The sequence below is a fragment of the Elaeis guineensis genome, chromosome 2 (assembly GCF_000442705.2).
Source record: "Elaeis guineensis isolate ETL-2024a chromosome 2, EG11, whole genome shotgun sequence".
In the NCBI taxonomy this organism is placed as follows: Eukaryota; Viridiplantae; Streptophyta; class Magnoliopsida; order Arecales; family Arecaceae; genus Elaeis; species Elaeis guineensis.
Genome location: NC_025994.2, coordinates 47042740 through 47186918, shown reverse-complemented (window position 1 = coordinate 47186918; position 144179 = coordinate 47042740). Strand labels below are relative to the sequence as shown.

At 38.8% G+C, this 144179-nt stretch overlaps 1 protein-coding gene across 8 annotated transcripts; it reads left to right on the top strand.

The window, feature by feature from the left end:
• The first annotated feature begins 46866 nt into the window (after nt 1-46866).
• LOC105032336 (histone deacetylase 15) lies at nt 46867-130427 on the top strand. Of its 8 annotated transcripts, none has more exons than XM_029260991.2 (19): nt 46872-47153; nt 51347-51592; nt 51706-51894; nt 52076-52169; nt 57210-57271; nt 82854-82929; nt 83094-83158; nt 83406-83479; nt 83585-83640; nt 84523-84632; nt 84813-84938; nt 85107-85157; nt 98007-98075; nt 101482-101590; nt 102185-102264; nt 108217-108299; nt 108393-108438; nt 109665-109833; nt 129966-130427. In XM_029260991.2, the coding sequence occupies exons 2-19, from the start codon at nt 51581-51583 to the stop codon at nt 130097-130099; spliced, it is 1605 nt and encodes a 534-aa protein (XP_029116824.1). In that variant the 5' UTR covers nt 46872-47153; nt 51347-51580; the 3' UTR covers nt 130100-130427. The 8 variants fall into 8 exon arrangements, with proteins under 8 accessions (XP_010905063.1, XP_010905061.1, XP_029116824.1 ...); XM_073251767.1 differs by lacking the exon at nt 51347-51592 and adding an exon at nt 47490-47535; XM_010906758.4 differs by adding an exon at nt 47490-47535 and having other exon boundaries at nt 51347-51894.
• Nucleotides 130428-144179: the final 13752 nt, after the last annotated feature.

Here is a 144179-nt window from a genome sequence, read left to right as displayed (position 1 = left end):
TCTTCTAGTTTCATCTTTCTTAGCAGCATCTCCTGGTACATCTGGTGGAACCACCAGCTTTCGCCCTTCAACTCTCAGAGCCTCTTTCTCAGGACCTCGGACTCCGCCTCGACATCCTTGACCCTCTGCTGCTCGTGGGTCAGCTGAATCTTCAACCGCTGTAGTTCGGCCTTCTCCCTCAAGGAGCGGAGCTCATCGGAGCCTTGTGCAAAGGTGGGCTGGACTCTCTCAGACAACTATCTCTGAAGGTGAACAACTTCGTCGGTCGCCGTCTTGAGCTTCCTTCGGTAGTCCTCTACTTACCCGCACCAGCCGACTCAATAGGTATTGTAGTTCGCCTCAGCATCCTGCAGCTACTTTTGAAGGTCGGAGAATTTTTTCGATCAGTCTCGATCACGTTCGGCCCGAGTTGTGAGCCAGGATGAGCTACCTTCTAACTGGCCGATCTTCTCCCATGCAGCCGCCAGCTCAACTTCAAGAGAGCTGATCTTGAAAGTTTGAGTCCAAGATCGGTCGCTGGTGCATTTTCGGAGTTCCTCAAGCTCTGCCACGAAGTCGGCCTTCCTCTGGGTGTATTCCATGAAACTCTTTTTGTGGAGGTCCCGAAAGCGAGTAGCCTCCGCAGTGACTTTCGAATGGCTCTTCTTCAGTCGATGAAGTTCGCCATCCAGCTTCTTGGATTTCTCCGTTAAGTGACGAACTTCTCTTCTGAGGTCCCAGATCATCGACTTCAAAAGAATCCCCTGTGATAGGAGAAGAGCTTCGACAGGGCACTGTCATTGGGAGACAAGAGTGCCACAACTCAAATTAGTGCAAGAAGACAAAAGAGAAAGAAAAGAATATAGAAGAAGAAAAATGAGCTCTCTGTAAAGAAGAATTCAATTTCATTGATTAAATAATTTTTAAGTACAAGAGAACAAAGAAAAGTCACCACAAAGGAAAAATATAAAACTAGAGGTTTCGGATCTCTGGGACAGAAGTGGAGGAGCTCGACGCCCCCGAAAGATCGGTCGCAGCAACCACGGCAGTCGAGGAGGTCCCAGCTGGAGGAGGATCGACCGCAGCTTCAGAAGGTCCAGGTTCATCGTCAGACGCCTCATCCAAGAAGCCAAGGTCCAGTTCAGGAAACTTTCCGACCATCTTCTCTTGACAGAGCTCGAAGCCCTTGATGAAGGCATCCTGGCCGAACTAGACCTGCAGATCCTCCATCTCGGAGGAGGTCTTGAACTCCACTGCTCGGGCCCCTGCCTCCGAGACTAGGGACAGAATCTGCGCCTTTAGCTCAGAGACCTGTGCCTTTAGTTTGGAGACCTCGGCCTCTGTCTTCTTCCTTTCCTCCTCCAAGGCGGCCCTCAGATCGGACGAAGTTTGTCCCTCCTTCTATAGTGCCTCCTGGAGACTTGTAACCTCGGCGATCTTCTCCTTGAGGTGGGTGGCCTAAGCCAGACGACCTTCCTCCGCCTGGGCTGCCTCCCTCTTAGCGTTCTTCATCGCCTCGACATTGGCGATGAGCTGGTGTCCCATCTGTAGGAGCGGTCGGGGAGACAATATAAAAGCTAAAGAGCAAACTAAGTAAAGAAGCAAGAAGAAGAAAAAGTGAATTGCCTACCTCGAGAAAGGATCCCAGAGAGTCCCAGACCCGTTGCTCAAGATCAGCAAGGACGATCTTGTGGACGACCTCGGGCAGGATGCACCCTTCGATCAGCCTCTTTATTAAATCCCTATTGTTGAAGGGATTTTTCCCCAGATCTTCCTCGGAGCAGTCGGCCACCTCGATGGCAGCCTTACGGCTGCGGCTCTTGCGGACCAGGGTCTTCTTCCTCCTCCTCCTTTCGACCCCCGGTGTCCCCTTGGGACGAGCCTCTGGAGCGGGAACCTCGACCGGGGGGCTCCGTGAAGAGGCTCGGGGGACTTCGGGCTCGACGTCAGAGGGGGCGTCGATGGCAATGGCCACCTAAGCAGGCACGGCCAAGCTCGTCTCTTCTGTCCTAGCTCTCTTCGCTGACCCCGAGGTCACGGTGCCTTTTCTCTTGTGGGTTTTAAGACCCTGGGCCAACCTCCGAGCCACGCCTGTGTCCATGTCTGCAATAAAAAGAGATCGATGTGGCTCAGAAATAGAGTAATATATATATATATATATATATATATATATATATATATATATATATAATAATGATAGTACCGATGGGGTTAAGAGGGCTCAGACTGACGTTGAATAAGAGTTGTTCCTTCAGAAGGTCAGAAAGAAGGGGGGCTGGATAGGCCTCGAGCTTACTGGAGGCTTCGAGGTCGTCCATTTCCAGGCTAGAAGCCCGACGGATGGAATCCCTCAGAGAGCCCCAGGGGGGTAATCCCAGCTCCAAGGTCGGGCATCGGACGTAGAAGTACCTCTCCTTCCAGTTGTGAATAGAAGAGGGGGCACCTTTCAACAATCCCTTTCTATCGAACTGCGGAGAGAAGTACCACCAATCCTTTGTCGAGGGGTGACGCTTGAAAGTATAAAAATTTCTAAATAAGGAAAGGGTTGGCTGGACTTCAGCTAGGCAACAGAGGGAAAGAAATCCTATCAGAAATCTAAAGGAGTTAGGCGCTACAGAAACTAAAGAAATATTTAAAAAGTGGAAGAGAGCGATGACAAAAGGTGGGAGCGAAAGTCGAAGCCCGACGCAGAAAGCTTCTTGGTATAAATAGAAGCAGTCAGGGGGAGGAGCGCTAGCCCGGCCAGTTGGCCCAGGGAGCTCCAGCTCGTACTCTGGAGGAACCCCATACTGAATCCTAATCAGTGAAAGTTCCTCCGAAGTCAGAGAACTGGGGATGGTGTTTGGTACAAAGATCAGACGAGGTTATTCTACAGAGCTAAGGTTTTGGGGGGCTGGGACGGACGAACTCCTAGAACTGCTAGAGGAGGAAGTGCTAGAGGATATTTTGAATCGAACAAAAACCCTAAAAATTCCAAAAAAAATTGGGAAAAATAAGAAACGGAAAGTTCATGGAAAACTGAACAGATGGAATGTGACAGAAGAAAACCGAAAGAAGAACAGCAAGAGAAAAAATAAAGAGAGGAGTTTTGAAACTAACCTAGGCTGGTCCGAAGGATGCAAAGATGCAGAGATGGGGACGACTCGAAGAACACCTAAGGTCGAAAAGGATGCTGAGGAAGGATGGAGCTCTCAAGAAGAAGAAGGGCACCAACAGGACTCTCAGGCAAAGTGAAATCCCTGGAGGAGGGGAGCGGGTTTAAATAGGCAACAGGGCCCGGCTCAGTAATGATTGCGGATCTCCTCTGGCCGACCTACACTCGCCGCGTGTCCCACTAACCATAGCAGACGACTAAAAATGGCTGACAGCTGACAGAGCCATTATTGCACCGTACCTAGAGCAGTGCTCTAACGAGAATTCCAAAAAAAATCTTTTTCGAAAAGGCTCCAGCACCAGCACGCCGAACGTCAAAATATCTAGAAACAACCAAGTACGGAAATCAAGGGAGGTAACTTTGGCTGTGAAAAATTTTTCTGTACTTCCTTCATTCGGAACCCGAACTCGGAAGTAGGGGGACTGGTGTTGGGTATAAAATATCCCCAGCCAAAGTTCGCAAAGGGCTGACCCTTCCAGGGTTCTTCCAGCTTCCGACCTTGTGTGGTGTCTTTCTGAACTCTCTCGACCAACCGAGCTTCCATAATGCCATCTAGGCTTCTTCAATCATGAGCTTCTCCATTCACGTACCGGACTGCTCCAAATGCTCTTTGGGCTTCAATATCAGCCGATTTTCTACAGTGATCGACTATTCTTCGAATCTTTTCCAGATTCTTCCAGCCACGATCAACTCTACTCCGAACTTCTTCCGGACTTCGTCAATGGCCGAGCTTCCCCAACAGCAGGACTTCTACAGTAACTAGACTCCATCCAAGTTTCTACAGCGGTCGACTGCCTTCTGGATTTCTCCCGAGCTCCCACGAGAGCCGAACCTCTACTCCGAATTTCTATTGCAGGTGGACTTCATCCGAACTCCTACCAAGGCCAGGCTCCATCCGAATTTCTACAGTGGATGGATCATAGACGAGCTTCTACGATGAACAGCCTCCACCAGCAGGATCTCTACTCCGAACCTCTACTGCAAGCAGTCTACTCCGAACTTCTACTACGAGCGGTCTACTCCGGATCTCTACTGTAAGCGAATTCCATCCGAACTTCTACTGTAAACGAATTCCTTTCGAACTCCTGTTACAGGCAAACTTCGATCGAGCTTCTTCAATAAGCGATCCCCATCTGGACTTCTACAAGAACCGGACTCCACCTAAACTTCCATAGCAAATGGATTCCAGACGAACTTCTACAACAGACGGGCTCCAGTAGCTAGATTTCTACAACGGCCGATCGTCTCCGGTATCTGTCATACCTCCCCAGCCATCAACCCTCAATAGTGTCAATCAGACTTCAACAATGCCAATCAGACTTCCATAGGATCCTCCAAACTCCTCCAGCGGACGAACCTCCCCAACGCCATCCGAAGTCCACTACCGGTCGACCCTTTACCGGATTCCTCATGAAACCGGACTTCTCCAACAGAAAATCCCTGTCTGAGCTTCTATAGCAGATGGTTTCCGCCTGCAGCATCAGCGCTCTAGGCACCCGACAACAGTAGACCCGTCAGCAACCTTGAAAACATCCGAGCTTCTCCTGGATTGATAAGACAGAGAGCCATTCTGCTCCATTAGACATCCCAGTCGAGCTTCAGCCGACAGATTCGAACTCTCCGGCAAGTCACGATAATGGCCACTACCCTACTCCATACTCTGTAATAGATTCTGCGTGGCTCCACCACTCTTTGGTAAGTCGCGACAATGGACAGCACTCCACTCTCCGTAACAAACTTCACGTGGCCCTGAATGGCTCCTGATGCCACTACTCTCTGTAACAAACTCTGCATGGCCCTGAACGGCCCACTACCAGATGGTTACAGACGTCGCTGTCAATCAGTTACGCTCTCTGTCTATAAAAAGGGATCCCCAGATACGTTCTTCTCTAAGCTCTAAACTCTATCTTGAAACTCTGCTAAAATTTTCATTCGAGCACTCCATTTCTGTTGAGGCAGAGTACTGACTTGAGTATCGAAAGGTCTTGCTAGAGCACCCCCAACTCCGGTTTAGACTTCCCTTGCAGGTCCCGACGGAGGCCGCAGTCATCTCAACTCCAACTTCTCCGACATCGACAGAATTCTGCACCAACAATGATCAAATGATATACTATTATTAAGATGATAACTATATTAAGTATAGATCACTGTGTGCCATGTACATTGGTTATCCTCTTAACCAAGGAGTATGGAGACACTGGCATGGCATGCAAGTGAGACGTAGGAGTATATCTCACTGAATGTGACCAATGCTGAGTACTCTACTATCAAGAGTAGCTCACGAAGGATATGGGTATAAGTATCCCTTCGATCTGAGATCACCACGATGACTTGCAAGCAACTCACTGTGCTTTGATATCGGACTATCTGAATTTTTAATTCAGTGATGAAAAATTTTTGGGCACAGTCAAGTACTTGCAAAGTCAGTGTGTAAGTCAAGATGGAATTGACCCCTCTGAATAAGTAGGAGTTAATGTATCAGTGTGTTTCAATTCAGTAAAATCTTGATCGAGATAATTCATATGATAGATTTTGAAAATTAAAATATAATATGGATAACCATACCAGGATTGATAGTTAAATCTTAGGTCACCTTGAGCATTTGGGTCAAAGAAATGAATTATATGGTAACCATATGCCAATAGGTTCTTAAATGATGCTTTGCAATCTTTCGATCTATCCGAACGTCAGATATCATTGCTAGATGGTCACTTTGATTGGTATAGAAAGATTATTCTTATACTACCGACTTAAATTTGAACCTATGGGATCACACTCAAAAAAAAATTCTGACTGATCATATGGCTGATCAATGATTAAGAATCGTTCTAAGGTAAAATAATAAATTCGATTGATGATTAACTCTATGCAAAAGTTACAATAAATCAATTTACTAATTATTGATGAATTGTAGGAGGATTGATTAGTAATTAGATTATTAATTAACTCAATTTAATTGAGCATTGAGTTTTGGATCAAATCTAATTGAATTGGATTCAATTTGATTTGATCCGATTAGGTTATGAGATGACTTAATCGCTAAAGTATTCGATTCCTAATATGATCAGGACTTGAGCTCGATTAATTTTTTATTTGATTAAAATTTAATTAAAACTATTTGCTATCTAATTAGATGAAATTTAGTGATCTAATTGGGTTTAACCTAATTTGGTTAGGTTAAGAATCTAATTGGATGAGAAAATAATTAGAATTTCAATTCCATGCACCTCCTTTCTCTGCGCCCTCTTATTCTTCATGTGAGAAAAATTTTTACATAATTTTTCTTATACCCAGAAGCCTTTTTCATATTTTTATCTGATTCTTTTTAAATAAAAAATTGATTAGTTTAAATTTGAGTTCAAATGGTTTGAATTTGAATGAAAACCTAGAGTCCAAATTGAGTTGGACTCTTCTCTTCACGCCACCACCTTTCTCCATGCATAAAGTATTTTTGCATGAGATTTTTTATATTATTCTAATATTGGTCAACTCCTCTCTAAGTTTATAAGATAAAAATAAAATTTGATTCAAAATTTAATTCAAATTTGATTTGAATTGGTGATAAGGATCAACCAACGTTTGAATTTGAACCGAAACTACCTCTTTCTTATCCTCATGTTTCATGGGTTGCCAACCTTAAAAGGGCATCAGTTTTGTATGAGATTAAGAGTGATTTTTGGCATAAAAAATTTAAGAGTAGAGATGTGAAAAGTTGAGAGTGGGTTGGGCTTCCGTGTGTGAGAAACAGAGGAAGTGTTCTTCCTCTCGGGCATGAGTTATGGGTTCTAGGGTTTCAACTTTAGGTTTTGTGAGAAGAAAATATAAGAGTGAGTCTTGTCCAATCTTTCACACCACCATCTTCTCATAAAGCTTTATTTTTTAATCAGGAAGAGTTTAGAAGATCCAAAAAAAGAAGCTCGGATCAGTCATCCAGAGCTTTCGACGCGAGCTAGCACTCCCACGAAGGAAGATCCGATCAGAGCTTCGAGTGGACGATCTATAGAGATCGGATAACTTATACAGCTGTTCGGCATCAATGAGAGCTTTATACCACACCTACCAGTAGTGGAGATCATTGATCCATGAAAAGGTGATGAGTTCTAAACTCAACCAATATGATCTAAAGGTTAGATCAGATTCAAGACATATATGTGATCAATGCAGTTTTCTATTTTATATGTAAATTTTTTATGTCATAGATCTCTAATGATAGTTTAGATCTGATCTAAGATATGTTTAAAAGATTAAAGTATTTAATCTTTAATTATTTTGCTATAAAATTTTAAAAATACATGCTTTGAACAATCTGTTTTTCCTTTAGATGGTACCAGAGCCAGGTTTCTTATGACATGAACTTTTTACATATAATCTGATTTTAATTATTTAGATTAGATCTAAATAATTAATTTTAAATCTGAGTAGCATAGTAATCTGATTGGATAGATTCTCATAACCGTCCGATCATAGGAGAAATCAGGATTTCACAATTTTATTTACCTATTCGATAGGATCTCCTATGACATGTAAGAATGCTGTGCGATCTTTTCCATGATGATGAACTATGAAAAAAATTTTAAAATTTTATTTTAGATCTAAAATAATGTATATTAGATCTGAAATTAGAGTCTTGATCATTAGATGATTGATTGTAAAAAATATTTTACAAAATTAAAAATTATTTTCAAACATCGAATCCGAATCCATGTCAGTCCAAAACTTAATTGAGAATCAAGTGATCTAGATTTGAGAATCAAAGATCTGAGATATTAATTTTATAATTTATGGATTAATAAGTTAGCTCAAGTCAAGTTCCATTTACTGGATTAGATCTAAAGTTAGAAATCATTGATAATTGACCATGTTAGTAATTGATCAAATCTAATTAAAAGTTAATTCTGATTGGATCAATTTTTTCTCTTGATCAATTTCAATAGTTGTAGTTGGTTAAGTTCATATCTTTGATTAGACCAATATGAACTTTGATCGTAGCTCCGTAATCGAATTCAAGTCTATAAATTGATCAAATTGAAAATGACTAACCAGTTGGTGTCTAAAGTAAGCATGGCATCTTTGATCAATGGTCATTAATTGGGAGCTACTCGTATAGATTGAGTCTTGTCGAGTTAATGACATATCCTTCCATCGATCTCACTTATCTGGTCAACATGGTAAATCATGTTTTGGTTAGATCACTTAATGATTGGAGTTGACCCATGCTAACTAGAAAATCAGTATGACTTATTTAGGTGCCCCTAGTTCAACTTGTCTTGAGTCCTCTTCATGATTTGATGAAGTCAGTGGAAGGATTTATGACTAGTTGGCTGGACCAATTTTTGCCTAATCTTCTTTAATCTGACTTGGTAAAGTTAGTGGGAGGATTAAGATTAACTAGTCAAATCTTTTCTCTTCTCTCAATTTAACTAATTAAATCTTCTAAAATTGTTAGGTCCCTAAAAATGAAATAGTTATGGTGATAACTAGATCATAGCCTCCCATTAAGTTAGGTGATAATAAGTCCAACAGTTTAGATAATCATTGGAGGTGCCACACGTTTGGTGCTCATTTGACTGTCAGAATTATCATTCATAATATGTTGATTTAGTTGTGTCTTTCTGATAATGATCAGATTGACCAAGCCACACTCGAGCTTGATCACTCATTTGTTAGATGTACTAAATTCTGGTATGTTAATAGTTGGACCTAACCAGAACTTTCAGTGGAGGCGCCACACGCCTGCTGAAGAGGTATTTAGGGCAAAATTGAATACTAAAAATTGTTTGGTTAAACAATTGGTTAAGAACCTACCCATGAGTGCACAAGAATTGGCCGAGCCACACTCGGGCCCATGTACAGTCCATGTGGATTCTAGTACCCACTAAAAAATTAGTATAATTCTTCGAATTGAAGGTAGAGACTATCAATTCGAATAAAATAGTGAGAGAACCTTTAAACTAAAATTCATATCTTTAGACTTAATCAATTCATATACTAATTGGGTTCTATTTTTTTTTTACAGTTATGGGCACCACCTTGTCGCTCTGATCACTATTAGATAGTGGTAAACTGATGGGACTAAATTTTGATAGCTGGTATCGAAAGCTCAAAATTATCTTAAATCTCGAACGGATCTTGTATGTGTTGATAGATCCAACACCCGAGGAGCCAGCTCCGAATGCATGTAGCACGGTCAGAGATACTTTCATAAGTGGCTCAATGATCATCTATGGTTCGTTGTATTATGCTGGTGGCAATGAATGATGAATTCAGCCGTCGTTTCGAGAATGCTCTATCAAGGATATGTTGCAAATGTTGAATGAGTCCTTTGGCACACCCGACAATGTTAAGAGGCACAAGACTAGTTGTGTTATTCTCAATGCTTGAATGAGAAAAAGAGCATCAGTCACTGATCATGTATTATACATGATCGCGATGATTAAGTGCCTAAGTAAGCTTGGTTTTTTTCTGCATGAGCAGTTGGAAAAAGATGCTATTCTGAACTCTCTGCCCAAATCCTATCTCCTTCCATACTCATTTTCGTATGACAAAGCCTGCAGTCAACTACCACGGTTTGCTGGGTTGCTGCAGAACTTTAAGAAGGATCACCAGCTTCACAAGGAGTTGATGAATGTTGTTAGAGGGTCTTCTTCTGGATGTCGATCCTTTAAGAAAAGAAAGAAGAATAATAAGAACAAGAAAAGAGTGCAAAGTGCTGGGACACCCAAGCTCTGTCAGACCAAAAAATTCAAGTCCGACTAGAGTCAGACAGAATACTTCAACTGCTAGAAGAAGGAGCACTGGAAGAGAAATTATCCCCAATACATTGCCTCCCTGGATCCGAACAGGCTGAGAAAGAAACAAGTTATTGCTGGACAAGGTAATTATATGATAACACTATGTAATTTCTCAATTTATGATTCTACTATCTGGGTATTAGATACCGAAAGTCTTTTTAATATTTGCAATTCGTTGTAGGATCTGCAGGTCAGTAGGAGATTTGAAGAAGATGAAAGGTTCCTTAATGTTGGAGATGGAAGATCAGTTTCAATTCTAACGTTAAGGACTATGAAGCTTGTATTCAAGTCTAATATAATTGTTCTAAGTGAATGTCACTTTTGTCCTTCCTTTTCATTGAATATTATTTCTATAGGCCTTTTGGTCATGTACGGTTATAAAATTTTAATAAAAAAAATAACTTTAATATCATTATAAATGGTGTTAATGTGATGAATGGACAGCTGAACAATGGTATTTATATATTATCACAATCTGTTAGTATAATGTACACAACCAGCAAATATCCTAGATTAGTGATGTCTTCGATATTTATCTTTAACATTGTAGGTTAGGTCATGTTAACAAGAATAGAATAAATAGGTTGACATAAGAGAGAATCTTCGAAGTCAGTGATTGTGAATCACTCCCAACTTATGAGTCCTGTCTTCTTGAAAAAATGACCAAATCACCTTTTACAAGAAAAGATGATCGAGCCAATGAAGTTCTAGGTCTAATACATACTAATGTATGTGGATCGATGAACACTAGTATTAGAGATAGATATTATTATTTTATTACATTCACAAATGACTTATCGAGGTATGGGCACGTCTACTTAATGACACATAAGTCAGAATCGTTTGAAATATTCAAAAGATTATGTAATAAAGTAGAGAAACAAACTAGAAAGAGTATTAAAACTCTTCGATCCAACCGAGGAGAATACCTCTCTAGTGAGTTTCTAACATACTTAGAAGAGAATAGAACTCTCATAATGGACTTCTCCTAGAACACCACAGTATAATGGTGTATCGAAAAGGAGAAATCGAACCTTTTTAGACATAGTTCGGTCTATGATGGGCTTTGCAAGTCAGCCGATCTTCTTTTAGAGATATGCACTCGAGTCAGCTTGTTATATTTTAAATAAAGTTTTGAGTAAGTCTGTAAGTAAAATATCACATGAGATGTGAACAGGGTGTAAGCCAGCACTCTCTCACCATAGGATTTGAGGATGTCCAGCTTATGTCAAACGTTTGAAAATAGACAAGCATGGACCTAGGTCTGACAAGTGTCTATTTGTAAGCCCAAAAGAGATTAAGAGATATTACTTATACCTTGCTGATGAACAGAAAGTGTTCGTCAATAATAGGACAGTCTTTTTAAAAAAAGAGTTTCTTGGTGAAGGAACTAATACCTCAAAGATTGAACTTGATGAAGTTTGATCGATAGAAGAACCAACACAATCTAGTAAATCCATAGAGTTAGACTTGATTAGATCAAATCTGAAATCTATTGTAAAAATATCTTTAAGAAGATTCGATAGAGTACTACGTCAACTGGATAGATACTATGATTTCTTAGTTTGAGATGGAGATCCAGTTGAACTCGATGAGAACAATGAGGATTCGATCACCTATATGGATGCAATGCAGAGGTCTAACTCCGATAAGTGGCTGGAAGTCATGAAATCTAAAATAGAGTCCATAAAAGTCAACAATATATGGACATTGGTTGACCCACCTGAAGAGATAAAACCCATAGAGGGTAAGTGGATCTTCAAAAAGAAGAGAGACATAAATAGGAAGGTGGAGACCTATAAAGCCTGTCTGGTTGTTAAGGATTACCATCAACATTATGGTATTGACTATGACGAGACATTTTCTTCTGTGGCAATGCTCAAGTCCATATGAATCATGCTTGCGATAGCAGCATATCTGGACTATGAAATCTGACAAATAGATTTGAAAACAACCTTCCTAAATGGAGAGCTAGAAGAAGAGGTATATATAATACAACTTGAAAGTTTCATATCCATATATGAGTCTAAGGTGTGCAAGCTTCAGAGATCCATCAATGGACTTAAGCAGGCATCTCGAAGTTTGAACATGTATTTTGATAAAGTGATCCGAACATATGGCTTCATTAAGAATAGAGTGAAATCCTGCATATACAAGTGGGTTAATAACTCTGGGATAATATTTCTTATTTTGTATGTCGATGACAATCTCTTAATCGAGAATAACATCTCTGCATTACAGGAAATAAAAATTTGGTTGTCATCACAGTTTTCTATGAAGAACTTGAGAGAAGTATCCTTCATCCTTGGAATGAAGATCTATAGAGATAGATCTAAAAGGTTGCTTGGATGATCTCAATCGACATATATTGATACTGTACTGAAAAGGTTCAGCATGAAGAATTTCAAGAAAAGCTATCTTTCAATAGGCCAAGGAATTTCTCTCTCGAAGAGTGATTATCTGACAACTCCTCAAGAGAGAGAGCGTATAAGTAGAATTTCATATGCTTCGGTAGTGGGATCTATTATGTACGCCATGACATGTACATGATCGGATATAGCATACTCACTAGAAGTAGTGAGCAGATACCAGTCCAATCCAGGTGAGAATCACTGGAATGTTGTAAAGACCATCCTCAAATATTTGAAAAATACTAAGGATCAGTGGCTTATCTATAGAGAATCTGACTAAAAACTTGTGGGATTTACAGGCTCCAGTTTTTAGTCGGATCATGACGACAATAAGAATGTATCGGGATATATTTATATTCTGAACGGTGAAGCAATTCGCTGGAAAAGTTTCAAGCAGCACACTGTGGCCAACTCTACTTACGAGAAGGAATATATCGCAACATCTGATGCTGCAAAGGAAGCTGCATGATTACGAAAGTTCATCAATGAGCTCGGAGTGGCACCCTCTCTTGATGACCCTGTCTTGTTATACTGCGATCGCACTAGCACCATTGCTCAAGCAAAAGAACCGAAGTCACATCAGCAGATTAAGCATATTCTGCACTGCTACCATCTGATTCGAAAGATCGTGGATCGAGATGACGTCGAGCTTCAGAAGATTGATAGAAAAGAGAATCCGACCGATCCATTTACTAAAGCCCTCGGTGTCAAAGAGTTCAAAGACTACAAATCAAAGAAGGGTATACGATACTGTACCGATTGGCTTTAGTCCAAGTGAGAGTTATTGAAAATTATGTCTCAAAGTCAATCGTTAGCCTATTGACGGTTGAGCTTATTATAAATTATTGAATTAATAAATATTATTTTATTTTTTCATCATTGTGTACATCTTATTTTAAACTCCTGTTATGTGATGAAGTCCTTAAGACTATTTGATTCGATATAGGAGGATATATCATTGAGTTCTTCAACCTTAAGTTCACGACCAAATGATATACTATTATTAGGATGATAGTTATACCAAATATAGGTCGTTGTATGTCATATACGTTAGTTGTCCTCTTAACTAAGGAGTGTGGAGATACTGATATGGCATGCAAGCGAGACGTGGGAGTATATCTAACTGAATGTGACCAATTACTGAGCACTCTGCTATCAAGAGTAACTCGCGAAGGATATGGATATAAGTGTCTCTTCGATTTGAGATCACCACGGTGACTTGCAAACAACTTACTATACTTTGGTGCTAGACTACCTGAATTTTTAATTCAGTGATGAAAGATTTTTGGGCACAGTCAAGTACTTACGAAGTCGGTGTGTGAGTTAAGATGGAATTGACTCCTCCGAACAAGTAGGAGTTAATGTATCAGTGTGTTTCAATTCAGCACAACCTTGGCTGGGGTAATCATATGATGGATTTTGAAAATTGAAATACAATATGGATGATCATACCAAGGTTAACAGTTAAACCCTAGGTCACCTTGAGTATTTGGATCAAAGAGATGAATTATACAGTAACCATATGCCAATAGGTTCTTGAATGATGCTTTGCAATCTTTCAACCTATCCGGACGTCGGGTATCATTGCTAGATGATCACTTTGATTGGTATAGAAAGATTATTCTTATACTACCAACTTAGGTTTGAACCTATGGGATCACACTCAAAAGAAATTTTTAACTAATCATATGGCTGATCAACGATTAAGAATCATTCTAGGATAAAATAGTCAATTCGATTGATGATTAATCCTATGTAAAAATTGTAATGAATCAATTCACTAATTATTAATGAATTATAGGAGGATTGATCAGTAATTAGATTGCTAATTAATTAAATTTGATTGGGCATTGGTTTTAGATCAAATCTAATTGAATTAGATTCAATTTGGTTTGACCTGATTAGGGTATGAGATGATCTAATCACTAAGGGTGTTTAATTCCTAATATGATCAGGACTTGAACTAGATTAATTTTTTATTTGATTAAGATTTAATTGAATCTATTTACTATCTAATTAGATTAAGTTTAATGGTCTAATTGGGTTTAACCTAATTTGGTTGGGTTAAAAATCTAATTAGATGAGAAAATAATTCGAATTCGAATCCCTTGCACCTCCTTTCTCTGCACCCTCTTATTCTTCACGTGAGAAATATTTTTACATGATTTTTCTCATACTCAGAAGTCTTTTCTATATCCTCATCTGATTCTTTTTGAATTAAAAATTGGTTGATTTAAATTTGAGTTTAAATGGATTTGAATTTGAAAGAAAACTTAGAGTCCAAATTAAGTTGGACTCTCCTCTTCACGCTACCACCTTTCTCCATGCATAAAGTGTTTTTATGTGAGACTTTTTGCATCATTCTAATATTGATCAACCTCTCTCTAAGTCTATAAGATGAAGATAAAGTTTGATTCAAAATTTAATTCAAATTTGACTTGAATTGGTGATAAGGATCAACCAACGTTTGAATTTGAACCGAATCTACCTCTTTCTTATCCTTATCTTCCATGGGATGCCAACCTTAAAAGGAGATCAGTTTTGCATGAGAATAAGAATGATTTATGGTGTGAGAAACCTAAGAGTGGGAACATGAAATGTTAAGAGTGGGTTGGGCTTCCATGTGTGAGAAACAGAGGAAGTATTCTTCCACTCGGACATGAGCTGTGGGTTCTAAGATTTCAACTCTAGGTTTTGTGAGAAGAAAATACAAGAGTGACTCTTGTCCAATCTTCTACACCACCATCTTCTCGTAAAGCTTCATCTTTTGATCCAAAAGAGTCCAGAAGATTTGGAAAGAAGCTTGGATCAGCCATCCAGATTCTTCAACATGAGCTAGCACTCCTGTGAAGGAAGATCCGATCAGAGCTTCGAGTGGATGATCTGTGGAGGTCGGACAACCTATGTGGCTACTCAACATTAGCGAGAGCTTCATACCATACCTACCAGCAGTGGAGATCATCGATCCATAAAAAAATGATGAGTTCTGAACTCAACCAATATGATCTAAAGGTTAGATCAGATTCAGGGCATCGATGTGATCGATGCAGTTTTCTGTTTTATATCATATTTTATATATAAATTTTTCATGTCATAGATCCTTAATAGTAGTTTAGATCTGATCTAAGATATGTTTAGAAGATTAAAGTATTTAATCTTTTATTATTTTATTATAAAATTTTAAAAATATATGCTTTAAACTAACTATTTTTTTTTGACCCACCGATGCCGTGCACCTCACCTAACAGTTATTGGTAACACAGATATCGATGCATGGACAACTGTTTGTCCCGATGCTTCTTTAAGCATATTGCAGCAACTTGATCTCTAAGTCATGTGGGCTCATCTAACAATTATTGCCCACACTCCTTAGTTAAGTCAGATCCACCATTCACAAACAGGTACAAAGCCGTCATTGGATCCTTCACCCAACAGTTATTGGGCCCCTATCTTTATCCTAGAGCAACTCTTTGCTAATCAAGTGGTTGGTGTTTCTAATGCAACTGAACCACTGTGACCAACCGAGAACAATCAATGTCGGTAGCACGCCCACACATCTACAATGATGGAAGACCATTGACTTAATATTTATAGAGAGATTTGAGTTTAGATCTCATCTAATCAGTCATCTCATGACTGATCTAATTGGCATGAGCCAAATCAAACCGTCAAGCAATCATATTTGAGACTCAATCTTCAAAATTGATCAGATAAGTGGAGTTTGGTGGGGGTCCCCCTGTTGCTTTTCTTAGACACCAATAAATTGGCTAGATCAGCAAATAGAATTAATTAAATAGACACCAATTGGTTAATTGGTCCAAATAGGTTAGCTTAGGTGAATCAGATTCGAGCGATTGAGCTGAATGAGGTCCTTAGGTTAATCGGTTCTATATATGGGTGTTAATCAATTCGATCAATAATAATTATATGATCTTAAACTCTATTGACCTAATCCTAATCAATTTTGATCCATTATGATCAAATCAAAAATCCTAGATGTAACCCAATTATATGACCTAATTTGATCTACCCATGACCAATCTCTCATGCACAAATACTAATTTCAGATCTTAAATCTAAATTTTCATATCTAAATTTTTTGCATAAAAAGTATATTTTAATCTTGAAATAATTTTCAAATCATACATACAAACATATATTATATACATGAATAAAGTTTAGGTCATAGAAACTAATTTTAGCTCCAAACATGCTTTCATTTATCATATATACGAATCAAAATAGATCTTGAAACTCTTTTTAGATCTAAACAATATATATCACATATATACTAAAAAATTAGATCTAAAATTTTATTTTAATTAAAAATTTTAATATCGTTATAAAATAATCATTCAGCATAATAGGTTATGCCGGGACAATCTTATGTCAGAACGATATCAAAAACTTTTAGATCTAAAATTTTTCTCTACAGATTTCAAATCTAAATTCTAATCTCATGCATATGATGTGGCTCTGATACTACAGTTGGAATTTCATGATTTCATACATGCAAAAATTTTAAAACAAGTATGGAAAAAAAATTTAAAAAATTCAGATTAAATCTAATTTAATCTAAGCATGCATAAGATCAAATCTTAAAACTATAAAACAGATCTACATATGTGAGATAGGATTTAGATACAGAAATCAAATAGAGAAAAATAAATAGAGAAGATCTAATCTTCATACCTTGACACAAGTTGATCTACACCACTAACTGATGATCATGGATGTTTTCTGAAGGTCTCTTAAAACCGCACAAGTATCCGACCTCTATGGGTATCCACACGAGACTTTAATCTGATCAGAAGCTTCTTGATCTCACTGGGGTGCTAGCACCCTTGCAAAGATCATATCTTGACGATTGAAAAAAAAAATTCTCTCAAGACACTCTTAGAGAAGAAGAAGAAAATAGAAGGATGATGATCTCTACGCTCTATAGATCATAAGAAGAACACTTTCTTCTCTTTTCTTCTTAAAACCCATGTATCAAATCTCTACGCTGAGACATAAAAATTTTTATCCAACTCTTGGATAAAGAGGAGAGAAAAATCCTTGTCCAAACTAGGACAAAAGATGGGAGAGAAGGCCCTAATAACCAACCTTTGGTTATTGGTAAGAAAGAAAGAATAGGAACCAACTTACCTCACGCCATGACCCTTCATGCCGTGCCCTCTCCCTTGAGAATTTTTCACGCACACTCCTCTGACTTTTTGCATCTCAAACTGATCTCCACCAGGTTGGTACCACCCCATATTGATCCCATGTTTAAATAGGAAGTAGATAGGTTTTTAGGTAAGAGTCCAAACTCCCTTGGACTCTAGAATTATAATGCCGCGCACCCTTCTTATTTGCGCCCATATTATCTCACAAAGAAAGGGAGTTCAATGTGAACTTATTACATGCAACAAAGAGAAGGGCATGAGATATATTGGCGTCCAAAAATCTGGTAGGCGTGGGATTCCTTATGGCACATGGAGAGGGAGAGTCCTAACCACTTAGGACTCCTCTTTACATAGCTGATTTAAACCAAATAAAATTCTAACCAATTCTAATCGTATTAGAAATTGATTAGATTCAAATAGATTGAAATCTTAATCTGATTAAGAGCCCAAACTACTTAGATTAAAATCTAATCCAATTAGGAATTAGAAGTCACCTAATTAGAGGAGGATTTCTAATCCTTTTGGACTCTCTCTTGGTGCTTGAGTCAAACACAATTTAATTCTAATCTAATTAAGATATGTGCACCCATGAAGAGGAGAACTTCTAATCCAAATAGAAATTTAAATATTCTTTAATTAGATCCTAGTCTAATTAGAAATTAAGTCAAACCCAAATCCTAATCAAATAAAAAATTATTCTCCCATACAATTTGGTTATCTCATAACCAATTAGGTTTGATCAAATCAAACCCATGTCAAGTCAAATTAAATCTAATTTAATTAGATTTGATGCAAGCCCCATTACTCAATCAAATTGAGCTAATTAGCAATCCAATTGCTAATTAATCCTTCTATAACTCACTAACTCTTTAGCGGGTTACTTAATTATAATTTTTGTATTGGATTAATCATCAATCAAATTGATAATTATATCCTATCACAATTCATAATCATAATTCAACCATCTGATCAGTTAAAAATTTCTTTGTGTGTGATCTCATAGGTTCTGTTCTGTCTGAAGTGAGATATATTATGATCCTTATTATAATATCTTTAAAAAAATTTTTAATAGATTGAAACCATTCCAACTCTGCCCATCAGAGATCATCGATCATCGAGATGATACTCGTGAGTCTCACAATCCACCAATGATACCTAGCAATATGTAGTAGCAATCCAACAGAATAAAAGGTGATGAACCTCTAGGTGTAGTTAACGTATGATACAATCTCTCATCATGAGTCCCGATCAGATGGCAGGTTATAGATGAATCGTCAAATCTCATCATCGATCATATGATAGATTCAATTAGCTTGCATCCATATGTGATTCTCATGAAAATTCTTTTTCAACAATCACACTGGTCATAGACTTAAGGACTCAGCTTCTTAAACCTCATAGGACTACTCCCTTCTATTAGGATCGATAGATTCCATCTAGGTGCATATCCTATTCTTATAGTAAATCAATTATTGCCAACATCCACTATAAGGACTCATTGAGTCAATATTTATGTGTAGTCAAACTCCAGCAGTCTCACTGTGAGCTGTTGTAGCACTGCAGGTCAAAGGATCAGTCATACTACTGCAGCATTGAAAAAGTCACTAATGAGTGAACAAACATTCATGTGACTTCTCGTATTGGTCACGTTCAGTGCTAGTTGTTCTCTAACAATCATCGACACTCTTACTCCAATGTCACTACACTACAGACTCGAGACTCATCTATCCAAAGGAAGTGATTCGTGTACTGGTCTATCCGGATCAATCACCATCCCCATGATGATCCTATGATCAGGAGTAATTTAAAAATTAACTATCAATGACATATATCTCAAATTTTCAACTCTTTGAGAATATGTGTCATCATCTTGTTAATCCCTTGAATGATTCATGGATACATAAAATATGAATGATAATATAAGTGCCCTTTAAATATAAAATCATGTCCAAGTAATATGATATGCGTTAGTCAAAATTGACTTCTAGGGCATACATCCAATTATCACTGTCACTAAAAATCCAATAGAAATATCCTAGTCGCTAATTGCTATTATTAGTGACGGCAAAATTACTATCGCTGGCATTAACGACGGCAGTATTGTTGCTAATAGTTTTTTTTAATTTATTAATTAAAATTTTAAAAAACTATTAACGATGGCTTGACCATTGCTAATGCCGTCGCAGATAGTTTTTTATTTTTTAATTAAAATTTTAAAAAAACTATTAGTGCCATCGCTAATAGTTTTTTTAAGAAAAAAATTTATAATTAAATATTTTAAAATTTATTTTATAATTATTTTTAAAAATCTATTATAAATAAAATAATAATTATTTAATATAATTATAAATAATAAATTAATTATATTATATTAAAAATATAAATTATATAATTTTATAAATTTATTTTACAAGTTTAAAAATTATATACATATAAAAAAAATAAGTAGCACATGGATGTAGCATCTTCAGAAGTGAACATCTTAATAAATTGAAATCTAAAAAATAGATGCAAAAATAAAATATATTAGAAAAATTATGCATAGGCATGCAATCAAGATAATAAAATGGCACTGAGTGACATAAATCAATTAGGATGATTATAAAAACTATGACATAGTTTTAATATATAAAAAAAAAAAACAAACAAATCATTAGATGCTAGCATTAACAGAGATGAAAATTTTAATGTCGTGCTAGCTCATGCATGCTTTTGATGTAATAAATAAAAAAATAAAAAAATAATAATATATATAAAAATTGATGCTCAACACATCATAACTAATTGTTCCAGATCATCTAATATTAATGCTAAGATAATAAAATATGAAGTTAACATGAATATCTGAGAAGTAAAGTTTATCCCTTTCAAGGTCATCAGGATCGGCATGGACAACAACAACCCTTCCAATAATGGAATTTGATCCATTGAGAGGAATCTGCAAAAGAGAATAAATATGGAAGAGTTTAAAAGGTAAAAAAAATAATATCTCATTAAAAATATATTAAATATAAGAAAAAATAAATAACCTGCTTGTCAACAATACTAAAATTAACAGTCTCTAAAACATCAAACCAAACCACATAAACATCTAGTATTCTAATAACCAGCTATGCATAATGCTTCAGTAAACCTACTCAAACATAAGTAAAACACTATTTCTAATATCAAGTTGTCATTTTTAAATGTTATGGAAACAATAATGCAGCATCATAAAGTGGCTATGATAAATAGATCATACCATCTTCACCAACAGTTATATTTTCAAGATCACCAGCATGGCGGTTCTCATCTTCAAGTACCCTATGTTCCTTCCCAGCAGAATTAAAATGCGGTCCTGCATTTGAAAAGAACATCAAAATAACCTATAAATCAAGCACTTCAATCACAGATAATGTTGAATCTCAAAATAAGAGCTTGCTACCAGTAGACATGCAACTATTAGTGGTGTCATCAAAAGTGTGAACATGAAATCCATGAAGCCCTTGAGCTTAGAGATGTTTGCAATTACCTTAGTAGGATCGCGGTCGGAGCCCGGAGAGGTGGGAGGCGGCTGGAGGCTCATGACCGAAGGCTCAAAGATGCAGGAGGCTGTCGGGAGCTCGCGGTCGAGGGCTCGGAGAGGTGGGAGGCTGCTGGGGGCTCGCGACCGGGGGATTGGAGAGGCGGGAGGTGCCCAGGGTCTCGCAACCAGGGTCTTGGGGAGGCGGGAGGTGGTCAGGGGCTCGTGGCTGGGGCCTCACGGAGGCAGGAGGCGGCCAAGGGCTTGGGAAGGTGGTCGGGTGCTCGTGGCTCGGGGCTCGAGGAGGTGGGAGGCAGAAGGCGATCAGGGGCTCGGGGAGGCAGGAGGCAGCTGGGGGCTCGGGGAGGTTGGAGGCGATCGGGGGCTTGAAAAGGAGGGAGGCAGCTGGGGGCTCGAGGAGAAAGAAGGCGATCGGGGGGCCGATCTGGCAAGGGGAGGCAGTGAGGGACCCAATCCGATAAGGGGAGGGGTGGGAGGCCGATCCGATAAGGAGAGGCGGTGGGGGGTCGGTCCGGCAAGGAGAGCGGTGGGGGGAGGCGGCAGGGGGCTTGATTCGATGAGGGGGAGGAGACGGAGGGCCCGATCCAGTAAGAGGAGGGCCGATTTGGCAAAGGGAGTGGCAGGGGGAGAAAGGGGAGGCGGTCAACGACCTAATCTGATAAGGAGAGGCGATGGGGGGCCGATCCGATAAGGAGAGCGGTGGGGGGAGAAGGAGGAGGTGGTCGATGTCAAGGGAAGAGCTCTAGAAAGATGATGCATGCAGGAAAGAATGGTGGGGGAAAACCAGAGCGCATCGAAAAAGGGGGTGGGAGAAAATGAGGGTGCGCAGGGAAGATAATAGGCGGAAAGGGAAAAAGTTACTAGCAATGGCTAAACACCGTCACCAATAATCATAGGCCAAATTAATAAAAAATCTATCATTATTTTTCTCTGAATATGATATAATTTTGAAATTTAAAATCTATTTTCATCGTTCATTATCTAAATAATTATCATTAGAGTATCATCACAAAAGATAACCTCAATTCGATAGCCCTAGCTATGTCAATCAATAAAATTCAATTTCGACGGTCACGAATGACCGTATGATGATCTGATAGATAGAGATCACTGATAGATTTAAAAATTTATAATGATGATCTCGATAATATTTGTAGTATACTATCAAAATTTTATTTTAATCAGACATTATTATCAAGATCAATTTAGCACTGAATGATTTCGATCGTTAAATAAAAAATGAGTGATCAAAAAGTCAAACAACATCCGATTAAGATGATTTTTTAGCTAAATGATCTTTGTTACTTTTTTAATCATTTATATGGTGGTGATCATAAAATCCAAACTGCACATATATAAACCATCCACGTTAAGTAGATCTTATAAAAGTACAAGTTTAATTACTTAAGGACTTTAAGAATAAATATCAAGAGACATATAGTTTTAGATCATTTATATATGTGCAGTTTGAATTTTATGATTATCATCATAAAAATGATCAAAATAGTAGAAAAAATCATTTATCTAAAAAGTTATCTTATAATCGGACACCATTTGGTCTTTTGATCATTCATTTTTCATTTAACGGTCCAAATCATCCTGTACAAAACTGACAATGATAATGATGTCCGATTGAAGTGAAATTTGATAGCATGCTACAAATATCATCAAAATCATCATTGCAAATTTTGAATCCATCCATGGTCTCTATCTATCAAATCATTATGCGGTCATTCATGATCATCGAAATCAAATTTTATTAATCGATACAGCTAAAGCTATCGGATCGAGATGATTTTTTATGATAATACTCTAACGATAATTATTTAGATAATGAATGATGAAGATGGACTTTAAACTTTAAAATTATATCATATTCAGAAAAAAATAGGATAAAAATTATAGATTACTAGCGACGGCAAATATCGTCGCTAATACACTTTCTGCCATCACTAATAAGTTTAATAAATAAATAAAAAATTATTAGAGATGATGACGATCATCGTTAATATTCTTTTCGCAATCGTTAATAAGTTTAATAAATAAAAAAAAATTGCAACAGCTAAATCCATCTCTAATAGTCCTGTCTCTAATAATTATTAGCGATGGCAATCGCCATCCCTAATAATTTTTCCACCATCGCTAATAAATTTAATAAAATATTATCAATGAAAGTGTTACCGTCTATAATACCATCGCTAATACCCTTTATTAGTGACGATGAAAATGACATTGCTAATATCTTAATTTCTTGTAGTGCAATCTGAGTTCTTAGTGAATCCTAATGGAAACTCCCCTCCATCATTCACACCTGTCATGGCCATGGACTTTTGAACTCAGTTTCACGATCCTCATAGGACTTCTCCCTAACTATCAGGATCGATAGATTCTATATAGGTGCACATTCTATTTCTATAATGAACCTACTACAGCTAACATATATCTCAAGGCTCCATATGACTGGAAGACCGAGTTATAGTGTAGTCAAACTCCAGCAATCTCATTATGAATAGCCGAAACACCACAGGTAGAAGAACTATTTACACTACTGCAAGATCGAGTATATCACGACGAGAAGATAGAGATATCCAAGTTACTACTCGTGTTGGTCATGCTCAGCATCCTTGTTTTCTAACAAGCACGTGCACTCTCACTCAATATCCCCACACTGTAGATTCGAGACTCATATATTCAGAAGAAAGCAATCCATATACCAACCTATCTAGAGCGATCACCATCTCCATGATGATCCCACAGTCAGGAATACTTTATGAATTAACCATCAATGACACATGTCTCAAATTTTTAACTCTTGAGAATATGTGTCATCATCTTGTTAATTCAATAGATAATTCATAAATACATTACACAATATGAATGGATAAATAATCTAAATTTTATTTTATTAATAAGTCAAGATTACAAATTATGCCTTTAGAATGATTACATATGTCAACCTAATTGGCTTTTAGGGTATACAACTGATATTATTTCAACCATCGGGGCCTCAGTAGCTGTTTGAGAAGCCATGTCAGCTTGCAGTTGAGAAGCCACTTCGATTTGCAGTTAAGAAACTACCTCGATAGCAAACTAAGGAGCTATCTCAGCAACAGCAACTTCCTTAACTATAGCTGAGCTACCTAGTAGCAGGTTCGAAAGTTGCATTGGCTGTCGAATTGATGGCCACTTCAGGAGTCAATTTGCAGATATCAAGGTTAGGAAAGAGCTTTCTCATCAGATTTCTGGAGCTTTGAAATCTGAAATCAAACATCCCATGAGAAGCCTCAGTGACTTCATCTTGGAAGACCTCCAAAGCCTTCAAATCTTCAACCGCTTTAGCAGCTATCATCTTTTCATCGTGGTCGGCCCGTCAGTGAAGTATTTCTATTATCTTTTCATGGGCCGTAGTTGCTTTTTTAGCTCCCTACAGCTTAACTTTCATATCAAAAATCTACTCCACTTCTGCACACAGATCTCCAAGTTTCTTCTCATGATCATTGATCATGCGCTAATCATCCAGCAACTTCTAATTTTTCTCTTTTATTAAGGCAATTTTATCAGGGAGTTACTTCTTCAACCATTCTATGGTCTTGGCCTTAGCCACCTTCTTTTCGACTGCTTTCTTACCATCCTGCTTGGCCTTGAGTCCTTTTTCCAGGGACTTCTTATTCTCATGAAACCAAATCAAGTGCTCATGAAGCAACTTAATGCCTAAGGCTACCTAAAAAAGGAAAAATAATGTGAGATCCATAAAAACCAATGTAAATAAAAGAACAGAAAGAAAAGAACTTACATCCATCATGCCAGCATAGCCATGGTTCCGCAGTTGCTCAATGGAGAAGTTTCTCCTTCGAGCATGGAAATCCCTCTGAGGTATAACCACGCACAGTAAATCTCGATCGAGATGCGACATCTCAAATAGGGACATCTGAGCAACATCCATCCTTTTAGTTGATAAAGAAGGTGGAGCAGCCTCTGGAAGCCTCGGTCATTGTTCAATTGATCGAATTGGTCTTTCCAATGTTGGAGGTGCAGGGGAAGAACTTGGTTATGGACATGCGGCCAACTCCTTTATAGGTGGATAAGCTGTTATGATCCAGGTGGTGTGCCCAAGGCCCAGGGGACCAAGGCTAAGGCCAAGATCCATTATTCATGAGGGCTTCAGGGAGGCTCTAGGGCTAGTTGGGCCCTAGGTTGAAAGGCTGTGGGCCTTTTGGGTTCTTGAGGTCTAGGTTATGTGGGCCTCAAGGGACCAACTCTTTATGGGTCAGATCTGGGCCCAGGATAGGTGAGATTAGGTCGAGTCATGGGTGTACATGGGCTTAGGTTAACCTAATCTCCCATAGAGTTGGTCAAGGGAGTTTTGGGTTTGGGTCACTTAACCCGGTGTTTATATATATATGTACTTGTATAGGTTTGATCAAGCCAAAAAAATATAAGACTCTTTCTCTCAAGTCTCTCTCTCTCTTCTCCCTCTCTCTCCAGCAATCTTCCATGCATCAGGAGCAAGAAACCCTAGGGTTTCTTGCCGCCAGTCCATAAAAGGAAAGAAAGGAAGGGAGGCGCTAGCCCCTTCCCCCTTGCAGCCACCTACCAGATCTGCTCTCTCCCTCTTGCAGGCATCCAAACACTAGGTCCAGGACCTGAAATCTCTTGAGAAGAGGTTGGTACAAGTTTCTCTCAGATCTGGAATTGATCTGAGGTCGTTTGAGGCATGGGTGAGATCTCCATCAACAGATCTACAGCAAGACAGATCTGCGAGGTCTGTCTCCATCTATCTTCTTTCCTATCTAGAATGTCCCGATTCGAGATCTATAAATTGGAAGACCTCGATCCAGGTATGATCTAGTTGGGTACCAGATCTTGAATTTTTTAGAGGTGGTTTCAAAGGTGTACTTCATCTGGAACGAAAGGCTAACGAAGAAGACGGCAACCAGGCTGATTTCATCAAAGGCCTTGGATCGTATCCAGAAGTCTCCAGATCAATTCGTTGCTGGTTTCACTGCACCAAAGGTTCGTGGGAGGAGCCGAGATCATGCTTCAATAGTTGGTATCAAAGCCACGGTGGTGAGGAAGCGGTTCCAAGTGTGAGAAGTTGAAGATCCCAAGTGCTGAAAATTTTCGGCAAGGTACCATCAAGGTATATTCTACACTTCTTGATTTTATATTGCTTGTTTGTCTTGGATCCAATCATGGGCAGCAATATGAAGATCGATGTCGAAAAGTTTGATGGCAAGAAAAATTTTTTCATGTGGAAAATCCGAGTGGAGAATCTTCTGGTACAAGTAGATCTGGATCAGGCTTTGGATGAGAAGCCTGAGGGAATGACAGATAGACAGTGGGCATCGTTGGAGAAGAAAGCATGCTCGGTGATCAGAGGATGTTGGATGAATGCGGCATTGTATTCGGTGCTGGAAGAAAAGATCCCGAAGGGCCTTTGGTCGAAGTTGCACACCATGTACATGGGGAAGAATATGTGCAACAAGCGATGCTGAAGAAGAGGTTGTACAGTCTTCGGATGCGGAGGTTCGACCAGTTGTGTACAAAGTTGGTGAATATCGGGGTGAAGCTGGATGAGGAGGACAAGTCCCTGTTGCTTCTATGTTCGCTGCCCAGATCATATGATTCTTTGATGACTACACTGCTCTACGGTAAGGAGACTCTGGAGTATGAGGACATGGTCTCGGTGCTGAGGTCGAATGAGCAGAGAGAAAAGTTGACCAGAGATCGGGCTCCCCAAGAGGGTTTGGCAGTAGGGGAGAGGACAGGTAGAGGCAGAGGCAGAAGCAAGTCCAGGGGGCGGTCCAAGTCCAGGAAGGGAAAGAAAGAGGTAAAATGCTTCAAGTGCAAAGAGTTCGGGCACTTCAAGCGAGAATGTCCACTATAGAAGAGCAAGAAGGGAGAAAGAAGTGGCTCAGAATCGTGAGTGCAGTTGCTGGGCAGCAGGTGGAGGATGATCTACTTATGGTATCAGATGGTCACAGGTATTACACAGAGGAGTGGACACTAGACTCTACGTGCTCACATCACTACACACCACACAGGTCTTGGTTTGCGACATACACCAAGACAGATGAGGGATCAGTGACTCTAGGCGACAATCATCCTTGCAAGGTGGCTGGGATAGGGACAGTCAGGGTGAGGATGTTTGATGGGATTGTGAGGACATTGACAAATGTAAAGCACATCCCGGAGCTGGAAAAGAATCTGGTGTCACTTGGCTACTTGGAGCACAGTAGATACAGCTTCAGCAGTAGGGCTAGAAGCGGAGTACTGAACATCTCCAATGGAGCTATGGTGGTGATGAGAGGCAGGAGGTTGGACAATAACCTCTATCGCATGGAGGGATCTGTGGTGATTGGAGAGTCTGATGCAGCAGCTGCAGCACAAGACCAAGAGGAGACTTACAAGATGTGGCACTACCGCCTAGGCCACATGGGTGAGAGGGGCTGAGAGAGTTGAGTAGGAGAGGACTCATCTCTGATCTGGAGGATGGTGCTACAGAAGAGATCTGTGAGCCTTGCCAGATGGGAAAGCAGAGAAGAGTTCAGTTCACCATCAGTACAGCCCGGAGTGCAGCCCCTCTGGAGTCAGTACACATGGATGTGTGGAGACCAGCCCCAGTTTTAGCTAGGAATGGGGCCAGATACTTCATGACCATGACTGATGATTTCTCAAGGAAACTCTGGATTTACTTCATGAGAGAGAAGTCAGAGGTCTTCACCAAGTTCAAGATTTGGAGAGCGGAGGTGGAGAAGAAGCAGGGGAGGAGCGTGAAGTGTATGAGGTCAGACAATGATGGGAAGTACACCAGCAGAGAGTTCCAAGATTACTGTGAGGAGTGTGGGATCAGGAGATACTTCTCAGTTAGGGGGACTCCACAGCAGAATGGGGTGGCCGAGAGGATGAACAGAACACTTTTGGAAAAAGCACGATGTATGAGGCTGCAGGCAGGGCTTTTAAAGGAGTTCTGGGTTGACACAGTTGACGCAGCGGGTTACTTGGTCAATCGATCATCTCATACCAGGTTGGATGGCAGACTTCTAGAGGAGGTGTGGTCTGGGAGGATAGTTGGGCTGGGCCATCTATGGGTATTTGGGTGCACGGCCTATGTGCACATTGGAACTGGTGAGCGGAGCAAGCTAGACACCAGATCATGCAAGACGGTGTTTCTAGGCTATCCGCAAGGAGTCAAGGGATACAGGCTGTGGGATCCCTTGGAAAAGAAGGTCATCATTAGTCGGGATGTGACTTTTGATGAGGAGTCAGTCCTACGAAGGTGAGCAGGCATGGAGGAGCAGGAGGAGGTCCAGCACGGCGCTGCTGGACAGCTTACCTCTTTGATTTTGCCTCTTACAGGTACTACGGGAGGACATGACATTCAGGTGGAGAACCTACCTAAGGTATCTCCACAGGTGGAGAGGACTCGGATGGATGATCGAGGCGGAGAGATCCAGCAGGAGCGAGCTGGACCGAGGACTGATATCGGTGTTGCCCTACACAAGCCCAAGAGGACCATCAGGCAACCAGACCGATATGGCTTCGAGGAGACACTGTCATATGCCCTGGTGACAGCGAATGGAGACCTATATACATATCAGGAGGCTATTGAGAGCCAGAATAGAGAGCGGTGGGTTCAGACGATGTCCGAGGAGATGCAGTCTCTCCACAAGAACCAGACATGGCGATTGGTGCAGTTGCCACAGGGGAAGAGGCCCATTGGCTGTAAATGGGTCTACAATCGCAAGGACAGAGTGGAGCTGGTTGAGGCCTTGGGACACCAAAGTGGAGATTATTATGATCCAGGTGGTGTGCCCAAGGCCCAGGAGACCAAGGCTAAGGCCAAGGCCAAGGTCCATTATTCATGAGGGCTTCATGGAGGCTCTAGGGCTAGTTGGGCCCTAGGTTGAAAGGCTGTGGGCCTTTCGAGTTCTTGAGGTCTAGGTTATGTAGACCTCAAGGGACCAACTCTTTATGGGTCAGGTCTGGGCCCAGGATAGGTGAGATTAGGTCGAGTCATGGATGTACATGAGCTTGAGTTAACCTAATCTCCCATAGAGTTGGTCAAGGGAGTTTTGGATTTGGGTCACTTGATCCGGTGTTTATATATACATGTACTTGTATAGGTTTGATCAAGCCAAGAAAATACAAGACTCTTTCTCTCAAATCTCTCTCTCTCTTCTCCCTCTCTCTCCAGCAATCTTCCACGCACCAAGAGCAAGAAACCCTAGGGTTTCTTGCCGCCAGTCCATAAAAGGAAAGAAAGGAAGGGAGGCGCTAGCCCCTTCCCCCTTGCAGCCGCCTACCAGATCTGCTCTCCTCCTCTTGTAGGTGCCTAAACACTAGATCCAGGATCTGAAATCTCTTGAGAAGAGGTTGGTACAAGTCCCTCTCAGATCTGAAGTTGATCTGAGGTCGTTTGAGGCGTGGGTGAGATCTCCATCAACAGATCTACAGCAGGACAGATCTGCGAGGTCTGTCTCCATCTATCTTCTTCCCCATCTAGAATACCCTGATTCGAGATCTACGAATTGGAGGACCTCGATCCATGTCTGATCTGGTTGGGATCAGATCATGAATTTTTTAGAGGTGGTTTCAAAGGCGTTCTTCATCTGGAACGAAAGGCTGACGAAGAAGACAGCAACCAGGCTGATTTCGTCAAGGGCCTTGGATCGTGTCTAGAAGTCTCCAGATCTATTCGTTGCTGGTTCCGCTGCACCAAAAATCCATGGAAGGAGCCGGGATCGTGCTCCAACATAAGCCACCTCAGTTCACTACCGATGTGAAGCCTTCGACATCAGCTCCACGACAGGAGATAAGGGTGAAGGAATTGTTATTGGAGCAGGTGCTGGAGAAGTTTGAGCTGAAGGAGCCAATCTCGAACCTGCTGCATCCTTACTTTTCCTCATAGCAAGTTCATTTCTAGACTCTTGCTTCCTCTTCTTCAACTCCATCATCCTCTTTGGATCGAACTTTATTATTACCGTGATACAGAGAAAATTTTATTAAAAAAAAAGAAAAATATGACATCAGACTTACCTCAAGGGGAGATTTGGCTGATGCTTAAGTCATATAAAGACTAGTCGTTTACCAGCTGACTAAGCTTGGGTACCTTTATACTAAGCAACTCTGTAAAAGCCACCACATCCTCATGAAGGACTTCGCTATTAGAGTTCCATTTGAGCTATGGTTTATCTCAACTATGACTGAATCCCTAAGTAAATTAGAAGAGGTAAAAAAGAAATGATTTTTCTAATCATGGATAGAAAAGGAAGACTGGAACCGAATTAACATTTTGGTCGAGGTGAAAAATACCACCAACCTTTTTCATGTGGATATTTCTTTAGGACGAACAACACCCTAAAGAAGAAGATCCTAAGCTCTATGCCAGCATATTTACAAAAAATTATAAACATTATGATCATCCTAATAGCATTTGGAGTTATTTGGGATGGATGGACTCTATAGAAATCTAAGATACTCCTAATGAACAGATGAAGAGGAAATCAAAGTCCAGATCGGAGCGCCTCATCATAAAATACAACACTCTATTCTAGAAGTTTAGTAATCTGGTCATCCTGACCTGGGGCCAAGGATTTAAGTCCCAACAGGATGAGGCTGTCTCGACTATCCCATCCTATTCCTTTGAGATTCTGGTATCAAAGATGGGTTCGGGATCCCAAAACATATTTTCAGCCTCCATCCTAGTCATCCCATCTTCATCCTGACTGGATCCGGTGTTGGTACAGCCACCCGATCGTGTCCTTTTTTTTTCTATTATCGAATATGAATAGATTATTCATCAGTGGAAGAGGAGAAGAATGAAGGAGAAGAGAGTACTAACCTCTTTTTTTATTGGTGCATCGGCGTTGGCGTCGGCATCATTGCCAGAGGGAGCACAATCTTCTTCCTTCGATTTCAATTTTCTGAGAGCAGGGTATGTAGGGAGGACAACTTGAGAAGGGGAAGGGAGGAGAGAAGAGGGAGGCAAAGGCCATTAGATTTTTTGACGAGGAAGCGAACCGAGAGGGAGGAGGGAGGAGAGATGATCGGAGGGGAAAGAAAGATGACTTGGAGGCTTTCGGGCTCTAATATGGGATTTTCTCCAGATGCAAACCCAGGTGATGAGGTCCACATGAACTAGGGCAAATCCCAAAGCATATGCACGGTGGATAGCATGCAATCAAAAATTTATGACATTCAACAGGTAGCGTGGTGTGTTATCCACCATGGGATTTGATGCGGTCCAATCACACCACATGGTCCAATTGCAATCGAGAATTAGTGACATACAAGGGGTAGCACGATGTGTTATCAATCATGGATTGCACATGGTCTAATTGTATCAATACTGATTTCATATCAATGTTATCACACTCGATTATAAATAAAAGAAATCACAATCAGATATCAACATACATCATACTGAAATTAAGCTTTTGACTCGATTTATACTTCTACAGCTATTCTAGATCGTTTATCTAATATTCATATTAAAAAAAATTATGAGGTTAATTTTGTCGTATGAAAGAGAGTTAAAAGAAAAATAATGACAGGACTTCAAGATAAATAACTTAGAAGATAATAATGCATTATAGTATTAGTATTAAATAAAACCAATCTATTATAAATATATTATTTTTAAAGTTCAAATATATTTAAATAGTAAATAGATCAATAAAATTTCAAGATAAATTTAAAAAATAATATATATATATATAAGGACGTCCCAACCATGTATCAGGACATCCGATCGGAGACGGCCACCAAGATGGGGCAGGATGTGGGGCATCCCTTCCAAACAAAAATTGGAATGCTCCCATCTCATGGGATTTAAAATCTTGCCTGGAGCTATCAATTGAAAATCTTCAGAAATTTGATATTTTTCTCTAAGTTCCTGTAGATCAGACTCTATCATAATAGATTGCTCGATATCATGATCGAAGAATCCAAAAATCTCCATATTGGAGATTCTTGATCATCCTAACCTGAAGGACTGACCTTAATGGTAGCCCAAGATGAAGTTGTCACCTCAAGCTCGATTTAGGACTAAGTTGATCGAGGTACTTGATCATCCTGACTCTTCTTCCCCCTCATCTTGCCATCAATAAAAAATATTTCTATAGAAAAAATAAGGAAAAGAAGAAGAAAATGGGCTGAAGGAAGGAAGATAAGCAAAATGTGAAGAAAAATCTATGAAAAGAATTGGAAATATGAACAAAAGACCTAAAATCCTAGAAACACAAAAGGAGGAGGAAAAACTGGAAACCTACATAAAGAATGAAGATGAGGACTTTCTTCTACAACTTTGCTAGAAATGAAGGCTTCCTTCTCCAATTTCGATGACCTTGAAGGGGCTTTCTTCTCTGGTTCCAGTGGTACTAATAGTTGCAAGGGCAGAAGGGGTTTTCTTCTCTAGTTCCAGTGGTACTGATAGCCGCAAGGGCAGAAGAACTCTCTAAAAAAATCTCTATAGCACCTCTACATAGCAAAAAATAAAGTGATTGTTGAATCTAAATGTTGGCCTATTTATAGAAACAACCGATAGCTCAGATCGATTTCAACTATCAATAGATCGGTGACACTTGGCAACAATCTGATGACTCTGAGAAGAGACTATTCAATGCACCTCACTCCAGACTAAGCCACATAGGCCTAATCTATGTGATAGCTATAGCAACTAGTGGTATGTTGATAAATGGTAGGCAGGCATTTAATAAACCCGGGCGTAACCTTTCGAGTAATGATGATCTCCCGTTTTCTAAGAGCTCATAATTACTAAGGGTTTTGAGGAGTCATTTTTGAAAAGCAACATGTCGCTTCATATCATTAAATAATTAATATGGTCGAAACCAATGTATGGCATATTTATTACAGGGGGTAGAGGTTAGAGAATATCGCTTAGTCTACATCCCACATCCGATGTGAGAAATGTCACTTTGAATTGGAAAGTGGGGGTCAATGTGCTAGTACACCTAACCAACCTTTGGCCATGTAGCAGTATTAGAAGTGATCAAAATTTTACCAATCTGTGGATTACTTATCGTATCACATTAGTTAACTTGAGGACTCATGGGCATTACTCTAAATCAGATTGAATTATTACCAACTTGAAGCTATCTACTAGTCAGATCAAGTCGAGAGTATATCAGATTTAATCGACCTCTCCCTCAATCAGCAAGGCTTCAAATTAGTTGTTTTCTAGCTATATTATAGTTGTTCTTCATATGGAACAACTCACAACTATTATGTTCCAGCCACACAATGGAAAGTAATTTTAAAAATTTTAAAATCATACAAATCAATAGCTTTATCAAATAAAACTATCGAGCCAAAATCCAAAACCTTGAATCACCTTGCCAATATCGACAAAACAAAAACAAGCATGCAAAAGGGATAGAATTTTATACTTTCACCAAAATAAAAAAGTGGCATATTAGTGTTCTCCACAAGATTCCAAGATAGAAGTCCTCCAACGGTGATCCACACGAAAGTTGGCCAAGATTATTCCTAACTGGTGCGCTGTCGCAGCCTAGTCCCCTGAAGAACACTGCCGGTTTCGAACTTGTGGTACGAACGCACCAAAGTCCAATTGCTTTTGATCTTACCACCAGAATGACAGTAAGAAGATACTATTCAAATGTCACACAACTTAAAATTTGATTTTTGACTCCAATATATGGAAAAATCAAATCTTAGGGCACACTAGCAATACTTGCTAAAAATCTCACCACCCTTCTTACAACTTTTGCCACTAAAATTTTTCTTTCTTTTTTCTTAGAATTTTTCTAGAATTTTTCTTATATTTACCACATCCTTCCTCTCTAGTTTCAACCAAAATCATAGCAATCAGCCATTTGGGGCGTCCCCTATAAATAGGGGACCAAGGGACGTCACATGGGATGAAGGGGCGCTAACCTTTGGCGCTTCAACTTCCCATACGGTGAATAAATTCATTGAGTGAATTTTTGGTATTTCAGATATTGCAGCAGAAGGACTCTCCTTCTTTTGCATATCATAAAAAATTTAATAAAGTTTGATAACACATAGGAGATCTGGTTGGAAAAATATGGCAACATGTAAAAATTAAGAGCCTTCATTAAGAAGGACTCTTCATTTCACATGTCAAAAATAAGAGTGGCATTTATATTTTGCCATAACTTCTAATGGATGCAGAGGAGTTCTTCTCCACTTAAAATTGATTTAAGTTGAATAAGGATCCAATCCAAATTGACCCAATCCCATTAGGTCAAAGGTAACTGGTCTAGATTAGCTCAAACACTTTGAACTAAACCAATTTGGAAACTTGGGTTAACACAATGTGCTAGTATATCAAATTAATTCATAATATTTATATTAAACTCTAATTAGATCAGATCAAACCCAAATCTCAAAGTGTGTGACCCATTGAATTCTAAATCTAGCCAGCAATGGATCCAGACTTTCGATGGAACTCTAATCCGATGAGATTCGATCATCCGAAGAGTTCCAATCAATTTGGACTCTTCCAAATTGATTTCAGAATCAAATTCTTTCAATTTTGATGAGTCTACAAGTTAAGATTGATATCTAACAATATGTCATGACTACTCGAAAGATATGAAATTTTGATAAAAAATTATAAAAATATCCTTCAGTAGCAAGTTTTCGTGTAATTCAATTCGTCAGTCAAACAACATCTCAGATGAGCTGTGAGTATGAAAATATATCAAACTCAATCACTTATCTACATGTATTTCAATCTGAAGATGATGATTCAGTTGATGATATATTAAAAAAAAAAATTAATTATCATTCTGCTTTGGCCAAAGACTTTAAGAATCACCGTCCTATGAGATCACATAGGATGTTCGCTTCCCTTATTAGGAGTGACTGATCCCTTATTGATCACTCACAATCTCCATGCATACTTCACCATATCCAGAATACTCCACACAAGGATCAAAGAACCAAGTTAGGTAGTGAACCAAAATATGAATCCATGTACATAAGGTACCATGATGATCTCAGATCTAAGGATCACTTACACAACTCTTACTAGAGAATCATCAGTTGACATATAAATAAGACTCTATCTGATATTCTCTTGTAGATTAATTCAGTGAACTCATTCTCTAATGAGCATCCATATCCTTATATTAGTGCCACCACATAAGTGGTTGTGAGATCAACCATCCTTATTTCTGAGCATATATAGGATATGCAGTCTTATCGGTATCATTGATCTTCAATTTAATGTATCAATGACTAAGAATATTTTAGATCAGGGCTATTGAGAAATTAGGTCTCATTGGCGTGATCTCATCATGGTCCTAAAATCATTGTCCAGACCTATAGGGTTCATTATAATCTTAAAAAAAAAAGATGCAGCATATAATGAATCAAAAATATCTATTTTATTAATATAAATATTAATTACATGAGTCTGAAAGATAAATTATAATAAACATCTTATCGCATCCTATATGTGATTGACTTGTAGAGCATTATTCTTTCAATCTCTCACTTGCACTTAAAGCCAATCATTCCTATACTTGATACCCATGCAATCAAGGTGGCGGTCAAACTGCTGCATTGATAAGGCCTTAGTGAATGAGTCCGCTATATTATTCTTGATATCAACTCGCATCATGATCAGATCGCATCTTTCGACAAGCTTTCGAACGAGGTGGAATCACCTTAGGATGTGTTTGGATTTATGATGAGACCTTGGTTCTTTGGTTTGAGCAACTATCCCAGTATTATCACAATAAAGAGGCACCGATTGTTCAATTTCTGAAATCACACCCAACTCAATGATAAATTTTTTCATCCAGATGACCTCCTTAGCAATCTCACTTACAGCAATATACTCAGCCTCAGTGACCGAGTCAGTAATAGTTTGCTGTTTGAAATTTTTCCAACTTACTGCACCATCATACAAAGTGAACACATATCCAGATATTGATTTGCTATCATCCAAATCAAATTGAAAACTAAAATCAGTATAACATTCTAGTTTTAAATCAGATCCATCATATATCAAAAAAATATTTCTAGTCCCTCTCAAGTACTTGAGTATGTTTTTCACGGCTTTCCAATGATCCTCTTTGGGATCAACCTGAAATCTGCTTACAATGCCTAAGGCATAAGCAACATCAGGTCTGGTACATAATATAGCATATATTATTGATCCTACTGCCGAAGTATAAGGAATAGAACTCATTCTATTTCTTTCTTTATGTGTCTTAGGAGACACCTTCTTAGAGAGTTATATGCCATGACCTATGGGCAAATTACTTCTTTTACTTCCCTCCATGTTGAATCTCTTCAACACAAGGTCAATGTACCTAAATTAGGACAAGCCTAGCATCCTTTTCGATCTATCTCTATAGATCTTAATAAGTATATAAGACGCCTCACCCAAATTTATCATGAAAATTTTTTGTGATAGCCAAGTCTTGACCGATTGCAACATTGGGATATCATTTTCAATGAGCAGTATGTTATCCCCATACAAGATCAAGAAGATAATAGTACTCCCACTTGTCTTCTTGTACACAAGGTTCATCCATAATTTTGATGAAGCCGAACGATTTGACTATCTCATCAAAATGGATGTTCCAGTTCCTCGATGCTTGCTTTAATTCATATATGGATCTATTCAGCTTGTATACCTAATTTGCTCTCCCACTTGAGATAAATCCCTCTGGCTGAGTTATATAAACTTTTTTCTCAAGATTTTTATGGAAAAAAATAGTCTTGACATCCATCTGCCAGATCTCATAGTCATGGTATGCTGCAATAGCAAGCATTATCTGAATAAACTTGAGCATGGCTACCGATGAAAAGGTTTCTTTATAATCAGCACCTTATTTTTGTCTGAAACCTTTTGCCACAAGCTTGGCCTTATAGGTCTCTACCTGGCCATCTGCTCCAATCTTCTTTTTGAAGATCCATTTGCAGCCTATTGGGGTTATACTCTCAGGCGCGTCTACCAAAATCTATACTTGATTGGTATACATGGAGTCCATTTCGAATTTTATGATATTTAGCTACTTAATAGAGTCATTACTCATGACAGCTTTTGAATAGGTCGTAGGTTCATCATTCTCAATGATTTGGGATATATTGTCATTCTCAATAACAAATCCATATCTGAGTAGTACACTACACACTCTACTTAACCTTCAGAGAGGAGGTGTATGTAGTGGCTGTGCCTCAACAATGGGCACATCTAGTTGAGAACTGTTTAGTGAATCCTGGATGGATTGTAGATTTTGAACTTTCTCAAGTTCAACAAACCTCCCACTACCTCTTTCTTGGATAAACTCTTTTTCTAAGAAAATGGCATACCTACCAACAAATATCTTTTGTTGAGTAGAGTTATAGAAGTAATATCTTATACTCTCCTTGAGATAACCTACAAATCTGTATTTTTCTAATCTAGCATCCAGCTTATGTCCATCAATATTTTTCACATAAGCTGGGCAGCCCCAAATCTTAAGATGCTTAAGATTTAATCTTTTTCCTTTTCATATTTCATATGAAGTGTCAGAAACATATTTGGAAGGTACTTTATTAAAGATATATACTGCAGCCTCGAGGACGTATCCCCAGAAGGATATCAGAAGATCCGTGAAATACATCATGGACCGCACCATATCTAATAAGGTGCGATTCTTCCTTTCTGCAATTCTATTTAATTGTGGAGTATAAGGAGGTGTCCATTGAGAGAGTATTTCATTTTATTTCAAATAATCAAGGAACTCACTGGATAAGTATTCTCCTCCTTGATCTAATCGAAGAATTTTGATACTTTTAGCAGTTTGTTACTCGACCATTCCTTGATACTCTTTAAATTTATCAAAGACTTCGGATTTATATTTCATCAAATAAATATACATCCAAACCTAGACTTATCATCAGTAAATGTGATGAAGTAAGAGTATCCTTCTCTGTCTTGAATCGATATTGGACCACACACATTAGTATGTACAAGATCCAATATGTCACTCGTCTTTTCTCCATATCTAGTAAATGGAGTCTTGATCATTTTTTTCATGAAAAAAGATTCATAAGTTCTATATGATTCATAATCATAAGGATCAAAGAATTATCTTTGAATAACTTATTAATTCTCGACTCATTTATATGGCCAAGTCAGCAGTACCAAAGGTATATAACATTCACATCCTCTCTCTTTTTTTCTTCATATTTTCAACATGAAGCATATTATCATTAAGTGAAAGAAATATAAGACTATTATCAATAAAAGTACTTCTATAATATTCATTAGAAAAGTAAATAGAACAACCATTGTTCTTTATATTTATTTTAAAACCTTATTCCAATAACAATGGTACAGAAATAATATTTCTAACGACATTTGGAATATAATAACAGGTCTTCAGTTTTAAAATTTTTTTTGAAGGTAAATTCAAAACTCTGGTTCCTACGGCTTCGGCCTCAATGGACTCTCCACTAGTGCCGAACAGCTCGAAGTCACCTTTATTCAGATTTTTTATTTTCTGTAGACCCTGCAACGATTTACAAAGGTGTGAACCACAGGTGGTATCTAATATCCAAGAATCTGAAAATAAAGTACTTAATGATAAATTAGTTTGTATCATATAAAAACTTCTAGCAATATTTATCGATTTCACGGTTGCAAGGTACTCTTTGCAATTTCTCTTCCAGTGGCCCTCCTTACCACAGTGATAACAAGTACCTTTGGTGAAGACCTTCTTCGTCTTCTTCTTGGAGATGTCAGCCTTAGGGTTCATCTTTTTCTTAGAACTCTTCTTTGCCTTCTTCTTGCTGATCTTATCAACATGAAGGATCAGAACTTTTTTACCCTTGAAATGGCTCTCTGCTGTTTTCAACATGTTCAGCAGTTCTGGCAGGCTGATGTTCAGTTTGTTCATGTGATAATTAATAACAAACTGAGAGGAGTTGGAGAGATTGCAAGATCAAATTCTGGCTCAGTTCACCATCCATGACAAAATTCAGTTGTCCTAGATAAGTGATAAAATTAATCATCTTTAGGACATGCGTTTGCACGGAGATGCCTTCAGTCATGCGGGTATGGAATAACTACTTTGATATCTCATATCGAGCAATTCGACTTTGTTCCCCATATAACTCCTCAAGATTAAGGAGAATTGAGGGAATATCCATATCCTTATGCTGCCTCTGAAGCTCATTACTCATAGAAGCAAGTATGATACATTTCACAGTCACACTGTCATCTTTTCATATCTTATATGCGGTCCAATCTTCCTCGAAAGTATCTTCCTTAAGAGAATCTGAAGCAGGTGTATCCAGAATGTAGGAGACTTTCTTCTGAGTGAGAACAATTCTCAAGTTCTTTAACTAGTTGACATAGTTGGGTCCAGTCAACTTGTTTGCATCTAGGATACCTCTAAATGAAAGTGAGGATGTCATGTGTGTAGTTAATCTACAACAAGAATATAATATAAGCGGACAACGCATGATGACATGCATAACTAGATTAAGACTTTTATCTAATTATGTCTCTCACTATTTTATCGAACTTCATAGCCCTCAAATATAAAAATTGAGAAATATTCTAATATTTCTTAGTGGGGTTGAGATCTCTATTCCTCACAAATACCTTGTGGATAGCACAACAAGCATTCATGAGTTCAAGAGTAGGTAACTCTTTATCAATTGTACCTCTATAATTCTCAACATCTTTCATTCTGGCCTCTAGATCACATATAGTCTTATGGATAGCACAACAAATTATAGTATTCTAGTTAAGTTGACCCTTCAATCTCATATGATCATACTTAAACAATACTGCCCTTGTGGATAGCACAATAAAGCAAAACTATTCAAATATGTCATAAGCATTAATATGCACTTGATCAATATCATATCAATTTCTATAATAAGCCTTGTGGATAGCACAACAAGCTCACTAAGATCTTGACATACTTTATCGATCAAGTTTGAAGGAAGGCCCTCGTAATGTTTACATCACTTAATCAATCTAAGTCCAAAATTCAACAAGATCAAATTGGTTAGGTAAGTAGATGGGAGGCTCCTTGTAGCTTTTCTAGACACCAATAGAGTTAGCCAGGCCAGCATATGGATCTAATTAGAAAACCACCATTCACACTTTTTTCAACACCAATTGATCTAAAGAATTTGACTTTTGATTAAAAAGTGATTCCGACATTACAACTTAATATAATTAAACGAGAGACTTTAAACTGATCTCAGTACATCCTAACTATAAGTGCATAAAATATACACTATAAATTATGCAAATTTGCATGCTTCTACTATTCATAATAACAATCACATTATCATGCCAAAAATCATATAAGGGTGTAATCGAAGTCATAATATATGACTAACAAATTCATATAATATAACAAACCCTAATCTAATTAGGCATGCATAACACCCTTATTTTCTATACATCGATTTAAGCATCATGCTATCATAATATTAAAATTTTAAATTATCATAAATTCATAATTTTAACAATTGAAATTTAAAATCATGATTTACTAAAAGTCAAAAATAATTTTTGAGTTTGAAGAATCGATGCTAAAAATAATGCAACATTTTTGGCAAGATATGAATAAGAACGATTCTATGCTACTATATTGTACTTATTTGATCGAATCAGATAAGAGTTACTCTGATACTACTATTAAATTTTAGCCATACAGTAGAAAGTAATTTTTAAAATTTTAAAATCTTATAAATCAATAGCTTTATCAAATAAAACTATCGAGCCAGAATCCAAAACTTAGAATCACCTTGCCGATATCGATAAAACAAAAACAAGCATGCAAAAGGTATAGAACTTTATATTTTCATCAAAATAAAAAAATGGTACATTGATATTCTCCACAAGATCTCAAGATAAAAGTCCTCCAATAGTGATCCACACGAAAGTTGGCTAAGATCCTTCCTAACTGGTGCGCTGCCACAGCCTAGTCCCATAAAGAACACGGTCAGCTTCGAACTTGTGGTACGAATGCGCCAAAGCCCAGTTACTTTCGATCTTACCATCAGAATGACATCAAGAAGATACTCTTCAAATGTCATACAATCTAATATTTGATTTTTAGCTCCAACATATAAAAAAATTAAACCCTAAAGCACACTAGCAACACTTGCTAAAAATCTCACCACCCTTCTTGCAACTTTTGCCACTCAAATTTTCCTTTCTTGTTCTTTAAAATTTTTTCAATTTTTTTTTTATATTTACCATGTCCCTCCTATTTAGTTTCAAGTAAAAATTATAGCAATCAGCTATTTGAGGTGTCTCTTATAAATAGGGGACCAAGGGACGTCACATGGGATGAAGGGGTGCCAACTTTTGGTGCTTCAACTTTCCATGCGGTGAATAAATACACTGAGTGAATTTTTGATGTTCTAGATACTTATAGCAGAAGGATTCTATTTCTTCTATGTGTCAAAAAAGAATAATAAATTTTGGTGACAAAACATAAGAGATCTGGTTGGAAAAATATGGCAACGCGTAAAAATTAAGAGCCTTCATTAAGAAGGACTCTTCATTTCACATGCCAAAAATAAGGGGCGGCATTTATATTTTGCCATGACTTTTGGTGGGCATAAGGGAATCCTTCTCCACTTAAAATTGGTTCAAGTTGGATAAGGATCCAATCCAAATTGACCTAATTCCATTAGGTCAAAGGTAACTGGTCTAGGTTAGCTCAAACACTTTGAACTAAACCAATTTGGGAACTTGGATTAACACAATATGCTAGCATATCAAATTAACTCATAGAATTTATATTAAACTCTAATTAGATCAGACCAAAGCTAAATTTTAAAATGTGTAATCCTTTCAAATCTAGCCAGCAGTGGATCTAGACTTTCGACGTAATCCTAATCCGATGAGATTAGGTCATCTGAAGAATCTCAATCAACTTGGATTCTTCCAAATTGATTTCAGAATCAAATTTTTTCAATTTTGATAAGCTCATAAATTAAGATTGACATATAACAATATATCATGATGACTTGAAATATTTGAAATTTTGATGAAAAATTATCAAAATATCATTCAGTGGCAAGTTTTCGTATGATTCAATCTTTCAGTCAAACAACATCCCAGATGAGCTGTGGGTATAAAAATATGTTAAATCCAATCACTTATCTATATGTATCTCAATCTGAAGGTGATGATTCAGTTGATGATATATTAAAAAAAATTTTCTAATTATCATCCTGTTTTGGTCAAAGACTTTCAGAATCACCGTTCTATGAGATCACATAGGATGTTCGCTCCCAGTGACTGATCCCTGATTGATCACTCACAATCTCTATGCATTTTTTATCATATCCAAAATACTCCACACAAGGATCAAAGAATCAAGTTAGATAGTGAACCAAAACATGGATCCATGTACACAAGGTATCATGATGACCTCAGATCTAAGGATCACTTACACAACTCCTACTAGAGAATCATCAGTTAACATATAAATAAGACTCCATCTGATATTCTCTCGTAGGTCAATTCAATGAATTCATTCTCTAATGAGTACCTATATCCTTATATTAGTGTCATCGTACAAGTGGTTGTGAGATCAACCCCCTTATTTCTGAGCATACATAGGACATGCCAGTCTTACCGATATCATTGATCCCCGACTTAATATACCAATGATTAGAAATATTTTAGATCAGGGCTATCGAGGAATTAGGTCTCACTGGCGTGATCTCATCATGGCCCTAAAACCATTGTCCAGGCTTATGGGGTTCATTATAATTTAAAAAAAAAAGAGATGCAGTATATAATGAATCAAAATACCTATTTTATTAATATAAATATCAATTACATGAGTCTGAAAGATAAATTACAATAAATATCCTATCGCATCTCATATGCGATTAGCTTGTAGGACATTATTCTTTCAATAACTTCTTTACAGTCGACTATTATGTTATAATAAACTCTTAACAGACTGGACAGACTATCTATAACCATCTAACAAATAAGATCTTCTGAATCAGATGGTTACTAACAGCCTAACAAACTCTCTCAATCACCTAACGGCCTAGCAAGTTCATCTATATAAAGAACAGTAGAGGTTCCTCCACAGGTCAACCATAATTCATAGAGCTAATACTTTACTAAACTTACTCTAGTTTCCTCACTGAAGGGAATTTGAGTTCTTCTCACTCTATCCTACTCTCTCTTTGCTTTTTATTTCTCTATTTTCTATTATTTGTTCTCAGACTTCGACTGACTTAAATATCAGAGGATCCTAAATTGGAGGGTCCCTCACTGATTTTAAGATTTCTTTTTTAGAGTCACTAGTAGACTTCGTCAACTTGACCCTTCATGGAACTCCAGCTCGATTCTTGATGACCTTGCTTTCTTTCCTTCAGCACCTTGCAGCACCAAATATAATATTTATTGTAACATATATTATAATATTTATAATATATTAATATTATTTTGATATTTATACTAATATAATATTTTTATTAATATTATTATAGTATTTACATTAATATATTGATATTATATTGATATATATATATATCTATACTAATAAGTTTATTATATTAAATATTAATAAATATTATATTAGTATTACATTAATATAATAAATTATTATAATCTAATATTATATTATAATATAATATAATTATATTAATATTAATATAATATAATATTATTATTTATATAAAATTTGTAAGCAAAAAGATATGAATTTATATTTATTAATGGTATAATAGTTATTTTACATAGTTTTTCTTAGAAAATGGATGCTCAATCAAATATAAGCCACTTTGGAATAAACTATTTTTTCATGATCAATCAGATTTGCTAAAATTATATTATTAGAAAGTAACTTTTTGGAAAGTTGATTTTTGAGAAGAAATTTTTTTCTCATGATTCATAACCAAACGAGGGCTAGATATATTGTCACGTTGATGTGCAATTATGTTTGAGATCATTGCTTTATATTTATTGAGTTTAAATAAGAACCGATTGCTATTGTTATCCCTCGTGTGCCCCTCGTTTGTGGATGTCTATATCTTATCTAGCTATATTCACAAAATAATATACTATTAGTTTTGAGCCTGCACATTGCGTGCGAGTTCTATGTCACATAATGGATCATTTTTAAAAAAAATATTAATAAATAGTAAAATAATATCCATCCAAATTCTTGATATCCATTCATATTTTCAACTACATATATGAGTGAGCTTTTATTGCAAGAAGGTCATAATATCAGGCTTTAAGAATATCATTTAAGTCACATAAGTGGGCTTTAATAATATCATTCTTTAATTCCATGCTTTGAGAATTATTAGATAGAAGAAGTCTAGACACATGGCATATTGCATGTTGATTTTAATCCAAATGACATTCATATATGATAATGTGCTGCTTATATGGATAATCTAAGTGACTAATTGATTTTTTTTTAGTTTTTGCTTTCATATATCTATATTAGATAACAAATACCTACATTCAATCGCACATGTTTGTGTAGTGCACTTTACCATGATGCTCCCTAATGTACGGCCGCTTCTTAATGCCGATGTTTCGGACTTGAACTAAGAAGTAGCGTTCTTATATTCCAGTGTTTCTATGATTACACCAAATTTTGGCATGGTACGTTTGCAAATCCTAATCCACAAAATGTTGTCCACTATGTTACAGTGATGCAACTTGCAAGTGCTGAAATCATTGGCTGATGCTTTCCTTCGCTTTTTCTGCCCCTCACAATAAAAAGTGAAGTGCTGAAATCGGGTCTGATAAAATCCGTCCACAGCACGCACGTTGAGTTCTAGGTCAGAGTTGGGTCGGTTTTGCGTGTATATCCTTTTAAATATTCAAATTTACATGAATATCTTCATAAAATTACTATTTACATATATATCTTTATAGATTTTTCTTTTTGCACATCTATCCATAAGGATATTTTAGTCATTTTAATTTTAAACCATTAATTTTTAACGGTGTTAGATGATATGAGTACATATATAAAAAAAAGTATTTTATGAAGGTATACATGCATATATCAATTTTGAAAGGGTATTTATGTAAATTTGAATGTTTGGGAGGGTATATATGTAAAAAAATCCTTCTTTAATTCAATGTTTTGAGAATTGTTAGATAGAAGAAGTCTAGACACATGGCATATTGCATGTTGATTTTAATCCAAATAGCATTCATATATGATAATGTGTTGCTTATGTGGACAATCTAAATGACTAATTGATCTTCTTTTAGCTTTTGCTTTTATATATTTATATTAGATAGCAAACACCTACATTCAATCACACATGTTTGTGCAGTCCACTTTGCCATGATGCTCCTCCTCCATGTACGGCTGCTTCTTAATACCTATGTTTCGAACTTGAATCAAGAAGCAGCATTCTTATATTCCAGTGCTCCTATGATTACACCAAATTTTAGCATGGTATGTTTGCGAATCCTAAATCACAAAGGGGGTGTTTGGTTCGCGATTGAAATCGGAATAGAAATCGAAATTGGAATGGATTTGAATCGGAATCGTAATGGCCTAATTCCCTGAAGTGTTTGGTTCATGTTCGGAATCGGAATAGATGATTCCCATTGTTGCTATTTGATTTATTTAAAGAATCGAAATTAAAAATATAATTTTTTAAAAAATAATATTTTATTTAATAATAATAATATTATTATTATTTTATTTTTTTATAAGATAATAGAGTGAGAGGAGATTTATTTATTTATTTATTTTTTCTTTTATTTTCCTCCCTCTTCCCATGGCATCACCGCACCCATCCCCCTCGTCTCCGCCAGCGCGAAGCGCGGTTCCTCCGCACTACCCCACCCCTTCCCCCAGGCCCCTGCATCTCTTTTGTGCCACATCCTGGCCCCCCTCATGCCTCCTCCGCTTCTCTATGCCCCCCCAACCCCCACCTGCGGCCCGTCACTCCTTCGAGTCACCACCACCCCCCGGCCCCCCATGCCTCCTCCACTTCTTCCGCCACCCCCTCCCCCACCCCCACCCCCACTCCCACTCCCACGGGATCAGTGCCTTCTCCGACCCACCCCCCAAATCCTTGGTGGTCTGCGGCTCCCCCACCCCATCCCCCCGCGGCCCGTGCCTCCTCCGAGCCACCACCATCCCTCCAAACCCTATGATGGTCCGCGGCTCCTCCGCCCTCTTCCCTCGCATCTGGTGCCGACGTCTCCTCTCTGCTCTTGGTCTCACCTCCCTACTCACCTCCCCGACGAAGCCGGTGCCATCCTCGACTTCCTCCACTGCTGCGTCGGCCTCTCCATCCCACAATTCTGCCGTTTTATCCATTGCCGCCTTTCCATCATCACCGTCGACATCCCCTCCAACCTCTTTCCCAAGATCTTACTTTTTCATTCCCTTCTCTGGCCATGGCATTCGCACCCCACGTCTTATGTCTGATGAGTTTTTTTTAAAAAATTCTCATTCTGGAACGAGATTTTAAGTTTCTTGAGGTGAGGTTAGATTCGACTACCGAAAAGAATGGATCATTTTTATTTTTTTTAAAATAAAAATTGAGATGAAATTTTTTTAATTAAATATTTAAAATGAGAGACGTCTATTTAAATTTTCATTTCAGATCTTGATTACTCCAACCGAACATCCCTCTGGTTGGTCGTTCACCGTGTTACAGTGATGCAACATGCAAACGCTGAAACCGTTAGCCGGTGCTTCCTTCGCTTTTCCTGCCCCTTGCAATAAAGAGCGAAGCGTGAAACCGGGTCCGATAAAATCCGCCCGCAGCACGCACGTTGAGTCCCAGGTCAGAGCTGGTTCGGTTTTAAAAATGGAATCGCATACCTGATCGGGATCCGGATAAGCCCTGATTACAATTTCCCGGATCCAGGTGTGGGTCTCTTCCAGCATGCAGGTAGCTTGTTGAAATGAAATAAGAAATTAAAAATAAATCCCATACCTCGGCGGTGCCCGAACTCCTTTTTCTCCTCTCCGATTTACCCTAATCCCCTTTCTCCCAGCTCCTTCTGGTGAGATCAATCGGCGCCGTGCTGTCCCTAAACTCGGATTACAGCGCCAAGCGGCCAAGCCAAAACCCCCAGATCCCAATTCCATCCCCGGATCTCGATCTCCTACCCTAGGGACGGTAATCTCATCATCATTATCTTCTTCTTCGTGTTTATCGGCTTCTTTTTTTCACTGCTCGTGTATGATAATAGAAACCTTGGAATGTAGATGTTGGTTGGTGGGGTGAAATAGGAGGGACCCTAGTTTAGATCCCTGAATCTTTTGCCTGGATGCTTGTTTTCTGGCTCCTATATTGTCTTGTTTGGGGAGCTTTAGTTTGTGGCATGTTTTCCCCCTTTTTCTTAGAAAAATGAAAGGAATAAATACTTATGAATGTTAAAAGATTTAATGTTTTTTTTGTCTGTTCCTTATTACGTGAAACAAGGAGTAACTGCTCCAATTCTTCTCATGACAGTAAAAGGAGTACGGTTGCCCGAGTAACTATGAAGCCAAGCTCTGAAGTATGGGTTTGGAGCCTCAAGAATAATTTACAAGCTCTTTGGACTAGGATTCTTTTGTCATGTGTGGAATTATGTTCTCCAGGCCCTTCTATAGCTTGTTGGAAAGTTAGCATTTTTGGCATCGACCATTATTTTTTTGCTGCATTGGCATGGTATCCTTCACCATTATAGCTTTGAAGGAACATGGTTTGGACCCTCATCATATAAATTTGAGATGTAGTACTATACCAGGAAACTGGAATAATTAATGGACAATGATAGCAGATGGAGAAAAGAAAAGAGAATGTTTAAGATTTGAAAGTTAGAAATTACTTGGATTCAACAACCATATTTAGATAGTGAAAAGAAAAGAGAATGCATAAGATTTGAAAGTTAGAAATTATCTTGGATTCAACAACCAGCCAAGCAGCGAGGTACTGTGCTGCTTTTGCTCCATCAATCAACTAAAATGTTTTGCACCACTGCATAAAATGTCGACTTATTATCTTCTTTCTTCCCTTCTGATCTACTGCCATCATTACTTTTCTTTCATTAAGTCCCACATATCATGAACTAAGTCTTGACATGGCTTACTTGTATTATTACTTATTGTCATTATATAAATAGGTTTTCTAAAGCAAAACCTGTAACCAATCTCGTCATGCGGTGTATCAGTAAGGATTTTATGATCCTTACAAGCTGAGTTTCTTAAGCATGTCTAGTTACTGATAAGGACATATTTTATGCCACTTTTTTTTGTTTAAATTGTCTAAGAATTTTATTGTGAGAGCATAATTTGCATCAACATTTTTAAGCATTTTCAAAATCACAAGTTTATTGAAAATTGCCAATCTCATTGAGTGATTGATGAGAAAAATTTTGATGACCATGTCATTCCCAATAATCAGCATTTACAAGATTGGTTTCAAGCCATAAATCACAGAGGAGGTGGACTAGTACTGAAGCATTTGTCGAATCAAAAGTTTTGAGATTCTTTTTGATCTGTGTCAGAAAGTTATAAAGAAAAGGTGAAAAATAGAAACTTGACTCAATTGTAAATTAGACAAATGAAAAAAAGTAAAGAAAATCGCACATAGAAGCATAAAAAGTCCAGTTTCCATCACCATATGCCCATATATAACATGTCTCTTGAAATGAACAACATACCTTGTTATTTAATGTCTATCTACCACCCTATAACTGCATATGATGTTAGAATTTAACCTAAAGATAAATAATAAATATCATCATCATCATTATTGTCATAGGATTTGATTTGTAATGATTCCTTCTTTTTCTTTTACTTTTGAAGGTATATATAATTTAGAAACATTTATAGTTCAATATTGTATGGCATCATAAGAGAGTGGCTTTATGCTTGTACAACTAAGATAAATTGCAATTTTAGATATGCTTTACAAAGCATGTTTCAGTGCTCCATGTATATGAGCTCAGTTATTATTTCAAAAATATACCAAAAAATGAAAATTTATGGGTGACCTCATCTATGCTTCTGTTCATCCATTACATGTGATTGGCTTCATGCTCGTACAACTAAGACAAATTGCAATTTAAGATATGCTTTACAAATCATGTTTCAGCACTCCATGTATATGAGCTCAGTTATTATTTCAAAACTATAGGCTTACTTTTTGTTTATTATCAAAAAAGGAAAATTTATGGGTGACCTCATCTATGCTTCTGTTCATCCATCACATGTGATTTTTGTTCCTTCCGCTCCATCTGCCCCTAATCTTCTTTAACTTCCAAAGCTTGTCCTCTGTATTTGTAACCTGGTCCTTAAAATATCATAGCCAGAGATAAATAACTAAATTAAATTTTTATTAACATAACAATATATTATCACATAGTAAGGGTTCTTTCTGAATTCTGAGTGTCAGGATAGAAAGAACATCCTAGCAGTCTCACCATGTAGATGTTCCAAAGTTGCAACTCTAAATGACTCCTAAGATCAAATCTCTAATTGCCTTTTTCCTTTTTAGGCTCAAAATCCTCTTGCCCAAGGACTGTTTGTTTGTTAAATAGAATTACTGTGGGAAAGTGGAGGACCAATAAGTTAGGTGAAAATGGAGGAATAGTGAGGAGTAAGTCCGTTCTGCCATTTTTTTTTTAAAGAGAAATATCTTTATTTTGCTCCGAAAGAACAAGTGAGTGAAAACTCTCTTGAAAATCTTAATAGTACTGTTCCACTAACTCCATACAGGTTTTAGGTGGGATAAATTGGAATAAACCAGAAAAAGCGATTTTATTCTGATAAATCCATTTTATCATGTGACAAAGTGAGGCTAAATGTTCATATACCCTCCAAACTTTCCTTAGAAGATGCATTACATTTGCTAGAGGACGTAGGCTAAATACCTTTTGTCATGAAGTTTCAATCCTCACTCCAGCTTCTTCCTCTACCCTTTGCCTTTTGGATGATGCTGATCTGTCACTTTAGGTCATGCTTTGACTACATGACCACGGTCCAAAAAAAAATGTCTCGACTTGACTTAATAGGATCCTTTGGGATATTGATGGCACTGGCTGTAGTAATATTTAGTATCTCCTCTTTATTCTGTATTCTCCAATCTTCTCTAAGTTTATAGTGCACTCCTAACATTTCCTGTGTAACTGAAATCCCAGAATTCATTTTTATACAAATCTATATAGGAGAAAAATTCTATATATTTCATGTAAGTCTAGCTGCTCAAAACAAGTACTGCTACTCTTAATTATCGAAAAGCCAATTTAAAAGGCCAACATGAGAAGACACAGTTGTTCATTGTTTTCTGCATGTGTTGATGACTGTAGAGATTTTTAGTAGGAGAATAGGTTTGAAGTATTGTAGTTCCAGGACATTCTGCTTATGTTGCTGGCATGGCACATATAAATGGACTCACAGTTTGCCAATGTGCCTTGGTGCAGTATCCGATAACCAACCCAATACACCTCATATAGTGTGTATTGTACTGCAGTATGGTTGTTTCATCAAGCCCTAGAGAAGGATGAGGGGAGTAAGATGAGAAAGTGAATGGCTGCGTGGTAAAATAATATTAGCAAAGAAGAAAATATTAATTTGTTGCCGTCTCATTGGATGCCATGTATTGTTGCTCCTCTACCAGTCTCCCCCCCTCCTCTCTCTCCATTGCCCCTTTTCCTTCCCTCCCCATCCTTCCCTCTCCCTCTTTTTCCCCTTTCCCTTCCTACTCTCTTGCCTCCCAATAAGCACAAAGAACAAAGCGTATGGAGCTGAAGATGAAATAGTTTTGTGAATCTAGAATAAAATCCCAATGAACCTGACCTTGTAGTCTGCAATCCATCCTCAACAATGTTTGGGAAATATTCCAGATGTATCTGAGCTTTCTTTGGAACCTTACTTTTATTTTCAGAGCAAGAAAATAAAACAAGTATTTTGCATATATTGCTGCTTTATCTGAACGTATCGGTGCCTAATACTTATTCTTTATAATCCCATGTTGTCTTTGAGAGCATCTTTTTACCCTAGATGCACGACTGTTTTGACTGTGATTTATGGCAAATGTTTACTTGTATGATGCAATTTTCTGCTGTATTTTGAGCATGACAAGTCAATTTCATTAGCATACACTTCTACTAGCAGAAAGGAAGTCTATAAATAATTACCTTGTTGCAATGTTATATGTTAATACCTTGTACCTCTTATGTATCTTCATGGACATCTCTTCTGGTTCCTATCATATGTTTCCTTTCATTCTTTGGCATAATTCCCTTTGCTGCTGGCTCTTATTTGCATATGGGTTTGCGCTTTCCATTTTAAGGCTTATGTGGATGGTGCAAATTCCATTGACAGCTTCGAGGAGAAAATTCCATGCCTATTTGCGTGGTATCTGAAAAACTTGTCTAACTACACAGCAGAGGAGGGTGTTTCTGGAGAGTAAAATGCAGAATCAAGTTGATCAAGTAGAGAGCCAAAGCAACTTTTCTTTGTTGTACGAATGCCATGGAAAATCAGCTCCAGAAGGAAGCAAAGGATCTTTATATTTTGGTGAAAACTGTCTTGAGCAAAAACTTTTAGGAGAGAACAATGATGAACTGTGTAATGCTAGGACCACCCAATCTGATTTATCTGATTGCATGGCTGATGAACCTACACCAAGGCTAAGAAATGTTGTGAATGCTGATGAAAATGCGTGTCTGCATGGACAACAGGAGAGTTGTGAAGCAGAAGAAAATCTGAAGCAGAAGAGCAGCACATTACAAGACTTGTATGCTCAAGAATATTATGATGACGAGGATGATGATGATAGTGACTGGGAACCTGCCAGTCATTTTGTTATCAAGAAGTGGTTTTGCGCTAACTGTACAATGCCAAACTTTGATGATGTTTGTCACTGCGATGTATGATAACTTGTCCTGCTTGCCTTTTTTACATTTGAACTTTTTTTAATGGTGTATATTTGATTTTACTATTTTTTTTAACACGTATATTTCATGATATTTTGTTTACCTTATAGGTTATTGGAGTCCATTTTTAAAGATTATTGATTTGCTATATGTTTAATTTATATTTTACCTGAAGGTCTGTGGGGAGCATAGAGAATCAGATTTCTTTAGATATGATTTATCCCAGTTGCATGTTGGAGGAGAGGTGGTTAACAGCTACAAAGGTGCAGGTATTATTTGTGTTTCACACTTGGTAAGACTCATTTGTTTTATTCCTGGAACAGAATTATCCATGAGCAAGTAAATTGATATTCCATTCTTGGTAAATAACAGAATCCACCAATTTAAGAAGGAACTCTTTCTATAGTTGGCTAAATCCTAGTTGCTTGTTGCTTGCATGCAAGGTTTGCAAAATCGACCGAAACTGGTCGGTTTGCTGGTTGGTTCGGAATTTGGGCCAACTGGTCCAAATCGGTCCGAACCAAGAAGTTCCACAACTGGGAGTGAGAAAAAGTGCTGGGAGACTGGCTTGGTACACGGTGTTTACTGTACTAAATGTACATACCTACCAGTACAGTCCCTGATATTAGTTTTGCGGGCATTGCTTTTCACAGGGAAGTTTAATGTATGCATCATACAATGCATCACAGTTTTTTATTCTATAGTATATAATATGCTAGGATGAAATCTAACTATATGATAGAGATTGGTGATAGATGGTGTCTTAAGTAAAAGATTGAGATAGCGTAAGTTCCAAAGGTTAACTTCCTTCAAATGCTGAATAAGGTATATTATGGAAATGACCCAAGGAAATCTAACTGTATGATAGAGACTTGTGATAGATGATGTCTTAAGGAAAAGACCGAGATAGTATAAATTGAAAGATTAACTTCCTTGAAATGCTGATAAGGTCTATTAGATCTAAATATTGATTATCATGTTTTGATGGCATGCTTGTTTTTATGGATATAAATAGATGAAACTTTAAACATAGATAATTTTTTCTGTCCCCTTGTTGAATTCTGGTCTCGTTTATGAAAGCATATATGATTAGGTAGCATAATGGTAGTGCTTGGATCATGGTTTGTTGAACCACGCTGAACTGACAGGTTTGGGGCATGTACAAAGACCGACGGGAGGGGAGGGCCTCGAACCATCGCAGGCGGAGGCAGAGGTGGAGGTGGAGAGGGAGGGGGATTTAATAAGCAAACTGGCTCCATCTTGAATAGATAGGCTGAACCATGCCGATCCCCAACTAGTCTAGTTCACTCGTTGGCTATCTTGCATCTTATAGTTCATGAGATCAATCTTTGCCATCATGATTAAGAAAATGGAATTCAATTCTTCTGAGTGGATTAGTTTGTTCATAACTTGATTTTCAAACAACTCATCTCATTAGTTGTGGCTAGGTGTACAATCAAGATGAAAGACAAATTTGATTCAGGAACTTGTAGGGAATGAAGGTTAGCCTTGTATGTTATAGGTTTCGAAACACTAAAGGATGGTATCGAATGTGAATGGTAAAATATTATGTATGAACTACAAGTCTTGGAGCTAGTGGTGACACCAATGTTTATAACTTGGCACCGGACTGGTTGGTACGTTGCTCCCTTAGACGACATATGTTACGTCATTGGAGTTGTTAAAGCACTTGTATCATATATCAGTATAGCCCTCGTAATGTATTTATCCTTTATCAAGTTGGTATGATATGTCTCATACTAAGCAGCTGGGAAGCATAGATATTGATATGCGTTACGGGTATGTTATGGTATGATTACACCAATACGGCAAAAATTGAAAAAACCACGATACGAATACAGCTAGATATTTTATATTTTTATTAATATTTAAATATATATAATATTTTAATATTAATAAAAATATATAAAAAAACTGAATCATACATATAATATTCGAATATTAATAAAATTAAGTTCTCAAATCTCAACTAAATTTATAAGTATCATCATAAAAAACAAACAAACATTTGCAATTAATGAAAAAAAAAACTAGTAGTCTAAATAAGTAGAAGAAATCAAAATAGTAAGTCTTGATAATCAAGTGATAATAGTTTCAGTTGCTTCATTCTTTGCATCATCAGCAAAAAGTTTTTTCTCCATATCTGATTCATCAAGGGACAAACTTGCAATCTCAAGAATGCAGAGATAGGAGTACTGGCGTCGCATCGGAAACGTACTCGCACTGAAAACGTACCTGGTGCTGGTACATACCTGAAATAGGAGTACCAGTGCTTCATAGCTAAACATCATGGAATCGGTACTGAAAATATTGGAAAAGAAAACTCCGAGAACTCATCACAACATTTCTAGCATGTGAGGCCAGTTTCTCACACAAGCTAGCATTTGATGTCGTAATTGAGTATACTATGGGGCCGTAGTACTCAATCTTTTTCTAGCTTGTGGGGACATAGTACTCAATCATTTTTTAGCTTGATTGGTGGTGCTCATATTCTTTCATTGACTCCCGTTATCACGTAGTTTTAGGTTTTCAAATGTCATTAAGAAGTCTATGTTTTCGGTTTTAGATAAAATATGACATCAAGGAGGACTAACTCAAGAAATTAATTGGTTTATTGGGTACTTGTCTACCTTTCTAGTTTGTCTTAACTAAAGAGGATATTGTGAAATATTGCTGGATACTGAAGCATTTCCTACCCCGGTCAATTCATAAGGATTGCATCCTTAGTTTTATAGTAATGGAGTGGAAACAATCTCCAACTTTCAGTCTTTACATGGGTTGGGCATTCATGAAAAAGAAATATTGGAGCATCTCTCTCTCTCTCCATTTTTAAATATTTTGTTGATACCAGCATGTTAACAATTTGGAATGGGTTTGTCCAAACTTAAATTTTATTCTCTTTACTGAATAATAATGGTATGGAGCACTATTGAATTTTATTTTCTTTACTGATTTGGCAACAAAGGCCTTTCTTGGACTTTTGAACACGAAAGATACTTGTAGATTTGAGAAGCAAATTAATTTGTAAACTTTTTATCAAAGTAAATATATCTGCAATTTCTTTCGCACGTGGGATCTTTATGAGCATTCAAACTAGATCATAAATTAGGTGACTTATCTTGTTACCTAGCTTTGCTGTCCTCATCAGGCAACCCTGTTTTGTCCTTTTATTTGGTATCTCTTCCCAATTAATTGTCTTTTGCAGAATTTAAGAGTCTTTATATCTTAATACTCTTTTGTGGTTGTGAGCTTTGGCCTCAGCAGTGGTCAAGTCAAGAAAAGTCTATTTTTTCTTGATGGATTGATAGTGAAATCTGCCAAGGAATAATATTGGAAGGTCTTGCATTAGCCAATGTGCTTTTAAAGGATGGAAGTGACAGAGGGCAAGGAAGATATAGTGCCCCTCTTAGGCCTATCAAAATGGGTCAGGTTTTCACTTGAACGGGGCCCAATTAACTCAAATTTGGATCTCATAATTAACCCACTTACTAGATTTATGATTTAACTGGGCTACCTAACTAGAAAATTAGTTGGGTTCAATTTGGGATTGACCTGACCTGATAATAAAATGACCTAATTAACATTATGTGATAGATTTTTATTTCTATAAATCTCTTTTGTTTTGAATCTGCATTTTCGAAACCCTTCTCCAAATGTGCCCAAATTTCATGTCTCCCTAATACTGTTCCTCCCCATTTGGCCTTTAATCTCTATAGCCACTAACAGCACGCAACTAGCAACACCATTGGCAGCCACCAAAGGCCGGGTACCTCTATTCCTCTATCATTTGCTCTCTCCCTTTTTCTCCGTCTCTCCTTTTTTCTCTGCCGTCTTTCTTCCCAGCCAACAGTTTGTATTTTGTAACTGTCGCTTCTTGATGACAAGCCCTCCTAGTCTTGTTAGATCTAAGTTCACATGTCTTGATACTTGATATTATAGAAGCACAAGTTGGAAGGGAAGTATCAGAGAAAAAAAATTGTTAGTGGATAATCATGAATATTAGAGGATTTTGTGCCAAAAAAAAAAAAAAAATCTTCTATCACTACACATTTTGGCTTGGAGATAGGCATTGGTGGAGGGGCATGGTGGTTGACCATGCCGCCTCTTTATAGAGGAAAATAAGATAACGAGAAGATCCCACTCATCTTCTACCCTTCATCTTCCATTACTCTGCAGCCACCATCCTTTCCAACCTATAGATTCCAATGTAAAACCTAACCTCAAACTGTCCAACCCCCACCCTCTCCCTCAAACCCAGCACCACACACACAAACAAAACAGGAAAAAAGAGGGAGTGGGTTTAAAAAAAAAAAAAGAAGGAGAAAGTTGATTACGTTGAGTTGGCTAATTGGGTTGACAACTAGAATTTTGGTTGGGTCGTGTTGGTTGCATAAAAGTTTAAAACATCTGCATGGTGAGGTTGAACCTCATCGAACTTGAACACTAGCCATTTACGAGTGTAACCATGTCTTTCTTTTGCTAATCTAATATCAAATCCATTCTAATTCCTAAGTTCTAGCCATGAAAGACTTTTCAACACTTTCTTGAGAATCTAACTGTTCATATGAATATTGGCATAACATGAAAGGTGAATAAACTTCACTAAAACATCTTAAAGTAAAGCATACAACAAGATCAGTTGGTCTAATTCCAGGGTAGCTGTCTCCAATTTTTAAGATGTATCTATTTGACCATTTTGCATTACATATATATGTTGCAGACATTGAGAATTATATCAGTTCATTTGCTGAACCACATTCTGTTGCCATTTCTTCAGCTGCACATTTGGATAATCTCATGTTTAATTTTTCACCCATATTGATTGCTGTAGGATGACTATTACCTTCCTTTAACATCTGGGGAAGGAGTTAAAAGAAGACACTGTCTTTACTGTTTGGTGGTTTGTGAGATTTGGATGGATTTTTGGTTGAGATTTATATAGTTAATATATTTGTCTTCATGTAAGTGCATGTGGTGATTTTTTGACTATATGTGTCTTCTTTTTCTTTTTAACAATTAACACTATGGTTCAAGTTGTTCTTAGTTGAATATGTTGGATCTATGTTTATGTTTATAATAAATGATTTAGTGATCATGGTTACTATTATTGTCCTTACACTTTTACCATGTGAGCAAGATTGGTTTGTTTTAGTTGAAATAAAAGCCTATTCAATAATGTTGCATTCCTTTCGAGGATTTATGAAGACAAGTGCTACTTCATAGAACATTTTGTCAATATTTCTTTTCTTTTATTTTTTTTCTTTACGTGATTGCAATCTGTTATGCAGATTCATCCACTGAAACATGTACAGCTATAGGTTTTGATGAGAGAATGTTGCTTCATTCTGAGGTATCCATATGTCTAACTTTTTTTGTGAATATGATGTTTAATTCAAGAACTATGTCGCCATGTGGGTACTGGCGTATCTCCTGCAGTTTAGTTTGTGGGTATTCCAACTTCTGAAATCCTTCCTGCCACTTTTAGCTCTTAATTGCATCTTAACCAAGGTTCCAGTGTAGGTTTTTTTCGTACCTTGGAATATGCCTACCAGTTTGACAGTCAGCTTTACTATATTTCCTGCAATAAGTAGTTCCTTAGTAACCATAGGCTTTTCTGGTAACTCTACATCATCAACATGGTTTGCTTCGTGGTATGCATGTTGAGGGCTTAAATTTCAGTTAATGTGAGCATATTTAAATTTTTCATTGCAAACTTTGGCCTTTTTATTTAAAGGATCCCACATAGGCCTTCTTTGTTCTTCATTGCTTAAGATCATGCTATCTTGGTACATCCTGTTCACTTAGTCACCAATTAGTTTTGTTATGTAAGTTCCTATGCTGCAGTACTTGTCAATTATAATTTTTCTTTATTAACTGGATGGCCAGAAGCCAATTCTTTCTTTTCTGGTCTTATACAAATGTTGGATGCTTTCACTCTTCTGATCAGCCAACATTTGAACCCATCAAACAATGTTGGCCTTATTGCTGCCCCTATTCAGATTTTCCTTGAACATGTGGAAGCATGTCTCGTTTTCTTCCTTGTTGATTTAAAATGCCTTTCCTCTTTTGGCAAAACTCTTGTGAAAAATATACTTCAGATAATAAAGTTTTTTTTTTTGGGGCATGGATAATGAGGGTGGCTGATTTTTGATTTACAATATAATAATTAGTTATATCAATTTTTTCGCTGCTTAGTTGTTTTTGGGACTTGCTTCATTAAGCTTCTTTTCATGGCAGCAGGTTGGAATGCATCATTGTTGCCATTTTGTCAATTAAGATTTCACCTATAAATAATAGGAACCATGGATCGTCCCTGTGAATCAAGAATCAATTGTTGATGACATACCTGAAGATGTCAAGGAGAAATCTTTTTAGCAGTATCTCTTGCAGCATGAAACTAATTTGTTGGTTCTCATGCTGGTTTTAGCTTTGCAACCTTTTGTATATTATAATTTTTACCAATGAGCGCTTTACTCTTTTTTTTAAATCTCTCCATCACTTTGCCTGTAAGAGACTAGGTGGTGGACCTTCCTAGCATAAATTCGAATTGCTTGGAAGATCTTTATCCATTGTCTTCATCCTTAGTCAACCATCAATGGTTGTTATATGTAATCCTTGTTTCTATGAAATGAAATATATGTTTGTTATGTCAAAAATGTGTTTCTACCTAAGGTTTTAAATCTAGTGGGATGGGGCTGTCTTGGTTTTTTCATGGAACGGAATGCACCGCCATTCTGTCCTGTCCCGACACTTGGGATGGAGGATGTCCCAAAATGTCCCGATCGGGATGCTAGGACGCTAGTGGGACGGCTTTGTCCCGACACATGGGATGGTGTCTCCTCCCGGTGTCCCACGGGACGTCCTGTTGGGACTTGAATCCTTGTTTCTACCAATATGGATTTACGTGATGGAAATCATGTTACAACAGCAACTCTAACAACTCATATAGCCTTGTTTTTTTAAGCATATGTTACTGGAGGATCCCAACTTTTATGGTCCAGTTTAACCAATATGATGGATTAATTATAAATGATTTTGGATTTGCAATGGTGGTTGTATTATTTTGTGAAGAATCTTTCATGGTATTTATATTCTTCTAGTGTAAACTCCTTGGTTCCTTGATTCATGGTGTTGTGTCATTCTCTCTTTTCCAGCTTTGCCTTGTACTTATCGTGGGAGCTGATTAAGACTCATTCTTTAAGATGCATTTTGTTTCATCTCTTGTGAAGTATGCATAGAAAGATAGCCTGGTAGATGCTCATCTGTTTAAAAAAGCCTGGACTGTGGTCATGAACTCTCATATCACCATCAAAAAGGAAAAAGAGTTCTCATTGGTATGTTCCTTCGATGTTCTAATGTAGTATGAGCTAGCAAGTTGAAAGTTGGCATTAGGTTCCTGAGCCTGAATGTTGTATTGACTTGATTCTTGAGCTTGTTGAATTACCTGGTTTAGAATGTAGAGGTTCATGCCGATCTGATTTGGCCCCCAAAGTTCAGATGTGGTATGAGCTAAGGTTTTAGCAATTGACCACATGGGTTATTGCTCCTAGTTTGTCTCAAATTCCAAATACGGTATAGGTTGAGGGGCCAAACTTCAAACACCCATGTGTTATTTGCTATTCAAGTAGTTTAATTTGATTTAATGAAGGCTTGGAAGGACCCACGTTTTAAATTTTGAGGATTAGGGCCAGATTGGCTGTTGATTTGTAGACCATTGACTATACACTGTATTGTACTATGTATCTTATGAGTAAAATATATTGGCTAATCCTTGACAGCTAGGTTCAGTTGGTACACCCTTGATACAGCTTGTTGTGGCCTTCAACTTGCTTGTCTTTATTTTTTCTATCATGTCTGTGTCTCAAGAGCCCAAGGCTGGAGAGATGGCCACCACGGCATGCTCATACAACAAAACCCTACATGCATGAAAGACATTTGACTTGTAAATAAACCTACGACAAGATAATAAACACAGAGACAAGCAGCTGTACAAAGTCCAAGCAAACTACATTCTCCAAAAAAAAAAAAAAAGAAAAAAAAATAACATGTCCAAAATCCCTCTGAACTCTAAACAGTTCATGACCAAAAAGAATCCTCAATAGATTTCAGTAAGTAAACTGTAAAGATGAGTTCATTCCACAATAGAGCCCAGGCCTTGCATCCATGCTCCCAGAACTATGCCTCACTAGCCTCTAGATCTGTCAAGATGGGAAAAACAAAATAATAAGATCAATGGTATGGTAGGTAACAAATTACCTTATCTAGTTAGATCATATATGATGAGAAAACAAGTAATTAGACACTAATTCCAGAAAATTGCATTGGAATTACATTTGCAAAACTTTTGAGCAGTTACAATCTGGCTTATGAAAACAATCAATAATTTTAAAAGTTTAACAATCCATACTTTGTAAAAGAGATATAATAGATAGATAGTAATAAAACCATTATTGTGCATATGAATGGCCTTTAAAATAATGCAATCTTCCAAGCATATGAAACCAAATAAATGAGTTCTCCAAAAACTCAATCTTTCAAATCATAATAAGCACAACCAAGGACCTTTCCCCTGAAATTCAATCTTTGAAAGCTAATGAGCTTTCCAACAATGCAATCTTGCAAATTATCTGCTCTCTCTATCTTTATGACTACAGCCATGCTTATCCTTGTTGTTCCAAGAACCACATTTAACCCCTGGTGGTGCGGGTCCAAAATGACATTTAAACCCTGTGACGTAGATCTGGAGTGAAACTAATCTATGATTACAACCATGCTTATCCTTGGCGTGCCCAGAACCACATTTAATCCTTGGTGGTGTAGGTCCAAAATGACATTTAGCCCGTGACATAGATCTTTGATGAAACTGATGATAATCAGTTTGCTAATGTTTAACTCCCATATGCGGGATACAAATCATAGTCATATTAAGAGAGTTCAAAACCAAATTATGATTCCTAGTACCAAATATGAAAAAGAATTCCAAACCTATTTTTAATTTGAAAATTTCCATGTCAATGACATTTCATTAACTTTTCCAAAGCTTTCCATGTTCCAATACACATCTTATCATAATGCATGAAGAAAGAATCTAACAAATTTCTTTATTTTCCATTTTTGATCCTGTTTATATATGTGCATAGGAAGTTACTGAGAACAATGATGAGAAACAGTGAACTTAATTTTAAGAGATGTGTTTCATATGAAATAATCATAAATTCCATATCAAAAGATTCTCTTATGACAATGAGTTCTGTGATTTTGGTATTAGAATTTATTTGATATAAAACATTTTTAATGGAAAGTTTCTAGAAAAGGCAAAGACTTACAAGTTCAAAATTCATTTGACATCACCATTTTTTTAGGAGGAAATTACACGAAAACTTTAATAAAGGTAGAATGTTACTTACCCTAAACCACAAACTATATAAAAATAGAAGCTTACCTTAAAGTGCAAACTACAAAGAAGTCTGATTACTCCAAATCATGCTTCCCGAACCTAATTGAAATACAAATTATCAAGATACTTCCATGCTATTAGAATGAATACTTTCTAAAATCCTCCAAGTCCTTTGTTAATTTTCTTAATTCTATTTTTGGGAACCTAGAAGAATTTTGAAATCTAAGATGGTCAATTTCTGGCACTAAATAAGGACCAGTTACAACCCCTACTAAGTTTCAATTTGCTATCTTCTAATTGTCATGCAGAATTTTGAGTTAATTATGTTTTTCCATGGAACTTTGAATTGATTTTGTGTTTCAAAGGTTATTCCACAGAACTTTGAGTTAATTATAGTATGGAGATATTAAATTACAAAAGTCAGAATTGAATATACAAATTTTTGTTTTTAAGAAACTTGTTAGTGTTGGAAACTATAGGCGATTTCATGCATATATTTCAAAAATTTTCGAAATAAATCACAGCGGAAAGCAACTAGATTAATCTTATTAATTTAATATGCATATGATCAGATCAATAAATCAATCTACTTTAGGATCTATGACATGATATGTTGCATATAAAATCTGAAAAAATCATAAGATAAAATCTGCATGTATGGATGTAAGCAGTAGATCAAATCTACATCTTATTTGAGTTCAGAACTCGATACCTGAGCACGGATCGACGATCGCCGCTGCTGAGAGATATGGTAAAGATGATTCTCGCTGGTTGCTCGCAGCCGCACATGTGTCCGGCCTCTACAGAAAGCTCATTCGAAGTTTTGATCTAATCGGTCTTTTCGGGAGTGTTAGCTCGCGCGAAGACCATCTTGTTGGCTGATCTGGATCCTTTCTTCAAATCTCTCGAACCTTTGCAGAGGTTGAAGAAGGACATCTGGAGGAGATGAGGATGAGGAAGAAGTATGGAGAGGAGACGTTCTTTTCTCTTATTTTTCTCTTCCCAAACTCTTAGGATCAAACCCTAGAAATCTAGGTTTTGCGCTCACCCAAGAGGAGATGACTCTCCTCTATTTTTCACGCCATGGAACCACGCCTAAAGCCTCCTCAACATGAAGAGCACTCTCTCTTCTCTCTTACACGCACAAAAGAGAATAAGATCTCCCTTTATTTGGGCGTGTAAGGAGGTTAGGGTGAAGAGTCCAACAATATTTGGACTCTTCCATGTGTTGTCGCCTCTCACAATTCCACCGCCCAAAAAATATGGGACACTCCCTTTCAGATTTTTCCACGATAAATCAGATCTCTATCTGATTTCCTATGCCACAAAACTCCTCTTTTTGTCGCACAAAAGAAAGGAAAAAGAAGGCATGGCATGAAGGGTGGTTTAGATGAGATCAAACACCTCTTGATAAGGAATATTTTGAAATCAAATTTTAAAACTTTCCTTTTATCAAAACCCAACCAACTTTGGCGTGGAGAAAAGGGAGCAAACTCAGATGTTTTTGGCGTGGAGAAACCTCACGCAAAACATTTTTAGCATGAGGAAGGTGGCGTCCAAAAATTTATGGCGCATGAAAGAAGAGTCCAACAATATATAGACTGTTGGTTTCCTTATTTGACTCCAAATCAAATCTTATTTGGTTAAGCCCAAATAAATAGATGAAATCCAATCTAATTAGGTTCATAATTTTTTAATCAAATCCCAATCAAATTAGGAATTGATTGAACCAGAGTCCTGATCAAATCAGGGATAATTCTCTCTTAGTGATTAGGTCATCTCATAACCTAATCGGATTAAATCTAATTGAATTAAATTCAATTAGATTTTATCTAATCCTCTTTGCTTAATTAAATTGAGCTAATCAGCAATTTAATTGCTAATTAATCCTCTATTAATTCACTAACATTCAGCGAATAAATTTATTGCAACTTTTGCATAAGGTTAACCATCAATCAAATTGACGATTAAATTCTTGAACGATTTTTAATTGTTGATCAGCCATATGATCAGTCAAATTTTTTTTTTAAGTGTGACCCCGTAGCTTTGAACCTAAGTCGGTAGCACAGGAACAAATTTCTGAACCAATCGATATAACCATCTAGCAATGGGATCCGACGTCCGGATAGGTCGAAATGAATGCAAAGCAATATTCAAGAACCTACTGGCGTATGGCTACTGTCAACTCTAGATAAGTTATCCACATTGTATTTCAATCTTTTAAATCCATCACATAGATTATCCGGATTCATATTTTACTAAATTAAAATACATTGATACATTAATTTCTACTAATTCGGAGGGGTCAATCCCATTTTGACTCATGCACCGACTTGACAAGTACTTAACTGCATTCAGAAGCTTTTCGTCACTGAATTAGAAACTCAGATAGTTCGGTATTAAAGTACAGTGAGTTGCTTGCAAGTCACCATGGTGATCTCAGGTCGGAGGGACACTTATACCCATACCCTTCGTGAGCCACTCTTGATAGTAGAGTGTTCCGCAGTTGGTCACGTTCAGTGACGATGTACTCATACATTTCACCTGCATGCCATACCAGTGTCTCCACATCATTTGATTACGAGATTAACCAACGCATATGGCACACAACAACTTACACTTGATATCGCTATCGTCATAATAATAGCATATCGTTTGGTTGCGAACCAGTTTAAGGACTATGCGATAAATCCTTCTTTATCGATCAAAGTAGTTCTAAGGACTTCATCATAACACAGAAGTTCGTTAGAAGATGTAACCTTGTAATGAAAATGTTAAATAATTTTTATTATTGATCAATTCATATACATTTATAATTAGCACAATCGTTAAACAATTGGCTTTAGGACATATTTTCTAACAACTCCCACTTGGACTAAAGCCAATTAGTATAGTATCGTATACCCATCTTTGATTTATCATCTCAGAACTCCTAGATATCGAGGCTTTAGTAAATGAGTTGGTTAGATTCTCCTTTCCGTCGATCTTTTAAAGTTTGATGTCATCTGGATCCATGATTTTTGAATAAGGTGGTAGTGATGCAAATTGTTTGGTAAGCTAATGGGACTTTGGTTCCTTGGTATAAGCTATGGTTCCGGTGTTGTACAATACGGCAGAACCATCATTGGAGGGTGCCACTCCTAGCTTGCCAGTGAACCTGTATAATCACATAACTTTCTTGCAAGCCTCGGATGCTGCAATGCATTCTGTCTCGCAAATTGAATTGGCTATATTATTTTGTTTGGAACTTTTTCAGTAGATTACTCCATTATTTAGGGTGAGGATGTATTCCGACATGTTTTTGCTATTGTTATGTCTAACTAAAAACTGGAATCAAACTCTACAAGTTTGAAGTCAGATTCTCCATGATCGAGTTACTGGTCCTTAGTATTTCTTAAATACTTAAGGATGACCCTCCAGTGATACTCATCTGGATCTTGCAGGTATCCACTCACTACTCTAGTGAGTATACCATATCCTATCTTGTACATGGTGTACATGATAGAACAAATTCTACTCATAAATACTCTACGTACATGACTGGGATAACTTAAGCAGCCTCTTAGATCTATCTCTATAGATCTTCATCCTTAGAACGAGGGATGCTTTTCTTAAGTCTTTTATGGAGAACAATGATAATAGCGAAATCTTTATTTCCGTAACGTAAGGGATGTCATTCCCGATTAAAAAAATTTCATTCACATACAAATAAGAAATACATTTACAGAACTATTAACCCATTTGTATTTGCAGGGTTCATCTTCGTTCTCAATGAAGTCATGCGTTTTGATCACTTATCAAAATGCATGTTTCAACTCCGAAATATTTAGCATTGCCACAGGAGAAAAATGTCTCGTTATGGTCAATACTATAACGTTGACAATATTTTTAGGCAACCAGACGGATTTTGTAGGTCTCCACCTTCTCGTCTGTGCCCTTTGATTCTATTGAAAATCTACTTACACCCTATGGGCTTTATCCTTTCGAGTGAATCAACGAGTGTCCATACATCGTTGATCTTCATGGACTCATTTCGGACTTTATGGCTCCAAGTCATTAATCGAAGTCGGATCTCTGCATGGCATTTATGTAGGTGATCAAATCTTTGTTGTTTTTATTGAGTTCAAAAGGATCACGTTCCGAAATTAGAAATTGAAGTATCTATCCGACAGACGCAGTACTCTACCGGATCTTCTTAATGGTGCCTCTATAATGGGTTTCGGGTTTGATCTAATCAAATCCGATTCTATGGGTTCATTAGATTGTGTCGGTTTTTCTATCTGTCGAACTTCATAAGTTCCACATTAAAAGTATCAATTCCTTCACCAAGGTACTCTTTTTCTAAAAGGAATGCCGAACAACTCTTGTTCTTTAGCAAGGTAGAAATTATATCTCTTAGATTCTTTGGGGTATCTTACAAAATAATATTTATAGGACCGGAATCCAAGCTAATTGGTTTGCAAATGCGAGACATAAACCAAACACTCCCAAACCCTAAGATAAGAGAGTACCGGCTTATGCTTAGTCTATATCTTATATGGAGTCTTTGCAACTGATTAGTTCGAAATCCAGTTGAGAACATGACAAGTAGTCTTAAGAGCATAACCCTAAAAGGAGACTGGCAAACTTGTAAACCCCATCATGGATCGAATTATGTCTAACAAAGTCGGTTCCAATAAGAGAGAATCTTATTCTCTTCTAGATATGTCAAAAAAACTCATCTGAAAGGTATTTTCCTTCTTGGTCTGATCGAAGAGTTTCAATGCTCTTTCCAGTTTGTTTCTCTATCTTATTAAAGAATTGTTTGAACATTTTAAATAATCCAAATTTATGCCAAACATGTTTGTAGATCCAATACATCAGTATGTATCAGACTTCGAACATCATTGGCTTGTTCACCTTTTCAACAAGAGGTGACTTGGTCATCTTACTAAGGAGATAAAATTGACAGGTTGACAATGATTCACAATCATTGATTTCGAAAATTATCTCTTGTTGATCCTATTATTGTTTATACAATCGAGTCCAAATTACCAAAGATAGGCTTCCATGACATTATCTATTCTAAGGAGTTTGTTTGTTGTGTACAGTATACTAATAGGCTGTAACTATTCGGAAATGCCATTTCTTTAGTTGTCCATCATGCTTTTGACATCATCTATAATGATATCACTAAAATCATTTTATGTTGACAATATAAATCCATCCTTGGCTAGAAGGCTTATAGAAATTACATTTGTCAAAATGGACAATGGTGACAATCACCGAAAATGACATTATTAGAATCGAAAATTTGCTTGAGAATTACTAAAGTCAGAACTGAAACATGACTTTCAGCTCCAATATTTGGAATCTTTTGCTGTTTCCAATCTTTCTACTAATCTGGAGTCGTTGCAACAATTTGCATGGACTTCCGATATCCAATACTTAGGTAATAGTGTCACAGATAGAGAAATCACAAGGTGTTATCATTAAGTACCTTGTCTAGCAATCCTTTGCTGATTTCTAATCCCTCATTTATATGCTATGTGATTTGTGTTTGATTGAATTCATCAAGGTGATTTCGGGATTGGGGTTTGGATCTCTTGTTTTAAATTGTTGATGCATGTTAATAATTTTTAAAAATCTAATTCTGCTGCGCATTTGAATCCCAACACCTTGGGGGTTCACTTTGGATTTTATTAGGCTTGTGGATATAGCTGATGTTGTTTGGACCTTGTGGTTTCCATTTAGAATTTTACTATATTGGCAAGCCATAAAGAGGATTTATCTTATGGGATCCATTGTGATTTATGGACTTCATTGGCCTATTTGATTTATTCATGTTCAATGAGCCTTAAGGTTCTCTCCTTGAGATTTATTGGGCTTGTAGGGATATCTCAAGTTGAATTGACTTTGTGAGATCCGCTTCAGGTTTTATTTTATTTGTGGGCCAAATCATGATCTTTGTGATTTGATTAGAGCTCATTTTCGCATCCATTATGTCTATGGACCTAACTTGGATTTATAGGCCTTGGAAGGTCTGACCTAAACATTGTTATCTTAAAGTGCATTTATTCATATCTTTTTGGATGTGGCCTTTCAGATTTGCTTGTCTATGTGGTAAATTTAGTTTGATGTTCTGCCCTTAACTAAATATATACTTTGCATTCGTGTCCAGGGCCCTAAACCTTATTTAACACTGTGCGATCTTCTAGTGCCTAAATTTGTATACATTTAAGATGTTCATTTTGAGTTCATCATATAGTGAGGCTTTGTCTTTCCGCGAACAAACAAGATGCCCCTTTCACATTATTACATAGAATTCTTATAGTAAAGGTCTCAGAAAGCTAGAGTTCTGTTGGATTTTGGCGTCTCGAATTCGACCCTCAAAAGTTCAAGACGGAGAAGTCCACATGAGAGGAGAAGCTTGCGGGCACTCTAGCTTGCAAAGAAGCCCACGTGGACCACACGTGCGGCCCAGCGACCTAGCGCGGTGCATACACGGTCCACCGTTCAGGAGTTGTGGTCCATGCGCTCCTCGTGGACCACCGCGGACCAGACGTGTTTTCGTGCGGCTCACATGCTTGCGGATGAGCGTGCGACACGTGGCATGTAGAGAGGGTCCGATCCACAGTGAGCGCAGTCCATGTGCGGTCCAGAGATAGAAATGTGTGAGAGGGTCTGGTCCAGCGGCAGAAGTGCATGATCAGATGGCTAGAATTTGATGCAGGTGCGATCAAATGGTTTGGACTCATTTTTTGATGGGTTTGGATCTAAATTCCTAACAAGACTGGGCTTTGGGTCTTTAAGATAGGCCTGACAGCCTGTGGGCGATGCGTGGTAGTTGAGAGTGGCCTGTGGAGCAGAGAGAGTGCTAGAGAGCCTCTTGGAATTTTTTGAGAGCATTGTAAGGGTCGACTATTCTTGTTGAGAGAGAAAGATTGATGTATGAGAGTTGAGAGAGTGTGATCTCCTTTTGTATTTGTTTTTTCTTTCATAGTGAAGCTTGTATGTCCCGTGAAGGTAAGTCTTAGGCTGATCCACATATCTGATTGTGTCCTTTTTTATATCAATTCTTTCTATCCGTTGTGGTATCAACACCGTCACTTGGTTAGCGATTTTGGTCGGAGGATCCGTATTCCATTCTCATGAGGAATCCTTCCCAACAAGTGATATCAGAGCACATAGTTGTCCAGGTTGCGGCGGTGTTGATTGAGGTTGAAAAAGATGGAGAAGACAGGCTCAATCAAGGTGGAGATCAATCGGTATGATGGGAAGAGCAATTTCTCTCTATGGCAAGCGAGGATGAAGGATGTGTTCATCCAACAAGGGTTGATTGATGCTCTTTTGTGCGAAGAAAAGCCGATTATTATAGAGAAGAAGATTTGGGGTGGCTCCAAATGCCGACGGTGAGTACGATCCGCTTGTATTTGATGGATGATGTGGTGATCCATGTGCTCAATGAGACTTTTCGATGGTGATGTGGATGAAGCTCGTGGAGATGTACATGGCGAAGTCATTCACCAGCACTCTCTTCTTATGGAAGCAGTTTTATAAGCTGCGGATGAGCGAGAGACAGAGCGTGTAGGAGCATCTCAGCAACTTTCAGAAAATTTTCACTGATCTCTTCAGCATTGGTGAGAAGGTTGAGGAGAAGATCAGAGCGTTGGTCTTGCTTTCATCGCTTTTCTCTTTTTTTGAGCCTTTGGTGACTGCTCTTCTTGTGGAGAAGAGCACCATCAAGATGGATGAGGTTGTTGTTGCACTTCTCCAGAACGAGGTTCTCAGATGAAAGAATCGAGTCTCGAATTCAGATGGTGACTTGGCTATGGCGGTGACTGGACATGGTGGTAGCAGAGGATGAAGGGATAGAGGATCGCAAGGTGGGTACTCCAGGTCCAAGTCCAAATCAAGGGACTTCAGCAAGATTAGATGCTATATATGCGATGAGTTGAGGTATCGAGTCAGAGATTGTCCACAGCTCAGAGATCGGATGAGGATTACTGCAGCGGCGGTCCAAGGTAGCGATTTAGAAGAAGGTAATGATGTTCTTCTAGTGACTGATGAGGTATCTACTTCTTTTTCATAGTGGATTTTAGGTTCTGTATGTTTGCATCATATATGTTACAGAGAGGAGCTTTTGACTCCCTAGAGAACAGGATGACACTGTTCATCTGTAGGATGAATCGAGTTGTGCGATCTAAGGATATTGAGACGGTCAGCTTGCAGACATGATGGAGCACTAAAGAAATTGGGTGAGGTCCGATATAATTCAATTTCAGAGAAATCTAATTTCACTAAGCAGACTGAATTCAAGCAGCTACACGTGGAGAGCTGAGGATGGAATCTTGAAGGTTTTGCGTGGCAGTAGGATTGTAATGAAAGGGAAGAGGTATGGAGAATATTATCTCTTGGTAGGAAGCTCAACGCGAGGTGGAGCTTCAGGAGCCAGTAGGAGCTTAGAGTGAAGTGGAGCTCAAGGTACAAGTGGATTGGACATGAGACGGGAGACTTAGGAGGATGACAGACGACATCGCAGGGTGAAGTTTCTATTGCCGTAGGAGGCTACCTCGAGTAGGTCTCAGGTCATGCAGGTCACAACATATGATGGAGATGAGATCGAGTGGTCTGGTTCGACTCATGTTTGTCCATCCATGAGCAGCCAGGTATTTGTCTCAGAGCATGGGGGCGAGATCATCTAGAAGCTTTCAAAGTTATGTGGAGGCCGAATGTCGAGTTGAGGTGGAGATTGTTGGATTTTGGCACCTCAAATTCGACCCTCATAAGTCCAAGATGGAGAAGTCCACAACAGAGAAGTCCAACACGTGAGAGGAGAAGCTCGCAGGCCCGCAGGCTTGGCCTGTGGGCGCCCAGGCTTGCAGTGTATGCGGCCCAGGTGGGGCTTGCAGTGCATGCGGCCCAATCGGGCGTGCGGCCTAGGATGCATGCGGGCGTGCTTCCAGGCGCACGCCTACGTGGACCACATGTGCGGCCCAACGACCTAGCTCGGTGCACACAGTCCATTGCGTAGGAGTCGCGGTCCATGGCTTCTTATGGACCGCCGCAGTCCAGACACGTTTTCACGTGGCTCATGCATGTGCGGACGAGCGCGTGGCATGCGGTGCGCGCGAAGAGGGTCCGATCTACAGTGAGCGCAGTCCACGTGCGGTCCAGAGGCAGAAATGCGCGATCGGACAGCCAGAATTTGATGCGGGTGCGATCAAACGGTTTGGACTCATTTTTTGATGTGGTCTGGACCTAGATTCCTAACAGGCAGGGTTCGTTGTACCGGTATCGGACGGCGTGCCGGTATCGGATCGGTATGGTATGGTACGATACTGTACCATATCGATACGATACGCCAGGGCGTACCGGTCTGGTATCGATATAATTTTTTTTTGATTTTTAATTTTTTTTTGAATTTTTGAAGTTAATAATTGATAAATACAATCTCAAAATGGCATTATATTGCATATTATTAACATATGTGGGTTCAATTTGGAGTTACATTGTGGTACAAAGATTCTTGATCCAAAATTTCAAACATATATTTATTTACATTATATTTCAACTATGTTATCTTAAAACTAAAGAAAAAATATATAAAATATGCATTAAAATATATCTAAATATTTAAGTATAAAGCGCAATAACTGATATACGAACCTTAAGATGTATTCTGTATTTAATTTCTTGTCGAGTGTCTGTGATGCTCGTAGATGTTTGGATCATCAACATAGTCTGAATGGACATTAGTCCAACCCTCTAATCAAGCGCACCGTACTCTCGAATATTTATCATTCCATAAGGCATCCTCTCTGGATTGTAAGAGATCTCAGACCTCTCGCTAAAACTCTGGCTCTGAAAAGTATCCTCGGGATGATGGTACGGTTGTGGATGAGCTCATCCAAATATGCCAGTAGCAAAATCTGATCCGTAAGATGCTCCAGGTTGCATAGGGTAGTAACCACTAGAAGATGATGTCTCTGATGCACCATATGCATATGGATCATAAGGTGGCTGTAGATAATAGGATTCATAATACGAGGATGATCCAGATACATCCATGGATCCCACTCCACGTACAAGATCGTTCGCAGCTGCATCATGTGTTGGACGACCTCTAGGAGCCTGTCGTTTATATGAAATTGGTTCCCCACAGTCTCTACCGACTCGTCCACTATGATCTCTATTTTGTGTGACATGCGTAAACTGAGACTCACCGGTGAATCGAATATCACCCTATGGCTGAGTCTTATAAACGGTAGTCTCTTGTCCTCCAGTTCCTCCTTGATCATCAGATCCATGGCTACTACTATCAGTATCATCATCACTCTCTCTGGTGTCCGTATCTGAATCAGATAGCTCCTGTACTCTCGAGAGTGGTGCACGTACAACTGTCTTTTTTTTTTCCCCCTTGTGCTCCTCTGTGACTGAGTTTTCTGTGATTGGGAGGATGGATGCCTTCTTGCTGGCTGTCGGGAGAATCGTTTATACATCTCTCGATCGAATCTTTGGAAAGATGTATCAGATAGCGAGTCATGTGATGCATGAGTCCCTTGTGTCCCCTCAAGCTGTGGCTTATCAGTTGGAACCCTATATGGAATTTTTTTTTCTGCCCATTGCCCTGGATCCATCCTGATCTTCCTTGCCACCACACTGGCTGGTCATGGAGGGGACCCTAGCTCATCAAGCTCTGGCTCCTGCTGCTGACTTGCAAGCCATCCGATGATCAGATCGTCATCCTCGTCGGCATAATCATCCAGTGTCGGATCAGTGTACTTCCACTGAACTTCCTCTTGAATATATTTTAGCCTCAACCTTAGAACATATACAAGATCGTCGAGGCATTTTTGTGTCAGACGATTTCTATGTTTGCTGTGGATAAGGACGAAAGTGGACCAATTACGCTCACAGCCACTAGCAGAGACCGTCTGAGAAAAAATACGGACAGCCATATGTCTCAAATTTTCTGCTGACGTTCCAAAATGAATCCACCATTCAGCTACAAAAGCAAAATTACATATTAAATTTGATGATATTATTAAGCAAAATTACATATCAATCTATATTGCTCATTATTGATATGTAATTTATCTGGATTCATCTGCTTTTTGCTTACGACAGCTGATGGGACTCCAAAACTGTCTGATTTCTCTCTAAACTGTTTCGTCTGAAACAAAATATATTTATTATTTATAAATATATCAGATCGAATTCAGTTGAATAATTACATCTGTTTGAAACTAGCATACCTCTTGCAGACACAACGACACGATTTCTGAATCGGGCACTATCTTATATATGACATTGCGAAGAGCAGCAAGAAGCTCACTGTCCATATCTATCCCCAGAATACTATACTGAAATCTCGGATTCAAGTAATAAGCTGCAGATAAATTTCAAGACTGATTAAGCACACTTTTATTTTCATGCTTCGAAAAAATATTTTAAAACATTCTTGAATCTAAACTTACCAGCTAGATGTAAATCTTTGCCCATCTGATAGTCCCAACGGCGCTCAATAATGTTAATGAATTCTTGAGCATGCTTGGGATCATTCTCACTGATCTGTTTCTTTGCTCTCTCCATCATGTAATATAAGAAGCTCATCTGGGGATATCTCTCGTTGTTCACGGCGCGAAACATCTCATATAAAGGCTTGATAGCCTTCACTACCTTCTCAGCCCGCTGCCAAAATGACTGACTTGTCATCAAGTTCTCTACATGACTTCCATTAGTGCCGGTCCTCGCATATCTGCTCTCCTGTCACTCGGCACTGACAAACATCTGACGTAGGGCTGCTTTCTTCTGAAGAAGACTATCAAGTGCTATGTAGTTGGTCGCAAACCGTGTGATATCCGATTGTAAGATCTCCCCCCAGTATACGTCCGCATCAATGAAAGAACCCATGTGTGGTTGTAGATGAATCTAGTAATGATCTGGGCAATCTCTACTATCTGCTGCACCCTGTGAATCTTCTCGATATGCATCAATATAAGATCAATGCAATGTGCAGCACATGGGGTCCAGTATATCTGCGGTCGCTGCTCCATCAGCAACTCTCCGGCAGCCTTATATTGTGGTCCGTTATCTGTGATGACCTGCACGACATGCTGCTCACCCACTGAATCAATCACCTCCTCCATCAGATTAAGGATATATGTGGCATCGTGCATCTTATCTGAAGCATCAATTGATTTGTGAAAAAATATTTTTTCATCACAGTATGTCAAAAAATTAATGATGCTCCTCCTAGTAGGATCTGTCCAACCATCACACATCACTGTCAGACCGTATGTAGGCCATTTATTTTTGTAAGAAGCAATCCATCTCTGCAGATCCTCTTTGTTGCTGTCAAGAAGCTGACCATAGATGTTTTTAGTTCCTGGAGGATCTACACCCTGGGCGGCAGCTTCTATGGTTGAAATAGCAGATCGATAGTAAGGATTGGCTGCTGAATTTGTTGGAATATGGCTGAAATGAAACCATGATCCAATAGCTCGCCACATCTTTCTTATCTTTTTTCAGCATACTGTCAATTCTCTGCTGCTTTGAATCTTTACTGGGCAAAGCATGAGGATCCAAATCCTGAATGCTGGCTCCTACTAGAATATCTCTGGAGGACCTCCTCCTACTACCAAAAGCTCCCAACAAAAAAGACATGCTGCGTCTACTCCCTCTATCACCAGGCTCTTTGACTGAGGTAGTCCTCCTTAACTTGAATTCTCCCCCACCAATCGCGATCCAGATCCTGATTCGTAGCATGATGATCCGAATCGCTCTCTGTACCGAGCCATCTCTTCCTGTCGGTACTGATCCGCCAAGCTCGTTTGAATGGCAGCCTCAATCTGTGCCTCCTCATCATTTGGAGCAGAAGTCTCCTCTGACTCTCTAGAGTGATAAGAAGGTGGCTCTGCAGCTCGACGGTCTACTTTGATCTTTTTCTGCTGTCTTTTCCTTCGCTGCTTTTGAATTAGCAAAGTACTTTTTCATCAATTGTCGGACCTCTTGCGGACATTTCTGACACATGAACACATTAGGATAACCACCAGTCAGATGCTGCTTCAACCTAGTCACCCCTCCTCCCTTGAACTCTGTGTTGCACCATTTGCATCTCCAATGATACCGAGCCGAGAGTATCTCGCTATGATCCCAACTGATGTCACGCTCTGGATCTTTCTTCTTTCTCATTTCTGCAGGTATAACAAAATACTAATTATTTCGAATTAACTGTAATATAACACTAATTACATATATTTTTTATTTGATAACATTTTTTACTATTAAAATATTTACAAAAAGAATTTCAAAAAAATCTCAAGGTAGATTCAAATATTTCAATTGTTTTGAATTATTCTAAACATTATTCTCAATTTCAAAACTAACTCTAATTTTTTATTTTTTTATTTTTAATAAATTTTATATAAATAAATATATATTATAAAATAGCTGATTAATTAAAGTGAACGAACGTCATGCTCTAAATTTTTTTCTTATAAATATATGCAAGTATAACAAAACACGATAGTTTAATGATAATTAAAATAATTATATATAATTTTAAAATAATTTTAATAATTATTTTAAAATTTATAAACTCAAAATAAATATGTTATATACTTCAAATAATATTTTTAAATTAACTAAAATATAACATTATTTTTATATATTTTTTATTTTATAATTAAATTTTTTAATTTAAATAATTTAAAAAATAATTTTTTAATTTTAAATATTTGAAAAAAAATTTTGAAATTAGATTTAAGTAGTTTGAATCATTCTAAACATGATTCTCAAACTCTGATTTTTTTAATTTTTTTTATTAATTTTTAAATAAATAAATATATAAAAATATTTAAAAAATATATAATTAACGAAAATTAATAATTTTGGTGTCATCGTGTAGATCTTCCAAAGATCTATCACATATAATTAAATCATACCAAAATCACAAGATTTTGGCATGATTTTCTCTTATTTTCATTCTTTCTCATTCTTATCCTATTTTTAACAACAAAAATAAAAAAAATAAATATTTACTAAGAAAATAACACATTATCTTACCTCCGATCAAAGATCAATCTCTCCTCGAACCACTCCTGCAATTTGATGGAGTTTTTTTCTTTTTTTCTAACGCTTCAGGAGTTCTCTGAGAATTCTCAAAGAACTCTAATGCCTCTCAGCCATTTAAAAATTCTCCGACCCCACCCCCTCCCCCCTCCCCACTTTTTCCACGTGGGGGATGTCGGCACGGTTCGGTTCACGTCGAACCGGTACAGAACCGACCATACCGTCCGGTTTTGGGTGGTCTGGATGCGAACCGGACTGAATCGGGCGGTTCGATGCGGTTCGGGGGGATTTTTCAGAAAAAGATCCGAACCGGACCGGTAAGGCGCCGGTTCGGCTCGGTACGCCACGTATCGGGCGGTTCGGCTCGGTACGGCGAACCATGACAGGACTCGACTTTGGGTCTTTAAGAGAGCCTTACGGCCTGTGAGCGGTGTGTAGCGGGAGGGCGGCCCATGGAGCAGAGAGAGCGGCAGAGAGTCTCTTGGGTTTTTTGAGAGCATTGTAAGGGTCGAGTGCTTCTTGTTGAGAGAGAGAGATTGATGTATTAGAATTGAGAGTGTGATCTTCTCTTGTATTTTTTTTCATAGTGAAGCTTGCATGCCCTATGGAGGTAAGTCTTGGGCTGATCCACGTATCTGATTGTGTCCTTTTTTATATCTTTTCTTTCTATCTATTTCGGTATCGACATCGTCACCTGGGTTAGTGATCTTGGGCGGGGGAACCATATTCCGCACTTGTGAGGGATCCCTCCTAACAAGTTCTTAGTTCCTAGTTCGTTAACTTATGAGATTTCATGAGTATATTTTAGATGCTGTAAATATGGATTTAGTAGCCCATGAATGGTAGGCATGATGGTACTAAAGCAAACTCCATCACATATATAGGTGTGTGAAAAAATAATAATGTATGTTGGAAGTAGGGTTAGTATTGGCTAGGCAGGGCCAAGCCATGCCCCCGACTGAGCTTGAGCCGCAATCTTTTCGGGCTTTTGGTTGGGCTTAAGCTTGAAGATGTTTTTTAGAAATCCTAGCTTGAGCCAAACTTGAGCTTGAGCCTAGGCTTGGTCCAAACCCAATCAAGTCGAAACCTAAGGTGCCGTCGCCAACTTCCTCTCTCCTCTATCGGAGGCCGAGATTAGAGCGAGAAGAGAGAGGGGCACCTATCACCTATTGTTGATGGCTCCTCACTTGCGATGGCACCACAATCGATCCTAGCAATGTCTGTATAGTTGAGATTTGTCTCACTGGCGACATCTCCCCCATCACCCACCTTGATGGAACTGCCTTCCCCATCACCGCCTCCAAGCTTGGTACCTCCAGCTTCTTCACTATCCTCTGTTCCTATCTTGATAAACCTTGTCACAACATCCCCTTTGAGCTTCAATTGCATGCCATTGTCCTCTTCATCTAGGCCATTATGCTTGACAAAGTCGTTGATACCTTCAAAGTGTTCGATGTTCCCTTCATTTGGTCCCTCAATCCCTTCTTATTTGCTTGCAAGGGCTAAGAAGCATGACAAGGTCGGTTGGATCCTTAAAGATTTCCCCACTTTTTATGGCCCTAGTTGGATATAGGGTCGGATTGGGCCTCAGGCCAGGTTTGGGCCTAGCTCCAAGATGGCTTCGAGCCCAATTCCAGGCTTGATTTTTAGACGTGGTCGGGCTCGGGTTGGGTTGGGCCAAGCATTAATCGGAAGTCCAGCCCAAAATTCTTTTGAGCCTTATTTATAGGCCCAAACTTGACTTGAACCATCTCAAACCTAGCCCGAGGTCCAACCCAAATCAGGCCCAGCTCAACGGGCCTTAGGCTGGACTAGGTCCACTTCTATTGCTGATTGGAAGTGAAGTCCTAAGGGTGGGCAGATTGGTTTTGTGGGACAATCACATGCTATGGCATGGCAAAAGGAATAAGCACCCGTGTAACAAGACAGATAGTACTTCATAAGGTTAGTATCCATGGAGCATGCTGGGAATGAGGTTAGGAGCCCTTGGAGTGGCACTCCCTAAATAGGGATGGGTTAAGAAATCCATGGAGCTTTGTAGGGATAGCGAGAACAGGGTCCATGATGGCATGGATTTTTTGTTTGATAAACAGCATAATAGGTTTAGAAACCCATGTAACAGTTGGGACAACACCTTGTTTCTAAGGATCTATGACCTCCATGTTTTTAGTCACCAATGTTGAGGGTGTGATGAACTCAAGGGCCTATAGGATGGTGCAGCATCACAATATGGTGGAGCTACCATGGATTTTAATGGTTCTCTAGCGTTATGACATGATGAGCTTAAGAACCAGTAAAATAGGTGGGCCAGCGCTCATCCGGATTTGATAGTTACTATGGTTCGTACCTCTGTTGCAACAAGAAATTTTTGGGAACCCATGGACTAGGTGAGGCTGCACCCTGTAATAGATGCGGGGTTGATGATTTTGAGCTTCTACATACCATTGAGACGTAATGCACATAGATATATGTTTTGAAAAATGAAGAAACGAGGAGCAAGGAAAATGGTAAGGTAACAGGACTATGAGAGAAAGGGCTCATGTGATTTCAAGAGAAAGCAAAAAGCCTCATCTATAAGTCTCTCTTTCCCTTTTCTTTTTTTGCTTGAAAGAAAAGCCCTGATCTAGCTCTATTTTTGGATTATATATAACCCAGAGAAATACACAATGCTTTCCATTAGCTTCCCAAATATTTAGTCATACACTAATAATGGATGAGGGTTCTTGATTGGGTTTTAGTGGCTTTTCGGGAAGACTTGGTTGTCTTCATGTGTTGTAGCATGGGAGTACAGTCCATGGTTCCAAGTCCATAAGGTGCGCTATTGTGTATTGCCGAGCTCTAATGCTGGGCCATCAGTTTAGGCCATGTCTTTAGTCTTGGTTGTTGTATTATCATTAGGTCATCCATCATCCTAGGCCACTGAATGGGAAGAACCTGTGCAGGTAACACTCGTACCGACCATACGATTTGATTTTGTTATTTGATTGTCAATGGATTAACACACTTGTTGATTGCTGAGGTTGTTGCTTATGACATTGAACAAGCAAAGTGTTGGGTATAAAATACCCCCCAGCCGAAGTTCGTGACAAGAGTGACCCTCCGGGGATTCTACCGACTTCCGACCTTCGGCGACATCTCTCCGAACCTCTCAGGCGGCCGAGCCTCCGCAACACTCCCAAGTTTTGCCGACGGATAAGCCCCCACCAGCGTCGACCAGATTCTTCACGACAGACGGATTCCTACGGGAGCCGGACTCCTACGGGAGCCGGACTCCGCCCCCGACTTCAATTGCAGGTAGACTTCGTCCGGACTCCTACGGGAGACGGACTTCGCCCCCGACTTCAATTGCAGGTAGACTTCGTCCGGACTCCTACGGGAGCCGGACTCCGCCCCCGACTTTAATTGCAGGTAGACTTCGTCCGGACTCTTACGGGAGTCGGACCTCGTCCCCGACTCCGGCTGCAGGAAGACTTCATCCGGACTCCTACGGGAGCCGGACTTCGCCCCCGACTTCAATTGCAGGTAAACTTCGTCCGGACTCCTATGGGAGCCGGACTCCGCCCCCGACTTTGATTGCAGGTAGACTTCGCCCGGACTCCTACGGGAGCCGGACCTCGTCTTCGACTCCGGCTGCAGGAAGACTTCGTCCGAACTCCTACGGGAGCCGGACTTCGTCCCCGACTTTGATTGCAGGTAGACTTCGCTCGGACTCCTACGGGAGCCGGACCTCGTCCCCGACTCCGGTTGCAGGAAGACTTCGTCCGAACTCCTACGGGACCCGGACTCCGCCCGCGACTTTAATTGCAGGTAGACTTCGCCCGGACTCCTACGGGAGCCGGACCTCGTCCCCGACTCCGGCTGCAGGAAGACTTCGTCCGGACTCCTACGGGAGCCGGACACCGTCTCCGACTTCAATTGCAGGTAGACTTCGTCCGGACTCCTACGGGAGCCGGACTTCGCCCCCGACTTCAATTACAGGTAGACTTCGTCCGGACTCCTACGGGAGCCGGACTCCGCCCCCGACTTTAATTGCAGATAGATTTCGTCCGGACTCCTACGGGAGCCGGACCTCGTCCCCGACTCCGGCTGCAGGAAGACTTCGTCCGGACTCCTACGGGAGCCGGACTCCGCCCCCGACTTCAATTACAGGTAGACTTTGTCCGGACTCCTACGGGAGCCGGACTTCGCCCCCGACTTTAATTGCAGGTAGACTTTGCCCGGACTCCTACAGGAGCCGGACCTCGTCTCCGACTCCGGCTACAGGAAGACTTCGTCTGGACTCCTACGGGAGCCGGACTCCGCCCCCGACTTCAATTGCAGGTAGACTTCGTCCGGACTCCTACGGGAGCCGGACTTCGCCCCCGACTTCAATTGCAGGTAGACTTCGTCCGGACTCCTACGGGAGCCGGACTCCGCCCCCGACTTTAATTGCAGGTAGACTTCGCCCGGACTCCTACGGGAGCCGGACCTCGTCCCTGACTCCGGTTGCAGGAAGACTTCGTCCGGACTCGTACGAGAGCCGGATTCCGCCCCCGACTTCAATTGCAGGTAGACTTCGTCCGGACTCGTACAGGAGCCGGACTTCGCCCCCGACTTCAATTGCAGGTAGACTTCGTCCGGACTCCTACGGGAGTCGGACTCCGCCCCCGACTTTAATTGCAGGTAGACTTCGTCCGACTCCTACGGGAGCCGGACCTCGTCTCCGACTCCGGCTGCAGGAAGACTTCGTACGGACTCCTACGGGAGCCGGACTCCGCCCCCGACTTTGATTGCAGGTAGACTTCGCCCGGACTCCTACGGGAGCCGGACCTCGTCCCCGACTCCGGCTGCAGGAAGATTTCGTCCGGACTCCTACGAGAGCCGGACTTCGTCCTTGACTTCGACTGCAGGAATTCGTCCGGACTCCTACGGGAGCCGGACTTCGAGCTCCTACGGCAAGTGGTCCTCGCCTGCCGCCTTAACGCCTAAGGCACCCAGCAGGATTTGCAGCATCCGAGCTCCTCTCAGAGGGGTAGCTAGCCACCTCTCTCCGCCAGACACCCCAACCGAACTTCGGCCGACAGGCCTGGACCCCCTGGCAGGCCGCAGTAACGGCCACGACTCTGCTCCACTTCCTGCAATGGATTCCGCGCGGCTCCATCACTCCCTGGCAGGCCGCAGTAACGGCCACGACTCTGCTCCACTTCCTGCGACGGATTTCGCGCGGCTCCATCACTCCCTGGCAGACCACAATAATGGCCACGATTCTGCTCCACTTCCTGCGACGGATACCGCGCGGTTCCCCCACCCTCTGGCAAGTCGCGACAACGGATGCCGCTCCACTCCCCGCAACAGACTCCACGTGGCATGTCCCAGTGATGGCCACGATTCCACTCCACTACTCTTTACAACAAACTCCTCCTGACCCTGAGCAGTCCACTGCCAGACGGTTACAAACATCACTATCAGTCTGTTGCCCCCTCCGCCTATTAAAGGGGGATCCCAGATACGTTATTCTCTAAGCTCTAATTTCTATCCCAAAAACTCTGCTAAAATTTCCGTTCGAGCACTCCATTCTTGTTGAGGCAGAGAACTGACTTGAGCGTCGGAGGGTTTTGCCGGAGCAACCCCAACTCCGGTTTAGACTTCTTTTGCAGGTCCCGGCGGCGACCGCTACTCCTTCGACTCCAGCTTCTCCGACGCAGGCGGATTTTTGCATCAACACAAAGCTTCTCTATTTCATACATGGGCATTGTTAGACTATTGAGTTATATTATTGGATCATCCAAAGTTCATAGCTAGCTATTGGAATGGGATCCCACTATGCCATTGGATGTGTTCTCTTCTCATTAACAACTGGGATTAGATCTGATCCAGTTCTTTAATTATTTTTAATTCAAATATTGGCCAATCTACACTAAACAAGTAAATTCATATCCTTTTAGGTGTGAATTGAAGTCAAATCCAATCCCAGTGGATTATTGACATAATAAAACCCTTTGCTGGGAGTCATTGAGATTGATTTGGATTATGGTCTGGCATATTCATGGGGCCATGGGCACCATTAGATGAGGGACCTAGACTGATATCATCAAAAAACGTTGGGATCCGATTCTAACTGGATTATATATAAGTTAATAAACACCTTTTATTGCAGTCCTCAACCATTTGCAGTTGTTAAATTCTAGAAAGGGCTTCACATTGTTAGGTGGATGAGATCCCTAATTTTCAGATTGTTTAGGAAGTGTGTGCTTGCCATTGGATAGTTAAATCTCTTTGACCCCCGTATCTGAAAAGAGGAACAGATATTGAATGTTTATATGTCCATGTGATAAATCTGGACCATTAAATGATCAAGACCTTTTAATGTTGATTTGGTGGAGTTAAAATCCGAACATTCCATTACTTGCAGAGGGTCTTTGGGCCATTAGATTAAGTTGTAGATACCCCAACAAGTGCTTGCAAATGGGCATCATTATGCATGTAACAGGCTTGTGTGAAGCCTGTTCTTTCCCCAACCATTTTTTAAAAGTTGACACCTTTGAGAAGTTTTGAGGAATAGCCGCATGTCACCTAGGCTAGAGACCGTTGTGGTTTCGTATACATGTGCCCATCCATGTTCTGTTTTAAGCTTTTGGGATCTTTCTTTTCTTAAATGGTCAAGGAAAGAACCGATTGGTTTAAACCTCAAACTTCATCTCATCCACCTTTCTGTTAACTTTTAGAAGTTCCGTTCAATGCTCCTTAGCTCCATTATTTCATAGCTTTGTAATTATCCATAAATGAGCTTTTGCTTGCTTTATTCCCAGTTTTGGACTCGTCATTGATCTCTTGGAAAGGTGGGTTTCTTACCCCTTTGTTTCTCAACCTGGATTTTTGTCTCTTGGCACCAAAGTAGGAGGCAGTATTCCATGAATTTATCAAATGTAAAGTTCTAAACAGTGAACACCCATGGCTCCTTAACTTCTCCATCATCATGTTGCTTTTCTTTATCCCTCTTTTTTGTTTTCATGGGGCTTGTCTATTTCAAATCAAATTAAGTAACCTTCTGCTCATTGACTTGTCTACCCTCTTTTCTTACTATTTTTTTTTTTAATATGTACAAATTTTTCTTTGACCCTTGAAGTGCAAACTGATTTTGTTGTGTATCTATCCATACATATTTAGAAATATGTGCATGTACATGTTCTTAAATACTCACATCTCCCATGTCCATGTTGCCATGTGATTTTATTCACATCAGTGTCAGTCGTGTGCAATTACTTTTGTTGTGTCATGTAACAGAGGCAATGTTTAATTCGCATTTTAATTCACAATCAATCATTTCGATTGCTGATATCAACATCTGATTATTGCACTCAATGTGAATATGTATGTGAATGTTGCTTTTGTGTTTGTATTTATTCTGGTATTGTTTGTGCCTATATATTCAGTTGAGACTCTAGAAATCAAGACTTAAGGATTTGATTCCTGATGGCATTGTCTACACTGTTGTAATTAGGTTGAAATGAAATCACATCCACACCCAGAGAGACCTGATCGCCTGAGAGCAATTGCAGCTAGCCTTGCTGCCGCTGGTACTACAGTCATTTTTAGCAATTTTAGCTTTAAAGGAGAATCATTTTTAGATTTGTTGCAGCTTTCATTTCTTCTGTTTTTGGTTTTACTTTGCTTTTAATGTTGGTACTTACGGTATTATCTCTTAAAGTTCTTGTTTGGCTAAAGTGAAATCCCATTTTAGGAATATTTCCTGGAAAATGCACCTTCATACCTCCTCGAGAAATAACACAAGAAGCGCTTCTGATGGTAAGCCATTTCTTCTAGTTTCTTGAGTTTTTTTTTTCATTTACCTCTGATATAAATTGTCGACCAGGTTATTAGGCCCCAAATAACTAAAAGTTGATCAAGAATATGAATAACTTTAGGTTGAACAATTTGTTCATTTGTTTTTCTGAACCATGGGTAGGATTGTTGGATTATACATTTTCTGTTCTTTTTTTTTTTTTTAATAAAAGATTCTGGATCGAATGCATTTTCATTATTGTTAGTTCAGTATGGAGCTTCTCTTTTGTTTTACCTGAGCCAAACACTGGGGCACCACCCTCCAAGATTTGAAGTTCAAACCCAGTACGTTCTCCCAAATTTAAGTTTTAACCACTGGGGTATTACCTACTTTGCAGCTTCCTTGTTCTATAGATAGCATAGTCTGTTCAAGTTTCTCTCTCTCTGCAGGTCCACTCCTTGGATCATATCGAAGCAGTTCAACAAACGAGAGATATGCTTTCCAGGTATTTTGGATCTTACTGTTTTTGTTAGTTGATTTAGACTTTCATTTCATGTGCTTATATAATCATGAAAATATGATGCGTGCATATCTCAGTCTATTTATTTATTTATTTACAAATGATCCTGATATTATTTATAAACAAGAAATCATAGGCACAATGAGAAACCGGATCCCTGCTTCCATATCTCCATCATAACTCTCTCAGATTTTTTACCTTCTGTTCTTTCTGTTTAGGTCTTTGCTCTATTCTACTCCATGTCTTTGGTACTACCTTTCTATATTTCATCATACTATCTGTCATCCTTAAGTTTCCAAAGCAGTTATCGAAAATTTCGACGAGTTAGTTTAATTGATCAATCACATGAGAATAACTTTTGACATTAAGCGCCTGTATTCTAGGGCAAGCCAACACTTTCTAATGGATGGTCAATTAATCTACTAGTTCACGTGGTTTATTAATTGCTCAAGGTTGATCTTGGTAGAATTTATGACATTCTGATCAATCAGACTGTCTTCAGTTTGACTCTCTATCTAGATTCTGTGAGACTAATGGGAAGTTTGGAGGGTTGGTCTCGGATTGCTTCAGCTTAAAACTGTGACTGATAAGGTTGTTCCCCTATCCACTGATTGACCTTTTAGGTTTACATCAGATTTACAGCTGATTGTAGCAAAAAGTTAAACGTGGAATCCTTGCATGGAGTTTTCTCAACTTAGAGGAGTCTCTTTGGATGGTTATTCATATGTAAAGAGAGATGATGATGATGATAATATTGAATGCTATTGCTTTCATGAGCTTTTTATTTATAGTCTATAGATATGGTTGAATATGACATTAAATATGATGACTTCTACTTGGATCCAACTGACAGCTACTTCACTCCAGACACATATGCCAATGAACATTCAGCATGTGCTGCGAGACTTGCAGCAGGACTTTGTGCAGATCTTGCTCGCACAATTATGTCCGGTCATGCCAGGAATGGTTTTGCCCTGGTATGTTCACTCTTTTTTCCATTGCAAATTAAATTTAGATGTTCTATTTTGTTATTGGCTTATAGCCAAGTAGTTTGAATCGGCATAACAATTTGGACCATGGTTGCATAATATTTAAATTATTTGCTATTTTGCGGCTACTAGTTTGCAGAAGTGCTGACAATGTGATCTATAAATCAGGTTCGGCCTCCCGGGCATCACGCAGGTATTAAACAAGCCATGGGTTTCTGCCTCCATAATAATGCAGCAATTGCTGCATTAGCAGCACAGAGTGCAGGTGCCAAGAAAGTATTAATTGTTGATTGGGTAATATTAAACTATCTTGGACTCTCTGTGCTTCAGTGTTAAATCTTACATTTAGTTGTATGATGCCTCTGTTGCCTCCATACATAACCATTTTATGAGAGAGATGTATTCATGTAATGCTAGTCATGCTATAAGTTCTCAACCTTAGCATTTTGGTGGTGGTTGCAGGATGTACACCATGGCAATGGTACACAAGAAATATTTGATGGGAACAAATCGGTGAGCAGTTACATGATTAATTCTGTTTCTTGTGTGAAAAGTTGACTAATAGTTTTGTTAGTTATATAGAACATTTAGTTTATGTTGTAACCATTGCTGATAGTACTATTATCTTCCTTTTATAAAAGAACTTAAAAAGAATTATAAAAAAAGTTCTTGGTTTCAAACAAGGTAACATAGATTTAAAACATTAATTAGAAAAGAAGAATACAAATTTATTAATTGGAATGGTTCTCACCAAGGATTGTTGACTCGGAACCAGATCTTGTGCCAGCTGATCAGCGATACAAGTCGGTATGCCCCTATATTGGTCCCGAATCGACATAGAAACGAGGGATGAACCAGAGAGAAAAAGAGAGAGAAAGATAGAGGGGGAGGGAGGGAAAGGGAGATCGGTGGAGATGCTGGCGGTGGCCATCGGAGGGCTATAGAGGCTGCCTAGGCCTCTTGGGCTCTGTAGTCTTCCGTGAGAGAAAATGAGATGAGAGAGAGATAGAGAGAGAGGGGGGAAGGGAGGGAAGAGGGAGGGGAAGGTGGCGCGGAGGCTGCTGTAGCCGCCGGACAGTCCCAAAACTCCTTACGGTTGCCGCGGGTTCGAAATAGGGGCGACGCCCCTGTTTCATCATCTTTTTTTAAAAAAGATGATAAATAGTGAAGCCGGCTTTTTTGAAAAAAAAAAAATATTGTCGGCTTCACTATTTATCTTTTTTTTTTAAAAAAAGATGATGAAACAGGGCATCGCCTCTGTTTCAAACCCACGGCCATTGTGGAGAGTTTTTGGGCCGTCTGGGGCCTCCCCGCGACCCTCCGGCGGCCTCCCCACGACCCTCTAGGCCTTCTTGCCACCTTCCCCTCCTTCCTGTTCCCTTCCTTCCCCCTCCCTCTTTTCTTGCATTTCACAGAGGACCATGGAGCTCCAGAGGCCTCGGTGGCCCTCAAGCGGCCTCAGGCCACCACCGGCCACCTTTGGCCTTCCCCTCTCCTTCCCTCTCTCTCTCTTCATCTCTTTCCTTCTCTCTCACTCCATTTTCGCTGGCGTTCTGAATCGGATGCTTGAAGCGCACTGGTTAGCCGCCAGTACGGTTTGGCATGCCCCGAACTGTTTGGTTCGGGTTAGTTCGGCGCACCATGGTGCTCACTTTACATCACAATATGTTGAATGATCTTGCAGATATTATAATATATTTGACCAATTCTCCTGATGCTGAAAGAAAATATTAAATGATTGAAAATAGATAAATTGGCTAACATTAAATCTAAATATAAATTACATCCATACGGCAAGGGGGATGCTTCTTTGCTCGCAAGTGTCAGAAGTGTCTGGACAGGTTCTCAGAACTTTTTTGTTAAGGTGTTTGTTTCACATTATCAGACTCAAAGATTTGGCCAGTTCTGCTGTTTGTTCTGCAGGATGTTGGTGCACCAGGATTGCAATTTTTAGACATCAAAAGTTATCATGAAGTCATTATGAATAATAATGATGTAGACTCTGCTTAAATGGCTCATTTATAAGAAAGGAGTGAGTGGAAGAGCATTAAAGTAATATATTAAACGCTTTGATTACCACCTTGACTTTGAAGCCCCACTCCAAAGTCCTTCCAGAGCTTGAAGAACTCCTAAGGGGCCAGCATATTCAGGCTCAGTAAATTAGTGTATGATTGCAGACAATTCGCTTTCTAATCACTGGCATTCAAGCTTTAGGTGAAGCAAACATTCCTATGTGTTCACTTTTGAGTCGACCTGAGTTCAGGTTTCTCTTGCGAGGAAACAAGTACACCCTATTGTTAACAGGATATAGTGTCACACTTATAATTTCATGTTGTGATATAGCAGAAATAATTGCAACTAGGGGAGCTAAGTGTTTTCTACAGTTTTTTTAGGTCTACAAAATCAACAATTGTCCCCTTGCCTTTCTGTTTCTAGATCTCTACTTTTGAGCCCATCCTTCCATCAATGAGAACACAATGCTAAAGCTACATAGAGGACTTGAGATTGTCAATCAAGAAACAGAATCTGAAATGAAAAGGTGGAGCTAGAGGGCAGTGGTTCAAGGAAGTTGGTTAAGAAACAAATGATTAATTTGATTATGACATGATATGTGATACATATTTCTTAATATACCACCATTCAGTGTATAAACCATACTGCATTAATTTGATATACCATCATTCACTGTCTTAAAAATGTGAATATTCGTTTTCAAGTTTTTTCAACAAGTATTCTGGAGAAATAGCCAAGATGATCAAGAAAAAGGAGACAGTCTCCTGAGGTTCAGTTAGGAAGCATAGTGCTTGTAATGGGGATCTGTAGACGTAGGCTGTAGATGTTTCTTTATGAAGCACAAAAATGGATTCGGGATACAGATACGCCTCAATATAATAAATCTTGAAAAAGTGGGCTAAGATATGGATAGGATATGCGAAGGAATACAATATACACAAACATATGCATGTTATATGTATTTTGTTATCCTATACATGCCATGCATATAATATCATATGTATGTATGTATGTATGTGTGTGTGTGTGTGTGTGTGTGTGTGTGTGTGTGTGTATATGTATATGTGTGTGTGTGTGTGTATGTATATGTATATGTGTGTGTGTGTGTGTATGTATATGTATATGTATATATGTCTATGTATATATGTATATGTGTGTACATATATACATATACATATACATTATGTATGTATGTATGTATGTACGTGTGTGTGTGTGTGTGTGTGTTGTTATACATATGTGTGTGTGTGTTGTTGTACATAGAGGTGGACTAGACTCCTGTTGATTGGGTTTCAAATAAAATCCAGATGGTCTTGACTGGACAATGTGGATCCAGCATCGACAATCCAAGCCATTAGATGTGATCTGCTATCTTTGAACTGCTTACACCAAAAAATCATGTGAATTGGAGTGGTCAAACAAGTTGCATATCTTTGTGGATGTATGTGTATATTTTATACGTACATGTGTAATACACACAAATACATCTGCATGTATATAAAAAAACCATTCATAGTAGGCTAATACCAAAGTCCATAGTTTGAAGCAAAGTTCATTGTGTTGGTACCAGACCCCGCACAGTATCGGTACATGGTATGGTATGAAATGATGAGATGTACTTAGTGTCGGTACGGTACAAGACTGCTTATTGATTTGGTACCGGTATGGTATATTACATCCAATACGATACGGTACCAATCGGTATGATGAATCTTGCTTTGAAGTATTCGTGGTTCCTAAATGCTCCTTCAGATTGCAATGCATCATCATACTAAAGTCTTACCATGGGATTTAATCCATCTCTCATGTCATGGATGCTTTTTATTCCTTAAATGAGGCGGTCCTGATATTTCATCATAGCTTGTCAGAATAAAAATGATTGCTAAATGTTCTTTAGTATATCACTTTGCTTCAACACAATGATCCTTTTTCTCTTTCATCTCAAATAATTCTTCTCAATATCCTTTTATTCGATTCACTGACATAAAATCTCCAAATTCTATGGGACCTTAGCAAGTCTTCCTTGTATTATGTTTGATTCCCATCAAAATGGTATCAAAGTGAAAAAATGAAATTAAAAGTTTTATTAGCTCATTCTACCTAAGAGATCTAGAGCTTGAGTTTTAACATTTTATCTGGTTAAGGATATTCATGAACTTGGTTGGACAGTAGGTTTTGGTCCATGGATGCTTAACATTAAATGCTAGCTGCTCGGATATATGCACACTATGTAATATGGATCATATGGCAATTGGACATGTTAATATGAGATTTTTCATTTATTGTAGTAACATGGGTATTGTTTGCTCTAATAACATATACTCTTTGATTTGATTTGCTATAAACTTAAGTTGCCATAAAATGTTGAGGTGGCATATATATATATATATCACTAAAAATTTTCAAAAAAAATATATGCTAGTTTAAATGAGTAGTGATGAGGAAACTTTACCAAATTTGGACATTGTTAATGAAAAATGGAAGAATATAAAACCATAATATCCACTCTTAAAGTGAAAGTGGATCATGCACTAGTAGTTTGCTCAGTAAGAAATACACTAAATGTAAATTTGAGATTGAAGTTCTAGTCTTAGTTTCAGTCAGGCCCGTCAAGTTTTTATTTTTATAGTTTCATTTAGAAAAGTCAAGAAAAACTAAATATAAGGAAAAAATAAAGCAAGACATAAACATATATCATGCAATATAGAGTATTTGGTAAAATTTGGAATTGTTGAATGTATTTATTTAGTGTTTTCATATGGATAATATGAAATAATTGAATGAATAGTATTATATTAAAACAGTTAAAATGTTAATTAATCATGTTATAAATCAATTTAAATGGTAATACAGTATTTAGTTGTTTGATGGTAACAAAATGCTTGGTATGTAACAAGGTTGGCCGATCCCTTACTGGGACTTCTACCAGTATGCACCCGGTTCGATACATTATGGACACAGGGCACACTATGGAGTGCCAGTTCTGAATCGACACGCCATTTTTTTTTTCATTTTTTAAGGTTTAATGAAAAGTAATGAATTTTTTTGGTAGTTTGAATGATTTTAAGTCTCATTTGATGTTTCTTGATGTTTTTTGATGTTTCTACCAGTACACCTTAAATGATGTTTCTTTATGTTTCGTAGTGAATTTTTGGTGTCACCATGACATTGCACTGAAATAATACTATTTTGGAGAGGCAAAAACTTGAAAAGTTTATATCGTTAGGTTTGCTACCCCGTAAAGTTTGTGTTAGCATCAAGCCGAAAGCATAATGTAAAGAAAAAAACCCACAATCCTAGCTTTGCATGCTAGGAGAAGCAGCATGAAATATCCTAAAATCAATTAGTTGGATACAAAACTTAAAATGATACACTTAATTTTATGTATTTAAAGTATAACATACATACCAACATCTAGAATCTCGTCGAGTGGCGATGTCTCTTATGGATGTCCGGATCATCAGTATAATCATAAGGCATATTAGCCCACCCTTATAACCAATCAGCATTGTAATCTGCATGCTCATCCCATAAGGTGCGCGCTTTGTGTTATGATAAGTCTAGGATCTCTCGTCGAAGCTTTGGCTCTGAAAGATATTCTCTAACTAATAATACGGCTATGGAGGGGTCCATCTGAATATGTCGATAGCAAAATCTGATCCATAAGGTGCTATAGACTGTATAGAGGTAGTAGCCACTAAAAGATGGTCGATATAATGTACAACACATGGAGTTCAGAAAATATGTGGTGTTGCTCCATTAGGATCTTCCTAATGATCATCTATTGTGGCCCATTATAAGTGATGATCTACACGACATTTTTTTTCTCCTACTGGATTAGTCACATCATCAATCAAGGATGCATATGGTGTCATGCACCTGACCAAAAGCATGCATTGACTTGAATTTTTTTTTTCATGTATAGGATATCAAAAAGGTGATGATACTCCATCTGATAGGACTGGTCCAACCATCACATATTACTGTTAGTCCATATGCGGGCCATTTGCTCTAGTATGATGTAGTTTACTTTTATAGCTTATTCTTATTGTTGTCAAGAAGTTTACTGTAGATGTTCTTCGATCCTGGAGGATCGACATTCAAATTGGTAGCCTGTATAAAGGAAATGACAAAGCTATGGTGCATGTTGTTTGCCGCATTCATTAGGATGCGACGGAATTAAAATCAGGATCCAATAGCTCGCCACATATCCTTTTTTTATTTAAATCATGAAATGGTGGTTCGTGGTAGAATCTCTTTGGAGGACTTCTTCCTTCTTTCAAAAGCTTCTAGCATAAATACAATATGGCCACCATCTCTACCGATGGCCTCCTTAAGTGAGGAGGTCCTATTGAACTTTGGATTTGTCTCATTGGTCGAAGAATCAGAGCTCAGCTTGTGATGTGACGGTCTAAATCAAGTCCTATGTCTAGCCACCTCATCATACTACCACAGATCATCCAAGCTCACCTAAATGATAGCTTGGATTTGTGCCTTGTCATCTAGAGTAAAGGCCTTTGAATTAGGGCCGACAAAATATGACTCAACCCGCCAACCCGATCCGTGTTTGATCCACCATAAACAGGTTTAGGTTTAGGCTAAATGGGTTTGGATCATAAGTAGATCGATCCATTTAATCTGTTTAATATTTCGGTCAGATTTGGATTTTAGATATCTAATCCATTTAATCTGTTTAATATTTAGGTCGGGTTGAGTTAGATAATCTGTTTAACCAGTTTAATCGGCTTAAAATCTATTTAATCTGTGTCTGATCCATTTAATCTGATCTGTTTAATCCGTTTAAGATTTGTTTAACTTGTTTAAAACCTACTTAAACTATTTCTAACCCATTTAACCCGACCTATTTAACCTAATTTAATTTGTTTAATAAATGAATTAAACGGATCACGTCAGGTGATCTACTTAATAAATAGATTGGGTTCAGGTTTGAAATTTTTGATCCATTTAATAAATAGGTCGAGTTTGTGTTGACGATTTTCTGGCCCGATCCGTATTGACCCGACCCGATCCGACCCAATTGTCACCCCTACTTTGAATCTGTAGAGCAATAAAAAGGTGGCTCTACAGTTTGGCAGTCCACCTTCTCTTGGCAACCCTATTCTTTACTGCTTTAAAACCAGTAAAGTGCTTTTTTTAATCAGTTGTCGGACCACTTGTGGATATTTTCAGTATATAGATATGTTGAGATAGCACCAGCTAGATGCTGCTTCAATTTGGTTGCCCCTCCATTGAACTCTATGTTGCACCAGTTGCACATGGAGTGATATTGATTCAAGAGTATTTGTCCATGATCCCAACCAATGTCATGCTTGGGTTTTTATTTTTCCTTGATGGATCCATTCCTAGAGGTTTATTAACCATGTCAATTTGTTAATTATTTATAAATTGTAAAGTTTTGTTATCATTAAAAGAATATGTTTTCTACTTCAAATAGTACTTCTGAATTATGTGATACATTGTACTAATTTTTCATAATTTCTTGACTTATATATTTTTAATAATTTTTTATCAAAATAATTTTAAATATCATAAATTCAAAAAATATATTTTTTACTTCAAAAAATACTTTTGAGTTATCTAATATGTTGTACTAATTTTTCTTTTTTTGTATTAATTATACATTTTTAATATTTTTAGATTTAAAATTATTTAGTTTAAAAACTCAAAAAACTTAATTTGAGCTTGATCCATGTAGAACCCTGTAATGGTTGCTATATATATTTTTCTATGTCCGTTGGCATATATCAAAGGCTACTTATTTCTCAATTTTATTCAAATTTGGATCTATGCCACTATATGCATGATTACATCTAAATTTGAATAAACGGACACCAAATTTAGATCAAGAGTAGCTTACATGCTTGTAAACAACCTTCTAATTTTATACTTATTTTCTGATCTTTATTTTATTTTTAAAATTTGTTATCTATTTTTTTAATTTAAAAATTATAGATTTAATGAAAATTAAAGATTTGTCTTATTGTATAGATCATCCATAGATCTATAACATATCATGAAATTATATCAAAATGAAAAATTTTGGTATGGTCTATTTTTCTATTTTTGTTGTCGATTTCGGCCTAAGAAAAGAAAAAAACAAAGAAATTAAGAGAGGAAGAGTGAGATTACCTTCAAAATTGCTTTAATCTAGTATTTTCTTTTTGTAGTATGTGTTTATTGGAGAGATTTTTGTGGATCTCGAAGGAGGCGTGAGAAGCAAATGAAGCTTCTCATGGTCTCTCTCTTCACTTATTTAAGGGGAGTGTTCAGCCACTGAACTGGTGTGAATTGCTTAGTTTGCCATTTTCGCTCCAAAAACACTCGGCTCAGAGCGGTTTGCATCAGTTCGATGATTCATTGGGCTGAATTGTCTCGATATTTGAGCGGTTCAGTTCGGTATGTCCCAAACCGCCCAGTTCGAGGTGGTTCAGTGCACCATGGGCTCTACTCATGGCTAGCCAAATTGTGTTATTCGTCATGGATGGCATTGTTAGATGTATGTCCTAGATTGGCTGACACTTGTATAACTTTCTTAGAGCATATTTTGTAATATTGACTTATAAATTAATAAAATTGGATTTATTTTCATTCATATTTGTGTTTTTTAAGTGTCTATGAATCGTCCATTGAGTTCATGGATATAATGACACATATTCTCAAGTGTTGAGAACAAGGTTTGCCATGCCGTGCCGAACCGGTCGGTACACCCCATCTCGTACCGCACCGGCGGAGAACCGGCACGATTCGGTCGGTAAAATCGGTACACCGGCGGTACCGACGAATAAAGAACGGAAAGTGAGAAAGAAAGAGGGGAGGGAAGAGAGGGAGGTGGGAGCCGGCGGTGGCTGGCTGCGGCCGTCAGAGGGCTTCCGAGCCCCGTATCGCCCAATAGGGCTTTCAAGAGAGCAAAAAAGAGAGAGAGCGCTCGGAGGGGGGTGGAGAACCTACCGGACAGACGGTGCCTCCGTTGCGAGGCTTCCGGTGGCCGGCGAGCCGACGCCGACGGCCTGAGGGCGGTCGAGCGGGCGGAGCCCCTCCGCGACTCCGCCCCCTTCTTCTTTTTCGAAACAGACGTCGTCTATTTCGATTTTTATTTATTTTTTTATTTTAAACTTATGAAGTCGGCAACTGGGTTGCCGACTTAAGAATTTTTAAAAAAAAACAAAAATCGTGAAGCCGGCAAATCGTTTGCCGACTTCACTTAAAACCACGTTTTTAAAAAAATTTGCGAAACATGGGCATCGCGATGCCCCTGTTTCATGCCTGCGGCACCGCGCGCATGGACAGCACCCTCCGACGGCCACGGCGGCCAGTCGGAGGCCGTCCGGCGGCCCCGTCGGCTCCTTCCCCTCCCTCTTTTTTTTTCCTCTTTCTCTCTCTCTATTTCTCTCAATTTCTCACTTTCTTCTTCCAATTCGGGTCATCGGTTCGGTACGGTTTGAAACCATACCGAACCGTACCACCGGCCGGCCGAAACGGCCGGCGGTACCGGTTCAGCAAACCTTGATTGAGAATTTGAGACATATGTCATTAATAATTAATTCATAAACTGTTCCGATCGTAAGATCATCATGGGGACGGTGCTTGATTCGGAGAGATTGGTGCACCATCGCTTTCTTGGGATAGATGGATCTTGAATCTATGGTGTGGAGACACCAGAGCGAGAGTGCAAGTGTTTGTTAGGAACAAAGGTACTGAACATGACCAAACACGAGTAGTCGCTAGGATGTCTACCTTCTCGTCATTGATTAACTCGATGCTACGGTAGTGTGTCTAGTTCTTAAACCTGCGGTGCCTCGACTGTTCACAGTGAGGGTGCTAGGTTTGACTACACCATAACTTGATCTCCTAGTCATACGGAGTCTTGAGGTATATGTTGGCTACAGTAGACTTATTGTAGGAATAGGGTGTGCACCAAATGGGATTTATTGACCTCAATAGATGAGTAGTCCTATATAGATCATGACATTGAGTCCTGAAACCCATGACCATGGCAGTGTGAATAATGGAAAGGTGTTTCCATAAGGTTTCACAACGGACTCGAGTCGATTGAATCAACATATGACAAAAATCAGGTTTGACGAGTTATCCTTAACCTATGTCTTGTCGGAACTCACGATAGAAGAATTGAATCACACAGCAACCGCACCTAGAGGTTCAACTATTCGATTTTGATGGGTTACTACTACATACTGCTAGGTGTCATTGGTGAATCGTGGGATCAATTAGAATTATTTTGATGATCGATAATTCTAAATTGGCTGAATTGGAAGGATTTTCAATCCATCGAAAAGGATTTCGATGATATTGATGATAGAGATCATAATATATCCCACTATCAAATAGAATTAAACTTATGGGATCACACAAACAAGGATATTGGTCTAGGATTGCACAATTAGGCTAGCATAGTCTGATTGGGTTAGGATTAATTAAATCCTAATTTTGGGTTTAAGAAAATCATACTAGCACATGATTAAACCCAGTTTTTCCTTGATTTGGATTTCCTATTTGATAGGGCTTGATGCCTTGACCAAATCAAAGCAAGCTCGTTTGGACACCAAGAGTTGAAGTCCTTGAAGCCACCCATGTAAGAATTAAAGGATGGGGCGCCAATAGTTGGTGCTTTATTGGCGCCTTAATAAATTGGCTCCCCACATTTTTATTGGTGCCCCACATTTTTCTTTATGTGACATCGGGAGAGAAAAGGTGGGATGCCCAAATGGAGCGACCTTGTGGATAGGATGAGAGGATAAGGCTTTATCCCATTTGAATTTGATTTTAAGTTTGAAGAGTTCAAATTTGAGATGAGGATAAAGCACCATTTAAATTTAAAGGGAACTTATCCCCTTGTGGATGAGGATAAAGGTTATCATCCTATTTGAATTCAAGTTTAAATTTGAAGAGTTCAAATTTACATGCGGGAGGATTAGGGGTGTAAAAAATTCCGTTCAAACCATCTAAACCGTCCAACCCAATCCGAACTGAACCAAATATAAAGGTTTGGCGGTTTAACTGGTTCGGTTTGGTTGAATAAAATAGAAAAACCGATATGTCGGTTTGGTTGTTGGTTTATTGATTTATGTGATCCATTGAAACCGAACCGAACCGAAATTAAAATGTCATCGTTTTATATGTTTATATATATATATACCTATGTTATATGCTTCATATATTTATATACTCATGTTACATATTTGTTCAAAGTTGGGTTATGTACTTTATATGAATTAAGAATCTGAAATGTCGGTTTGGTCCTATTTTAATCCAATTTGGATCAAATTAGACTTGTTTATAGACCATAATAAAGGAATAAAAAATAGTAACCAAATCGATTAACTCGCCTAAACCAAAAAACTGTTCAAACCGTTCAAATAATTGGAAAAGCTACATGAATAAATCGAACCGATACAAAATCGAATCGAAGAAGTTGATTGTGTTTAGTCAAATATTTGGTTTTAGGAATCTCTTAAACCAAAATATCGGTTTGATTTTAAAAAATCACTTAAAACCGAACCGACCGAACCATTTTCAGCCCTAGGGAGGATAGATGGGGCGCCTACAATCTTATCCATGGAGCACACTCCATGATTTTTCTCATAGAGTTTCTACGAAGAATTGACGCGGAAATGAGAGGGAGGGGGCGCCACTTGCATGAGAGTCCTTTTGCTTCAAGTCATTTGATGACTTAAAGCCCTGGGACTCTTAGGTTTCTAATTCTATAAAAGGGCCCCCCCTGCCATAAGGTTTATTCATTCGAAACCCTAAAGCTCTCCTCTCATCTCCACGCCATCTCCTCCTTCTCTCTACTCTCCTCTCCCACGCCCAAAGGTGTTGGGCTGATCCACCTGAAGTGCTCGAAGGGTCGGGTGTTGGTCGATCTGCGAGAAGGAGGAAGAAGGCTGCAATCAAGGGTTGATCAAGGTTCTACCGGAGATCTGATCGAAGGCTGATCCAGGAGCTTACTGATCTACCTAGGTGAAGGCGGATCGCAGTCGGAGAAAGAGTCCTAGTCCGAGTCTGAGTGGATACCTATAGAGGTCGGACACGTGTGCGGCTCGACAACGAACCTCAACTCCACAATCATCGGACTGCGGTGTTCACTACCCATGCAAAGGTGATGATGTGATCATCATGATAATAATCAGATTTAAAATTATTTTAAATTTTTCTAATCTATTCATGAATGATCTGGCACAAATCGAGATGCGATTTCGATTGGATCGCATGCCGGATCAAATTTTTAAATTTCGCTGCACCTTGATTCTGTCGATCGGGCGTGCGATCTTTCCTTCAGGAATAACATATCTTCCAAAAGAAAAATGAAGGTTTAAAAGTTTATTGGAAGAACAATGGGTTGATGGAGCAGATTTTAAGCCATTGTGATGTGTCTAGCACATGTTGGCATGTGCTTTTGCATGTAGTGATCTCTACGCATATGTTTGGCTGTTGATGTGGTCTTTCTGTAGTTGATTATCTGTTAAAATGATCCATTATATGTAGAAAAGTTTTCCGCCAGCACACATTCTTTGAATTTTTTTTTCATGGCTGTTTAACTATAAGAGCATCTCCCTGTACATGAGCTAACTAAATCGAATATTTAAAAGCATTATTTCATCAATATCATTATGAATTTGTTGTCGGTTTGTCATACGTGAAAAAGCTTTTTTCCATCGTGTAATGTTGTTATCTTTATGTTAAAGTAGTTCAGCTCAAGTTCATTCAGTAGATACTCCTTGGTAGTAGGGATTTGAATTAGATGTATTGTCATAAATACATTTGCTTATTGTCATAAATACATTTGCCCCGGCACCTGTCCTCCCACCCTTCTCCATTTGCTATGTGGAACAAGGATAAAGTCTTGGTAATGGTTCACTTCCTGTTCTAGTTGCCGGTCAGTATGGTACTTGGGCAGACTGGAGGAACCAGTAACAACAAGAAAGAAGAGGGGAAAAAAATCTAAAAATAAAAATAAATTAGAAAAAATTGATGTCCTGGGATGCCAGACCATCCTTGATGTCGGGACACAAGCATACCTGTCCATCCAACCATCTACTACCTGACTTATTTTTCTCCACCTTTCCTCATCTGCTCTATTTTTTTGTATATTTCATTTTCTATCAAATATTAGTTTATCTTTTACTGTACAAGATCTTCTTTGTGGATGTAAATGAAATGTTCTATAAGCAAAGATTCCTATCTAATTTCTTAAATTCATTTGTGTAATTAATTTTGCCCTTATTAACTGTTTACATTATAACCTGTTTCATCTAGCTGATTTTGCAATAGGCTGATTGCATGCTGTATTATTCTTTTTTTTTTCTCAAGGTTTTATATGTATCTTTACATCGACATGAGGGTGGAAGGTTCTATCCTGGGACTGGAGCAGCTTATGAGGTACTTATTGTTCAAAATTGTTGACTTTCTTGACTTGATAGTGGCATTCGCTTGAGACCCAAAGTGGTAAAATGTAGTTCAAAGTAAAATCAGAATTGGGTGATTAGAAGGGAGAGGAGTAGAAGGAGATGGCAGGACAGAGGGCACACAGCTTAGCATATCCAACTACGTGCCATTTATTAAAATGTACCATCATTTGAGGCTGATGGCTAGAGTACTCTTATGGATTGTTGACCACTGTTAAGTTGTTGATGCACCATAAGTGGGTTAGAAACCCATCATGAAGGCCTAGTTACAGATGAAATCAATCGGCAAAGCCCAATAATTCATAGATAATAGTATGAATTGTAAGTCTAGTAATCTTCAACAAAAGAGATTATAGATAATGAAACATAGGATCCATGGGAAGGTTATGACAGGTTTGATTAACTGATTTATGATATATTTTATTCATAGATAAAAAAAAATCAGTTAATTAGCTGTTATGTTGGACTAGTTTTTTCATTTTGTAATCATCATAAGATTTTTCTTAAACAACTAGGGGTGGCCTAACTAGTCAATTATCACTCTATTAAGTTGGCTGTAGATTAATCTAGGGTAACCATTTACTGATTTTTTTTTCCAAATAATGAAATATATATGGACAATTGGACTCATTTGATCTTTGGCATCTGGAGCTGAATTGACCATGCCAGGCTGTTTATGATTGCATTTACAGATTAAGCTTAAAATTTTATGTAGTTGTGTCAAGCATCTTAAAATATCCATGCTCAATGTTTTAACATGTTTTTATGAATTTTAGAATGTGATCCATGCAAACACAATGGAAATTTGTTTTGTCATGTTTATCAATTGAGTTATGATTTCTAGACCTGTAGTCACTTGTTCTATCTATTAACATAACAAGACTTCTTACTTTACAATCATTAGTTTTCTTTTTATAAGCCATTTAGTTGTTTCTTTTACTTTTATAATATAGATGGCCATTTAGTTTGCTGCTGCATGCTAGACCATGTTGAATGATATCATAATGGGTATGGCACAACATGGATGAATTTTAAGCTACTAGCATAATACAAATCCCCATACCTTTACATGTTAATTTTTGGGTGGCACATACATATTATTATATAAAAATGGATTGTGGTTTTTGAAGATTTATTTTTTGCAAGATTTTCTTTTTTCAATATTTCCATGGCTTTTTTAGTTTAGGAAGGGAACATATGCTTAGCTTACATAGAAGACAAGGGTTTTGAAAGAAGATGAAAACTGCGCGGGGAAGATCATCAAAGAGAACAAGTTGTGGGAAGACAAGATTGCAAGTATCATTTCCGATATAAATTAGTTGTAAATTTATCTAGGTTGTACTGTTAATATGCTACAGCTGACAATTGTGAGCTAGAAGGGTAAGTGCATTGGAAAGTGATGAAAACATGCTAATGCAGATCATCAAAGGAAGATGTGATTGCAAGTATCAATTGCCAAATGAATTATCTTTAAAGTTATATGTTTCTATTGAAATTAAGAATTATCAAATGAAAACCAACAGCTTAAGAGAGAGACCTGTACTCTTGCTAGTTACTAGAGCTATGGATGTGTGTAAAATCTGCTACAACGAGTGGGTCATCTAGGAATCTAGGAATTGCAAGATGTTTGAGGTCAATTCCACCATTGCTTGAATGACTGCCCAGCCTGTGCTAACACTTGCACAGAAATATACTACTTATGCTTATGTTTTGTCAAGGCCCATTACACTAGCATGGGCACTAGACACCCTAAACCAACTAGGCCCATTACTCCAGATGCAAATAATATCCTCCTTGTAGGTGTTTTTGACCCCTGTACTATTAAATTTAACTCTCACTGAGCTCTCTGGAAGGATGGTTGCAGGGAAGGTTCTTGTCATCAAGGCCTTGCTCACTTCCACGAGCTCCATTGCATTGGCTGAGTGCAGGGTGGCATGGGGAAAGTTCCTCGTGCATGCAAACTCCAAGCGAGCTTCATGTGCGTTGATTGTGGTTTCAGTACTAATCTTTTACTGATGTAACCTCTGCCCAATTCCTGTCATATCCTACTGTCCTCGTTTACTTTATCTTGGCATTATCCCAAGGTCTCATGGAGATTGATCTGCCAATTGGGAAGACAGTTTAGATGACTGAGTTTCCACCAGCAACTAATATGCACGATTCTCCATGACAGGTGCTGTGCAGAATTCGATACATATCAGATATGGACATGGGTCTGATACAGCCATAGTATGCCCTGTATGGCAAATAACCATCCTGATTATTTTATAGTTAAATTGGGGCTCGATACTTCTAGGATACATCCAGATGCTTCCACCATTCTCTTGGATACTTCAAGGATACTTAATGGTGCATTATTTGGCTGGGGTCAAGTTGGTTTTGAACCCAGATTTGCATTTGTCCAATAAGAATTTGTGTCTGGGTCCAATAACCTAAACTAAGTTGGAATCTGGCACCCATTCTCTCTCCTGTTCTATATGTCTATCCTAAATCCCACTTAAGAGGGAAGAGGGAAGAGAGGGAATGGATACTTGCTGATTGAGAAAGGAGGGGAAATTTTTTTATGTTTCATATTTAATTTGTGAACAACAGAATTTCATGGTGTTGGCTTGCTGATTTGTTTTTATTTGATTCTTTCTTTTGTATTTGTTAATTTTGTTGTTGGATTGTTCAATTTTTTTTTTTTGCCCCTTTTGCTGCATATTTTCTTATTATTGCATTATCTTCTTTTCATTATGTTGCGGACTTGCTAGGGGCTGCATATGTAGTTCCAGTACAGCAGAATGTTAGATGCTGCATTTATGTCTAGCAATTTATAAATGTTTGCTGAATTCGTTCTTATTATATTGTTAATTATTTACCGAATTTTCTGCTGTTAATTATTTATTGGATTTTTTTAAGCATATAACAGAAAAGAATATTTATTTTGGTTGCATCCTAGATGTATAATTTCCTGTTTTTCAAGATTTATTGTATCCATGCATCCATTTCATGTCATATCCAATCTCCCAACATCTGGTGCTTCCAAAATTAATGATCATTCTGGATGTATGGATCAACTGGGGTTGGCTAATTAGCTCACCACCCTATGCCGACAAAAAAAAAAAAAAAGTGCAATCTTACAATGACACTTCTCATAAATGTGGTCTCCCTGAAGACCATTATGCTTCAGTCTTAAAAAACCTGCTTGTGATATTTGTTTCTGTTTGTTATTGGACTTGCAGACCCATTTATATGCAAAAGAACATATGTTTAGGATTTTTTTTTTCATTACTATTGCTCATCTCATGCCATCATTAAGCCCCTTTTAACTTTTGCTAGTTTGTATATTGTTTGATGATGTGACATCAACTGATAATAGTTCATTCTACAACTCACAGGTTGGAATGGTGGATGCGAAAGGATACTCGGTGAATATTCCGTGGAGCTGTGGGGGTGTTGGGGATAATGATTATATTTTTGCCTTTCAACATGTTGTGCTTCCTATAGGTCATTACCCTTATTTCTGTATTCATGATAACTGGAGTGGTTTAAATCATGCAATAGCTAATCATTAATACCATTATAATTTTGGAACTATAGATCATAACAAACATGATTCCTCGAGTTATAAATTTAAGACCACCCATTGGAGGCTGGTTGTTTTGTCTTGGGAACCAAGATATTTCATCCAGAGGAAAATGATGATATGAATTATATAAATGCGCATTTTGGATCTTCTGTTTACATTTGGTAAGACATGGGGAAACCAAGCTGAACATTTTCAAATTTCAAGAAAATGATTATTTCTGGAAAAAAAATTGAGCTGCTTTTCAAGTCAAGGAGTACTACGTTTCCTGACCAAGAAGGTGCATTAATTTTCCAGGGATGCTTGCACAAGATTGTACATGTATTGCTTATGCTGCGCAGTTGTTCTCATATTGATTGAACTTTGTTTTCTTATTTCCGAATTTAGTAGTGTGTATGTGTGTAATTATTTTTGAATATTTCTCTAATGTATTTTCATCTCCTGCAGGCTCGTTTGTTGCTTCTTCTTTGTATAACATCTTAGCTATCTAATGAAGTGCTGATGTTCAATTGCAGCTTTAGAATTTGCTCCTGATATCACCATTATATCAGCAGGATTTGATGCAGCAAGAGGTGATCCCCTTGGTTGTTGTGATGTAAGGACTTTTAACCTCTATTGTGCAGAAATATAAATTAAGTTGTTCCTTTATCAATGTTGTTGCGATTTTACCAGCAGGGATAATAAAAATTTGAGTAAATAACAGAAAATCCCCTGAAGTTTATATTTATTACACTTACATCCAATGGTTTGTAAAACCTACATTTAGTCACTTACATCCACTTAAATTAACAGTATTAGTGAAACTGCTTGCCTCATGTGAAAAGTTGAAATTGCTCTTAGGTGGGGAGGAGGATGCACATGTTTTCTTATGTCCTTGGATAGCTATCATGTCACTTAAGGTTGTTTTGGTCATTTTTGCATTGGGTCCCATTTTAGGTCAACGGTTTGACTAAATTCTATCAAGTTATGGGATAAAGTGTTGGATACGTATACACCTTAGTGGGGTAAGCATAGGTTTTTCAAACTATTGGGTGTAATTATAATTTACCCCTAATCTCAAGGGATTTTTTGTAATTTACTCTAAAAATAATCAAATAGAAGAGAACATGTTTTTAAGTGCAAATATCACACACTGCCAGTCATTTATATACATTTGTAAGAAGAAATGTCTAAATTGCTGCTATATTTTTAACTAACCTAGATTGTTGAATTTTTGAACTACTGCTGCTCATGCAATCATCAGTTGTTTCCTACCTTTTGTGAGGATGAAAAGCGAGTATTCAAATTCAGATTGTCTTGTGCTGTTAAGCCCTGTCTGGTATTGCTTTTTTTTGGAGGGCCAAGAAGTGCTTCTTAGAGAGAAGCTCTTTTGGGTGATTTTGAGATTTTGGGTGAAAATTCTGATAAAGCTTTGTACATCCTCCAAATGTTGAAAAAAGCCCACTGGCAAAAGCCCCAATTTGGAGCTTTTGGGCAAGACCTCTATTTGAGATGCATTGGGAAGCTGTTTTTTTTTTTAAGGCAAAAGCTCACCCGAGAGATCAGGGTTCGTGTCCCCACAACAGAATTTTTTAAAAATTAATTTAAAATAATTTTTTTACTGCGATGATCATTGAACTTGGTCTTATTTTATTGCCTCGTCTCTTCTTTTTCTGTTATTATAATATGTCATTTGTCTGAAGTAAAGGCTTATTAGGAATTTTCATTTTGTCTATGCACATATTATTGCTCTTTTGTTGTGTAAAAAGCTTAAGGTGTGGCATTATAAGACATAATAAGATGGAAAGCTGATTGATATGATGATTTTGCCACTTATTGGAAATTGCCCAATCTGTGAACAATGACCTTTATACTTCATTTTCTGATAATCATATTCTTTATTAGTTGAGGATTATTTGACCAAACTTAGCATGTGGCTTTCATGAAATGTGGTTCCTTACCAGAGCGTTAACTAATAAAATTACTTGAAGTCAGCTTTTGATGCCAATAATGTCTTTTTATGGTCTTGTTTTGGTTATCTGCAAGTGTCAAATTGTAGGATCCTCTAAAAAATTCGAAGGGCCAAGGAGAATTATGCACACTGTTTGTTTATCAGCCTTTAAACATAAGAGAAGATGACTGGAGATAGTATCCTTATCTCACACAATTTAAATAGAGATTTCAGTTATGATTTCAATTTGCTTTGTGGTCATGATGTTCAACTCAGGGTTCTATAAAGTATAAACTGTTTTTTTCCCATATGTAATTTTAGTGGAAGTATGGACACACACACACACACACACACAGAGAGAGAGAGAGAGAGAGAGAGAGAGAGATAGTATCCTTATCTCACACAATTTAAATAGAGATTTCGGTTATGATTTCAATTTGCTTTGTGGTCATGATGTTCAACTCAGGATTCTATAAAGTATAAACTGTTTTTTTCCCATATGTAATTTTAGTGGAAGTATGGACACATACACACACACACACAGAGAGAGAGAGAGAGAGAGAGAGAGAGAGAGACTTAAGCCTTTATCAGGTCTTGGAACAGCTTATTTGGTTAATTATTGATTTATCTGGGATCCAAAATCTGTTAAGCACCCTGCATTTGAGGCCTATGTTTAAGAAAAATGAAACCTTCACTATTGAGTCTTTCTGATGTTAATTACTTCTCATTTCTACGACTACATATATGATATCTAGGTCATCATCGCACAAATGGGTATTTTGTTCACCTGGTTGTTAGTCCCTTGTTATGAGCAACTTTTTGCATGGATCTTTTCTCCTATAGCTTTTATTCACTGGTTGAATTCTTGGTCTTTAGTTTCATGGAATTGTTGATGAAGGCTTTAGTGATAAAATGTAAGCCATATTTTTCTACATGCATGTTTATTCCTTGTGGGCGATGGAAATGTAGGTTTCTGGAATGTTTGCAATCTCAGAGACAGCCTAAAGCATATAGAAGGTTGGGTGTAATTTTTGATCTTGCAGAAAGTTCTGGAAATTTCGGAAACTAGTTTCGTATTTGTTTGGATAATTAAGTGGTGATTATGATTGTAGTTTAGAAACTAGGATGAGGATTACAAGTGCTCCAAAATTAGAACTGAGATGTTCAAATTTTCATGTTGGGGTGAATATAAAAAAATGTAAAGGAAATAATCAGAAATAGATTGTTAATCTCTTATTTGTTATAAGGGATGTGATCTGGATAGCTTATAAGAATTTAATAAAGTACTCATGTTTTATATTAGAGGATGAATAAAGACAACACTGATTTTATGTTGAGCAATGCCATGATAATATCGGAGCAAAGGCTCTCAAAGAGAGAGATACTAGGACAAAATTGTTATTTCATTTCAGCAACAACAGAACAAAAAATACTTACATTGAGAGTCTAGTTAGGAATGGGTCCCAACCAAATGACATGATATTCTTTAATGATGTTTCTGACCTTGAGAGGCTCGTGTTCGAGTAATTATTCATACAGCACCATGGGTTGATCCTTTCATATTTCTCCTTTTCTACAAATTTAGCATTGACACATGGTAAAATATGATGTTTCAATGTTTTCATGGAGTTTCAAAGTTGTTTCTGGACCTTGGAGTACTTTAATTCTTTTTCTTGTCTATATGTTGAGAAGGTATCCTGTTATTTAACTTAGGACATCTAGTGTTTTTTGTATGGTAGTCTTGAAAACCTCTAAACCATCCAGCTGATTGTACTTATCAGTAATTTCAATACAGATAGGATGATAGCATCTTATGAAATTATCAAATTGATGCACAAAATAAAGCACATGAGATATTTATGTGTATACTTCATTGCTGTTAGGATATTTGGGTTACTTTTTGGCTTGATTCTTTCTTCAGAATGGCAAAATTTAGGTCCCTGCAAAGGTGTCTTTCACATCTAGGACATATTAAGGTTTCAAGACAAGGAGATCCCATCTGCTCATTATTCTTCTGGTTGGCGGAATTTCTGAGTAGGATTCTCTGCCATGTTAATGTGTGTGACCTTGATAGCTTTGTAGGATTGTTCTGGTTCATGGAAGTTCTGAGAGATGCTGATGTGGTTAGATATTGGTACTTTAGGTGATATGTTAGTCTTATATGGGGCAGTGGCATGGGGTGCCACAGTCATATTGCTTTGAGTACTTAGAACGTTCTTACTCGGTTAATTATGGTCAACCCAACACTGACATTGACCCATTTTTGGAGTCTGGGTCACGAGCCAGTGGCTCAACCACAGTTGACTGTGAGTTAACGCATTGTTCTGTGGCATTATTAATAAATAAAAAAATACACAAATTGTAAATTGTTAAAAATATAAAAGGGGGAATATGGAAAAAATTAATAATAATCCCATGATGTATGTAACATCCAAACCAAAAAAAGAATAAAATCTTACAGATTATTGTTTGCAAAAAAAAAAAATAAAGAGGATATGCGTTAATATGCGCTACCAAATGTACCTATAACTTGGGATGGCAATGGTGATAAAGGAACTTGGGAACTCTACAATGACAGTTTTTACTGGAGCTAAACCTTGGTTTTAAAGAGTAAAGAAGTAAAATGATAATTTTTTGTTTTTAAAGCTTCTTCCAGTCCCTTAAAGTGGTTGACCATAACTGGCCAAATCTAGGTTGACCCAGCTCAGCATGTTGCTTGGATTTTTTGGATTGTAGGTTTGGGTTTGACCAGATCCATATAGTCTTCAAGTCATGATTCCAGCGGGTCAACTTATATGGTCTTAAAGGTTCTTCCTTGAATCATCCTTCTATGCAGACTGCAAAGTGAGATTATCAAGTTGGGCTGTTATTTTAATCATATTTCTCTTACTAATCTTGTGATGTTTCCATTTTTTCTGTACTATAGATAGCAAAGGCTGGTTTTGGTTATTGAGAAATTTGATTAGAGGTCTGTCCTCTGGAAGGGAAAGTTTTATTACGGGAGAAACTTTGTAGACAATGGAAAGTCATTCTTTCAAGATTATATCTTTAATATCACAGCTTTGCAATTTCAGTGGGGTCGACCAACAATATTTGAAGTTGACAGGAAAACTTTAACTTTAGATGGATATAGGCATAATGCGAAGGATGGTAACTTAACTTAGATCAGGTTTGCTAGCCTAAATCTATCAATTGGGATTAAACTTGAAGGAATTGAATGTTGTTTATTTTTCAGCGGTCACTATGAAGGTTAGGGAAAGGATCAGCACAGAAGTAAAACTGTAAGATTTATGGTATGGTGGACTACAATTTGGAACATTGCTCCTAGATCTGAACACCTGCTAGATGTAGAAATCTTTTTGATGCTTCTCTCATTTTGCAAAGCAAGGGAATTTTAATGTCAGGAAGGCAAGCAAAATTATGTTTGGGTATGATTCTGGTGCTTTGTTATGTGTTAGCTGATGTAACCCTTTTGTATATCAGTGAGTAAAAGCATATGTGATGAACATTAGCAATTAGCATTCGATGCCTCCAATTGTTTTAAGTTGACCATGTATGTTAAAGTTCTGAGTCCCAGCTGCAGACCTGGTATTGGTCACCATACGGACACCTGGAACAGGCTGTCATGTCAATAATTTATAGGGATGCCCATTTTAATTTTTATTTTTTTTCTGTTATTTTGTTTTTAATGATTCTTTAGAGGTTTATTGGTGTTTGTTTGTCATAATTTACAATTAGGGAAAGAGATTGCCTGGTTTGTGAGCAGATTTGAACTTTAGATGTGGTCATGTCTCAGATTGCTTGGTGAGGAATTTATGAAATGAAAGGGATTAAAAAAATGCCTTGAGGAGGGATGAAGTATCGACCATTGTGTTAACCAATTGCAGTAAACACTCTTTAGGGGGTCTAGAATTCTGGCGCAGTCTTATTGCTTGCATTTTGCAACAATATACATTTAGAAGGTTGATCGGGCTAGTGAATTAGCTGATTGTTTTTCTGTGGATATTTTTCTACACTTCCGCATTACATTTTTCCTGTATTTCTTTTGCTTTAGCTTTTCAGCTTGTGGTTGTTCTCTTTTTCAACTTGATAGTGGCCTCTCTTCAGCTTACTATCTTTAAATCATCTTATAGTTATGATCTTTATAATCTTCAAGAGATTGATAAGTACCAAAAAGTGATGGGTAAGCATCATGCCTCACTAAACTGATGGCTTCTCTTTTTCAACTTGATAGTGGCCTCTCTTCAACTTACTACCTTTAAATCATCTTATAGTTATGATCTTTATAATCGTCAAGAGATTGATAACTACCAAAAAGTGATGGGTGAGTATCATGCCTCACTAAACTGATGGATGATTTACACATAAGCTTGGTAATTCACACCACCACATGACTTATAGTTTGTTTATTGCACAAAGCATGTTAATTTTTAGAATCCTTGGTATCATTCTATTGTTCATAGTATGTTATTTATATGGATTTTGAATTTTTGATGTTGTGGAACATGTTCCATAACTTTCAAATAAAATCTGGAGAATGTGATGATTATAGTGATGGTTGGATCCAAGTTGATGCTGCTTCATTTATTCTCATCATTCGAGTATTTTTGGTCTCAGGTGACCCCTGCTGGTTATGCACAGATGACGCACATGCTGACTGGTCTCTCACAAGGCAAATTATTGGTTATCCTTGAGGGAGGGTGGGTTCTTAGCTCGCTTTTTTGGTTGGTTATTTAAAGTTATCTTTTTGTGATTTATTAACTGTAGCTAAGTACACTTGTTCTCCTTCCCAGCTACAATCTCCGTTCAATATCATCTTCAGCTACAGCAGTGGTTAAGGTAAATATCTCCCTGAACATACTTTTCTTTACCAATTCCCAAGAAAGTAGCATGCAGTGGTGTTGTGCTCATTTTAGCTGTTTTAGATTTTGATCAAATTAGCACATACAGATTCTTTAATTGATGTTTATATAGCTTTTATTGGTGGTATTGACAATTAAATTAGTTTTGCAAAGACTGACATAGAGATAAGAGAAAATTCAGCTTTGCTGGGAAAGTGGATCTAAGCAATTCAAAAGACATAAGTGAGTGGTACACAACGATGAAAGTCACATTAGTATAACTTCTCATTGTAGCTCATATTTCCTCTTCCAAGCTATTTGTTCATCTATGAAGTCAATATGATTTTATCAATTTTCATGAGGCATAACTAGGTCCTTTACTTTTTGATTATTTTTGTGAAATCAAGGTTTTCATCTATAAGCTGAGCTATTGGTTTTCTGTCAGCATTGGGCACCGACCTTTGCAACATATTTGTTACCTTGGTTCATAACTTTGGCCTGCATAAACGGATACATTCGGACATCTTGGTTGATGTGATATGAGTATATTGACCAAGATTTCCTATTCATTCATCTACATTTTTACATTAAGTTTTAACTATCAAATATTTAAAACGTTCTCCTTGAAGGCTTGAACATTAGTTTATCTCATTTTACCATATTGGCAAAGATTTTGATGCCATTGATCTTACAATTTCTTGATTTTTTCCAATTTTTCCCTACTTTACATCTTGCCTAAGGTGAATTAATTCTTATATTTACACACAAAAAAAAAGGTGCATCCACATGTAGACAAAGGAAAAAGATGATTGTCAAGGCTCTTTCTGAGATCGTGTTGCTGCAATTCAACTGCAAGCATTACCCTTGTGACGGTTGAGTGGGCAATGGTGAACCGATAATGTTCATGTTTGTATAGACCAAATATGGACATTTAAAACGGAGGAATAGTTTCTTTTTTTGGTGGAAAAAGAACATGCCCTTTGATCTCTCTCTCTCTCTCTCTCTGTGTGTATGCATGCACGCTCGTGCGTGTGTTTGTGTGTGTGGCTGGTATCTGTATGTCGTATGTGTTTGTGTTTGTGTGCTTGTGTGTGCCTAATTTCTTGGTTTTAAGTTGTGAAAAATGCTCTTCTTTTGTTGCTGCTAAATTTTTGCCAAGTATTCCAAGCAGAAATGATTTTATTCCCTGCATCATACTTATCTTTTCTTTTTTTCAATTAACAGGTGCTGCTCGGTGAAGATCCTGGTTATGATATGAGTAACGTTGTTCCATCAAAAAGAAGCCTGTATACTATTCTGCAAGTCCTTAAAATTCAACTGAAGTATTGGCCGAGTTTGAAACCAAGTTATACGGCTCTGCAGTCACAATGGGGTTTGGTTTCTCCAAACAACAGTGAGTGACAAAGTTCATTATTGTGCTGATTATTAGATAACCTCACACTTGCATACACATGCATGCTCACTGTAGATAAACTAAGATTATACGCATGGACACAATTGAGAACTGGTTGCTACTGGTGTTTCTTTGCGAATAAAAGGGAGTGCTTTTCCCTTTTTTTCTTAATCTACTCTCTATCTCTCTCTCCGTTTGTTTGTGTATATCTTTTCTTTTCTTCCTTTTTTCTTTTCTTTTGTTTTTTTTTTGTTGTTGGGGGGGGGGGTTGGGGAGTTGGATTATTTTCAGCTTTGTAATAAATCATCTTTTTTAACTATTCTATAGAGCTTTTATCTAAAAGTCAAAGGGAGCAAAATAGCTACTTTATGTCTTATAGGAGACTTGACACCATATGTTGCATCTTTGTGTTAGTATATGGTTATATGCTTGAAAAGGAATTTGACATGTAATATGGTACTTGATTCGAAGTCCTGTATCCCAATTTTTGTTGGTAGTCTCTTTTAAGTTACAAGGATAGCAACCTAAGGAACTATGCTTAAGGAGTATAAAATTTAAAGAAAAAGGTCCTACTTGTTGCCGCAAAGCCCCGAGTCGAGGTCAGTATTTGGTTGAGCTGGAGATGGTCAACCGGAATTGAGTTGGAGAGTGGCACCTCCTTCAAAGGTACTTAAAACCAGAAGAAAGCCCCACTAGCTGAAGATTGTTTGGCGAGGGACTCTCCAATGTTTAAGTCAATCGAAGTCTTGGAATAGTTAGAAGAGGGAGTGAAGATTATAGAGTAGCTATTCTGTGAACGAGAGCTTGAAAATCCCCTTCTCCCCTCTTTATATAGAGGGAAGACTGTCGGTTGTCACTCGAATTCCTATGGTTGATCGTAGTATTTGGCAATGGGCCCATATCTTTCATACCCATGTCACTCGCAATTGTTGTGCACGGGAGAGCGAAAATATCGGCCCTAGTGTGTGCGAGCAGGGGAATCGATCGGGATTGTGGGGTCCAGATGGACCAAGTCTTTCTTGAATAAGCTGTTTGACAACAGCTAAGTTGTGCTCATCGGTTAGTCTCGTCTATATGATGCCAAGGTGGCTCCTCAGATAGCAGCCAAGGTCGGAAAGTGGGAGGCCACCAAAACACAACACTCTTATACAATATTTATAGTAGTTCCGAAAGACAAAATGAGAATGACTTTGAATGGACATGGTAGTTCAAGGTAAGGTTTCAAATCCCGATGGGATGTCTTGTGGGACATCGGTATGGGGTACCATCGCATGTGTCTGGACAAGGCTATCCTGCTAGCGACCTAACATCCTAATCGGGACATCTTCTATCTCAAGTGTCGGGATGGGATGGTGGCGCGTCCCATTCTATGAAAAAATCGGGACAGCCCTGTCTCATGAGATTTAAAATCTCGGTTCAAGGTCTACTCATATAAAAGATGTCAAAAAAATTTGAGAAGGGTAGGAAATTGTTTGCGAGTCTTAGGTCTGCTGACTTGGGAAGGATCAATGTAGTCAAGAATTAAGACATTAGCTGTACCGACCGATTCCATGATATTATATTGTTCCATGAAGAGAGCAGTGTGGGATGGGTTTGAGACACTAGTTTTGGGCATGAACTTGGACATCCTACTCATCCCACTCGAAACCAATCAAGGCAAGCCAGTGTCCAGGCCAGTTTGGGCAATACCAATTGACAAGCAAGCAGGTCCATTTGTTTTGGGTGAAATATAGTGTCATGCCCTTATTACTCTCTTTCATCTCTATCTTCATTCAAAAGAGGGTGAGAGAGGGGGGGAAGAGGAGAGAAATGATGGGAAGGAGGAAGGTTCAACCCAAATTAAAAGGACCTAGCCTTAATGATGTCTAGCCTCCTCAAACCTAAAACATATAAGTATTCGTTAAAAATTAAAAGTTAAGACACTAAAGTTTAAAAGTTTGGAAATTATAGATAATAAAAGACCCCTCTCATATTATATCAAAATTGCACTTTCACTAATGATGAGAAATGGATAGGGAAAATTACATTGACATCCTTTGAACTTTGACCCATTTACACTTGGATCCTAAAGAAAAATTTCAAATAGACCTCAAAACTTTAAAAAAATTGCAAAGAGGCCCGGCCGTCTATCTTCTTTAGGCAATATTATAACATGTGGATTGCCTGAGAAGTTAAATTTTATGAAATACCATAAATGTCTTTCTCAGAAGTTTTGATTTTGGCGTGACCAGAGTTTGACATGTGGCCCGATTTGGGGTGCAATCGAGTTGAGTCGAGTAGCTAGAAGTTCGAGGTCGACTCAACTCAAAATACTCGAGCTTGAAATTCGGCTTGAGATCGATCGAGCTTTAATATCTCAAGCTCGAATTTGGCTCAATGAAAGATAGGCAAAGCTCGAGATTGACTCGACTTGACTCAAATATCCACTGAACGATACTTGAGCTCGAAATCAAGCCTTAGTCTATTAATATATATATATTAATATATATATATATTATAAATAAAAATAATATTATTAAAAATATACATAAATTCGAGTAGGTTCGCGAGCTTTTGAGTCGAGTATTTTATTACTCAAGCTCGACTTGAGCTTCTCGAGGTCTCGATAATAATTGAGTCGAGTCAAGCTTGGACTCTAGTCGAGCTTGAGTAGCTCGCAAGCGACTCGACTCTTTTGCATGCCTAGGCCCGATTGAGACTCTTGAGAATGAAAAAAAATGAGGAAAAACCTAGGAAAAACATTGGAAAAATCAATAAAAACAAAGGGTGAATCAAAATTTTCCTTTTTCCTGCATAGATTGATCAATTTTTTTTCATTTTTTCTTTGTTTTCTTCTCATTTCTCTTTTTTTTTTAGAGATCTCTAGGAGGGAAAGCACTAAGGAGATTGGAGGGAAAGGCGGATGCTGGTGAAGATAGGAAGGCGACGATGGATATTGGCGAGAGGTGGCAGCAAGGAGAGCGGGGAGGAGGTGGGCATCTGCGAGGTGGAAGGCGATCGCAGAGATTGGTGGGAGGTGGCAGTGGAGGTGGGCGTCTGTGAGGGCTCGGGAAGGAGATGGCTGAGACTAGCGGGAGGTGGTGGTGGTGGGCATCCGCCAGTGCTTGGGAAGGCGACGATGGAGATCGGCGGATGGTGGCAGCGAGGAGAGCAGGGAGGAGGTGGGCATTTGCGAGGGGGAAGGCGATGGCGAAGACCGACGGGAGGTGGCAGCAGAGGTGGGCGTCGGGGAGGGGGTAGGAAGCAGCGGACACCGGTAGGAGGTGGCAGCAAGGAGACTAGCGGGAGGTGGCGTATGTGCGGGCTTGGGACAGGTTCGAGAGGGTTTGGAAGGATCTGAAAGAAAAAAGAAAAAAGCGTTACCCCAAAAAAGAAACCTGTGTACTGAGGGTATTTTGGTCATTTCTTCTTTTCTGTTAACATTGTTAGGCTAGAGATAGACGGTTGGACCTCTTTACAAATTTTTTAAACTTTTGGGGTTTGAAACTTTTTTCTTTTGGGGTCCAGTGTAAATGGGTCAAAATTCAAGGGATGTCGTAGTAATTCTTTGAAATGGATAATATTGCTGCTAAGGTTCATTGACTTGGAACCCGATCCCATGCCAGTCGGTTAATGGTACGAGTTCGTATGCCCCCATGTCGGTCCGTACTAGGCCCTAACAAGAAAATAAAGGAGAATTTTGTGGGTCAAAATATAGAGAGGGGAGAAAGAGAGGCCGGGGGTGGTCATTGGAGAGCCACTGGGGCCTCTGGAGCTCTGTGGTCCATGAGAGATTAGAGAGAGGGAGGGAGAGAAATGGAGGGAAGATGGTGGGGAGGCTGTCGGAGGGCCTACTCCCCATGTTGCTGCTTTCACTTGTCACGGGCATTGAAGCTTTCGATAGGCAGGGCTTACCTCGGCTTCCTGCCCTTGAGAGATGCAACATAGCAGTGCCTGGCCAGAGGATCATAGCTTCGAAGCTCACCCACTCCCTAGGTGATAGGGAACCTTGTCAAACAGGTGGTAAGTGGAGATGATGGCTTGGAGAGCATTCAAGCTAGGTGATGTGCCCAGGCCTGAATAATTATCTTGTGTAGGTAAGAACAAAGGTTGGAGCATAAAAAAAAAAAAGAAATCTTTGAAATCTGATTGATAAGAAAATCGCCACAATCAGATCACAAAGAGGTAGAATGCCACACTCAAGAAAAGAAGAATGTGAGTGATCACTTCTAGGGTTTATAACTCGTCACTAACACACAGAGGTTAGATAAGAGAATTCAGCAACACTCATTTTTATTCATTAAAATCTGAATTGAATACATAGATCGCCTCCCTTTATATAGATAAGAGAGGAAACATAAGACAAATTCAGTAAATAGAAGAAAATAACAGAATTTGACTATCATGAAAATGATGGTGGCTGTATCTTGCTACAAAAAAAATGATAGTGGCTGTATCTTGCTACTATGGAAATGATGGTGGCTGGAGATCATGGTGAATTAGGAAGAATAAAACAACTTTGGCTGCATCTTACTGTGGAAATGATGGTGGCTAGAGATCATGGTGAATTAGGAAGAATAAAACAACCTTGGCTGCATCTTGCTACTATGAAAATGATGGTGGCCGGAGATCATGGTGAATTAGGAGGAAGAAAACAACCTTCTAAACTCGATCCTTTCCCAAGCAATAATTTCTTTCAAATTTCTGCCAAATCTGGTTTGCACCACATCATGCTTCTATGCACATGAGCAAAGTCATCAATTTGGCTCTTGGATCCGTATATGGTATGTGATCATCTCTTTCTTCATGATGGTGCACATCATTTTTTTCTTGTTGAATAGGATTTGCCCTCAAATCCAAGTCCTCCCCATCATCCAAACTATCCTCCAAGGAGAAAGATCTCGAACATTGAATGTAGTGGACACATTGTAGTCACCAGATAATTCAATCTTGTAAGTATTGTCATTCACTTTCTCAACTCGAAATGGACCATCAGCACGTGGCATGAGCTTAGATTTTCTTTGGCTTGGAAATCGTTCCTTGCAAAGATGTATCCAAACAAGATCACCTGGAGCAAAGCGAACTTGTTTTCTTCCTCTGTTGGTTGTCTTCTCATAAGTCGCATTCTTCCTTTCAATTTGCTCCTTGATGCTCTTATGCATGGACTTAACCAACTCAGCTTTCTTCTTTCCATCTGTACAAACCCTTTCGCTGATTGCAAGTGGTGTCAAATCAAGTGGGGTGATAGGATTGAACCCATAAACTACCTCAAAAGGAGAATGTTTAGTAGTGCTATGAATACTACGATTGTAAGCAAACTCAACATAAACCAAACACTCATCCCAATTCTTCATATTCTTGTTAACAATAGTGCGAAGCAAAGAAGAGGGTATGATTTATCACTTCGGTCTGACCATCGGTTTGCGGGTGGCAAGTCATGTTGAAGAGCAATCTAGTACCAAGCTTCTACAAGATCTTTCAAAAGTAACTCAAGAACTTGACATCTCGATCAGACAATGCTCTTTGGTACACCATGCAGATGTACTATCTCCAATATTTTCTTCTCTCCAAAATGACCCGCCAATCCGCCACCATGAGCTTCTCTCATCAAAAGCTCTCGAATGGAACTATTAGAAATGCACAGCCGACTTGACTTAAACAAGTACTCGTCATGCCTGTAATAGCCGTTTACAGCTCTTTTCTCGCATTCTTCATAAATATTTGCAAAATTTGGGTCATCCTTGTATTGATTTATAATCAACTCAAATCTCATTAGTTTAGCATTAAACAATGAAATCAAAGCATACCTCCTGAAAAGTGCATCAGCCACGATATTGACATTCTCTTTTTTTTATTTGATCACATAAGGAAAGGTTTTCAAGAATTCCATCCACTTGGCATGTCTACGATTCAGTTTGCTTTGTCTTTTCAAATGCTTCAAAGACTCATGATCAGTATGGATGACGAACTCCTTTGGCAATAAATAATGTTGCCAAGTCTCTAAAGTCCGAATCAGAACGTAGAACTCCTTGTCATAGACAGAGTAGCTCAAGCTTGCACCATTCAACTTCTCACTGAAATATGTTATGGGACACCCTTCTTGCATCAGAACAGCTCCAATGCCCACATCGAAGGCATCACATTCTACCTCAAAAGTCTTGGAAAAATCGGATAGAGCTAGAATGGGTGCTGAACTCAACTTCTCCTTGATCAACTTGAAGCTCCTTTGGGCTGCTTCAGTCTATTTGAATTCTCCTTTCTTGATGCATTCAGTGATAGGAGCAAGAATAGTGTTGAAGTTCCTCACAAATCTCCGATAAAAGGATGCTAGGCCATGAAAACTCACTTCAGATACATTGGTAGGAGCAGACCACTCGATCGTTTTCACCTTTTTCTCATCAACCTTCACTCCATGTTATGACATAGCCAAGACAGACTATGCGATCCTGACAAAAATGACACTTTTAGAGGTTGCCATATAGCTTCTCTTGTCGCAGAACCTCAAAAACACCTCTGAGGTGCTCCATATGCTCTTCCTGATTCCTGTTAAAAATCAGAATATCATCAAAATACACAACTACAAAATCATCAATAAACTTACGCAGCACATGATTCATCAATCTCATGAATGTGCTAGGCGCGTTGGACAAGCCAAATGGCATGACCGTCCACTCGTACAACCCGAACTTGGTCTTGAATGCGGTCTTCCATTCATCACCTTCATGCGAATCTGATGGTATCCGCTCCTAAGGTCTATTTTTGAGAAGACCTTAGCTCTATGCAACTCATCAAGCATGTCGTCCAGTCGTGGGATTGGATAGCAATATTTTATTGTGATCTTGTTTATTGTCCTACTATCCACGCACATCTGCATAGATCCTTCTTCGGTACCAACAGAGCTAGTATTGAATATGGGCTCATAGACTCCCTCACATAACCCTTCTCCAAAGATCCGCAACTTGCCACTGCAACTCCTTGGCCTCAGGATTGCATCTATAGGTTGGTCTATTTGGTAGGGCAAATCCTGGAATGAGATCAATCTGATGCTCGATTCCTTTGATTGGTGGCAATCCTTTTGGTAACTCTTTCGGAAATACATCTGTAAATTCCTTCAAGATCTCCTTCATTTGCGGTGGAAGGGAGACTTCTTCACCTGGAACCTGCTTGGCTACAAGAACAAAAATAATTTCATGGTTAGTCAAAACTCGCTTCACTTCCCTCTTGTTGGCAAACAGGTTCTCTTTTTTGTCCTTTTCGATTACAAGTTGATCCTTCTGGACCTGTTGCGGGCTAAATAGTGCCAACACTATGTTCTTTCCGTTCTTGGCAAATGAATAGGTGTTTTTGAAGTCGTTATGAATAGCCCTCCGATCGTACTATCAATGCCTTCCCAAAAGAAGATGGCTGGCTTTCATAGGAACCACATCACAAACAACCTCATCTTTGTAGGACTTGCCAATAGAGAAAGGTACTACAACCTGCTTTGTAACCTTCACATCACCATCATCAGTAAGCCATTGCAATCTATAGGGACGGGGATGTTTAATAGTCATCAGATTAAGTTTTTTCATCAAAATAATGGAAGCCACATTGGTATAGCTACCCCTATCAATGATAACACCACATACCTTATCACGGATGTTGTATCTGGTATGGAAGATGTTTTCGCGCTGCTCATCATCCACTTTGGCTTGTAGGTTCAGGTTGTGATGAATAACCAACAACTCTCCATCTGCAAACTTTACATAATCTTCTTCTACCTCTTCCAAAATAGCCTCATCTTCACTTTCAATTTTCTCTTGTGACTCCCGAATGAACATCACCCTCTTGTTTGGACATTCAAAGGCTATATGACCGTAACCAAGACACTTGAAACATTTGATATCTCGACTTCGCCTGGGAGGTTGTGAAATCTCCACTTTCTCTTTTTCTTTGGCCGCATCTGTGACTTGCTTGCTAGAATCATCTTTTTCTACTTATTTTGAAACCACCTTAGAGACGGACCATGGTGATAAGAAAGACGAGTTGGTAGTCTTACTCGGCTTGCACCACGCTTACGCTGTCTCTCCACCTTAACAGCAAGTTTGATCACATCGTCAAGGAACACATAAGATTGCAACTCCATCGTATCAGCAATCTCCTTGTTCAAGCCTCTTAAGAACCTTGCAATGGTCTGTTCTTGAGGTTCTTGTAAATCGCATCTCATCATCAATATCTCAAATTCTGACATAATCCTCAACACATCCCTCCTTGTCTCAAGCTTTGTAACTTGATGTACAGCTCCTACTTATAATATTGAGGGACAAATCGCTTCTTCATGATCCGCTTCATAAGCCTCTAGTTCCGGATCTCTTCTCCATCCCTCCTACGCTGAGCTTTCACATTCTCCCACCAAAGATTAGCGTAATCAGTGAATTCAAGGGCAGCAAGTTTACATTTTTTTACCTCAGAATAGTCTTGACATTCAAAGATCTTCACACGTTGCACCCATTCTAGATATTCTTCGGATGAGCTGGTTCCTTTAAAGGATGGGATCCTCATCTTAATAGTCTCCCGAACTTCTTTGCTGCCGTCTTTGCCATGGGTGTTCCTCCACACCATCATCTCCGAGTTCGTCGTACTCTTCATCATCGCGATCAACTCGTCGTGGTGCGGATGGCCATGCCGCTGTGGTGGTGGGGGAAGTGTTGCCAACCGCTCAAACGTGTGTTAGGCGATTGAGTTGCTCCATCTCTTCTTGACGTCGCTGGAGCCCTATAATCTGAGCTTGTTCCAGACTCATGCCTCTAGGAATAACAGGGGTTTCGTTTCCTCCAGACATGATTTGTATGTCACTCAGGCTCTGATACCAAATTGATGTGCCCAGACCCGAATAATTATCTTGTGTAGATAAGAACAAAGGTTGGAGCATAAGAAAAAAAAGAAACCTTTGAAATCTGATTGATAAGAAAATCGCCACAATCAGATCACAAAGGGATAGAACGCCATACTCAAGAAAAGAAGAATGTGAGTGATAAGTTCTAGGGTTTATAACTCGCCACTAATACACAGAGATTAGATAAGAGAATTCAGCAATACTCATTTTCATTCATTAAAATCTGAATTGAGTACATAGGTCGTCTCTCTTTATATAGATAAGAGAGGGAACATAAGACAAATTCAGTAAATGAAAGGAAATAACAGAATTTGACTATCATGAAAATGATGGTGGCTGTATCTTGCTACAAAGAAAATGATAGTGGCTGTATCTTGCTACTATGAAAATGATGGTGGTTGGAGATCATGGTGAATTAGGAAGAACAAAACAACTTTGGCTGCATCTTGCTACTATGGAAATGATGGTCGCTGGAGATCATGGTGAATTAGGAAGAACAAAACAATCTTGGTTGCATCTTGCTACTATGGAAATGATGGTGGCTGGAGATCATGGTGAATTAGGAAGAACAAAACAACCTTCTAAACTCGGCTCTTTCCCAAGCAATAAGTTCTTTCAAATTTTCGCCAAATCTGATTCGCACCACATCATGCTTCTACGCACGTGAGCAAAGTCATCAATTTGGCTCTTGGATCCGTATATGGCATGTGATCATCTCTTTCTTCATGATGGTGCACATCACTAGGCCTCCCCAAATTGCATTATAAGCTGAGGCTATCTTCGTCACTAAGTCAAGCATGATTGTGGCTTGCCTCGGAGCTTGCCCTGCGATCACAAATAGGGTCACAATGCCCTTGATGGAGACGTCATCCGAAAGGTCAAGGGAGAATTGGTCTTTCAGAGCCGTTTCATGGGCATATTTATTTTGTAAAAGGCATCGTAAAATAAGATGTCTGTAAAGCTTCCATTATCCATCAAGATTCTTTTTACATCATAGGTTGCAATGGTCATGGAAACAACTACAACATTGTCATAAAGGGTCTGGATGTCTTCGACATCGGCATTCGAGAAAGATGACTTTGTCCAACCTCTGCCTTTTCGGTTCAGGGCCCCCAGTTGGGCCGCATGGGCATAGACCTTACGGATGAGCTCTCACCTCCAGTTGCGAGCCCTCTCGCGATAGTATGGATGACTCTAGCAATGGGTTTGTTGTCGATCGGAGGCTCGAGTGCATGTCGAAACTCATGGCCTGAAGCCTCGCTGTCCTTCAGACGGTCGACAAAGGCTTGCAGATAACCTCGTTGAGTGAGGGCTTTTGTTTTCTCCTTCAGTTGGAAACAGTCCTCAGTATCATGACCATGGTCCTGATGGAAGTGGCAGTATTTCAAATAATATCGGGTTGATCTTCCTAGGCCATTGGATGATGTGCTGGTTCTTGATTTCCATTAAAATTTGCCTTCAGGGAGCGTTCAGAGGCGTGAAGTCCTCGAAATGCCAAGGGCTCCAAGCTTGATGGGGAGGCTTTTTGTCGCGCTTTTGTTTCTTCGGTTGGGGAGTAGGGTGATCCTTTCTAGCCCTCTTCTGCTTTGTCTTCTCATTTCGCTTCTTTACCATTTCCTTCTCACCATCGATGTACTTATCAGCATGGGTGAGAAGCTCGGTGAAGTTGTGGGAAACCTCTTCAAGAGGGGTAGAAGCTGTTTGCCTTCAGCCCCTTCTTGAGGGCTGACATTACGACTGAATGGTCCAGATTGCGAACTTCCAACATGGCTGCTTTGAGGTGACTCATGTAGCTTCGGAGAGATTTTCCATCCTCTTGCTTGATGGAGAAGAGGGCGTCTGTGCCCTTTCTTGGCTTTTGTTGCTCTGAAATTAAGTAGCGAACTAACAATCAAACTCCTTGAAAGAGTGGATAGAGTTTAGTTGGAGCCTGGTGTACCAGATGTCCTAGAGTGACAGGGAAGGACTTGCATAGTAAAGCATTCGAGACTCCCTGTAGCATCATGAGAGTCTTGAAGCTTTCTAAGTGGTCATAGGGGTCGGTGGTGCCATCGTAGACCCTCCATCAATGGTGCCTTGAAGTGGCAAGGGATGGCTCCCTCATGATTTACTCCATGAAGGGAGGGCAAGTGGTGAACAGAGGCTTTCCTCCTGGAGCCAATTGGTGCTGGTGGAGGATCTCGAGATAGCGGTCCACCTCCTGGATCTTCTGATCTAGCTCGTCCTGTTGTCTAGATCTCCTTTTGGGCTGGCAACTCGTTGATCCGCTCACAAAATCCCGCAAGGAAGAAAGTGAAAGAGGAGCGGGTTCGTGCTCCTTATATTACTCACTATCTTCGGAGTGTGGTTGAGGGATAGGTTGTCCCTCTGGAACCAAATGGTTAAGGGTGACGATGAAGGGAAGCTTGCTCGGGGCTTCGATGGGTAGATTAGGAGACCCGAAGAGCTTCTTCTAGACTGGCGAGGCGGGATCGATTGCTCCGCCTCAGACTTCTTGAGGGAGGAAGATTAGGGCGCATCAAGATTGGATGATTCGGTGTGAGAGCGGGTTGATGAGTCGTCTGTTGCAAATCATGCACTACGGTAGTCAGTGCTTGGACTTGCTACAAGAGCTGTTGGAATTATTTGGAGGTGACAATCGGGGTAGTCGATACCTCCAGAATATTGAGATCTTTGTGACCCTGATCGGGGTCAGTAGGTTCGACAGGCACCTCTGAGTGGGTGACAGATGATGTTTCCATAGTCTTCTTCATACTCGAACAACGAAGAGAGAAACTTAAGACCTCAAATATGGGTCAGTCTTTCCTCTAGCGCTAATCTCTTGCCATCGGAGAGTCGAGCTGGCTTAGGGCGCTGAGCTGGAGGTGGGAGAGAGTGATGGCCACAAGGCAGCAGATGGGGATCTCCTAAGTCGGATGCTGGTGCCGAGTCTTTGGTTGATCCCTTGCGCTGGATCCTGCAAAATCACTAAAGACAGGAAAGTCATGCTAAAGGGGGTTTTCCGATGGTGGACCCTCCGATACTTAAGTCTCTTGCGGAAACAAACATAAGAGGTCTGAGCTTTAAATGGAGCTTAACAGTGGTGTTGAGTATGAGTGGCATAGGAGCGGATAATGGAAGATGGAGGATGCCGTGTGGAGAATGGAGATCTCGGAGGTAGAGTCAAGAGAGCTCAGAGTTCTGTGGAGCCAAATTCCAATTCGTAAGGAATCAATCTTTCGGAGAAGGCATGCAAAGTGTTCACTTGGAGGATTTGGGGGAGTAGAGTTATGTAGATGGTAACTATCATCTTCGAAAACATGCACTGTCTGCTAGAGAGCAGTGGTTATGGAAACATGCTTTGGTTGTTACAGAATAACGGCTCGTATGTTCAAGAGCTGTTGAGATTACAGATCTCATTAGTGTTACGAAAAATCGGACCACTGTGGTATGTCTAAGATTAATCAAGAACAAGTGAGGAGATTAATGATGCCTTAGGGCGTACAAGAGAAGAGGAAGAGAAGAGACAAGAGACTAGAAAGAGCCAAAATTTCATTCACCGTATCTCCTTGGCCTAATTTACAATGTATAAATACTATACAAAAGGGTCAAGCCCAATGCTCAAGAAAACTCCCAAACGGCTAATCCGATGTGATGTAATCTTCGAGCTCATGTACAACCATGACTCATATGTACACACCTCATTGGACTAAATCTCCGAGCTCATGTACAACCATACTCATATGTACACACCCCATTGGACTAAATCCCAGCCCAATTACATGATTAGCCCCCTTTACATCTATCAGACCAAGGCTAAAGTCCTTAGGATCAAATCTGATCCTAAATCAAAAGAGAAACCTCGTGCAGCTTTAGCCCACGAACTGGGTCGGCTCAGCAGAAACTGAGTTGGCTCAGTATACCACTTAGTCGACTTATTCCTGGATTGAGTCGATTAAGTCTGCTGCCACCTGCAGACTCTCGAAAAGCACCTTTCTGTCTGTCTCATGGTTAGCTGATCCGGACCATGACTGAGTCGACCCACTTGAACTAAGTCGACCCACTCAAAAATTGGGTCGACTAAGTTATCGTGCCATGTCAGAACTTCGATACGTCATGCTTCTATCTGACGATTTCCTTAGACTTAGTCAATCCATCCTGAGACTGGGTCGACCCATCTTTAACTTAGTCAACCTAGTCTGAGGGTGAGTTAACTAAGCTTCTGCTGCTGTCATCTCTTTGGCTTCTTTCTTTTGCTGGCCTTTGTTCCTCTGAGGCTTTGGACCACCACATCAGATTCTACAATCTCCATCTTGATGCTTTATAGCCTCAGCAAGCTCCTCCCTATCTAACAGTCCCATCAGTCCCACACATTTGTAGAAGCCATCTCGGGGAAGAATCTTTGTAAGTACAACTAGATTCCTTGAAGTATGCACCTTCACCAGCTCCACTTCATCCTCTTCCACAAGCTCTCTGATTTTGTGGTATCTGATGTCTATGTGCTTCGTCCTAGCATGATAGACAGAATTCTGAGCCAGCATCAACGCACTCTATCACAATGTAGCCGGACAATCTTCTGTGCGAAGCCCATCTCCGACAACAGTCCCTTCAGCTACAATGCCTCCTTAGCTGCCTTTGTTACTCCAATGTATTCAGCCTAGGTAGTGGACAAGGCTGTAATAGGTTGCAGGCATGATCTCCATGAGACTGGACCCCCATACATACTGAAAACAAAACCAGTAGTAGACCGTCTGGTGTCTACATCTCTTCCAAAATCAGCATCCACATAACCTTCAATCTGCCCCAGAGCTCCTTTGGTTGAGGTTTCCGTTAGCACCTTTCTGTTGTCCAAAGCAAATGTCGACTCCAACAGTGCTAACCAAATACCTGAAGATCTTCTTCAGTGCTCTTCAATGCTCCCTGTCAGATCATGCCATGAACTTGCTGACTTGACTCATTGCATGGGCAAGGTCTGGCCTGCAATACACTATCGCATACATCAATGAACTTACACTTCAGAGGCATACGACATCCTTTTCATTTTCTGAGCCTCCACCTAGGACTGGCGACATAGCCTTCGAAAGTTTGTAATGCCCAGTAGGTGGCAGTGCCGCCGACTTCGCCTCCATTCCAAATCTTTCGAGCACCTTCTGAATATAGCTATCCTGAGACAAATGTAGCAGCTTCCTCTGTCCCTGAAGATCTCCATGCCTAGTATCTTCCGTGCACGTCCCAAATCCTTCATCTCAAACTTTCGAGATATGGCTGCCTTCAATTCCTGCACCACACTCCTACTACAAGCTATCAATATGTCATCCACATATACGAATAGGTACAATCTAGACTCATCCTTTAGAGTCTTCACATAGACACACGGGTCATGCTCACACCTAGAAAGCCCTATGCTCCTCACATATGAATCGAAGCGCTTGTATCACTGCCTAGGAGACTGCTTCAATCCATATAGTGATTTCTGTAGCAAACATACTTTTTCTTCTGACTCCGGCTCTATGAATCTCTGTGGTTGCTCCATATATATGCTCTCCAAATTTTTATGGAGGAACGTCATCTTGACGTCCGTCTGTTCTAGCTCCATGTCCTAAGTTGTAATTATGCTCAAAGTACTCGAATGGACGTATGTCTGACGACAGGAGAAAATACCTCGCTAAAGTCAATGCCTTCCTTCTGGGAGTATCCCTTTGTCACCAGCCTCACTTTATACCTGATATCTCCCTGCTCTGAAGGCCCCTCCTTACACTAGAAGATCCACTTGCATCCAATGGTTCTCTTTCCTTCTGGCAGCTTCACCAACTACCAAGTCCTGTTCTTATGAAGTGACTGCATCTCTTCAGACATAGCCTGAACCCATGTATCTCTATCATGGCTCTCCACTGTCTCCTGATAGGTATACGGGTCTCCATTCGCAGTCATTAGGGCATATGATATAGACTCGAAGCCATATTGTGTTGGATGCCACACATTTCTCTTGGGCTTGTATAGTGTAACCCCGATGACTGTCCTGGATCCAGCTTGCTTCTGCTGGACCTCCTAGCTTTCTCTACCTGTTTGTGCCCTCTCCAACAATGGAGACAGCTTTGGGGAGTGCTCCACCTGACTGTCATGTCCTACAAGTGTACCTGCAAAAGGCAAAATCGAATAGGAGGTTAGTTATCCACCACTATCCGGTTGGACCTCCTGCTGTTCCTGCTAAACTTCTATGCATTCTCGTCTTTGGAGGACTGAGCTCTCATCGAAGACCACATCTCTGCTAATGATAGCCTTCTTCTCCAAGGGATCTCACAGCCTGTATCCCTTTATATCTCGCGGATAGCCTAGGAACACCATCTTCTTTGATCTGGCGTCCAGTTTGTTTCGCTCACCAGCAGTCACGTGCACATAGGCCGTGCACTCGATCACTCTGAGGTGGTTTAACTCCTTTTCAGACCACTTCTGCTCAGGAATACCACCTTCTAGTCTGGTATGAGGTGACCGATTCATCAGGTAGCATGCTGCATCCATCGAATCCATCCAAAATACCTTAGGAAGTCTTGTTTGCAACCTCATGCATCTCGTCTTCTCTAGGAGAGTCATGTTCATCCTCTCAGTCATCCCATTCTGCTGTGGAGTTTTCTTCACTGTGAAGTGTCTTTTAATGCCGCACTCATAAAACTCCTGGAACTCTCTGCTGGTAAATTTTTCGCCATTGTCAGATCTTAAGCACTTGACACTGAGCCCTTTTCTCCTCCACCTCGGCTTTCCACACTTTGAACTTGGAGAATACATTAGACTTCTTTCTCAAGAAGTAAACCCATACCTTGAGAATTCGTCGATTAGTGTCAGAAAATACTTAACTTCATTCCTAGCCAACACTAGCGCTGGTCCCCACACATCTGTATGCACAAGCTCCAATGGGGAAGCACTCCTAGCTGTACTGATGGCAAACTGCACTCTCTTTTGTTTGCCCATCTGACACGGCTCACAGACTTCTGAAAACCCATCCTGTGTCTTGTATCAGCCCGTGCCTGTTCAGCCCGTGCCACAAACCCATCCCACGATTTCATGTTGCCAAGGCGATAGTGCCACAAACGATGCAGATCTTATTGGTCCTGTGCTGCAGTTGCCGTATCAAAATCTCCGGTCACCACTGAATTCTCCAATCTGTATAGATTGTTCTCCAGCCTTCTTCCTCTTGTCACAACCATGGCCCCTTTGGAGATATTCAGCATACCACTCCTAGCATGACTGCTGAAGTTGCATCCAATCCTCTCCAAATAATCAAGTGACACTAAATTTTTTTGGCTCTGGAACGTGCTTCACATTAGTTAGGGTCCGCACAATTCCATCAAACATCTGCACTCAAACAGTACCTATCCCAGTAACCCTGCACGGGTAATCATCTCCTAATGTCACACTCATTCGACTTGGTGTATGTGGCGAACCAAGATCTATTTGGGGTGTAATGATGTAAGCAGGCTGAGTCTAGTGTCCAAACCTCAGAACCACTCCTGTGACCATCTGATAGAATCAAGAGATCATTCTCCACCTCACGATCAGCCACCACTCACTGAATCTAATGATGTGATTGCTGTAGCTGCAGCCTTTTCTTCCTACTTTTTCAATAAAGGATAATATCTCCTGATATGACTGAACTTCTGGCACTTATAGCATTTCACTTCCCTCCTGCCCTTCCAGGACTTTGATCGTCCCCTAGACTTACTTCTGTTCCATCCTCTACCTGATCTCTCCTTTACAGTTAGGCCTTTTTGGGGAACACCTTCGTTGGCCAGTTTCTGCCTCTGCTCATTGGATCGAAGCATCGAGATGATATCTTCGTAGTACAAAGTCTCCTTTCCATAGAGCAATGTAGTCACCAAGGGATCATAGGACTGGGGCAAGGAACACAGCAACAGCAATGATTGGTCTTCCTCATCTAGCTTCACCTCCACATTCAGCAATTCATTATTGATCTGGTCGAACTCTGAAGATGTGCAACTACATCTCCATCTTCCTACATCTGAAGGTGGTAAAGTCGCTTCTTCAGCATTAATTTATTGCATATATTTGTCCCTATATACAAGGCGTGCAATTTCGATCAGAGTCCCTTCGGGATTTTCTCCTCTAACACTGAATATAGGGCTGCATCAACCAAGCAACTCTTGATAGTAGCACATGCCCTCTTTTTCAGAGACATCCATTGCCGGTTTGGCATTCCATCTGGTCTTTCCTCCAACGTCAGATCCAGTTCATGCTGAACTAGAAGATCTTCAACTCTCACCTTCCACATCGAGAAGCTCCCCTTCCTATCAATTTTTTCGAAATCCACCTTAATGCTGCTTCCCATGGTTGGATCCATAGCACAAACAAAGATGAATCAAGAAAGATACCTTGACAGAGGATTGCTGAAACCTTCAGCCTTCAAAGATCTTCCTTGTGGCTTGATTCCTCCCTTCATAATGAACCAGTAGCTCTGATACCAACTGTTACGAAAAATCGGACCGTTGTGATACATTGAGATTAATAAGGAACAAGGGAGAAGGAGATTAATGATGCCCTAAGGCATACAAGAGGAGAAGAGGAAGAGAAGAGAGACAAGAGACTGGGAGAAAGAGCCAAAATTTCATTCACCGTATCTCCTTGACCTAATTTACAATGTATAAATACTATACAAAAGGATCAAGCCCAATGCTCAAGAAAACTCCCAAATGACTAATCCAATGCGATGTAATCCCCAAGCCCATGTACACCCATAACTCATGCACACACCCCATTGGATTAAATCCCAGTCCAATTATATGATTAGCCCCCTTTAGACCTATCAGACCAAGACCTAAAGTCCTTAGGATCAAACCCGATCTTAAACCAAAACAGAAATCCTATGCAGCTTCAGCCCGCGAATTGGGTCGGCTCAGCACAAACTGAGTCGGCTTAGTATACCACTTAGTTGACTCATTTCTGGACTTAGTCGACTTAGTCTGCTGCCACCTGTAGACTATCGAAAAAGCACCTTTCTGTCTGTCTCACAGTTAGCTGACCCAGATAATGACTGAGTTGACCCACCTGAACTGGGTCGACCCACCTAGAAACTGGGTCGACTAAGTTATTGTGCCACGTCAGAACTCTGATACTTCATGCTTCTGTCTGATGATTTTCTGAGACTGGGTCGACCCATCCTGAGACTGGTGGCTCGACCCACCTTTAACTTAGTCGACCCAATCTGAGGGTGAGTCGACTAAGCTTCTGCTGCTGTCATCTCTCTGGCTTCATTCTTTGGCTAGCCTTTTTGTTCTTCTGAGGCTTTGGAGTGCCACACCAGATTCTACAACTAGGTGAAGGAGGAAGTGGAGTAGCGAGCAAGTAAGTTGCTTGTGGTCTTGTGGGTAGAAGACTTTGGAACTTCCCCAGCACGGTCGTAAAAGACTAGATGGCAAAGGTTAGGCAATCGCTCCATCACCTTCTACTAAGGATGTGTTGGGCTGCCATTGAGCCCACCGACGCCATGGTTGGCGGTCCATCCTAAGGTGTTTCAGTCTTCATTTAACACTAACATTGAAACAAATATGGTGATTGAAGGACTACCTCATCTGATTAGATTGTGAGACAATGCAAAGGGCGTATGATACAAGCACCACATGACCCTAATACTTTAGAAGTAAGAATGTCATGAGCCGGGTGATTAGACTCGTGAAAGAGCACATCTGAATAAGCTTTTGTTATAACAGCTATAGGAGGTAAAGTTTGATGGCCTCTGGGATGATGTGGCATGTGTAGAACGAAGTCTGTCTCAGTGCAGAGGGTGTTTCAGGTTCTGGCTGAAGAGTCAAGATAAAGTGGCCTGAAACAGGGTTGGAATTTTTGATCTAAGTTTGAAACAAATTCCATTTAGATGATTTGGCTTTATGTAGGAGGCAAGAACAAAATAGTTAGTTCAATCTCAAATATATAAAAGGATAAGGTTTATGTTATTTTGAGTGGTTTTTTTTGTGGACAATGCACTCTGTCATTGATGGCAGCTTGTAAAAATTAAGTTCTAAAACTTTGGTGATGTGAATAAATGTTCTGCTTATAGCATTCACTTGATGACAGGTGATGTTATTATTAATGTGTGGCCGATATTAACCTTTAGATAGACAATCTGACAATAAAGTGACTTAACCTAGTTCAAATTCTAACAATGATGATTGTCTGTAGCATCAGAAAAGTTTTACATAATGCAGCTTAAAGAGATTGGTAGGAGTGAAATTTTGTGATCTAATCAGATGATAAATTAACTGTGCTATGTATAATGATTAAGACTTCACAAGTGTACTGATATATGAATAAGCTGGCTGCAACCACAACCGCCTCTTCAGATGGGCTTATCAGAGAATTGCAGCACCACCATCATCTAGCAACTCTCTTATCTGCTAACATTTACATTTGCATGTTGCGTTCAACGACATGCAGACAATTAAATATTATAAGCTTTATATACAAAGAATTTGTCATCTTTCAGTGTCAAGGGGACAGCATTTCTCACAAAACAATATTACCATAATCTTTTGCTGTTTCCATTCAATAATAGGATGGTCTCTTCATATCTTTGTTATTGTGATGGTTGCTTCATGTTTTACACTTGATACCACTAAAATGATAGAAGACTAAAGGACAGAATTCTCAACTGGATGCTGGACTGTGTTCTGATCTTCCAAATTTTTCGGGGGGTATTAGATCACAACTGCATTAAGCATTGCTTTGCAGGTAATTTTAGATCATGATGGGTACCTGTGCTTAGAGAATATTTTGAAATTATGTGAGGACATTATCCAAAATAAAAACACTCCACAAGAATATGTAATTTGAACCAAGTCAACTTTACGACATCTGACTTTCATCTTGACTATCAGGAAATTTTCAGTAAGAATCAAAATTTGACCATTACTTGTGCATGTTAAAAAATCTTCAACTAATAACAAAATTTTGGAGTCGCTAATTCCTTAAATTTACAGCTGAAAGCATGATTTTCAGTGAATTGGTGGCATTGTAAATTTTTATTTTTTTTGGTCCTGCAGTTAGAACTCAGAACTGATGGGTCCAATAGGCACAGTAAAATAATTGAAATCATGTGAAAATAACAATGATCATCATGGATGGATGGTTATTGGACATTCAAATATTACAGTGAATAAGGCATCCTTATGTTTTTTGCTTTAAAGGCATTAACTTGACTTCACATTTTCTTGAAATATTTCTAAAGTTTTCTCTGCATAAAATTCCAGTTAAGTTACTCTTTTGGATGAAACATCTTCTCTGATGCTGCTAGGAAACCAGATGAAGAGGCGGCGGCGTTTAGTTGGTCCATTATGGTGGAGATGGGGAAGTAAAAGGTTCGTCTATGAGCTATTATATGGCAGTTTCCGTTTGAATGGGCGGGTGCCTGTAAAACGAATCTGTTGATACCATGTGCTATGATGCCGTGTAATGATGCATTAGTTTGATGATGAAGAACACGGAATTCTTGGATAGGTTATCAGTGAAGACAAACTTTCCCAGAGCAAAAGTTTTTCCTGCTCTAAATGGAAGCTAGTTGTCCAGATTTAAACCACAGGGTTTTGCCTTTGAATTGTGAACTTTTACTCTAGAAAGTTGTCATCATCATGGTGGTGTTAAGTTATTTCAGAGATCATTAGAGTTCAATCTACTATTGCAGGTGTTGTAGTGTAGAGCACATGTTCTTTTTCCTTGTAAAATATCAAATGGACAAGAATTTTTGTTCTGACAAGCATTTGCTGGTTCTCTCTAATAAACAAATACCAGAAGTGTCATCATAAACAGGTGACCGAAAAAAACACGAAGTCATTGATGGTGCTGTTTGGTTGTGCATAACATGCATCACTCGCCACCTTCGCCGCTGCTTGCATTTTGGTGCCTTGCTGCTGGCATCACTGAAAATTTTCCCACCGTCCGTCCCTGCTTTCTTTCCTGTGCTAGTTTTGGATAAGCTGTGGGAAATGTTAAAAATATAAGTAATTCTGTTGCTAACATCTGTCATGTCATCAGGGAATTGAAGAAGTTTTTCACCAAGTAGCAAGCTTGGTGTTCAGGGGGGAGGTTTCTTTATGGTGCCGGGCTTTGTAGCATGGTTACTCGAGAAGTGAAATGACATAAAGTACTGGCAGCTAAGAGTTTGTTTTGATTTTGCTCGTATACCTGTCAAAATTTGTATAGGGGACATGGTGCAGTTTGGGCGATGATGGTAACTTAAGATTCAAGAAATGTAGAACTCTATTTTTGGATGGGTCGATCCTGTGCCACCTGAAAGGAACGGGGAGGATTGATGCTACAGGTGTCGTGTGCTGTATTGAGTATTCATTGAATGAGCATTAAAAGAATTCGGATCTAATCAACTTATTAAATGTCTAGTATTCCAGCAATCTGGATGGTTTTTAGTTGAGTTAGTGGGATTGGATTAGGTTTGGCAATGAATCATGAAATTTTGGTAATTTTTTTTAATTGATGAATGAGTCTGTGTGGCAATTATCCGTCCTACACCTAGTCCTCGAGCATATTTATGTGACAAGAATGACATGGTGAAATGTCATGTCTTGTGGGCGCTAGGGTCTCGGTGATGGGAATTGAGGTTTTCATGGCCAACCAACATGAATAGGTCTATGTTGTTCTGATCCTAGGGGCCCTTTTGAACTCAGCATACCAGGATCCGTCTTAAAGATTTCGATGGAAAAAGAGAGAAAGATACATGTTCAAGATGAACCTTTTATCTTGCATAATATGTGCGTGGGGCAGGGACAACCAAAGTGACTCATAAAGGTGCCCCCTGCATCCAAAGTATTTCAGTAGTCTTGATACAACTTGGGTTTAAATCCACCCTTAACCAAGGTTGGAGACTTCTTATTGAAACCCAGGTTCGAATACTGCATTCATGAAGGTTGGGAGCTGGACGTGTTTAGAGGAGGTCCATCTTTTGTTGTGTAGCACATTGTTTATAGTTATCATTCTCCTAAAAAATTAAAGAATGCATTAATCCTCTCTATAACTTTTTATTTTGTTGGTGCTTCACATTGCCATGTCAGTGATTTGACCGATTTATCAACCAAGAGCTACATTTTTCAATTCTCGCAGAAAGCCCGAAAGATAGCAAAGTCTCCCCATCTTTTATCGAGTATAACCGGAGATCAACCACCAGTTTTTAGAAAATTTGGGTCACACGTAGCTGTCAAGAATAATCACCATAAGTGGCTCTTTTATTCCTAGGATATTTATTGCCGCAAATTTTCGTGAATCTTAATTCACTGCTCTTTTTTTTTTTTCTTTCTTGATACAAGATATGAGGTAAGCGTGTAAAGAGAACAACACACAAAACAGAAATAGAAACTAAACATCTAACATAATGCGGCGTCTAAGCACAGATAAACATAACCCGGAAGCATCGGCTGATGGTATTTGACCCAAAACAGATTGCGTCTAATCAGCAAATGACTTGAGAAAGTCTCCTTCTAAAGCCTTGGCTGCCATTCGATCCATAGCTTGGTTTCCTTCCCGCATCACTTTAGTAGCCCTGAACGCCTACAATGGAGAATTCCTGTATTTAACAATGGGGAATTCCTGTATTGAAACATAGTTTTTAGTAATCCAGTGAATAATGATTTGAGAATCCCCTTCTATCCACATTTGCTAAGCACTTGCAGTGCCACCTGTATGCCTTGCCAAGCCCCAACAAGTTCAGCAAATGCCATCATGGTGTAGGTGTATACCATCGGTTGCAAGATGATGGCCCTCAATCTCACAAATAATGAATCCAGAACCTACAACTTTGTTATTGATGAAGGAAAGATCGTATACCCGATCGACTAAATCAAAGTACAGCGAAATTCAAAAATTTGATCCGGCATGCGATCCGATCGAGATCGCATCTCGATCTATGTCAGAACGATTATGAATTTTAAATCAAGAGAATTTAAAATTATTTTAAATCTAGTAGTATGTAGTGATAATCCATCAGAATCGAATGGTTGAACTTTTAGATGCGGTTGTCGTGTGATTCGATTCTTATATCGTGAGTCCTGACAAGATAGAGGTTAAGGATAACTCATCAAATCTCATTCTTGTCATATGTTAGATTCAATCGTCCTGAGTCCACTTGTGAAATTTTATGGAAACATCTTTCCATCATGCACACTACTGTGGCCATGGGCTTTAGGACTTAGTGTCATGATCTAATATAGGATTACTCTTCATCTACTAAGATTGATAGATTCCATCTTAGTGGACATCCTATTTCTACAATAAGTCTACTACAACCAACATATACCTCAAGACTCTATATGGCTAGGAGACCGAGTTATGATGTAGTTAAATTATAGTAACCTCACTGTAAATAGTTGAGACATCGCAGGTCTATAAGAACTATTCACATTACTGCAGTATCGAGTTTAGTCACTGACGAAAAGGTAGATATCCTAGTGACTATTCGTATTTGGTCACACTCAGTATCCTTTATTCCTAACAAGTACTTGCTCTCTCTCGCTTCGGTATCTCCACACTGTAGATTCAAGACCCATCTACTCTAAGGAAGCAATCGTGCACTAATCTCTTTGGATCAAGCCCCGTCTCCATGATGATCTTATGATCGAAAGTAATTTATGAATTAATTATTAATGATACATGTCTCAAATTCTTAACTCTTGAGAATATGTGTCATTATACCCATTAACTCAATGGATGATTCATAGACACTTAAAAAATATAGATATGAATGAAAATAAACTTAATTTTATTAATATATAAGTCAACATTACAAAATATATCCTTAGAAAGTTTTACAAGTGTCAGCCAATCTGGCTTCTAGGGCATATATCTAACAATCTCCCACTTGACCTAAAGTTAATTGGTTACAAATTTAAGTTCCATCTTTTCAAGATAGGCTTCAATCTTTTGTTAGCTCAATTGTTTCGTCAGTGGATCAGCCACATTATCCACGGTATCGACTCTCTTCACCTCGATATATCCCTTCTCGAGATAAGCACGAATGAGGTGGAATCATCGCTCAATGTTCTTGAACTTCTGGTGAGACCTCGACTTCTTGCAAGGGCTATGGCACCATTGTTGTCGCAGAAGAGTGGGATGGTATCTGATGGCATCACATCCAGCTTTGCAATGAATTTTTTGAACCAGAACATCTCCTTAGCAGCTTCTGATGTGGCGATGTACTTTACTTTTATGATGGAGTCTGTAATAACAGGCTGCCTGGAACTCTTCTAGCTCACAGCACCACCATTGCATAAGAAAATACTATCTGATGTCGATTTTTGATCATCAATATCAAACATAAAGTCTGAATCAGTATATCTCTATACTCACAATTCTCCATTTTCAAAGATCAAAAATATATCCTGAGTCCTTCTCAAGTACTTAAGGATATATTTCACAGAAGTTCAATATTTTTTCTCTATCAGATTGTGTACAAAGCATGACGTATATGAGGCTCCCTATGGGTAAAGCATAAGGGATCTTATTTATACATTCTATCTCTTCTGATGTGTTGGGGCACATCTTCTTAGAGAGATAGATTTCATATCTAAAGGGTACAAGTCTTCTCTTGGAGTTTTTCATGCTGAACCTTTTCAGTACCTCCTCGATGTACATTTTCTATGACAATGTTAGCATCTTTCTTGATTTATTTCTATGGATCTTTATCTCTAAGATAAAGGATGCTTTCCCTAGATCTTTCATAGAAAATTTCTTGGATAACCACAACTTGATCAATGTTAATATGAAAATATCATTCCTAAATAGGAGGATGTCATCCACATAGAGTATGAAGAAAGTGACAGCACTCTCACTGATCTTTTCAAAGATGCATGGTTCCTCTTCATTTTTGATGAAACCAAATGATTTGATTACATTATCGAAACATGCATTCTAACTTCGAGATGCTTGCTTGAGTCCATAAATGGACTTTTACAGCTTACAAACCTTGTGATCTCCATCATTAGAAGTGAAACCCAACAGCTGCTCCATATAGATATCTTTCTCAAGATATCCATTAAGAAAAGCCATTTTCACATCCATTTGCCATATCTCATAGTTGAGATATGCTGCAATGGCAAGCAGTGTTCGAATAGATTTAAGCATAGCATCTGGTGAAAAGGTATCCTGATAGTCAATACCTTCACGTTGATTATATGCTTTAGCCACAAGTCTAGTCTTAAAGGTCTCTACCTTTCCATCCGAAATAATCTTTCTCTTATAGATCCATTTATACCCAATAGGTATAATACTTGCTGGTGGATCCATTAAGATCCAGATTTGGTTTGAGTATATTGAGTTAATTTTTGACCTCATTACCTCTAAGCATTTTTGAAGTTGATATCTAATATCGTCTCGTCATAGGTTTTGGGGTCATCACCATGTATCCCATTCTCAGTAAGAAATATTTCGTCAATATCCTCTATAACGATGCCTAAATATCTCTCAGGAGAACAAAAAATCCTACTAGACTTAGTGAGGTGGAGGAGGAGATGTGTGAATTGGCTCTAATTGAATCGGTTCCATAGGTTCCGAAGCTCATTGCTCTCCAGAAACTTTCTCTTCAAGCTCAATCTATCTCCCTATGCCTCCATCTTGAATAAACTATTTTTCAAGAAAGATGGTATTTCAATCACAATCACATTATGATTCTCTGGGAGATAGAAATAATATCCTAAAGACTCCTTAGGATATCCAATAAATTGAGCTTTTAGGGACCTACTTTCTAATTTGTCTATCTGTTGTCATTTGATATGGGCTGAACAACTCCAAATCTTAAGATGACTCAGACTTGATTTCTTACCATACCATATGTCATATAGTATGGTAGGAATGATTTTAGATGGAACCCTATTCAGCAAGTAGATTGCGGTTAATAGACTATGATCCTAAAGAAAAATAGGAAGGTCAATGAAGCTCATCATGGATTGAACCATATCCAATAGGATTCGATTTCTCCATTCTGAAATTCTATTGAGTTGAGGCATTCCAGACAGAGTCCATTATGAGACAATGCCATACTCCTTGAGATAATTTAGAAATTTCTTACTAAGGTATTCACCTCTTCGTTCTAATTGAAGAACCTTAAGAGACTTTTCAGACTTATGTCTGAGTTGAGGCATTCTAGTTTGCTTCTCTACTTCATTTCTAAATTTTTGAACTTTTCAAAGGCTTCGACTTATGTCTCATGAGATATACATATCCGTACCATAAATAATCATCAATAAAGATAATGAAGTAGAGATAACCTCCTCTGACTGGCACATCGAATAGGCCGCACACATCAGTGTGTACCAGAGCAAGTACTTCTATAGTCCTTTCTCCATATCCTACAAAGAGAAGCTTGGTCATTTTTCTTTGAAGGCATGACTCATGGACCGGATATGACTCGAAAGTCAACGAACCCAAAAGTTTGATTTTCTCCAATTTGTTAATCTTGTCTTCTTCTTCTTCTATATGACCTAGTCTTAAGTGCCATAAGTACTTTTGGTTAATTTTATCTTTAGGTCATTTAGTTCCTATAGTATTCACATCTTACTCGATACAGTGTACAGACACATCTACATGAAGCCGAAAGAGATTGTTAATAAGAAAACCACTTCCAATCCTTTTATTTTTAAAATAAATATTATAGTGGTCCTTATAAAAATTAATTACATAATCTTCTTGTGTCAAACAAGAGACAGAAATTAGATTTCTGCTCGCAGCAGGTACATAGTAACAGTCCCTAAGCACTAAACTAATCTCCGACAATAGTTGTAGAGGATACATCCCCACAGTGATAGCAGTAATCTTTGCTCCATTTCTGACTCGTAGGGTCATCTCGCCTTCCCTCAGTCTCCTACTATCCTTAAGACCTTGCATAGAAGTGCACAGGTGAGCACTAGATCCAGAGACAATCATCCAACTAGATGTAAAAAAAACTGTTAGTTAGTTTCTATAATGAGCATACCTACAGAAGGTGCGCCTTCCTTGTTCTTCAGGCTCGTCAGGTAGGTAAGGCAGTTTCGCTTCCAGTGGCTATCCTTATTGCAGTGAAAATACTTTTCCTCTTCGACGGTCTTTTTCTTTAAAACTTTCTTCTTCGGCTTGTTCTCAATCTTCTATTTTTTTGCCGACTTTTTTTCTTCTCAGTAGACTTTTTCTTGAAAGAAGTCTGCTCCATAGTGAGAATAGAAGCTCTGGAACTCTTCAAAGTTCCCTCAATCATTATCAGTACATTCAGTAATTCGACGTTAGTACACTGGATCTTATTCATATGGTAGTTTACGATAAACTGCACATTTGAATTAGTAAGAGATTACAGAATGAGGTCAATTTGCAACTCTTTATCCATCGACATCTTGAGCTTCTTGAGCTCTTCTAGGTCTTTGATCATTGTTAAACAATGCTTGTGGACCGACTGTCCATCATGCATTTTCACTTTGAATAGTTGCTTGGATACTTTGTAGAGGGTTGTGCGGCTTTGCTCACTGTACAACTCTTATAGGTGAGTCAGAATCTGCCTGGCAGTCTTCATGTCTTCGCGTTGGCCCTACAATTCATTAGATATTAAGGCCAACACGTAGCACTTGACCTTATTATCATCGTCTAACTACTTATCATAAGATTCTCTCTGATCAGTGGTCGGACGAGCTAGTAAAGAGGGGAGGTCCTGATCGAGTACATAGGTTACTTTCTTGGAACTCAAGACAATCTTAAGGTTTCGGAGCCTATACTTAAAATTCAATCTGATCAATCTATTGGTTTCTAGGATACGAGAAAGAAGGTTTGAAGCAGACATTTTCTACAAGAGAGACAAAGATTTTAGTTAGACTTTTTAATTCACTCAATCAGTTTGTTTTAGGAGTTTTATTTTAAAAATAAATTCAGGCTCCCATTATATCCTTGAATCATCCGTACTTTTCGGATGAAAAAATAAAAACCACAGTGATTTAAAATTTTTAGTAGATATTGCGGTCCCACCGATTGGCACACCACCTCACCTAACAATTATTAGTGACATGTCAGCCAATGAACGAACAATTCTTGTCCAATATTTCTCTAAACATGTTACAGTCAACTTCAGTCTCTAAGTCCTAAAATCTCACCTAACAGTTATTGGCCTTATTTCTTAATTAAGTTAGACCCACCGCTTACCAACAGGTATAAAGCCATCATTGGGTCCCTCACCTAATAGTTATTGGGTCCAACCCTATCTTTACTCTGGAGCATCTTATGCTATAGAGTGGTTGCATCTTCCTTAATGCAACTAAACCACTGTAACCAGCCGAGAACAGTCAACACTCGGAAGGGCCTGCACATCTACATTGGTAAAAGATCGCTAGACTTAATATTTTATGAGGAGATTTTGATTTAGGTCTTTTAGGTTTAATTATTTATTACATTTCATGTAATCCATAATTAAATTAGATCTACTAAAGAGATCCTGACTTGGTCTGACCAAGACTGGGCTCATGGTGCAATGCAAATGTAGTGGACTCAATCTCAAGTACTATAAAATCAAATTGATCCCCAAAATTTTTTAAAAAGATAAGATAGGTGGGAGGCTTTCCACTACCGGTGGCAATGGTCCTAATTAAAAAACCACCATATAAATTCTTGTCTTAAACACCAAATTGGTCCACCAATTTGAGATTGAGTTCATTTCGGTTCTCTACTATGAATTGCAATCACAACCATTGAACATGTGTTCGGGATACAATCCTACACTAAGGGTCGTAGTGATTCGGTGTGACCATTACATGTATCAATGAACCATGCAAACCTGATTAACTTAATTTTAGATCTTTAATTCTCAATTTTAGATCTTAATTAAGTATATTATGAACATCAAATTTAGTTTAGATGTTGAAACTACTTTCATATCTAAAGATTTAATCATGTATCTCATACATAATCACATAAATTTTAGATTTATGTTTAGATCCTAAATGAATTTTGGATCTAAGATTTTACACAAAAGTAAATTCTTTCTTTTTAAAATTTTTTTTCTTGATTCATACAAGCACCTCTTCCACCATAACCTTCTATGACAGAACGGCCTTTACTAAGAATCTCGAAGAGTACTAGACTACTAAAAATTTAATCTATATATACACATATCACATATGCACCATAAACTAACATAGATTTTATACATCTCATGTATAAATAAGATCTAATCATATACATCTCATGTATTACATGAAATTCAGATTACAAATCTCATGTATTTTAGATCTAATCTTATACATCTTATGCAACATAAAAAATTCAGATCTGAAAAATTCTGATTAACACATTAATCTCACAACGATCAACGATCTTAAACTTTAATAAAAAAATTTAGATCTATTAAATCTAATTTTTAGATCTTAATCTAATCATATTGATTTAATTGAAAAGTTGAAATTTAGATCTCATCTAATTTCAAATACATGCATCAAAGTAGATCTAATCTAATTTAATTTCAAATCTAAACACTACTTTAGATCAAATCTGATTTAGATCTGATCTTGATCTTAAATACATGAAACCTACAACCTGGCTCTGATACCAGCTGAAGGAAAGATCACATGCCCAATCAACTAAATCAAGGTGCAGCAGAATTCAAAAATTTGATCCGGCATGTGATCCGATCAAGATCGCATCTCGATCTATGCCAGAATGATCATGAATCAAAGATCAAGAGAATTTAAAACTATTTTAAATCTAATTATGTTAGCCATGATGATCACATCATCACCTTTGTATGGATAGTGATACATTGCTGTTCGATGATCGTGGAGTTGAGGTTTCATATCGAGCCGCATACATGTTCGATCTCTACAGGTATCCACTTGGACTTAGGCTAGGATGCTTTCTCTAACTTTGATCCATCTTCATCAAGATGGATCATCAAGCTCCTAGATCTACCTTTGATCTGATCTTTGGTAGGATCTCGATCAACCTTGATCGCAGTCTTTTTCTTCCTTTGCATAGATCGACCAACATCCGACTCTTCGAGAGCATTAGATGGACCAGCCCAACTCCTTTGGGCATGTAGAAGAGAAAGGAGTAGAGAGGAGAGGGAGATGGCATGGAGAGGAGAGGAGAGGCTCTGAATTTTTTGATGAATAAAACCTTATGGCAGGGGGGCCTATTTATAGATTTAGAAACCTAAGAGTTGCAAGGCTCTATGTCATCAAATGACTTAACGCAGAAGAACTTTTAGCATGTGGCACCCCCTCCCTCTCATTTTTCATGCCATTTTGTCGAACAAAAATCAGATGGGGCGTGTGGCCCTAATTTTATCTTCCTTCATTTGAATTCAAATAGAGCGCAAGCCCTTATCCTCATCCATAAGGGGATAAGTCCCCTTTAAATTTAAATGAAGCTTTATCCCTTCATCTTAATTTGAACTCAAATTCAAATGGGATGAAGTCCTATCTTCTCTTCCTTATCCAGAAGGGGTGCACGCCTTTGGATCTTATCCATTTGGGTGTCCCAACTCTTGTTGTCCTAAAGAGCTTGCTTTGATTTGATCAAGCCCTATCCAATAGGGAACTCAAATCAAGGAGAAAATGGATTTAATTATGTGCTAGTATGATTTTCTTAAATCCAAAATTAAAATTTAATTAATCCTAACTCCATTAGACTACTCGAGCTCAATTGTGCAATCTTAGACCAATATCCTTATTTGTGTGATCCCATAGGTTTAATTCTGTTTGGTAGTGAGATATATTGTGATCTCCATCATCAATATCATCGAAACTCTTTTTGATGAATTGAAACTCTTTTTAATTTAGTAAATTTAGAATTATCGATCATTGAGATAATTCTAATTAGTTTCACAATCCATCAGGAACACCTGACAGTATATAATGGCAACCCATCAGAATCAAATGGTTGAATCTCTAGGTGCGATTGTTGTGTGATATTATTCTTCTATTGTGAGTTTCGATAAGATAGAGGTTAAGAACAACTCGTCAAACTTTATTCTTGTCATATGTTAGATTCAATAGACTCGAGTCCACTTCTGAAACCTTTTGAAAATACCTTTCCATCATTCACACTACCATGGCCATGGACTTTAGGACTTAGTATCATGATCTATATGGGACTACTACTCATCTATCGAGATCAATAGATCCCATCTTGGTGGGCATTCTATTCCTATAATGAGTCTACTACAACCAACATATACCTCAAGGCTCCATATGATTAGGAGACCAAGTTATGGTATAGTAAAACTACAGTACCCTCACTGTGAATAGCCAAGGCACCGCAGGTCTAAGAACTACTTACACTACCACAGCATCGAGTTTAGTCACTAATGAGAAGGTATATATCCTAGTGACTACTGGTATTTGGTCACATTCAGTATCATTGCTCCTAACAAGCACTTGCACTCTTGCTCCGGTGTCTCTCCCCCATAGATTCAAGACTCATCTATCCTAAAGAAGCGATCATGCACCAAGCTCTCTGAATCAAGCACCATCCCCATGATGATGATCCTAAGATCGAAAGTAATTTATGAATTAATTATTAATGACACATATCTCAAATTCTTAACTGTTAGAATATGTGTCATTATATCTATTAACTCAATGGATGATTCATAGATACTTAAAAAGTACAGATATAAATAAAAATAAATCTAATTTTATTAATTTATAAGTCAACATTATAAAATATATCCTTAGAAAATTTTACAAGTATCGGTCAATCTGGTTTTTAGGGTAGACATCTAACAATCGGGTCATACCACCTTAGCCGATGTTCTTGAGACTCATCCTAAGAAATCTTGGATCGTCGAAAACTCTTGAAAGAATAGTGCCCTATAAGCCAATTGCATGAGTGATGCGATGAAACTTTTCTAAGTAATTTTTCAACTCATGTTATGATATTATTTATATTTCATGAATTGAGGTATTATGATTCATCATTATAGCTGCATCTTATTGTATTCCATTAAGATTATGATGAATCTCATAGATTAGGTCAATGATTTTAGAGGACATGAATGAAATTCATGTCTGTGAGATCTAAAATCTTAAAATCCTAATCTAAAATATTTCTGATCATAGGAGCATTGAGTCAGGGATCAATATTTCAGATAGACTGACACATCCTATGTATACTTGATAGAGAGAGTAGCTGATCTCACAAGCCACTTGTGTGAGATACTAATATAAAGATGTGGGTGCTTATTAGGAAATGAGTTTATTGAATTGATCCGCTAAGAGAGAACTCATGAAGCTTTATCTGCATGTCAAAAGATGATTTTCTAACTGAGAGTTGTGCAAGTGATCCTTAGACCTGAGATCATCATGGAACCTTATGCATAGGAATCTATATTTTGGCTCATATTTACTCATAACAATTAAGTTATGAACAGGGTGTTATGGATATGGAGGAATGTGCATGGAGGTTGTGAGTAGGTCAACAAAGAATCGATTACTCCTAGTAGGAGTTGTCATCCTATATATTATTATATCTAGATGACTCTGAAAATCTCTGGCCAGAGTAGGATAAATATTAGAAGATTTTTAATATTTCATCATTGAGTCATCACTGATTGATGGATAATCGAAAGGAATATGTTAGTGAGTTTGGCATATTTCCATACTCACAGATATATTCGGGATACAGGATGATCAAAAGATTGAATTATATGGTAACTCATCATTGAAGGATATATTTGATATTTTTATCAAATTTCTCATCTTCTGGGTAGGCATGATACGTTGTTAGATGTCAATCTTATCTTATAGATTTTTATGAATTAAAGTGATTAATCCATAAGTCAATTAGAAAGGATTCTAATTTGACAACATGGGTTGACATAGTTTGGACCTTAATCGATTAGAAGTGGTCTAATCAAATTAGGTTAACTAGCATCTAGATCTACTGCTAGCTAGATAGGAATCTAAAAGGTCACACACATTAAGAAATTGGCCAAGAATCCATTTGATATGGTTGATTGAAAATTTGGATCCAATCAGGGCTTCCAGTAAGCATGCTAGCACATGTGGAAACCCTACCTCCTTGAATCGATTTTGATTTGGGCTTGAATCTCGCAAATCGATCAAACCTAATTGACCTAATGGTTAATTAGGGTTTGGATCTAAGTTAGCCTCAAGGGAGCAGCCAAATAAGGCATCCAAATTCCTAGACACATGCTATAATCAAGAGACTCAATCAAGTGGGACTCTAGGCACCCAAATTTCAGGGCACGTGTGATAAAGTTTTTGGCATGAGAAGGATTGGAAATCCTTCTCTGATGGGTTTGAAACTCATGTGGTATGAAGATCAGTGGTTGATCTTCATCAGCACTATTTTTGAGGATTTTATTGGCTTCTGGATTTGACGTGGGACGTCAGGAATGTTGACCTACATGTGTAGAAAATTCCTGGACGCACGAAGGGATGTGAAGACTCTTTCTGCCTTAAGTAGAAAGAGGAATCTTCTTAATCAGTTTCTTGCCTTATTTGGATTACTTTTAAATGGTGATTCCATGTGGCAATTCTGAATTGAATCTGATTAAGGAAAGGTCACAAGAAAGGCATCTCTTCAGCAAGTGCGCGTGCAAGATTTATTGGTCATGCAAGAAAGGATTCGGTATGATTTTTTTTTCAAGACAAAGTGCTGTCCAAAGTTCTTCGATTTAGCCTAGGTATTAGGACACAGCCTAGTCATTTTAGGACAAGGGCTGATCTTATTAAATCAAGGCTAATGGAGATCTTAGAGGAGGAAATCAGAAAGCCTAAGAAGTGTTTTGATGGTTCAAAACATGTGCCGATGGTCGGGATGATTAGATAGAGGCATCGACTCTAGATGTAAGGCTAGTTGAGTTCTAGGTGCTTGAACACTTGAAGCAAGATTCAAGTTGGAGTGCTATCCTTGGTGCAGTTCCTGTGTGGATACCGTTGGAGGGCAGATACTTGTGTGCCTGTGAGAGGTAAGTCTCAATACTCTCTTGTTACATATTGTTCTTTATTTGTATTGCCAGGGTGATTACTGGGCTTAAGGGTTTTTGGTGCGCTGAGGTGTTTGGAATAAAAAATTTTAAACACAAATGCTTTCATTGCGCATGCCAAAACTCAACAATGGTATCAGAGCCATCCTTGATCAATACATTCAAATGATTGCATGTCATCTTGATTGGTGCTTAATGCTAGGGTTTTTCATTTTGATTCGAATCGGACTAGGTAATGAGTCCGATTGAATGTATAAACCCTAATCAATCATAGAGATATTTTTAGAACTATATGATTATGATTATGTTTCATTATGAATGCAATCATATGTGATTATATTTTTTATGCACTATAATGCATGTGTTATGTTCATCATGCTGAAATAAGATTTTTCTCGGTGGATGTCTGCTATGCTGCAAAGGTTGTTCTAGAATGATGATATAACAATATACTCTTGGCATAGTATGCTCTTGTTTTTGATTATCATGTTATGCTTTTCATGATAAGTTATTGCATATGTGATATGGTTTGTTAAGTAAGATAGGATG

Coding starts and splice junctions, on each gene's coding strand:
- LOC105032336 (XM_010906759.4), top strand. CDS start 51,436: ATGCAGAATCAAGTTGATCAAGTAGAGAGCCAAAGCAACTTTTCTTTG. Junction 101,591..102,184: donor ACATGTTGTGCTTCCTATAG/GTCATTACCCTT, acceptor GTTCAATTGCAG/CTTTAGAATTTGCTCCTGAT. Junction 108,439..109,664: donor CAGCTACAGCAGTGGTTAAG/GTAAATATCTCC, acceptor TTCAATTAACAG/GTGCTGCTCGGTGAAGATCC.